At 39.4% G+C, this 144,179-nt stretch overlaps 3 protein-coding genes across 7 annotated transcripts; all 3 read right to left on the reverse strand.

Moving 5' to 3' along the window:
- Positions 1-6,487: 6,487 nt before the first annotated feature.
- samhd1 (SAM domain and HD domain 1) lies at positions 6,488-15,659 on the reverse strand. Its single transcript, XM_061735999.1, has 16 exons — positions 15,325-15,659; positions 15,134-15,200; positions 14,924-14,996; positions 13,272-13,432; positions 12,916-13,031; positions 12,250-12,326; positions 11,175-11,327; positions 10,714-10,814; positions 10,506-10,614; positions 10,319-10,410; positions 10,091-10,206; positions 8,680-8,819; positions 8,067-8,162; positions 7,772-7,876; positions 7,469-7,606; positions 6,488-6,795 (listed from the first exon to the last, which is right to left on the reverse strand). The coding sequence occupies exons 1-16, from the start codon at positions 15,509-15,511 to the stop codon at positions 6,655-6,657; spliced, it is 1,872 nt and encodes a 623-aa protein (XP_061591983.1). The 5' UTR covers positions 15,512-15,659; the 3' UTR covers positions 6,488-6,654.
- A 2,865-nt stretch (positions 15,660-18,524) lies between these two features.
- LOC133457109 (deoxynucleoside triphosphate triphosphohydrolase SAMHD1-like) lies at positions 18,525-96,040 on the reverse strand. 5 transcript variants are annotated; one of them, XM_061736002.1, is made up of 29 exons: positions 45,853-45,884; positions 44,756-44,796; positions 44,599-44,650; positions 44,012-44,155; positions 41,580-41,740; positions 40,352-40,467; positions 38,100-38,188; positions 37,575-37,721; positions 37,389-37,489; positions 37,144-37,258; positions 36,963-37,054; positions 36,704-36,819; positions 35,246-35,376; positions 34,742-34,786; positions 34,586-34,663; positions 33,890-33,970; positions 33,204-33,284; positions 31,578-31,649; positions 30,892-30,972; positions 30,197-30,274; positions 29,502-29,582; positions 26,218-26,295; positions 25,597-25,677; positions 25,139-25,219; positions 24,137-24,181; positions 23,981-24,058; positions 23,277-23,378; positions 23,028-23,156; positions 18,525-19,116 (listed from the first exon to the last, which is right to left on the reverse strand). In XM_061736002.1, exons 3-29 carry the CDS (start codon positions 44,629-44,631, stop codon positions 19,066-19,068), a joined length of 2,487 nt encoding a protein of 828 aa, XP_061591986.1. In that variant the 5' UTR covers positions 44,632-44,650; positions 44,756-44,796; positions 45,853-45,884; the 3' UTR covers positions 18,525-19,065. The 5 variants fall into 5 exon arrangements, with proteins under 5 accessions (XP_061591986.1, XP_061591985.1, XP_061591987.1 ...); XM_061736001.1 differs by lacking the exons at positions 44,756-44,796; positions 45,853-45,884 and adding an exon at positions 95,877-96,040; XM_061736003.1 differs by lacking the exon at positions 45,853-45,884 and having other exon boundaries at positions 33,896-33,970; positions 44,756-44,958.
- On the reverse strand, positions 50,574-108,378 carry LOC133456369 (deoxynucleoside triphosphate triphosphohydrolase SAMHD1-like). Its single transcript, XM_061734849.1, is given in 13 exon segments — positions 50,574-50,579; positions 55,941-56,069; positions 56,162-56,263; positions 90,152-90,270; positions 91,003-91,118; positions 91,265-91,356; positions 91,436-91,547; positions 91,678-91,778; positions 92,289-92,447; positions 93,552-93,631; positions 94,779-94,894; positions 95,270-95,430; positions 108,358-108,378. Coding segments are annotated over 13 exon segments (1,314 nt in total).
- Between the last annotated feature and the right edge of the window lie 35,801 nt (positions 108,379-144,179).

Consider the following 144,179-nt stretch of genomic DNA (forward strand, 5'->3'; position numbering starts at 1 on the left):
GCTTTATCAAATAAAAAAGTCTTCTTTATTAGACACAGAATGCATCATTTAAAGGTATTGTGACATCATTTTTAACATGCTTTTAACACTATTAAAAGTCTTGGCCAACATCCCTCAAATGTGTCTAAAAGAGTGTAACAAGAAAATATTCACTCTAGTACTCTATTCCTGGCTTTTTATTACAGTGTTTTTTAACGCCGTGAAAAATGCTTCATTTTCCCCCTTTCCTGTCAATCATTGCTCCGCTCCTCCTCCAAACCTCCTCCTCCTCCAGCCATACGCTCACAGCGGCGTCGGAGAGAGCCGGGAGCGACAGGCGAAGCATGCACGGAAAAGCAGCACGGCGAACCACAGCAAACAATCATAAAAATAAAGGCATGCAAGCAGCAGTGTCACCTTATCTTAAGTCCAGTCAGTGGCCGCGGGTGTTCTTAGCAGTTTTCCTCCGGTGATTAGAACAAAAGAGGCTCTAAACACTAAACAGCTCCGTGTTAAGCCTGATTTATGGTTCCGCGTTAAATCGACGCAGAGCCCTACGCCGTAGGGTTCAGCGTACGGTGCGCGTCGCCGTAGGTGCTGCGTCGGTGTAACGCGGAACCATAAATCAGCCTTTATGGTGCGCTGGAGAGGAGAGGAGACAGGGAGCTGGGTGGAGGGGGCGGTGATTTAGCGGGCCGTTACGTAACGGCCCGCCACCAAACCACATGCGCCGTTTTTGCATAGTTATGCGGAAAATCCCAGAAAGCACACAATACACTGAATGTTAAAAGTTCGTTGTTTTTTGGGTGTAATTGATGTCAAGACACCCAACAAAACACAAAAAATCAAGAAAAATGTGTTTTTCATGTCACAATCCCTTTAAAGAAGCTCATTGTTAATGTTATCTTAAAAAATGTCAACAGAGAAGCTGAAGCTCATGTATTTTTAACAGATAAAAAGTCTCCTTTATAGACACAGAATGTATCATTTAAAGAAGCTCATTGTTCATATTATTTTAACCAAGTCAACAGAGACCCCGTCCACACGTAGCCGGGTATTTTTAAAAACGAATATTTCCCCCCTCCGTTTATAAAAAAATTTGCATCCACACGTAACCGAAGATCTGCGTTTTCGAACACATTCATAAGCATTCTAACCTGTAGATAATCTGCGGCTCCCGGGGAAGCTCCGCGGGCTCCGCCGCTCCGCCGCTCCGCCGCTCCGGGGGGCTCGGCGGGGCTCGGCGGGGCTCCGCGGAGGTTCAGCCTCCGCGGCTCCGCGGAGCCCTCTGTGTCGGTGTAACGCAGTAAGCGGCCGGTCAAGAGCAGAGACCATTTATTTAATAAATGGCTTGGAGAACAGATGCTGGATCATCTGTATTTCTATAGTAAACAAAAGTCGCACGTCAGAGCAGATTTGTTGTTGTTTTGGCGCATAATGTGACGTTCGAAAACGCAAATCTCCGGTTATGTGTGTCCACACGCATCTACATAAACGGAGTTTTCAAAAATCTTCACTTTGCCCGGAGTTTTTTTAAACCTTCGTTTATTTGCGTTTTCGTGTGGATGACAGGTCAAAACGGAGGAAAATATCTCCGGTTTAGCAGATATCCGCAGATATCCGGCTACGTGTGGACGGGGTCAGAGAGAGGCTCATATGAATTTAAACCTTTTACTTCTTAACATTTTATCTTATAATATCCAAATATATTCTAAAATTTGTCACCTATTCAACCCCTAAATAAGATTATTATCAACATAATCTCTAGCTTTTTTAAAGCTTTACTGGTTATCTGTGCTGCCGAAAGACCCAAACAGCCCCTCCTCCTTCCATCGGAGCAACAGTCTGCATCTCTGCTTCTCTGCATCTCCAAGCACCATAAAATCTGCTAACGATCAGAGCAGGTCATGATCTGACAGAGGACTTTTACGACCATGGCATCTGAACCTGCAACTTTTCTGTCTAACCAATCTCCGATTTTAAAACCAACTACGAAGTCAATTAAATCATACTTTTCTTTCTCTTAAAATGACAGAATATATCTACAAAATTCCATGAACATAACATAGGCTACAATACACAAAGGCACACACACACATTATCTCTCACATCTCTCTCTCCCTCTCTCTCACACACATACACACGCAGTCTCTGTCTCTGTCACACACACATACACACATACACACACCAGCACACACGTAAATGCAGGCGCTTCACCCACAAGCGCAGCCCCTCCTTTCTCATAGCAAGGCGAGCAGCCACTGCTTAATTTTTTTACATATATTCCACAATATTACCATCTCTATATCTGTTTTTCAGGCTCATGTCAACTTAGGTCTTATAATATCTTCACAAAGCCAAATTCCCTCAACATTTAAAGTTTCTTGGGCATTTTAAAACATCTCTACAGTTTCCAAAATCCTATTCCATCCTCAATGCATACCATCAACTTTTTTTTTTTTTAAGTTTCTTTGGCAGCTTCTTAGAATTTGGGTGGTCTCAATCCCGGGACTCTAACCCAGCAAAAATACGTGCGCCCGTCGACGTCACGGGGGGGCAGCCACGCCCGAGACTTCAGAATGTCTACGGTAACAGGATTCTCCAATAACCCTGTCCCTCAAAAGGGCCTCAAACCCCGACATCCTCGGACTCTAACCGTTAATAAACCCTTTCTAATAACATCCTGGGACTTAAACCCTTAACAAATATTCCTCTTAACTTATATATATTTCCTCTTTATTTTCTATTCCAGCTTTGTCCTTTCTTCATTAAATTTAGCAGTTGTCATTCCTTAAATTTAGCAATTCTTATAATTCAGCAGTTATCATTCCTTAAATTTAGCAGTTATTAAATTCAGCCGTTATCATTCCTTAAATTTAACAGTTCTTAAATTCAGCAGCTGGGTGTTTACTTAAGACTTTGGACACGGTCTTGATTTGAGTATATCCAATGCAGATAAAGGTCTGCTTACCCTGAATTTGCGCGCGGCCGTGTCCTCGGCCTTTTTTGCAACCAGCTGTTTTTTTTTTTCATAATTACCTGTCTCCTGATCTCAATCCCGGACGACGCCCCCAAATTGTTGTGATCGAATTCAATCACCCCGGGTTCTTTAATTGAGCTGGAAAAGGTAAATAAAAAGACACAAGACTGGGATAGAATTAAAGTAGGCCTCATGAGTGAGATCGGCAGAGCAGGGTCCTGCAGCCTGCTTGGTCAATCGTCCCGCCAGATCTGCTGGTCTCTCCTCCTGAGAACATGTTTATTACCTCTGAAAGTAGGGGTGGCTTGGGGCCCCCCTTAGTTTCAACACATACACAGATTCGATTAGTGAGCACATGCAGTTTACATATTCAGTTTGATTTTAAATTATTCTTTATAATCATAATATAGTCCAGAAAATACGGTAGATCATCACCACGGCCTCTTGATTGGCATGAACGGATCCGGGGACGACAACAGCAGAGACACCTAGCTGCCTTCCAAAGTCTAGCACCAGATCACAATACTCACCTCGATTGGTCCAACCAAGCTGGACAAGGCTGCAGTCTGAACACTATTGCCACCTTGTGATATCTTAGTTAGTCACATGGCTTTGTGATGACTCCACAATTTATTTCATCTTATGCTCTTTTGTGTCTGTGAGTTCTGTGAAAGTAAAACACAATATGTAACTACTGAACAGCTATTCGCGTCTGCCTCCTATGTCTTAGGAAACATTAGACCGCTCGCAAACAAGATGGACGAACTAACAGGGCTGACACAGCACCAGAGACCATGTATTTGTCTACGCAAAGTCATGGGTGACCGTTCAAAAGGCGTATGCCACCACCACTGTGGATGGTTTTCAAGTCAGCGTAGCCCAGATTTTCTTGGCACAGGGTTGGTGCTAAACTCAGAGCTGTCTGAGTTCTCAGATTGCCTATCTGGTAATTGATCAGTACAGACAAAGTCATCATAATGGGTGACTTTAGCTTTCATATGGATGTTGACATCGATAATCTTAAGTTAGATTTTAATGCTCTTCTAGAATCGATAGGCACAAAAAGTAAACAATCTGAGTTACTGTTTTAATCATAACGTCGATCTCGTCCTCACCAATAATCGGTTGGTGTTGCCTGTAAACTCCCTCCTATCCGACCATTATTCAATAATTGTGGAATATAACATTATCGATGTTCAAGTGCAAAATAGGAGGTATTACTTTGGCAGATGCTTATCTGATAAAGCTGTTGCTAAATTTAGGGAGGCCATCACTTCTCATCTTACTACAGTGGAACATAGTGCAGTGGTTGAGGCCAGTGACGGTTTTACATTTGCAGATGTTGATATCCTTATATATATATATATGTACACAAATCAGGAATTCTGCACGTCATTTAAACCCCCCAACTTTTCAATATTAACTCCATGAATGTTATTCAAACCTGTATTTTATTTATTTTCTTCCTGTTTTTTATTTATGCATCTTGCTTTGATCATTCAGTTTCACAGTACCTGGTATGAGGATTCTTTTCAATATATTATTATCAAGTTTCTAAATGACTGTGGAAGCGAGAGTAATTTAAGAAAAAAATGATTTTCCAGTTGCTGCAAAGGCTAAAGGAAAATATCCAACATGCGCTGTCCCTCTGATGTACTCATTCCTGATCCTATCCATCTTCGTCACTCCCCAAAAGAACTTCAACATTTTAACTTCAGCTACTTCCATCACTGCCTCCTGTCTTTTCCTCAGTGCCATGGTTTCTAAACCAGAGGTTCTCAAGTGGGCCAGCTTTGAGACCCACCATCACCCTGAATGATAAGCCACAACACATCCACCCTTCCAGTTTCTATACCTGCTTATTCCAATGCAGGGCCATGGGGGTCTGTTGGAGCCTGTACCACTTATCTTTGGGCAAAAGCCAAGGGAACAACTTGCCCAACCTGTTCCACTTCCACCTGTTCTATCTTGTTTACTACAGATCACAATATCATCTTCGAACATCATAGTCCATAGAGATGGCTGTGGTGATGGACAGACTGCCAGTTGAGGTCAGACAGGAAACAAGAAGGGAGCCAATTGACACACCAAGTATTCACTACCCTGTCTCCCTGATTGCATTAGCTGTAGTTTTCCAGTCATCTGGAAGCATCTCCTTACCATGCAGAACCAGTCTCATGTTATCTCTGAAGAGCACAGAAATGCCCTTCTATTTTTAGTTTCCACCAGCTCATCCTCTGTTCTGCCTTTGTCCTCTTCATCTTCCTCACCACCGGAGTCATTCTATACACCACCTCCTATGCTGTCTCTGGCTACACTCTCACGTAACCCCCCTACCTGTGCTCCTACCTCCACACTCATAAGTCACCCTACTGTATGTCCCTGCCTCTTCTGGAAGAAAGTATTCACTCGTTATTTCTATCCTCTTAGCAAAGTTTACCATCATTTGTCCTGTGTTCCTGTTCCGGATACCAAACCTACCCATCACTTCCTCATCACCTCTGTTGCCTTCTCCAACATACCCATTGATGTCTGCACTGATTTTGATTTGATTTATTTTATTTTTGTACATGTAAAAAAAACAACACTTCATGAGAAGTTTAAGAAAACAAAATAACAAAACAAAGAATTTCATCCTTTAACACTTGCTATCTTAATTTACATGTGCCAAAAAAGGAGTAGGAAGAAGTGCAAACTTTAGTCCTACCCCCATTTACTGATCATTTAACCTGTATTTATACTCACACACTGTACTCACACTGCTAAATAACAGTATTATTATTATTATTATATACTGTAATTATACTCACACACATACATACACATAGTTGAATATTTCTATATATATTTGTATACACATGCCTGTATAAATATTTATATAAATATACTTATTTACACTATACTGTCTCTATTAACTGTATCTGCTCTATCAAAATGAGATTAAACTATTGTCTGTATTCATAAATGTCTTCATGGTGTCGTGTTGTTTAATGACACCGAACACAGGATGGTATGTGAAGGTTTATTTTCGATCACACGCTTGAACAAGTTCACATCACACACTTGTGTATCCAAAATACAACTTTAAATGTTACATTGAGCAGAGCAGTGAAGAACGCAAACAGTGAGACAAGTAACTGGATAAACAATAAATAAAGCTCTTTAAAAGATAATACAAACATAAGACCAAAAGAAAAATAGAAAAGCAAAAGGTATTAGCCTATTGCGTTTGACAAGCGTTGCTTAACTGTACTAGATGTCTTTTGAAAGTTTGGCATGTCAGAAAATAGCCATAAAGATGAATAAAAGAGCCCTGAAACACATATGGTAACTATAAACACACTGCCTGAAAATTAGGTTTAGACTCATACAATTCACAGCTAATATGTGGTTTTAAACAAAAACGCTTTGACATGCATAATTCAAATACAAATGAGTAAAAAAATAAAACCTGATCAAGATTGTCAAATTGAAGATAATGTGTATAATAATGGTCTGTACATTCCTTTTATAACAAACATTTTTTATAACAAACATTTTCATAAATAAGTCCCTGGGTCTTTTAAATAAAGCATTTTTTTGGTATAAAACAAAAAACGTTAACTAAGCTCAGTAACATACTCACCTTGTGGAAAAATATAATTTGGACTCATCTTTTGTCTACATGCAAATAGAGGCTGCTCAAACTCTGCCCCTTACTTAAAAAGTTGCTTGCGTCCATTCATTGGAGCTCTGTTTGTTTCTTTCGACCCGCCTTCATCACTTTCCTCGCCTTCGTTGTTGTTGCACCAGCTGGCTTTCAGGGGAGTCAGCTCAGGTGCTATTATGTCTCCATCCTGTGATTGAGCAAAAAGACAGGTCCTGGTATTGAGACCAGCAGGGCTGAGACTACACAATAAGAGTAAACGTATCGTTGGTGACAGAGGCCATTAAAATGCAGTAATTGCTAATCCAAACTCGGTAAGCAGTGTTGGGGGTATCTGACCTAGTGTTTTTCCTACCCGGATATGTTCATATAAAAAATTGAAAAGCCCAATAATATTAACTTGTGCTTCTTGTACATGTTACAACATAATGGTTTGCAGCTTGCGAATATTTGAATCAGATTTATCCCAGCTATGCCCTCCACATCCTTCATTTTTTTCACTCAAAAGTAACAGTAAATTCACAGTAACAGATTTCTTTCCTCAAGGCTGTTTGTATCCTTATTTGTCAAGTGGAGCAGACTGCAACACTTCTCGCATGGTGCCATAGAAGCGTCTAATGCACAGTTGTATGTGTCAGTAAATCGCCAGCTTTGGTGTTGAGGGGGTGAAATATTTCTCATCTAATCTTTCTTCAGCCACAGTTGAATATTTATGTTTCAGGAGTCTTGAGGATTAATCCAACAGTAAAGTTGTGAATTGGATCGCAGAAAGCAGAAGAAATGGTCTCTATTTGCTGTAGAGACAAAACCCATTTTGACTGCAACCAAATGTAATTGTCAACACTGCTGCAGTTAAACAGTACCCGAGGTTTTGAGAAGTTCCTGTCCATGCACCACTGAACAAAATGCTTCTTAGCAGCATCAATGCTCTTATCATCTGTCTTCTTGCAGTACACCCTGATCAGCTGCTCAGCAAAGTGCTCCGGAAGAAGTTTAGAGACCTGAGAAACAGCAACAGAAGCAACGTTTTTTGAGTCATGAATCAAAGATGGAGGGATAACAACCATATTATGTGCAGTGAGGAACATCAGGAACACTTGGAAATTAACAGGTCCATGCATCTAAATATCAAATACATGAAAACTAATAGCCGCTCCAGTTCTGACCTGGTTTTTGCGTATCTGGATAGCTTTGCTTAAGTCCTTCTTGCAGTAGAAGCGCACATTGTTGATGGGGTTTTTCTCCTTCATACCGTAGTCCATAGAAATGACCTGTGAGGAAGCAGATATTTTTAAATATAGAAGCATCATGAGGCACAAATGTAAAAGGACTTACTAAATAGATCAAATAATAAACATCAAAGCTAAAATTGCATTAAAAGAGTTTCTTTGGGAGTTTATAAGATTTAGAGAAGATACATTTACATGCTAAAAAAAAAACCGTAATAAATAAAAAACATACATCGACGATAAAGTCCTCAGGCTGCAGACTGACATCCAAGGTGCCACTCTGAGGGATGGATCGAGCCAAATCCGCCTCCCAGCTCTGAATATTGTCCTGGTGATGAGAAGGAAGGGAGAGAGAGAGAGTCAAAGACATACTGCATATTCCCTTTAGCCCCAAAGCAAAAGGTACTCCATAATGGGCACGATCACTTACAACAGTCATAAAATCACCACTATTTCATCCACTGACAAAAACTGACACATTTTTGGATAATAGCTTAGTCTTAGATAATTTCTTAAAAATGATTCATTCAAGAAATTGTCTTCAAATTTATATCATCTTCTCATAGGTTGATGCTTTGGAATTGGTCAAGCTCTGGCTAAATCTATCCGGCATTATTCATCATTTTGTAAATTACGTAAAGCCTTCATAAGCAGCTTTTGCACGACGGAGGCTCCTTCTGTAAAGGTCCATTTTGGATAGGTGTGACTGGTAAAAATATAGATAACATACTGTACATGTGAATAACTGCATAATGACTTAATATTTCTTACATCAATTATTTCATAATTATTAAAAACACTGGTTTTATATTGCAAGATAGCTTTTAAAAATGAAAAACTGATACCTTGGTGACAGGCATGGCTTTATCGGGCTTCGTTTCCCCGAGGCATTTGTAGAGTTGACGGCAGGTGATTTTGTGCAATATCTGGCGAGCCTCAGCCAGCTCTGGTGAGGAGGAGTGGAGTATCTGTTCAAACACATGATCTACACCGCAAACAGACAAACAGATAAGTCAGACAAAAAATTCTAAATTTAAGACACTCTAAATTGCTACAATGACTTAAACCTCAACAGAGGTACTAGAGAGGAAATTTGAAAGCATGTAAATACAAAATATAAATAAACTTGGGCACTTCTCCTTGTAAGGTTACAGTGAGAAAAACAACAATTACCCTGCAGATATGAAAACTAGTTAGGATGAGGTCAGAACACAGAGAGGGAGAGAAAAAAAAGATGAACACTGTCAGCCTGAAAACTGTAAATATTAGATTGGACGACATTATGGAGCAACTGAACCAGCTTCATATTTTCATATAGTGATTTTAGCCTTTTCAAGTAGTTTTCGAATTTGAATACAAAAACATGCAAAGAAGTGAAGAAGAAGTGTTAAAGAAGTTTTGTAAAGTTGATCATGATACCGTGAAACATTTCTGCATCAGTGTATACAAATGTAAACAAATACCAAGCTTGGTACATTTAGTTAGCAGCTATGCTGATCCACTAGTAAAAGGCTAAAAGATAAATGTTGCATATACTGTACATGTGTGATGAAGAAGGCAACACGTCAGTTGATCTAAAGCCTGAGTTATGGTTCTGCGTCAAATCGACGCCGTGCACATGCCGTCACGCCGTCGTGGACCCTTCGGACTTCTCTGTCACTCCATTTCTCTGCGGTGCAGATCCCCCGTGAACGCTAATTTGCGATCTTTTCCTGAATGGTTTATCCAACTTTTTCCAGTCACAGTGAATCAAAGAGATAAGGACAACTATTGTGCAAAAAAAAACCCAAAAAAAACCCCCCAAAAAAAAACCACATACACGAAGAAAGAGCGCTGAAAGTTCACGACTGCTTCAAACTGGAAACCGGAAATGCGTTGCTACCAAGCGAACCAATCAGCCCTCTCCGTCTGCGTTTGGTCTGCGTCTGGTCTGCGTCGCCTCAACGCGTAGTTACAATTTTTGGGAGGTGCGCGTCAGTGACGGCGTCAGTGACGACGTCAGTGACGGCGTGTGGTACGCGTCGACGCGTACCCTACGCCATAGGCACGGCGTCGTTTTGACGCAGAACCATAAGTCAGCCTTACGACTGGAGAAAAGATGTGCAATGTTTAAATGTCAACAGAATCAGACAAAAATGGTGACAAAAAAAACTTTAGTATGATAGAAAATATGCTGCACTTCTTCACCTTTACTCCATCTTTTGCTCCAAAAGCTGTGCAAAAGTGAGCTGTCAGTCTACATCTGTACTTACTGACCTGTCACCTTGGTGTAGGCCACCATGTCATCTATGGCCGTGGAGAGAGTGAACAGCTTTCCTCCTGAGCCTTCGATCTGGATGTGCGGATCTGCTTTTAAAAAAGCTTCTGTGATCCTGAAATGTGTCCAAGACATAATTTCAAAGAACATTTCATGTATAAAAAAGGAAACAAACAATGAAGCTGAGGAGGATAGACACGACCCTCTGGCAAAATGATATTACTCACATAGTTTCTATGATGTTGCTCACTTTGTGCTGGTAGGCTCTTCTGTGCAGACAGTTCCTTGTGTGGAACATGTCATACAGATTTCCCACCTCCTGTTTAAAGAATTACATGAATTTTAGTCACCAAAATTCATTTAAATGAATGACTACTTTAAATTTGATTAAAAGCAAGATACTAAAATCTGCACCTTGTCTCTAGTGCAGATGTGCTTTTGTCCGTCCCACTCACACACCCGTGCAAATTTTAGGTAGCGCCGATAGTCAAAGTTGTTCTGGATGCCCAAGTGATAGCAGTCCCTGGAATAAGGCAGAAGGGGAAAAATATGACGTAAGAAGGGTGCTTCAATCAATAAAAAACTACTTTGGAAATGTAACAAGATACAAGCAGAGCCCTGCCTGGCAAAGTAGTCCCACTTATCCACATCGATGCCATTCTTCTTGTTGGCCACGATTTCATAGAGGAAGGACTTTTCCGCAGGACGACCTTTGTACGGCCACTATAAAAAGACAAAAAACAAACCCGTAGAACCAGCTCAACTGGCAGTTTTCCACACACTATGTCGCTCTCAAGTGAATTATGATATTGTGCACTGGAAACACCAAACTAGCATGTAGTTTTGTGGTTTACATTTACTCAACAACTCCTGTCCCACAGACTCTTCCAAAGTCATCTAGCATGCTTTTGAGCATTTACTTTGCCACAATAATCCCAATCTAATCATTATTAGAAACTAAATGGTTCAGAATGGTGCAAGAGTTATTTTAAGTTAAATTGTGGACAACAGGGTAAGTTACCTTAGCTACTTGTCATAAATAACACTGCTGACAGATTTCAAATGGGTATAAACGACAGGTACCTCCTCGCCTTCTGGAGTGGTGAGTGGTCCAGCGATCTGCTCCTTAATAAAGTCCAGGTCCTGGGGCAGCACCAGGCCGAACTCCTCCAATACAGGCTTCAGCTTATTGTCTTCCACCAGATAGTCAAACATGCCCAGGGAGCCAGTTTCGTGCTGCAAGATACGTCAACGCATTAAGAAAACTGAAAATGAAAGCAAACTAAAACATGATGGGCTACAGATGCGAATCTTGGCCTTATCTCTCACATTTACAAGCCTGTGCTCATGACTTATAATAGGCGTAATAACTGCTTCATGCAGAGTATCTGGCTTACACTCACTTAAGATGGCAATAAAATGCTACTGTAAACAAGATACTTCATAATTCTGAATTCATTAACAGATTAAAATAAATAAATAAATAAAAGCATGTGTGACTCTCCTAGTAGAGGCAGGGGAGAAAAATGTTCAGCTTTGTCTCATATCATATGTGAGGAGAGGATTTTTGTCTATAAATCAGAACTTTCCCCGCTATAATCCATCTGAATAAACAAACCGTTTTGGGTCATTGTCAAAAAGCAGTCAATCTTCCACCAAGGGTGACTAAGACAGGCAAAAAAAGCTTTTAGCACAGTACTAATTATTATCAGTCAGCTAGATGTTTCCCGTTGTGTCTTGAGTTTCCAAAGATATTGAATGGTGAAAAAAGAAAGAAGAAGAATATCTGGCTAAAGCAATAGCTAATGCACAGGAATGAGGGAATTATGCTTCTTAGAAATTCAGTAACAAGCTTTAAAGATTTGTGGCCAAACAATCCAAACTGAACGGCGGTTTCAAAACAACCATCGACTGACGTCCCACCTTGGTATACTTTTCAGAAACATGCACAACTGAACTGTTATGTTGTAGCTGTGAATCAGTGCAGCGTACTTATTTGCATCTTCTAAGTCACCAAGTAATTTTACGATGCGTCATAATAAATGTTTCAGATTTCCACAAAAAAAAGACAAGTGTTTGACTGAGAAAACAGTGAGATGACAACAGGAGGGTGACATGTTGCTGAGGAAAACAAGACATCTGCTCTTGAGTTTCTCACCTTCCAGCGGGGTGAAAGTCCTGGCCGGGCTTTAGGGATAAACATGTTATCGAACATGTGAGAAAAGGGTCCATGTCCTGAAAAGGGTGGAAAAAAGTGTTAATGTGTATGAACTTTGTTGATACTTAACTCATCTGCATGAAAACCAATATCACATCAAGATGCTAAGAGACTATAAACTTAAACATATGCAAATACTATGTAATACTATGAAAGAATATTTGCTTTAAAATGAACCAGATATTTTGGTTTGAATGTGAAGATCGCAGGGTGGTCAACACAAGTCACACAAGACTCCACTGATAAAAATGCTAATTTAACCTTGCAGAACGTGACAGCGCCAACTTGTTTTGCTGCTTTGACTGATTAGTTTGATATTGTGTAACTTGTGAAGTTTTATTTTACTTCTGATATAAACTTATCATTTCAGGCTCAAAGGTGATAATGCTAGAGACATCTAGCATTATCAAAAGTGATAATGCTAGAGATAATGCTAGAGAGAATTATGGATTATTAAGTAAATGGAGTCTGCTAGTGTTACTAAGAGCAATATAACTGTTTTATTTCCTATGGAGGTGAACATCATATATTAGGCTAAAGATATATATATATATATATATATATATATATATATATATATATATATATATATATATCTCCACTCACCAAGGTCGTGGCAGAGTCCAGCGATCTGCACGCAAAGGATATCTCTGCGAGAGATGAGGAGTTCTGGCTGCCTCTCATTCAGAGCTTGAACAAGTTGTCCAGCCAAATAACCAACCCTGCAAACAAAAAACAAAACAGAAAACAACAACTTATTCCTCACAATACATAAAGGAGAAGGCCCTATCAATTACACATGTAGCCTACTATTCTTCATTAAGTTTAAATCTGTGGTCCTACAACATCAAATAATTCCTCCACCTCCACGGGATATGAGAGCGCCCATGACTAAAGTGTATCTATGAGGAAAAAAACTGTGGGCTATGATGAACTCTAGTGGATTAGACATTTGTACGTACCCAAGGCTATGTTCAAAACGGTTGTGGGAAGCTCCAGGGAAAACAAAGTACGTCCCTCCAAGCTGTTTGAGGTATCGCAGTCTCTGGAACTGAGGTGTGTCAATGATTTTGATGAGGACAGGGTGTAACTCAACATGTCCGTGGATCGGATCATTGAACACCTGACGGGAGAAAGGCGTGTTTCAAAATGACAGATGAACAAACTGTTGAGTTATAAACTCAATAGACACACCCTGATATGAGAAGCTGTGTTTTTGGTTTCAGTTTAACAGTTCAGACTTTCAAAGATGTGGTTTAATATCACACCACACCTTCTTTGCCCTTTTAACACAGCTGTGGACTAGAAACAAAGCGGACAGAGATCTTCAGAAACCAATGTTTCGGCACTTTAAAACCTCATGTACATTTTCTCTCATGTTGTACATTTTCCCTTTTCATTATATATTTAGGGCCCGAGCACTTACAGTGCGAAGGCCCTACTGTATCTGTAGGAATTGTTCTCGTTTTTATTTTCCTCGTTTTTCTTCCGACAAAATGAGGGCCTTTTTTGCCCCCCTAAACGTGCCCCAAAAGTCCCCAAATTTTGCACGCAAGCCAGGCCTGGCGAAAAATTTGATATTTCATGGTTTGCATTAATGGGCGTGGCCTAATGGCTCAACAGCGCCCCCCTAGAAAACTTCGTGCCTCAGCCCCATAATACGGTTTGACGTACATTCACGAAAATCAGTACACACCTGTATCATGTCGCAACTTAAAGAAAAGTGTCTTGGCGCCATGGCTGAAACCGAACAGGAAGTCGGCCATTTTGAATAAATCGTGTAATTATGGCGAAATTTATGCCATTCCTTCGGCAATTAAAGCAGCACAATGTAACTTTCAGCTTTTGTTGAGTTTGGCGGCTCCTTTAGACAAAAGCGGTAGTGCTTTACCAGTAGTGTGGAAGGGTTCCTACCATGCTCCTCAAAGTTACATAGTGCCAGTGAAGGTGATACAGACCCCTCAGATCATGACAGAGGTGTCATTAAACCTGTTGTAAGTTGATGTTCCATCACAATGACTCTTGAAATATTATATTAAGATGGAAAAGTTACATAGTGCTGCTTTAATACGGCCCGAACCGTAACGTGCACCCAGGTGTGTTATACATCAAAATGTGCGTCTCGATCCTGCAACGATGCACATTACTTTTCTCAGTCAAAAGCGTTACCGTGGCAACAATAGACGACAAAAAAGTGCGCCCCCCCCTTCATCTGATTGGTTCATATTTGATAGTTCCTACTTTTTGCCATAACTTTTGAATGGTTTGGCATAAAGACTCGTGGGTGGTGTCATCTGACTCGGTATTTAGTACTTGACCTTCATTGGCATGAATTAGCCCCGCCCCTTCTTCTGATTGGACGATATTTGATAGTCCCTATTTTCTGCCATAACTTTTGAATGGTTTCACATAAAGACGGGTGGTGTCATCGGACTTAGTTTTGAGTCCTTGACTTGAAAATTGCACGTGCGAAAGCCCGTTCGTCGCTGCTTGAAGCTTTAATTGATATTTATTCTTTGTATTGCACCAATCACCACAACAAATTCCTTGTTTGTGTTTAACAAACTTGGCATTAAACTCATTTCTGATTCTGATGTCCAGTTGTGTCTCTTACCTTGTTTGGCTCAGTTTCTATTAACCACAATTTCCTGAGGCTGTGTAAGATCTGCATGCGGTCACCAAGACACCTTAAAAAATGATAAAATGCAGATTAAATTGCAAAGTAAGAAGGCCAGTTATTTTTAGCACTTCTGCCTCAAAATGAAACCTAACGTTTGTTAGGTTTCATTTCCTGCCTTGCCCAGTATTCTGTAAGATGACTCACTTTATGCCAATCTTCTCCAGATTTGCATCCTTGAGGTACCGCAGCCCAATGCCTGTGATCTTTTGTGCTGTACAACAGAACAAGTAAGTTATATTAACCAAAATAAATGTCACGACACACAAACAGGCAGATGGTGCACGCTGATTACACTGCAATTTTTAGAGTTGAGCAACTTAAAGCAGAAAACAGACCTCTAAATGTGTCCTCCCATTGTCCGAGTCCTGTTTCTCGCAGGTACCGACAGGTTCGCTCAACATCCCAATGCATGTAGTCGAAATCCGGCTGGTGAAGCACCGACACCCTCTTCTCTGGAGTCCTGCAGCCGTCATCGGGGCCCAAAACAGACTCAATGAGACGCTTTCGATTGTCCTTATCCATAACGACCTGTCAAACACACGATGAATTGGTGACAGGCGGATTATATATTCGGCAAATGAAACCGGCACCGGTACAGTGTAGCAGACTGAAACAGCTGATCAGTCAAACTCGCAGATCTGCCGAGTGGTGAAAAACACCGGGTTTTGTCTTTCCGTCCTCAGGTCAAGTTAAACTAGAAAAACACGGCACATCCGGCTTCTTGCTTCAAAATAAAAACTTACTGGACTTATTTGTCCGCGTGAGAGCCTGAGTTAAATGAAATTATTCAAAGAACTAAAAATAAGTGCATTTATTTATGTAGGCTATTATCCACAAAAGACTAGCCCCGGGTGTATTTAAGATCAACTAGATAATGTAAAGGTACGTGTGGTTTTAAGAAGCCTATTGCACTAAACTACATTTACCTATTATGGAGTATTTTTTGTGCCAAAATTAAATAAATAAATAAATACGTCATTAATTAATCAAAATGGGAATGAAATATATCATTAATTAATTAAAGGTGTCATTAATTAATTACAATTAGAATTAATATGTCATTAATTAATTAAAATAAATTGTATTTTAAGTAAAACTTTAAGTAAAAAATATTATTTCAGCATTTAATTAAATAATGACACATTTAATTAATGATTTCGTGTTGCTGCGTGTGAATCATGAAATGTAATACTACATTTAATAAATTAATGACACATTTAATTAATTAATGATATATTTCATTACCATTTTAATTAATTAATTATGTATTTATATTTTAAAAAATTCCTCCATAACCTATACTTCCAATTCTCTATCCATCTCTCATCATGGTTTTGCAAAGCTACTGTTATTACTTCATGAAGCTTCAGTGTTATGTTGTAGATTATTTATTAGCATTTTCTTTCAGGGCTGTAGGAAAATTTCCATTGGTGCTTGGTGCTGTTGTACTTGCACAGTCTGATTTTTTGAAAGGAAATGTTTAATTAATGAAAATAACATTGTTAGAATTTTCTATTTAGCCTATTTATAAAGGTAAGTAGCTGCATTCATTCATTCATTCATTCATTCATTCATTCATTCATTCATTCATTCATTCATTCATTCATTCATTCATTCATTCATTCATTCATTCATTCATTCATCCATATGAATATAGTATACTGATGACTTTAGTGTCAAAACTACTGAAATAAAGTATTGTTTGGATTATTAGTAAGAAGGACAATACTGCTAGTGAAACACGTTACACGTTCTTTTAAAAGTTGACCATAATGTGGTTTAGTTTCTCCTTGTTTCCGGTGACTGCGGGACTTTGACAGGCCGGTTTCAGAGGAGTGAGCAGGGCGGAGCGAAACGTGACGCGGCATAAATGCTGCGTTCGAGTTCGTGCGACGTCCGAAGGAAACATTTCCTCGCGGTTGAAGCACAATATTGGTTTGCTTTCACTTTCAGACTGTTTTTTTATGACCTCTAAATTGGACATTTCATTGTATTCTTGGAAAAAAACAAACAACCCCAAATCCGTAAGTGTTGTTTCAGAATATTGCAAGACCTTTTTACCTTTGTGTGTTTAGCCTGTGGTTCTTCGCACAATAGATAATACATGGTTGTCAAAAAATTAGGCAGTTCACGGAAAAAAAAGCAAAACACGAGAGCATGTGTTTTTGATAAACTCCGTACTTTTTTGACTACTAAAAAGGGAGATTGAGTTCATTTAGCGTTTTCTTTGACTTAATGCTGGTCTGTCATGAGAAATTCCGTGGCCAAATTGGTCCTCAAATGCAGCAGATTATATAATAGGCCAAGTGAGCGATATCAAGTAAACGCGGGACTTTTAAGCAGTTTATTTATACCAACATAGCTTATTTTAGTTTGTTTTAGATTTGCCATGTGTTGTCACGGAGAGACCAGCATTAACACCCAAGAAAATACGCTCACAAAGGACAAAAGAAGTTAATAAAAGACAGAATAAGATAAACGACACATTCAAGACTATTTCACCTCAGCAGCAAGGCTGCTGTTAACCATTTTGATGTCCAAATCATTAATGACTGGTGCCCTCCATCCCTCACTTTTTTGCTTTGTAACTTACTAACACTGTAGACCTGTCAAGACATATGGGCCATTGCTTATCCTGTGGTGGTTGTTCCCTGCCTCTACTAATATTTTGAACCAAAAGTTTCAAAACCTTAACAGATATGTTTATGTGGTATGACTTGTATCACAAAAAACAAGGTTACTGCCATACTTTTGCATAAAGTAGAATATAAATGTATTTGTATTACTCCTTGTAACTCAAAATATATCCAAAACATTAACAGTTTACACATTTGTTTAATTCCTATCATGGAATCATAATTTACTCACAAATACACCACATGGGCCACAATTATCTGTTCATTCAGTATTTGCTGCAAAAATGTTTTTCTGAAGATGAGTTAATGTACTGTGTGATATATTTTGGTATTTTTCTCACTATGTGGCAGGGACTTCAGGCCATTACAAATGACAAAGGATGGAAACTAAGACTCACTGGCTGCGGTGGATCCGTTGCTGGTGGCACTAGCGGCTATAAATGCACAATAACGTGAACCAGTACTGTGCATGCATATTGTCTGTACTTTTTGACAAGCCATAAAGCTTCTGGGACAATGTCCTTTGGACAGATGAAACCAAGCTGGAGATTTTAGAACCATTGCAGTGAGATTTCTGGTTCGAACAATGTCTGGAGACTGAAAGAGGACTCTAATTCTTTGATAAACTCTTGATAACTCACAGTTCATTTTCTGAGATTCCCTACAACAGGCTTTGCTTTCAGTGGGTTGAGCTGTGGATATTCATACTTCTCAAAAGTGGTGTTTTAATGTCAAATTGCAGAAGTAAATCTGCTGTGGTGGAGCAAGGGTAAAAGTTTGAAGCCTGACTTTGACACACTGTTCCAGTTTGAGGTTTCTGTAGGTTCACAGCACAAACTTTACAACAAAAAGAATACAATTAAGCAAAACATCATTTTATTTCAAACAATCTGACCAGCCTTTGTTATTGAGTCAAAATCTGATTGACATTTGTAAAGTGTCCTTTAGCAGACCCCCCGATAATTTATCTTATCAACAACTATTAAGACAAATACCATAATTTAGTGACTGCATGGACATTTATATGAGGCGTAACTATACTAACATATCATTGCCCATTTTTAATTAAGTTCATATTTCATATTGATTAATTTTCAATCTTTCCCAAAAAACATTTATAAATGCAAAAACATTCAAAATCAAATCACCTAAATAAATCAGTTAAAAAAACAAACCCTAAATATCTCAGGAGAATACATTAAATATGTAACATTAAAACCAAAAGCCATAAAACACCAAAATGTAGCTAAAATACTTTCCTTAAATGACTCAGTATTTCACAACATGCCACACTCATATGGAAACTTAACCTTGAATGATACCCAAATAAAACAAGAAAACTGAAGTTATCAGTACTGATAGTTAATAGTGTCATAACAATTTCAAATCTAGGTATATTTGCAGGTTTTGTGTCTTTTATCATTCCCTTTCTTCTGTTCATCAATCACCTTCACTGGTCTCTGATGTCTCCTGCGGTAATTCACCTTTCATCTTTGATTGAAAAAGGACAACACACAGAAAAAGAAACAAACATTAGAATAAGAAAGAACAGTGTTGACACAGAGATTATGTTTTATTTTGTTTGCATAAGTGGGCTGACTACATTGAATCAGATATTCTCACTATACTTTTTCTGTGTATAGAAAGATGGATAATGTTATTAGAATTATTATTTGATGGACTAAATAAGATACAGGGTGACATTAAAAGGGCCTTAAAGATGGTGTTGCAGAAATGTACATTTATTGTCTAAGAGAGTATATCAATCATTTAAAATAAATCTCTGGGATATTTTCTAAATTATAGCCAATGACAGCAAGCACTCTGTTTGCTCCTGCTTCTTTTTAGGAACTATGTTGTTTATGTTTAGCTGACGGGCCAGACTAAGAGCGATTCATAAGCTTATCATGGTTAACAAAAAATCAAGGACCGTTACGTCGCCCGGATCGGCGTCACCGGGGCCCCTCCCTGGAGCCAGGCCTGGGGTTGGGGCTCGCTGGTGAGCGCCTGGTGGCCGGGTCTTTGCCCGTGGGACCCGGCCGGGCTCAGCCCGAAACGGCGACGTGGGCCCGCCTTCCTGTAGGCCCCCCACCCGCAGGAAGGACCGTGATGAGCTGGTGCATTGTGGACTGGGCAGTAGTCGTGGTGCCTCGACGACACAATCCCTGGACCAAAACCCTCTCAATAGGGACATGGAATGTCACCTCGCTGGGGGGGAAGGAGCCGGAGCTTGTGCGTGAGGTTGAAAGATACCGGCTAGAGATAGTCGGGCTCACCTCCACACATAGCTTGGGCTCTGGAACCCAGCTCCTTGAAAGGGGCTGGACCCTCCACTACTCTGGAGTTGCCCATGGGTGAGAGGCGACGGGCTGGTGTGGGCTTGTTAATAGCCCCCCAGCTCAGTCGCAATGTGTTGGAGTTTACCCCGGTGAACAAGATGGTCGCTTCCCTGCGCCTTCGGGTCGGGAAAAGGTCTCTCACTGTTGTTTGTGCCTACGGGCCGAACAGCAGTGCGGAGTATCCGGCCTTCTTGGAGTCCCTGGGAGGGGTACTGGATAGTGCTCCAACTGGGGACTCCATTGTTCTACTGGGGGACTTCAACGCTCACGTGGGCAATGACAGTGATACCTGGAGAGGCGTGATTGGGAGGAACGGCCTCCCCGATCTGAACCCGAGGGGTGCTTTGTTGTTGGACTTCTGTGCTAGCCACGGTTTGTCCATAATGAACACCATGTTCAGGCATAAGGGTGTCCGTCAGTTCACGTGGCACCAGGACACCCTAGGCCGGAGGTCAATGATCGACTTTGTTGTTGTTTCATTTGACCTTCGGCCACATGTCTTGGACACTCGGGTGAAGAGAGGGGCTGAGCTGTCAACTGATCACCACCTGGTGGTGAGTTGGATGCGCTGGCGGAGGAGGAAGTTGGACAGACCGGGCAGACCCAAACGGATTGTGAGGATCTGTTGGGAACATCTGGCTGAGCCCTCTGTCAGGGACGTCTTCAACTCTCACCTCTGACAGAACTTCTCTCGGATTCCGGGGGAGGCGGGGGACATTGAGTCCGAGTGGACCATGTTCTCTACCTCCATTGTCGACGCGGCGGCTCAAAGTTGTGGACGCAACGTCTCCGGTGCCTGCGGCAAACCTAGAACCCGGTGGTGGACACCGGAAGTAAAGGATGCCGTCAGACTAAAGGAGTCCTATCGGGCTATGTTGGCCTGTGGGACGCCTGACGCAGTAGATGGGTACCGACAGGCCAAGCAAGCTGTGGCTCGGGCGGTCCTGGAGGCAGTTCGGTTAGGCCATGGAAGAAGACTTTCGGTCGGCCTCGAGGAAATTCTGGCGGACCATTCAGCGCCTTAGAAGGGGGAAGCAGTAATCTGCCAACACCGTTTACGGTGCAGGTGGGGAGCTGTTGACCTCGACTGGGGACATCGTCGGATCGTGGAAGGAATACTTCGAGGATCTCCTCAATCCGACTGACATGCCTTCCATTGAGGAAGCAGAGAGTGTGGACTCGGGGACGTGCTCATCCATCACCCAAGCCGAGGTCACTGAGGTAGTTTGTAAGCTCCTCAGTGGCAGGACACCCGGGGTGGATGAGATTCGCCCTGAGTACCTCAAGTCTCTGGATGTCGTAGGGCTGTCTTGGTTGACACGCCTCTGCGACATTGCATGGAGGAAGGGGACAGTACAGCTGGAGTGGTAAACCGGGGTGGTGGTCCCTCTTTTTAAAAAGGGGGACCGGAGAGTGTGTTCCAACTACAGGGGGATCACACTTCTCAGCCTCCCCGGGAAAGTCTACGCCAGGGTACTGGAGAGGAGAATATGGGCGATAGTTGAACATTCAGAAGGAACAATGCGGTTTTCGTCCCGGTCGTGGAACACTTGACCAGCTCTACACCCTCCGCAGGGTGCTTGAGGGTTCATGGGAATTTGCCCAACAAGTCTACATGTGCTTTGTGGATCTGGAGAAGGCATTTGAGCCTGTCCATCTTGCCATTCTGTGGGGGGTCAGTGAGTATGGGGTCCGGGGTCCTCTGCAAAGGGCTGTCCGGTCTCTGTATGACCGGAGCAGGAGTCTGGTTCACATTGCCGGCAGTAGGTCAGACTTGTTCCCAGTGCATGTTGGACTCCGGCAGGGCTGCCCTTTGTCACCGGTCCTGTTCTGTTATAATTTTTATGGACAGGATTTCTAGGCGTAGCAAGGGGCCGGAAGGGATCCGGTTTGGGAACCTCAGGATTTCATCTCTGCTTTTTGTGGATGATGTTGTCCTGTTGGCTTCATCGGACCGGGACCTTCAACATGTGCTGGGGCGGTTTGAGGCTGAGTGCGACGTGGCAGGGATGAGAATCAGCACCTCCAAGACTGAGGCCATGGTTCTCCACCGTGTAAGGGTGGCGTGCCTTCTCCGGGTGGGTGGAGAAGTCCTTCCTCAGGTGGAGGAGTTCAAGTATCTCAGGGTCTTGTTCAGGTGGTGAAGAACGAGCTGAGTTGAAAGGCAAAGCTCCCGATTTACCGGTCAATCTACGCACCTACCCTCACCTATGGTCATGAACTTTGGGTAGTGACCGAAAGGACAAGATTGCGAATACAAGCGGCCGAGATGAGTTTCCTCCGCAGGGTGGCTGGACGCTCCCTTAGAGATAGGGTGAGGAGTTCGATCACCCGGGAGGATTTCGGAGTCGAGCCGCTGCTCCTTCACATTGAGAGGAGTCAGCTGAGGTGGCTTGGGCATCTGTACCGGATCCTCCTGGACGCCTCCCTAGGGAGGTGTTCCAGGCATGTCCCACCGGGAGGAGACCCCGGGGAAGACCCAGGACACGCTGGAGAGACTATGTCTCTCGGCTGGCCTGGGAACGTCTCGGCCTCCCCTCGGAAGAGCTGGATAAAGAGCTGGAGGAAGTGTCTGGGGTGAAGGAAGTCTGGGCATCTCTGTTGAGACTGCTGCCCCCGCGACCCGGTTCCGGATAAGTGGCGGAAAATGGATAGATGGATGGATGTTGTTTATGGGGCCACGGTTCACATTTTGTGATACATTCTTAGACTATTCACTGTCCAGTCAGTTGTCCACAGTAGTTTTACTTAGTCATTTAGTATTTGTTTAGCATGCTTGGTAACTCGCTTGAGGAACAAAAAAGGATCACAATCAGTTATGCAGTGCTACCAATAATGAAATAGAAAATATACAAATAAGGAAATGAAAAAAGAAACATTGCAGACTCAACAAAGAGTCCCTCTAGTGGGACACAGTGGTATTACAAGACACGCCAGGCAGTCCCCGCTCATCAGCACAGTGTTGTTATTGGCTCTTTTGTCAACTCAGCAGATCTACTGTATATGCCTCCATGTGGTCAGATTTCTACAATCCTTGGCTTTTCAATCAAAGTTAAATGTTACCTGAAAGCCTTTTTCTTTGCACCAGGATTTAAAGCGCCTTTTTGCTTCCTGATATTTATCCTCGTCCTTGTTCTTCCAGTAAACCCTGATGATCTGCTCAAAAAAGTGCTCTGGCAGAAGACTGGACACCTACCAAGTATGACAAGAACAAAAATCTGTAAATGCAGACTGGACTGTCTCTTAAAAGACAAATACAGAAGTTATACACAACTACAAAAACTAAGTTTACATTTCTGCTTTAGTTCTGACCTGGTCCTTGGGGATTTTCTTTCCAGTCGGTTCAGTCTTTTTGTAGAAGTAGGTATGTTTGATTGGATCCTCGACATTCATCCCATAGTCCAAAGTGACGGGCTAAAAAAGTGTAAAAATGAAATGTTTATGTTTAAAAGTACTTTATTATATGTTACAATATAGTAAACTTACAAAAATAAGAGGTTGTGCTTCAAAAAATGAACTTGATGTGCAAGTATTTCTTTTAAATAATTTTTAGTAAAAACATTGTAGATTTTTACTTTCCTGGCAGTGATTCACATCCAATTTACTTGTCACTAAAATGCTATAATATCACTTATAATGTCATAAACAGTTTTTTTTTTCAAAACACAATGTTAAGTTATATGCACATTTACCATTTTCATCTCTGCCCAATTTAAAACGAAGTTCTCTTTGATAAGTAAAGTAAAACTTGATTTAAAAAAAAAAAGTCTCTTATGAACAAGGATCATTTTGTAAAATCAAAACAAAAAAAATGTAAATTTCCTTTATACCTTTAATAACTGTAGTATAATCCATTTTGGTACATGAATTCAGGTGCAGTCTAGGGGTCATGACATAAGGTGTTCTTTTCTAAATGTTAGGGTGTTTGTGGCACATACAGGAATAAAGGGTTCCCATAACTCATGTAATTAAGGTCTTAAGAAAAGTGCAGTAAAAGTAAGAAGAGAAGAACTTACAATTACTTCAAAGTAATCATGTGCCTTCTGATCTTTAAAGACCCACTCCAGTTGATCTTTGAGACTCTTAATTTTCTCCTAGGGGATAGAAGATTATTTTTTGCTCATTATTATTTTGTTTCATTGTTTTAATGCCACTTTTATTCTGTTTCTTACCTCTGGTATTTCCGCCTCTGTCTGCTCTTCTAGTTTTTTTTCCATCTTTGTTCAAGTAAGGGTGATAAATGAAAAGGATACAATTATGGCTTAATGTAATATTTAATGACATTATTAAATGTTTTAGAGACTTTTTGTCTCGGTTTGGTCACTTCCTGTTTTATTTTGAAACCCGTGTCTGTGTTTCAGTTCTGTCTTGACTTCCTGGTTCCCATCTGCCCTGATTGTCTGTGCTGTGTCTCGTCAACCCTTCTGTGTATATCTGATCTTGTCTTTCCCTTGCTACCTGCTGGTCCGTAGTTTTTAATCCCTCCATGTTCCAGGTCTGTTTTTTTAACTCTGCTCTCGTGTTTGTTGGTAAACCCTGCTCAGCAGCGCTTTTGGTTTGTTTTTTGATATTAAATCAAATTAAATCAAATCAATTTGGAACTCCTGCCTCCTGGTCTCTCCTGACACTTTTAACCACCTCCTAAAGGATAGAAGAGTATTGTTAATGCTCTTTTTATTATTATTATTTTATATTTTAATTCAGTGTTTTTCATTCAAGTAAGGGTGATAAGTGAAATGGACAATAAATAGATGCATTCCTTTTTAGCAACATGCAGACAAAAACATGGTATTTTAAAAGAGAAACTGTGTTTTGCCTTTTGAGTCACTCCACAAAATTATGGTTTAATGTAATATTTAATGAAATCATGGCCAATAAGGCAATACTGATACTGTAGGTTCTATATAGAGGGCAAACATATGGGAAGTGGGGGTACTAAACCACTCCCTTGTTGGAATAATGGGGATCACCCTTGCTAGAATGGGTAGAAAAAACAATAATTCTCCACAACACCCCCAACTCAAACTTTTTTCTTTGCTCTGACTGGAAATGGAATAAACAGACACTTGTGACCCATCTAGACCCATATAACAATGAGAAAAAAGGGGTCCCATAACTCACGTAATTAAAGGTTTTAAGATAAGGTTAATAAAGGTAAGAAGAGAAGAACTTACCAGTTTTTTCAAGTAACCACGCAGCTTCTGACCTTCAGGGATCAACTTAGCCAGTTCCTGTTTGATACTTTTAATTTTGGGCTAGGGGATAGAAGATAATTTTTTGCTTATTATTATGTTTTATTGTTTTAATGCCCCTTTTATTCTCTTTCTTTTCTCTAACACTTTCGCCTCCATTTGCTCTTCTGTTTTTTTGTCTTTTTTGTTCAAGTAAGGCTTACAGAGAAACTTTGTTTTACCTTTTCAGTTACTCCACAAAATGGTGGTTTAATGTAATCTTTAATGACATCATGGCCAATAAGACAATACTGATACTGTAACTTCTAGAGAGTGCAAACATATGGAAAGTGGGGGTACTAAACCACTCCTTGTTGGAATAATGGGGATCACCCTTGCTAGAATGGGTAGAAAAAACACTAATTCCCTACAACAGTAAAGGTAAGAAGGGAAGAACTTACCAGTACTTTCAAGTAATCCTGCATCTTCTGATTCTCAAGGATCAATTTATCCAGTTCATCTTTGAGGCTATTAATTTTCCCCTAGGGGATAGAAGATTATGTTTGTTCATTATTATTTTGTTTTATTCTTTTAATGCCACTTGTATTCTCTTTATCTGTATTTTTGGTTCAAATAATGGTTATTAGTGAAAGGTACAATACATAGATTTATTCCTTCTTAGCAACATGCAGACAGAAACATGGTATTTTAAAAGAGAAACTGTGTTTTGCCTTTTGAGTCACTCCAAATAATTATGGTTTAATGTAATATTTAATGACATCATGGCCAATAAGTCAATACTGATACTGTAAGTTCTAGAGAGGGCAAACTTATGGAAAGTGGGGGTACTAAACCACTCTTAGTTGGAATAAAAGGGATCACCCTTGCTAGAATGGGTAGAAAAAACACAAATTCCCTACAAATCCCCCAATTTAAGCTTTTTTCTTTGCTCTGAAGGAAAAAACTAAAAAACAGATTAAAAAAACATCTAGGATTAAGCATAATAACAGAAAAAATGGGTCCCATAACTCACATAAATATTTTAAGAAAAGTGTAGAAAAGGTCAGAAGAGAAGAACTTACCAGTACTTTCGAATCACCACGCATCTTTTGATTCTCAAGGATCGACTCCAGTTTCTTTTTGAGACTCTCAATTTTCTCCTAGAGGATAGAATATTATTTTTTGCTCATTATTATTTTGTTCTATTGTTTTAATGCCACTTTTATTCTCTTTCTTTCCTCTGATACTGTTTGCTCCTCTGGTTTTTGTCTTTTTCAACATTCAGACAGAAACATGGTATTTTAAAAGAATCAGAATCAGAATTAGCTTTATTGGCCAGGTTCGAACATTGTCCAACAAGGAATTTGACTCCGGTAATTTCGCTCTTTGGTATTAAAAATAAACAATAAACAAATAAACAATAAACAAATGTGGTATTTCTATGTACAGTATGAACATTTTAAAGGCGCAGCAGTTTGAGGTAGTGAGAAGGACAGTTCTGAATAAAAATAAGAATAAGTATAACCTATTTTCAATTTTAACAGACAAATTATACAAAAATACAAGAAAAAAATTATACAAAGAAATACAAAAGTGAGAGGTGCAGCAGAGTGAGGCAGACATGATTATTCAAGAGGATGCTGGATGATTTTTTTTATGGCACGTGTTTGGTTACTCTGAGACTGTTAGTTGTGAGAGTTCACCAGAGCAACCGCTTGCGGAGAAAGAAGAGAAGAGAAGAGAAACTGTGTTTTGCCTTTGAGTTACTCCACAAAATGATGTTTTAATGTACCGGTAATATTTAATGACATCATGGCCAATAAGACAATACTGATACTGTAAGTTCTAGAGAGTGGAAACATATGGAAAGTGGGGGTACTAAACCACTCTTAGGGCCCGATTTACTAAGATCCTAAATAAAGAGTACTAAATTGCGTGTGCACTGAAAAAGATTGCGCGTGCTGTTGTTGTGTGTTTTGTGGGTGATCAACTAAGATTACGTGCGCAATTGATAACAGGCGCAAACCGCAGTATTTAAATGAGGTGTTGCGCGTCTTACAGTTTGCGGCGCAAACTTTGCGCCATGTCTGGATGGAAAGCAGGATATAGTCGCAAGCGCAAAATGAAATTTGACGAGTTGGAGTTATAGAGATATTAGTGGAAGAGGCAAATTGTTGTGCCGTATTCAGCACCCCTGCCGTGAAAAGCACCCCCTCGTATATTCAATGATAAGTAGACCAAGAAAAAAAACAGCACACTGACACTTCAATATATTTATATATACACACTCACACAAACACATACTTAGGAGTTTATATTATATATATTTACAAATATTATGGAAGACAACACAGTAAGCAGGCTATTAATTAATGACATCAATAACCATTTACCCGATTTTTTTTTTTTTTTTTTACCCGAATCCATGAGCGCATTTAAACATGAATCATTAACACAAAACTGGACGCTAAACAGAACATGGACAACAGAACATGAACAGAACACGGAATGAGAATATCATTTTTGTCAGACGAGGGGGTGCTTTTCACGGCAGGGGTGCTGAATACGGCACAACACCGGGGTATGACTGCAGAACAAGTATAGGCGCACAATGAGAAACACTTTTTTCTCCATGAAAACACGTGATTTATTTATTATCACAAATAAAAAAATTAATGTGCCTCCTGTGGCAACCTTTTGCTGAATAATACTCGATTTAACATTCAAATCAAATATTTCTCCTTTTGCATGTGGAGATTAGCACCTTCCTTTCGAACGTATTAAATACAGACGCAATCACAATCCCCGCAAAAACTTTCAGGCTTGGTAAATCTCATTGCGCGTGGTAAATGGACCAATTTGCATCTTTCCCTCCCAGTATTTAGCGATTTCTGGTGGGTACGCCCCATATTGATTATTCATCAGGGCAAAAGTACTACCGTATTTTCGCGACCATAAGGCGCAACTTTTTTTTTTTTTTTTTTTTTAAATGTGCCGGGCGCCTTAAGAAACGGTGCGCCGTGTCTATTACCTGAATTACGGTAATGTCAGGTCGGCCACCATGAGAAGGTAAAAAGAGAAGGGGGCGGGTGAAGCTGAATGAGACCATCCACTGAGCTGTTTAATGCGAAACAGATGATGAAGACTTTTAAGGATTTGCTTGATGTGTAAAGTGAAATAAAATACAATCAAACTAAGTTTTGCTCCGCTCTATTTAAATAAGCACACTTGTGTGTGAGTGTTCTGCAGCGCCGGCCGGTCGGAACCGTCCACATTCCCCGGTTAAAGCAGCGGCTGCAGCAGCGCGGTGATGGTCGCTGCTGCAGCCGACTTCCTGGTTCCCAAAGCGGGTCCAATGACCTGGTTCCCGGCCGCTTTAAGAGCAGAGATTTCTGGGGTCTGTCTCAGGTCAGATCAGCTTCACTTTCCGAGATTTGCAGCCAAATCTGTCGGTTACAAACCCGGTACCGGATCCCGACATGCGCGTGTGTGTATTCGCGGCGCGACACACAGATTCTCATGTAGGCTATGTGGTGCTGGACTGGCGCAGCTGATGGACAGAAACTTATGGTGATTTTTAAAAGAAAAACTTTGCATAAGAGGTTTCCAGCCGGAGTCATTATAAGGGTGAATGAAAAGAGGGGGCTGGATGAAGGGATGATGATGATCAAGAAGCTGAGACAGGTCTGGAAATTCGGACTGGCGCAGATGAATTAACGGAGCTCCTGTCGGATACAAACCCCGGTACCGAATGTGAAAAGTGAAATAAAATATCAAACTAAGTTTTGCTTCTGCTGTATTTTTAGCGCGTGTGTGTTTTGCAACGCGTGTCTGTGCAGCTCCGTCTCCGTAGACGGCGCCTTTTGGGTCGGTGCGCCGTATGTGTGTTTTAAAACCAAAAATGACACACAAAACTGAGGGTGCGCCTTTCCACACAGTGCGCCATATGGTCGCGAAAATACGGTAAATGGATTGCGTGTGCTATTTTGCGCATTTGAGAGGCGCAGTCGTCTTTGCACGCTGTTAGTAGATCAGCTGGCACTTTGGTTTGCGGGTGCTGTCAAGTTTGCACACGTTTTTACGCACGCAAACCTTTAGTAAATCGGGCCCTTAGTTGGAATAACAGGGTTCACCCTTGCTAGAATAGGTAGAAAAAACACTAATTCCCTACAAAACCCCCAAGTAGAACTTGTTTCTTTGCTCTGACTAGAAAAGGAAAAGACAAACGGATAAAAAAAACAAAAACAATTGTGACCCATCTAGACCCATCTAGGAGTAAGCATAATAACAGGAAAAAAGGGGTCCCATAACTCATGTAATTAAAGGTTTTAAGAAAGGTGTAGTAAAGGTAAAAAGAAGAACTTACCAGTACTTTCAAGTCATCACGCTTCTTCTGATAGTCAACGATCAACTCAGCCCGTTCCTCTTTGAAATTCTTAATTGTCTCCTTGGGGATAGAAGATTATTTTTTTTAATCATTATTATATTGTTTTAATGCCACTTTTATTCTCTTTCTTTTTTCTGATACTTTTGCCTCTGTTTGCTCTTCTTGTTTTTCTGTCTTTTTTGTTCAAGTAAGGTTGATAAGTGAAAGGGACAATAAATAGACTCATTCCTTCTCAGCAACATGCAGACAGAAACATGGTATTTTAAAAGAGAAACTGTGTTTTGCCTTTTGAGTCACTCCACAAAATTATAGTTTAATGTAATATTTAATGAAATCATGGCCAATAAGGATATACTGATACTGTAGGTTCTATAGAGTGCAAACATATGGAAAGTGGGGGTACTAAACCACTCCTTGTTGGAATAACGGGGATCACCCTTGCTAGAATGGGTATAAAAATACAAATTCCCTACAAAACTCAGAACTCAATTTTTTTTCTTTGCTCTGACTGGAAAAGGAAAAAAGACCCAAACAGATTAAAAACAACAAACAATTTGTGACCCATCTAGACCTATCTAGGAATAAGCATAATAACAGGAAAAAAACGGTTTCATAATTCACGTTATCAAAGGTTTCAAGAAAAGTGTAGTAAAGGTAAGAAGAGAAGAACTTACCAGTACTTTCAAGTCATCACGCATCTCATGATATTCAAAGATCAACGCCAGTTCATACTGGAGACTGTTAATTGTCTCCTAGGGGATAGAAGATTATTTTTTTCTCATTATTATTTTGTTTTATTGTTTTAATGCCACTTTTATTCTCTTTCTTTACTCTGATATTTTCGCCTACGTTTGCTCTTTTGGTTTTTCTGTCTTTTTTGTTCAAGTAAGGCTTATAAGTGAAAGGCACAATAAATAGATTTAATCCTTCTTAGCAACATGCAGACAGAAACATGGTATTTTAAAAGAGAAACTGTTTGGCCTTTTGAGTCAATCCACAAAATTATGGTTTCATGTAATGTTTAATCACATCATGGACATTCAGGCAATACTGATACTGTAAGTTCTAGAGAGTGGAGACTTATGGAAAGTGGGGGTTCTAAACCACTCATTGTTGGAATAACTGGGATCCCCCTTGCTAGAATGGGTAGAAAAAACACTAATTCTCCACAACACCCCCAATTTAAGGTTTTTTCTTCGCCCTGACTAAAAAAGGAAAAGACAAACGATTAAAAAAAAACAAAGAATTGTGACCTACATCTCTAGACCCTTCTAGGATTGAGCATAATAACAGGAAAAAAGGGGTCCATAACTCACGTAATTAAAGGTTTTAAGAAAAGTGTAGTAACGGTACGAAGAGAAGAACTTACCAGTACTTTCAAGTCATCACGCATCTTATGATCTTCACGGATCAACTTATCCAGTTCATATTTGAAACTCTTAATTGTTTCCTAGGGGATAGAAGATTATTTTTTGCTCATTATTATTTTGTTTTATTGTTTTAATGCCATTTTTATTTTCTTTCTATCCTCTGATACTTCCACCTCCATTTGCTCTTCGTTTTTCTGTCTTTTTCATTCAAGTAAGGGTGATAAGTGAAATGGACAATAAATAGATTCATTCCTTCTTAGCAACATGCAGACAGAAACATGGTCATTTAAAAGAGAAACGGTGTTTTGCCTTTTGAGTCACTCCACAAAATGTTGGTTTATTGTAATATTTAATGACATCATGGCCAATAAGAGAATACTGATACTGTAGGTTTTAGAGAGTGGAAACATATGGAAAGTGGGGCTACTAAACCACTCCCTTGTTGGAATAACTGGGATCACCCTTGCTAGAATGGGTAGAAAAAACACAAATTCCCTACAACACCCCCAATTTAAGCTTTTTTCTTTGCTCTGACTGGAAAAGAAAAAAAACAGACAGATTAAAAAAACAAACAATTGTGACCCATCTAGACCCATCTAGGAGTAAGCATAACAATGGGGAGAATGGGGTCCCATAACTCACGTAATTAAAGGTTTTAAGATAAGTGTAGAAGAGAAGAACTTACCAGTACTTTCAAGTCAAGCATCCTCGGATCTTCAGGGATCAAATCAACCAGTGTGACACTCTTAATTTTCTCCTAGGGGATAGAAGATTATTTTTTGCTCATTATTATTTTGTTAGAAAATATTTTTTATCCTGATTTTTTTTCCCTCATTTTATCACCCAGTGCTCCTACCTAAGTCAGTCCTGGGCATTGCTCCATCTACCAACCCCAGGAGGGCCCTGTACTGAGCTCAAGTCTCCTCCTTAAAGGTGACCTATTATGGGATTTAATGTATATTTTAAACAGGCCTTGAATGTCTTAAAAACAATCTAAAGCTTGTTTTTTCTACATAAATCATAAATGCAGCCTGTGGGCCCTGTCACTAGTTTTACCGCTTCTAACCTCTTTTTCTGCGCCTCATTTTTAGGGAAGGGGGGGGTATGATAATGAGGCTCTGTGCTGATTGGCTCCCTGAATGACGTGTAGCAGGGGAGGAGAATAAACCTCGCTCCGCCAGAGCAGCCCAAGCCTGTAAATTATCACAACACTGAATTTTCACAAATGGAAACTTTATTGTTAAAAAAATAAAATATGAGTTGTATATAAATAACATTTATGCACTATTTAAGCCGGATCTACCCGGCGGATGCTGAACGCTGGCCCCGGAGCCACGCCGGGCGCCCGGGAGCAGCGATGCTGGAGCAGTGCGCATCACAGCGGCTTTAACGGGGGAATCTGACCGGTTCCGACCGGCCGGGACCGCAGGAACCCGCCTGGACTGGTAGCAGGGACTCCTGGGGACCGACCAGCGGAATTTCAGCCGGATCTGCCCGGGCGGATGCTGCGCGACGGGCGCTGCAACCCCACGGCGGGCGCACAGATCGGCTCCGGAGCGCATCCGCGGCGCATCGCCCGTTACAGGGGATCAAACCGACAGATTTCGCTGAAAATCTCGTAGGGTGAAGCTGGTCCGACCTGGGACGGACCCCCGAGGACCCAGCTCCCAAACCACCCGGGAACCTGGATGATTTAACCCGGATCCGCGGCGCCACGGCGCCGCGTCCGACTGGCTGAAGGAAGCGCCGCTCCAGCAGCGGAGAGAGCTGGTTGTGGGCGTGGTTTCAGCAGCGGAGGCTGAACCTATGGAAATGAGCGCCTATGGTGACGTCACCATAGGCGCAGATTCAGAATGGCTCAAAAAAAGGTCACGTGACACTGGGGGACTCTGTAAGGCGGGGGTCAGAGAGACCCTGCAGAATTTCATGGTATTTTGTCTCCCCTGTGCTGGCAGGGTGAGGGGAGACCACTTTATATATGTTAAAACAAGAAAAAACCTGTTTTTCATAATAGGTCCCCTTTAACTTGAGGAGTGAGCAGGCCACTTCTCTTCACCAAAAAAGGTATGATCACATTAGCTACCCAAGGAGAACATACAAACTCTACACAGAAAGACCCTTTTGCCAATCCCACCCAGGGTGTGGGCGCTGAAGTCATGGGGCAGCTTAACACACGCTCAGCGTCCCTGGTGGGAATTGAACCTAGGACCTTCTAGCTGAGAGACAGCTGCTCTACCAGCTTCGCCACTGTGCCCAACCTTATGGTTTTAATGCCACTTTTATTCTCTTAGGTAATAAGAGAAGAACTTACCACTATTTTGAAGTAGTCATCCACCTTCTGACCTTTAGGGATCAACCCAGCCAGTTCATCTTTGAGACTCTTAATTGTCTCCTAGGGGATAGAAGATTTTTTTTTCTCATTATTGTTTTGTTTTATTGTTTTAATGCCACTTTTATTCTCTTTTTTTCCTCTGATATTTTCGCCTCCATTTGCTCTTCTGGTTTTTCTGTGTTTTTCATTCAAGTAAGGGTGATAAGTGAAATGGACAATAAATAGATTCATTCCTTCTTAGCAACATGCAGACAGAAACATGGTATTTTAAAAGAGAAACTGTGTTTTGCCTTTTGAGTCACTCCACAAAATTATGGTTTCATGTAATATTTAATGACATCATGGCCAATAAGACAATACTGATACTGTAAGTTCTAGAGAGTGGAAACTTATGGAAAGTGGGGGTACTAACCCACTCCCTTGTTGGAATAATGGGGATCACCCTTGCTAGAATGGGTAGAAAAAACACTAATTCCCCCAACTCAAACCTTTTTCTTTCCTCTGACTGGTAAAGGAAAAAACAGACAGAGTTAAAAAAAAACAAACAATTGTGACCCATCTAGACTCATATAGGAGTAAGCATAATAACAGGAAAAAGGGTCCATAACTCACGTAATTAAAGGTTTCGAGAAAAGTGTAATAAAGGTAAGAAGAGAAGAACTTACCCGTACTTTCAAACAGTCCTGCACCTCCTGATGTTGAGGGATCAACTTAGCCAGTTCATCTTTGATACTCTTAATTGTCTCCTAGCAGGTAAGAAGATTATTTTTTGCTAATTATTATTTTGTTTTATTTTTTAAATGCCACTTTCATACTCTTTCTTTCCTCTGATACTTTCGCCCCTGTTTGATCTTCTTGTTTTTCTGTCTTTTTGTTCAGGTAAGGGTATTAAGTGAAAGGGACAATAGATTTATTCCTTCTCAGCAACATGCAGACAGAAACATGGTATTTTAAAAGAGAAACTGTGTTTTGCCTTTTGGGTTACTCTACAAAATGATGGTTTAATGTAATGTTTAATCACATCATGGCCAATAAGGCAATACTGATACTGTAAGTTCTATAGAGGGCAAACATATTGAAAGTGGGGGTACTAAACCACTCTTAGTTGGAATAATGGGGATCACCCTTGCTAGAATGGGTTGAAAAAACACACATTCCTTATAACACCCCCAACTTAAGCTTTTTTCTTTCATCTGACTGGAAAAGGAAAAAACAGACAAAGGGTTAAAAAAAAAAAAACAATTGTGACCCATCTAGACCCAGGTAGGAGTATGCATAATAACAGGAAAAAAAGTTCCCATAACTCATGTAATTAAAGGTTTTAAGAAAACTGTAGTAAAGGTAAGAAGAGAAGAACTTACCAGTACTTTCCAGTAATCATACACCGTCGGACCTTTAGGGATCTTAGCCAGTTCATCTTTGAGACTCTCAATTGTCTCCTAGGGGATAGAAGATAATTTTTTGGCCGTTATTATTTTGTTTTATTGTTTTAATGCCACTTTTATTCTCTTTCTTACCTCTGGTATTTCCCGCTTCATCTGCTCTTCTGGTTTTTCTATTTTCTTCGTTCAAAAAAGGGTCATAAGTAAAAGTGACAATAAATAGATTAATTCCTTCTTAGCAACATGCAGACAGAAACATGGTATTTTAAAAGAGAAACTGTGTTTTGCCTTTTGAGTTACTCCACAAAATGATGGTTTAATGTAATGTTTAATCACATCATGGCCAATAAGACAATACTGATACTGTAAGTTCTATAGAGGGTAAACATATGGAAAGTGGGGGTACTAAACCACTTGTAGTTGGAATAACGGGGATCACCCTTGCTAAAATGGGTACAAAAAACACTAATTCCCTACAACACCCCCAACTCAAACTTCTTTCTTTCCTCTGACAGGAAAATGAAAAAACAAACAAACAGATTAAAAAAACAAACAATTGTGACCCATGTTTTCAGATGATCAGATCAATAGCTGTCTCCAGTCTGTTATAATACCGGTACTGAATGACCCACTACCTACCTTAGCCTCACCCACAAATGTATACAGGTCTCGAGAGATGATCCTCTGTATAATTTGTCCTGCCTCTTTCATCTCCATAGAGGACGAGGTGGGACAAGAACAATGATGTTGTATTTTGGCCAAGACTTCATCTAAAGAGGTAACACAGAAGAAGAATTGAACTGGTAATTTAAAATGAACCAACCAACAAACAACAACAAAAAGTTGAAAATTACTCTAATACACGCAACATTTATTTCTCAAACTATAATTTCCATGAATATTCATCAGGGATGAAAATTTAAAAACATTTGGATCAGGTTCATGACCTGATCACCAGCCAGTCACTGTCAACATTAAAACTACTGGTACTTCTAATATTTGTATGTCCCTTTTTATGCCTCCGTGCTACTCTGATCTATCAGGCCATACACTCAGAGTCTGTACGATTGTTTTGTGCTATAATCAGAGGTGGAAAAAGTACTGAAAAATTGTAATTGAGTAAAAGTATCTTTACTTTGCTTAAATCCTACTCAAAGTAAAAGTAAAAGTACTCATCTAAAAATGTACTCAAGTAAAAGTACAAAAGTACTTCATTTAAAATGTAATTTGAGTAAAAGTTACTTTCAGTTATTTAATGCAAAAAAAGGATGAGTCACGAATCAAATCCAGCACAAGTTGTTTTAATTAACTTTGAGGCATATTAAAGTACACATCCACACTTGGAAAGCTCAGCTGAGCTCAGTAACATGATCCTTTTACTTCCGCAGAACAGGACAAAAAGGACAGTCACAACCTGTACTGTAAAGTGCAAACTATTTTCAGTCATATTGTCCAACCGACAACACTAAAACCAGAATCAAAGTATTCAAACACAAAATCAAGTGCCCAATGCCCGCAGGATCCTGCTATTCACAATAAACCACAATAAAATGCCCACAAGATTTTCACCATAAATTTTGTACTTAGTAATGTGAGGGGGTTCAAATGTAGCAAAGTAAAATACTTGGGTCAAAATGTACTCCAGTAAAAGTAAAAATTACATATTTCAAAAACTACTTAGAAAATTACAAATTACTCATAAAAAGTACTCAATTACAGTAACGTGAGTAAATGTAATTTGTTACTTTCCACCCCTGGCTATAATACACCAGAAATATGTGGGCAAATCTTTGGGGTCCAGTGGGTAGCATGGTCGTGCATCTGTGATCTGGGTTTCATTTGCACATATCACTGACGTCCAGTCAGATTTTGTGTCCAAAAAAATACGCCTGAACAATGTTTTTAAGTAGAACATTGAATCAGACTTGCTGTCTCTTATTGTCCTTGACATCAGCTCAGTCAATTAACTTTTCCAGTCTGTCTGTTATAGGCAGGACATGTACTGTGGTGCATGTGTATAGATATAAATACATGAACCAAAGTACATGTATTTATTTGACCAAACATGTAGCAGATTTCAATCCACCGTCCACTGACCTGTCAGCTGGGTGTAAGCCTCCATGTCATCTTTGGCTTCAGAGAGAGAGAACATCTTCCCATCTGAGCCTTGGATTTTGATGGATTTATCTGCTTTTAAGAGGGCATCGCAGATCCTGGATAGAAAGACACAACATATTCTCTCCTTTGGGAAATTTATTACATAATTTGGAAGGATTGTGAGGCAAACATACTTTCATTAAACAGGACACAATGCTGTTTGCTGTAGCAAACCAAAATGGGAAGAGTAGTGACTCACATTATTTCGATATTCTTGTTCACTTTGTGTTGGTAAGCTCGTCTGTGGAGACAATGCCTCATGTGGAACAGGTCATACAGATTTCCCACTTCCTGTGAAAAGTATTGCTTATGATTTAGTGACAGATGAGTGTGTTTGGTTTGGTTGGTTTTTATAAATTTGACAAAGCTAGGATCAACACCTTGTCTCTGGAACAGATGTGTTTCTTGCCATCCTTCTTACAATGACACACTCTGGCAAACATGATGAAACGCAGATGGTCAAAGTTTTTCTGGATCCCAAGGTGGTGACAGTCCCTGGGAAAATACAGAGTGAGGACATGGTTGACTGTAAATGAATCTGTTATGATAAAAGTCTTCTGTAATTCTCCAGGAGAAGAAATGCAGAAATGTGTCTCAGAAACTATTTGTTTTAGATAAACTCCACCTGGCAAAGTAGTCAAACTTGTCCACATCGATCCCATTCAGCTTGTTTGCCACAATTTCGTAGAGGAAGGGCTTCTTCACTTTTCGATCAGCATTCAGATCCTGCAGACATGACAACGGAGTCCAGGTGTTAGATTGAACTTCTGACAAAAAAAAATTAACTGATTGATCTTTGCAATACTCATACAGAGGTTTTAAGTGTCATGTCTCCATCGATGAGCTCTTCAATAAAGACCAAGTCTTCTTCCAGTTCCAGTCCATATTTTTCCATCTCAGACTTCAGAGGATTTTTTTCCACCATGTACTTAAACATGTCAATAGAGGCTTTCTCATGCTGCAAGACACACAAACTCATATTTTAAAAGGGACAATTTGTAAAAAGTACGTCAAATCAATATCCAGACCATATTGATCCCCTGTGGTCACCTCTGCCAAGAGAAAAGCTGAACGAAGTTGATATGTAGATATAGAGATCTTCCCGTGGTATTGCAGTGAAGTAAAGTGCAGAATTATATGTTGAAAAAAATACATCTGGATGGGGGTTTTTATGCTACTTTGTCAACTTTGTACTGACTTCTATGATCTTCACCTACAAGTTATATTTGATAAGTGACATTTCTTAATGCAGCTCCTGCCTTTTAAAAAAAAGTTTTTTCAGATTGGTGGTTTTTTGTTATTCTGTTCATCACATGATAGTTTGATGCGTTTTTACCTTCCATTTAGTTTTTTTAGTTGGATCCTGTCTCCTAGCGGCCTCTGGGATAAACATCTGGTCATACAGATGAGAAAAGGGTCCATGTCCTTGATACAGCGAAATAAATGTGGAAAAAAACAAACAAACCCAAACCTTTGTTAATTTGCATGACGTGCAGAGTTATGGAGCCAAATCAAGGCCAAAAGTTTTGCTAATTTGAAAATAAAATTTGAACCTGAAAATTCTTTTTTTACAGTTTAAATTTTATTTTTTTCAGTATCAGATCATTTTTTTCAGTTTCAAATCTATTTATTTCAGTTTCAAATCTTTTTTTCAGTTTCAAATCTTTTTTTTTCAGTTTCACGTCTTTTTTTTTCAGTTTCACTTCTTTTTTTTCAGTTTAAAATTTTTTTTTCAGGTTCAGACTTTTGGCCCCGATCTGGCGTGGGGGGCGTGGCATCAACTGAGAGGGGCGTGGCATCATGAGTGACAGCAGAACAGAGAAGGCGGGGGACGTTCCTCAGTCATGTTGCCTTCAGAAAACATAGGTTGCAGAAGCTATCAGTAGAAGTATGATTCAACACTGTATATACACTATATTCACGTGATTGGCAGTGGAAAAAACTGATATTAGTGACACATTTCTGTTTAAAAAGCTGTTTTAGACCGTACTTGGCACCAATCGCAGTATAAAAGCAATAAACTATGCCAGACTGTACAGTTCCACAGCCACACTTTAAAGTTTGACATTTCCCACTTCCACATACTACCAAGTACGGTCTAAAACAGCTTTTTAAACAGAAATGTGTCACTAATATCAGTTTTTTCCACTGCCAATCACGTGAATAGGGTGTATATACAGTGTTGAATCAAACTTCTACTGATAACTTCTGCAACCTACGTTTCCTGAAGGCAACATGACTGAGGAACGCATATATGTCTATGGAGGAACGTACCCCGCCTTCTCTGTTCTGCTGTCACTCAGGATGCCACGCCCCTCTCAGTTGATGCCACGCCCCCCACGCCAGATCAGGGCCAAAAGTCTGAACCTGAAAAAAAAATTTGAAACTGAAAAAAAAGAAGTGAAACTGAAAAAAAAGATGTGAAACTGAAAAAAAAGACGTGAAACTGAAAAAAAAAGATTTGAAACTGAAAAAAAGATTTGAAACTGAAATAAAAAGATTTGAAACTGAAAAAAAGAATTTTCAGGTTCAAATTTTATTTTCAAATTAGCAAAACTTTTGGCCTTGATTTGGCTCCATACAGAGTAAATTGTGATTAAATATGATCACTGGGCCTGAAATCCCAAATACACTTTTGTATTAAACACATGTAGTTACATTTTGAATTATAACATTTATATGGGTTTTGGGTCACATATGAAGGGGGCATTTTTGCAGCATCTGTATCATCAGTGGATTCAAATTCCAGTCGGCATGTGAATATGATTAAATTATAACAGCTTTGTGACATAAAAACAGCAAGAAAGAACAAGTTCCAATGGTCCCGCTGTGACTGATTTAAAAAATGTGTCCAAAATTTTTAATAACTGATGACTAAATATATCCCAGATTAAGTTTAATAAAAATGCAGTGCATCATCAATAACTTGCTTCTAAAATGATTTCCGGTGAGTAAATCCAATTACGAGTTTTTATTAATTAAATCAAGCTTTCTGAAAGAAAATAATAATAATGATAAGAATAATATATAAATCTTTCAACAGGGACCACATTGACACAAAGCCGTTGAAGTCCTTTTAGACAGTTTAGTAGAAAACAAACCGCTGAATTGTACAACATAAAGTTGTTGAACTAGTTGCCCCCTAGAGGACAACTACGGGTCCTGCTGTCACAGTCTGCAACATTGTGAGAGACAATACTCTCTCGCTCCTCCACATGTTCTCACTACTGCCATCTGTTGGACCCTAAAGAGCATTCGCTCTAGACTCAGGAACACCCAAATAAATATCTGCAGTTACCATTAAAGTATTGCACAGTACTACAGCACTTTAATTTGTTTAACCTGTTGCATCAACATATATCCTTGCTGGTTTTGTAAGTGCCTATGAGTCTTATGGTGCTTTGGTGTAATTCTTCTAATTTTGCTGAATACATCTGTTAATGTATCTGTAAAGAACACCTGGTGTGTCTTGCAGTTCTTGGTGATCAGATATTCTTGGTGCTATACTCAACATGCTGTTATTTAAGATTTTTGAAGTTTGATTTATACTTGTTCCTGTATTAGTGAATAACGGTGTGTATCACTTACCCAGATCATGGCAAAGACCTGCAATCTGCACACAGAGGACGTCTCTGTCAGTGATGTCGAGCTCTGGCTGCCTTGACTTTAGGGCTTTGACCAGCTCTCCTGCCAAGTGTGCCACCCTGTGTCATCAAATATAAAACATGCATGCACGCGTCATAATAATACAGACATTGAGTTAGATTTTTTTTAACCTATTTTCCTTACTGGATGTTACGGCTCCCAGCCGTTAGTGCCTGTGTTAGGTGTGTAATTGTATTAATATTTTGTTTATTTATTTTTGGGCGAGTGTCGTGAGCACTCCTGTTTTTGATCCATCTTGTTCTCCCCACTGACAGTTCAGATTGACAGGTCCCGCCTCCTGCTGCACCATTGGTCCTCCGCAGCTGTGGCTGATGAGACTGACGAGCTGACACCAAGCTGCTGGTGCGCCTCAAAAGCAGCACACCTCAGTCAGCAATTCGAGGGCTGTTACTGTTCAGTGTGGCAATCCTCCTTGTTGTGTTCTGTGCATGTGTGATTTGTATCGGTGTTTAGTCTGCTGTTTGCTTGTAGTCCTTAGTTTATGCTCAAGAGTGTTGTAACTGGCTGTAGCCTGTATTTTATTTTATATCGAAGCAGTAAGGGTAAACCGCCATTTAATTTGATCCCCTTTTTCTCCTGTTTTTGTTAAGTTAGGAAGTTAGGCTCAGAGATTGTAATTTTATTTGATCTTTTGTTTCCTCCCAGGGCTTAGGTAGTCTGGTTGAGAAGATAGTTTCTTTTGTTTGTTATTTTGGCCTAGGTTTACCCCGAAGAGAAGCTTCATTTTCATTTTTGTCATTTTGTTTCTTTTGTGCTAACCCGGTTAGCACTGATTTGAACTTTGCATGTTGAACCTTGAGCTGTGCAACAATAAATACAGCCTTTTTGTTGTGAACCATCTCTTGCTGCCTCATTCTTATGTTGCGCCTCTGTTCCCCTAGCCTGGGGTGTAACACTGGATAAAATCCTTCCATGCATATTTGCATTTGAAAAATAAGTAATTGGAAAAATAAACAATCTAAAAATTACATGAAAAACATCACATGGAAGATGGTAAAAAAACGACACCTAATTTAATCTGAGTGATAGGATATGTGACATTTTCTTATTTGTCTTCACTTTCATTTTTGCTGCACGTGATCAGGGTTGTAGGCAACCAGCTCAGCAGGTTGCACTGGTGAAATATCTCTCTGAAAACAAGAGGACATACCCAATTGAGTGTTCGAAGCGGTTGTGGGATGCTCCAGGGTAAACAAAATAGGCTCCACCAAGCTGCTTGATATTTCGTAGTCTCTGGAATTGTGGTGTGTCGATGATTTTGACCAGAAGTGGGTGCAGCTCAATGTGGCCATGGATGGGATCATTAAAAATCTGTCAGCAGGAGATAAAACAAAACGGACACTTCAATCCAATGTTTATACATAAACTATAAGGAAATAATTCTCCCAGTGGGTTTTGTTCATCCATCCATTCATCCATCCATTATCTATACCCACTTTATCCTTTGCAGGGTCACGGGGGTCTGCTGGAGCCTATCCCAGCTAATTTTGAGGTGAGAGGCAGGGGTTACACCCTGGACAGGTCGCCAGTCCATCGCAGGGCCACATATATACACACAACCAGACACACTCACACTCACACCTACGGGCAATTCAGAGTCATCAATTAACCTAGCATGCATGTTTTTGGACTGTGGGAGGAAGCCGGAGTACCCGGAGGGAACCCACGCAAGCACGGGGAGAACATGCAAACTCCACACAGAAAGACCCTGGCCTTTGAGTCGAACCGGGGACCTTCTTGCTGTGAGGCAGTGCTTCTCAAATAGTGAGGCTCCGTCAAGGGGGACGCGTTTGATCTCAGGGAACATGCTTTTTTTATTTAGATTTTTATATTGCCCTAGAATAAAGTGCAATTGCACCTCCACTACATTAGGGGGCAGTGGCGCTCTCATTGGCAGAGTGTGCGCTGGGAGCATTCGCTTGGTGGTGTCGGGGTTTTGTTTGCGAGTATGAAGTGTAGACACGAACTGTAGCAGACCCTCAATAGACACCATGAAAAAATATTTAACAGGGATGAGAACACAGGCGGAGAGAGACGGAGATAAAGAGACAAATGAAAGTCTCCTAAAAGCTAAGACATGGAAATATGACGAAGCGTATGTAGCGCTCGGCTTCACTGTGACTACGGTGGGAGACGAGGAAATACCGGTGTGCTTACTGTGTCTCAAAATGTTGGCAGCGGACAGCATGAAGCCAAATAAATGAAGGCGTCACTTAAAGACATTACACCCCAATCACGCTGATAAGCCGCTTGAGTTTTTTCAGCAAAATCATGCCGAATATTGCCAACAATCATCCCGCTTTCTGACTGCTACTTCAGTAAACCAGCGACTCAGCAAGCGTTTTTGGCATCATATAAGGTGGCGTACCAAATTGCTCAGTGCAAAAAAAAACCACACCATAGCAGAGGAGCTGATACTGCCTGCAGCATGCCAGGGATGTGCATTGCAAGACATGCTCATTGTAGCCATTAATGCAGACATCATCTTTCGATTAAAAAAAACTGGTACTGCAGTCACTTTCAAAATATTGTTGAGCGGCGTGTACCCTCCCCCTCCTCCCCCCGACCAGAGGTTGCCAGGTAGACTGCAGAATGCAGCAGGAACGTAGGCTGCCATGGCAAGCGACGAGTCCTACACAGTTAGTTTATTTTCTGTATTTAATGCTTTATGAAAGATCTTTTGCGAAGTAATAATGTAGTTTTTGGAAAGCTAAACATTTTTTCATCCAACACGTTCGTAGCGGCTGCTGCGATAATTAGAGCCGAGCTGGCAACCCGGATGCCGAAACAATACTGACTTGGTGATTGGGAGATAGGTGGAGGGTGGAGCTTCAGTCCAAAACAAAAAATGAAAACATCAACATCAGTTGAGGGCTGCAACTCCTCTTTTTAAACTGGAATATCCTGGCTTGAGGGCTGTTGTCAGTGACATAAGTATTTGAAATGAACATGATTTTTAAATGTCTGTTGACATATCGGGGTCATTTTATGATTCGTTTTATTATTGCTCTTACATACAGCTCCTTTAATGTTGATCAGTTTGAATGCATTATTATTTATTGTAATATATATGTAATTTTATTTTTCAGTATCATATGGTTTGACATGGTCAGCCAAAAAATGTTTATAGTTTAATTAAGGATTGAATGTTACTTTTGAATTTCAGATGCTCTTGAATCTTTTCTGTTACAGTTAATATAGCTATTCGTTTGTTGTAAGTGGACCATATTTCTTTCTTTTTTTATTTTCTTATACGTTAATAAGGATACAATGTTATGCAGAGGTATACTTATAACAATTTTATAGACAAATGATACTTTTTAATTGCGCGGGGGGGCGCAAGATGTTTTCTTCTTCCTAGGGGGGGCATGACAGAAAATAATTGAGAAGCATTGCTGTGAGGCAACAGTGCTAACCACTGAGCCACCGTGCTGCCGCAGTTTTGTTCATTCTCTGTTAATTCAGCATCCCATTTCTTTCTTTCAGAAGTCTACTAATGAGCTAGATATACTGTTTTTGTTTCTCTCATACATTTCAAATGGCTTATCCATCCAATGGATGGTTGGATAGATGTTAAATCACCTTGCCAGGTGGGGGTGGTTGCAAACCTCCTGGCTGCGTGGCTGGTGCTCGGCTGGGTCCTGGTTCATCACCGTGGGTTTCCATCTTTTGCCGCTTGGAAGGGGCAGGGCTTGCTGGCAAGGGATCTCGTCTCGCCCTCCTCCCCTAGTTACAGTTCAGGTAGAGCATTGTTTTGACTTTACACACACACAGTTACACAGACATACAAACCTGCTCACTCACCTACATAATCACTCCACAGTTTTGGGGGACAGATAATCGCAGTAGCCTATAGCTTTGATTCAGTCTCAGGGACCTGAAATTGTTGCTTCTTGTGTCTCTGCCTGTTCTCAGGTCTGTTTGTTTTCTCTCTTACAGATTTCAAAGGCTTGTGTGCCGGTTGTGAGTTTCCCTGTGTTTTTCTCGTTTCAGATTAGTTGTCACTCCTCACCCCTTCTTTATTTTCTGTTAATTCAGCATCAAATTTCATTCTTTCAGAAGTCTACTAATGAGCTAAATATACTGCATTTGTTTCTCTCATACATTTAAAATAGCTTATCTTGAGAGTTGTGTATATTTTGCACAATGGATGGTTAGAGTTAAATCACCTTGCCAATAGGGTTTGTCTCTTCCTTGCTCATGATTGAATTGTTGAGTTTCCTTAAGGAAAAAAAGAGGATTTCAGAAAATTAATAAAAAGTAAAAAAAGAACCACAACCAAGTAAAAATTAAGAATACAACTTGATCTGATTTGAGAATACTTGCTTTATTCCTGTCTTCTCCGAATAACTGAGTTGATGAAACTGCTGAGGTTTGAGTGAGATAATTCAGATTCCTCGTACCTACAACGTTCCCTAGTTGACGACAGCTGATCAAACAGAAAGGTGCCAAAACTTTGAGAGCTGGGATGGCAACAGCTTTTATTGCTGATGGCCACACCTATAAGGATACTATCCTCTCACTTCTTATCCTGACCACACACACACACACACACACACACACACACACACACACACACACACACACACACACACACACACACACACGGCAGTTTAAAGGTGAACACAAAGGATCAAAACAGTTTTTTTTTATTTATTTATTTTTTCTCATCTAAAAATGCTATAAAAATTTGAAAAAAGTGACTGAAACAAGCGTGAGTAAAAAGGTCAACATAAAGATATGAAAGAAAAGACGACTACAAAATATGCAGAGACCAGTAAATGGGTTGCAGCTGTTAATAGCACCTGGGAAAACTAAACAGTCATAATGGGATTATCTTTATATTACCTGCCATACAACTTTGAGAGCTGGGATGGCAACAGCTTTTATTGCTGATGGTTTTATGGGGAACCAATGGAGTGAGGCTAACACAGGAGAGACGTGGTTTCTCTTGTTGATTCCTGTCAGCACTCACGCTGCTGCATTCTGGATCAGCTGGAGCCTATTCAGTGAATTACTTGGACATCGTGCTGTTAATACATTATAGTAATCTAGTCTAGAAGATACAAATGTGTGAATTAGTTTTTCCAAGGTCAAGGTACATCAGGTAACCGAGGAAAAAGTGAGTTGTTGAAAACAGATAATAAAAAATCACAACTGCGTGCATATCGTCTGTAGTTTTTAACAAGCCGTAAAGCTTCTGGGAGAATGTCCTTTGGACGGATGAGAAAAAACTGGAGCTTTTAGAACCATTGCAGTGAGGTTTCTGGTTTGAACAATGTCTGTAGACTCGTGTTCTTGATACACCTGCATCCCTACAAATCCATCTATGTTGTGTGAATTGATTACTTTTGTTCCCAAACCGACCCATACCGAGGTTTAGAATCAAGAATTAATTTGTTGTTAGCGCATGTAATAATTACCTTTCTCGTAGAGCAGCTTGATGGAAATCACTGAGTAAAAGGCACCTGAGAGCCTGTTTGGTGGTTTAGAAATGGTATTTAAACCATGAGGAACAATAATTATCTGATCGGCTGAGTCACATCAGTCTTGACAAACCTGCATGCCTACAAATCTATGCACGTGAGGTTTCAATATCAGTTATACTGACATTTAAAAGTATGTTTATTCACAGAGTACACTACATGGGGAAAATTGAAATTGAACACCTATGAATAGCTTTCATGCTCACCTGTCTCTTTGGATTAAGCTTCTACACTAACTGCAGGTACAAAGTAATCCTTGTAGCGATCTTCTTATTATTTATTAAATTTAATAAATTTGTTTGGGCACTACCTTTTACAAAGGAAAAATAAATTGTATTTATCAATCTCTCATCTGAATTTAGGTTCTAATCTGGATTGATTTGAGTACATCAAATAAACAACTCAACAGATCAATTCAAGGAAGATTTTTTGCAAGTTCAAATAAACAAACATAAATCCGGATATATATATGTATACATGCATATATGTACATATGGTGGAGAACATGACTTAAAGGAGCTGTCTGTAAGAAATGGCCAAAACTGGTACTGCAGTCACTTTCCAAATATTGTTGAGCGGCGTGTACCCTCCCCCTCCTCCCCCCGACCAGAGGTTGCCAGGTAGGCTGCAGAATGCAGCAGGAACGTAGGCTGCCATGGCTGTGATAATTAGAGCCGAGCTGGCAACCCGGATGCCGAAACAATACTGACTTGGTGATTGGGAAATAGGTGGAGGGTGGAGCTTCAGAAACAATACTGACTTGGTGATTGGGAGATAGGTGGAGGGTGGAGCTTCAGGCCAAAACAAAAAATGACAACATAAACATCAGTTGAGGGCTGCAACTCCTCTTTTTAAACTGGAATATCCTGGCTTGAGTGCTGTTGTCAGTGACATAAGTATTTGAAATTAACATGATTTTTAAATGTCTGTTGACATATCGGGGTCATTTTAATATATATAATATATATATATATATATATATATATATATATATATATATATATATATAATTTAAGATTTGTTTTAATATTGCTCTTACATACAGCTCCTTTAAAGGTATGGTCCCTGATTTTGGAGAGCTAGCTATTTTGAAAGTGCCACCTCCTCTAAGCCCCGCCCCCCCCTCCCCCACCCGTCAGCGCTCCGTCCAAAGCCACGCCCCCACAAACTTTGGGGAACGCGCATTTGCAGGAATCCAGTTTTCCAAGACATTTTGGACAGCACATTTTCAACAAAACTACCCCATGTCTCATTCACCTGTAAGCGAGGCCGGTTTTAGGGGGGGCAGGGGTGGGCTGTGCCCACCCAAACGTGCGTCCTGCCCACCCAATCTAAGTTATGGGGATCCTTTATTTCTTTTATAATTAATTTTTTTTATAAATATAAAAAAATATCACAGAATATCTGTACCGTTTCTGATTGGGTGGGCACTGCGCATCATTTTTAGACACAACAATGAACGCGTACCGCAAAAGTTGTGTCTCGGCGGAGGGACCCGACGTCAAAATGAAGTTCAGAACAGCACACAGTGCACACCAACGCAGAGCATACGGCATAGGGATTGACGTAAGGCCGATTTATGGTTCCGCGTTACACCAGCAGAATGGGGCACGTCGCCGCATACCTTACGCCGTAGGCTATGGCGTACCCTGCGGCGTAGCCGTGCCTCCAGAGCCTGTACAGCACCGCAGCCACTGCCACCCGCACTGGCGCTCCGCTACTAGGGGGTCCGTGGCAGGGGGTTACACTGGGACACTCTGAGCCGAGGACAACCCGTGGGGAGTGGACACGGGGGCTGGAAGCAGGCTGGAAGCAGAGGCAGGCTGGAAGCAGAGAGACGAGTGCACGCATGGGACGGAGCGGAGGGGGGCATGGGCGGGGCTTAAAATGAATTGATTTGTTGTGACTGCAAAAGTGACACACCTCAGCTACCAAAAACTAGGCACTCCTAGTCAATTATAACCTAAAACAATGGCAAACAAAACACTCCCAGTTCTTGTTCATGGTCACAGATCAGGTTCTTCTTCATTATTCTACTGCTGTCTTCCTCATCATCATGTTTTCAGGCTCATTGGCATCAGGCAGAGGTGGGAGGAAGTCATTGTTTTGCAAGTCACAAGTAAGTCTCAAGTCTTTGCCCTCAAGTCCCGAGTCAAGTCCCAAGTCAAGACTGACAAGTCCCGAGTCAAGTCGCAAGTCAAGACTGACAAGTCACAAGTCGAGTCGCAAGTCCTACACTTTGAGTTTCGAGTCGTTTCGAGTCATTTTAACAACAGAGTAATAATATATTAAATTTACACAGATCATGTATGCTTTTAAAATCTATATTTATTTATCAAAACAAATGATAAAAACAAGTGCCATTGAACTTTACAAGAAAACTAGTGTCGACATTGCACTATTAACCAGTATCATTTAACATTGAACTCATATTCTGCAAGAATATTCTTCCTTTTAGACTAATTTCTTCACAGAATAAACAAATTTGATAAAGTGCAAATGAAATTAGTAGTAAAAGTATAAAAGTGCTGACATTATACTTCCATAGCATATTCCACTATAACTAGCACCACAGCAGTTTCTGACCCATCTTGTATTTATCTCATATTGTCTATGTGTGTGTGTGTGTGTGTGTGTGTGTGTGTGTGTGTGTACGCATGTGTTTGACGGAGAGGGAAAAATATAAATGCATGAACATAACAATGAACAGGGTTGAACATTTTCTGTTATTTCAGGGCCCTATTCTGCATTGCACTTGCAAAAGACCAAATTGGATAAAAGTCTGTCAGTCATTTGTGCACGATGGGGCCGTAGGATGATGCCACCATGGCTGAAAACTCGCTCCACTGGAGCACTGGAGGCAGGCACCGCCAAGACTCTGATGGCCACTTGGAACAGTGAAGGAAGAGTCTTCATGTTCATTGCCCAAAACAAAAGAGCATTCTGTCCTTCTGCTATGTCAAGGTAGTGACTTAGCTGTAGTGCTGGAGTGGTCCCCACATCCTTCTTCTGTCTCTTATGGTATGCTGCAAACAGCCCTTCTCCTTGTCCAAGCTCTTCTGCCTGTTCTTCATCAATAAGAGGCACAGGTTGCCTTGTCCCTGCTGCATCCTGCAGGATCAGTTCTGGCAAAACAGAAAAATAGTAGAAACAAACAATCCCTTATTAGCATTAGTGTGGGGGAAGAAGTATGTTAGACTGAAAAAAATATTGTTGCAATCAATTAGATCAGACTGTGAGGGGAAAAAAAGTTACATTAAACTCAATAAAATTTACCTTTAACTTGATGTGCCACCTCTGCCTTGACATCACGACTGACGAGCACATGGGGCTCCACCCACAACAGAGCAAAAGCTGGATCCAAGACAGCTGCTTTGAGGTAGACTGGGTCTGAAAAGGGGGCAGTGACCCCATCTTGTGTCCTGGCCATTTTCACATTGATGAAGATTCCAAGAAATCTTTTGTTCAGGGATGCCTGGAGACTTCTGACCAGGCCGCTCAGGAAACGGACTTGAGGCTTCATCTTCTCAAGGTGGTGATTGAGGGACAAGATAGATGGAACAACAGCACTGATTGTGACTACTTTCTCCCCCTGTGTCATATCTGTTGCTTCTCCAAACGGCTTCAAGATGTCCACCAACTCCTTCAACAGATTCCACTCCCGTGCTGTGAATGACAACTCCTTGTGCCCAGCCTTTTCCAGAACAGCACAGAGCTTTGGATGATCACACTGGAGAACTGCCTTCACTTGCCTTAGTGTTGAGTTCCATCTTGTGTTCACAGCAGCAGGAATTCCTTTCTGTTCCCCAAATTCAGCATCAAACACATCTTTGAACGTCGTGCTTGTGTGCAGCAGTGAACTGAGTTTGGATAACTTTGAAAGAGAAGGAGATGCCACTTTCGTTTCTTTCAAGCCGTCTCCCACCACCAGCTGGAGAGTGTGCGCAAAACACTGCAAGCGCTGTTTCTTTGCCATGGCAGCATCTACTGTTAGCTGGTCTTCCACGGTTAAGTCATGCCAGAGCTCTGGGTCGTCTAGATCATCCCCGTCATCATCATCATCTTCTTGTTCGGCTGGGAAGCACACAGTGAAGGCTTTACGCATGTTAGCAGCGTTGTCACTAATAATGTAGTCCACTTTATCTTTAATGTTGTACTCATCGCATATAACATCAAATTGGTCACAGATTCTTTCAGCTGTGTGTGAGCCTTTGAAGCGGTTACAGGCCAAGAGATTGGACTTTAGCTGTATCGTCTCCACCTCTTTCTCTATCCAATGCACAGTGATACCAAGGAACCCCCTCATCTTTCGGTCAGACCAAATGTCCACAGTGACTGAAACATGGTGAGTGTTGCTCAGTTGAGTTTTTAATTTTGAACGTCTCTCTTCAGCGAGGTTCTCTGTTTTTGATGTCAATGTTCTGCGACACACTGGGCTGTACTTACGATCAAGTACTGTCAGAAAGTGGCGAAAGCTCTTGTTTTCCACGATAGACAGGGGCAAGTTGCAATCAATAATCAAGTCAGATAATATTGCATTGGTGATAGCTTTCTGTTGTGGATGACTCATGCTGTAATGCCCAACAGAAGTATCCAGGAATTGTGAGATTGAAGGCTGTTGTGGTTCATTTGGGATGCTTTTGTTCATCTGGTATTCGTCAAATCTGCAAGATACCAGCATATTAAACAGATGTCAGAAAATTGCTTATAGCCACACATGAAATACTTGAAAACTACCCTTCATTACTCACATTATTAATATATCAATCTTAACCAGTACTCGAGTTGTAAAATAAAATCAGGGGAGATGGTGGATTTAATCATATGGGGACAGATAATTTGTGCTGATTAAAAATAATATAATATATTACAAATAATAGCACTGACCAAAACAGCTGCAGAAATACTGCAGGAATGACATAGCAGCAGTTAAATGCAGCCTTCTGTAAGCTTTAAATATCCACTGGGCTTACATCAAATACATCAAAACACAACAATAAAAAACACTTTTCTGAACTTATCAATATGATTCTGTCCTTCACAGGATAAGTAACATGGATCACTGCAAAAACTCAAAATCTTAACGAGAATATTTGTCTTATTTCTAGTTAAAATGTCTCATTTTAGTAAAAAAATCTCATTACACTTAAAACAAGACTCATCACTGGAAAAAACAACAATTTTCACCTGTTTCAAGTAGATTTTCACTTGAAATAAGTAGAAAAATCTGCCAGGGGAACTATTTTTTTTGCTTGTAATGAGAAGATAAATCTTGTCCCACTGGCAGATTTTCCTACTTATTTCAAATGAAAATTTACTTGAAACAGGTGAAAATTGTCAAATAAGTTATTTTTCTGGTGTTATTTTTCTGGTGATGACTCTAAATGTTGAAATAGCAGTAAAACCACATTCATTGATGAAATGACATAAGGGATGGAAAGGAGGGATGGCAGTTTTACAGGGGGGATGATTTGGACCGTTTTTATTTCAGGGGGGGATGCCATCCCCCCTCATCCCCCCTCAACTCCAGTACTGATCTTAACATTGTCTTACTATTAATTTAATTGTGTACAGTGTTAAGACATTTATGAATGTTTGTTGATTTTTTTAAAGCAAAAATAATGACTACCACTGCTTAGCCAGCCGTGTAGTAATAGGCCTACTGGATGCACTGACTATCAGACTGAAGCTGAAAACACTCCATCTGGATTGCATACACTGTAAATCCATGCAGTAACGTGAACGTTACGTTACCTTCGAAGCTGAGGCTTTGCAGCGCTGGTTAAAGCCGCAACGCAACGCAACAGATTACCGTGTTTGTAATGTAACGTTAGCAGTACAGCATCATTAATTACAACTAGCAAAGTTACTTTACTTAGCAGATAAAGTAACGTTAGCTGAGCATGAGCTCGCCAGCTCCACTTACCGTTCTTTGTGCAGCTTCAGATGTCGGACGAAGTTGGAAGTAGTTGCCTCTCCGTCTGTTATCTTCGACCCGCATGTTTTGCACACTGCAATTCGTTTTTTGTTCACTACCTCGTATTTTTTGTACCCAAACGAAATTACCTTCGGTATCATTTTTAAAAACTGGCGCTTTGGTTTCAATTTCTTCTAAATTGGTTGTCCTGCAATTTGATTGGCTGCTGTCGCAACGTGGCTCTAATCTGATTGGATGCTGCGCCAGCTCGCACACACACGAACGCACACACGAACGCACACACACACACACACAGAGAGAGAGAGAGAGCGCGTTCGTTATTAACATACTTTTTAATCTTTGTGTTTTGGTGAAAGTAGCAAGTCTTCTCGAGTCAAAGGGCCCAAGTCCAAGTGAAGTCACGAGTCATTGTTGTTAAAGTCCAAGTCGAGTTGCAAGTCTTTTAACATTTTGTCAAGTCGAGTCTAAAGTCATCAAATTCATGACTCGAGTCTGACTCGAGTCCAAGTCACATGACTCGAGTCCACACCTCTGGCATCAGGTATCCTGCAGTACCAGCATCATTTACCAACAAACATCTGATGGGTACATGTTTACTGCAGTTTTGTGTATCACCTCTCCTTTTTACAACACTGTCAATAATCAGGATACAATATGACTTGATAAAAAATATTTTAATTGTTTAAATTTCAGTTGCTCAACAGTTCAGGAGATTATTTTTCTATTGTATAATGTGCCAAACCATTTCAAATATTTGTTATCTCTGGGTCTAAATCTAAATCCTAAATGAGTCAAGTTTAGAAAGCAGTAGCTAATGCATCCTTAACAGATGTGCAAGTGTTCATATGCGTTAGAATGACCCCATAAAATCTTGCTTTTAAACTATGTGCTGATCAAAAGTTAACAGGCCCTCTCCCTATTTGCGTCTTACCTGAAAAATACATTTAGTTTAGGTGCTTGCATCTGCATTATATTACTTTGAAGTTTCAGAGCTATGAGAAGCGTCCACTTGGTTGTCCAGCTAAAATACAGCACAAAAGGAATTCACCAGATTTTTGTCAAAATTGTGTGCAGTAACAACAACTGAAAACTTAAATTCAACTGATTTGTATTTCACTTTGTTCATGAATAAACGCACAAGAACGACACAGTATACGGTTTCTGAAACAAAGTCATACAGGGTGTGTCATCGATAAAAGAGACCAATCATCATTCCTCAAGTCCTGCATTTATCCAACCGCCATTTACCACGTTGTTTTAAACAAGCTCTCACAACTAGTTATGCCCTCTTGGTACACACTTGTTGCTGTGGCAACCCTGAAAAGAAAAGCTGAAAGAGGACTTTTATGCATAGTGAGAAAGTATTATTTCTTTGATAAACTCTTGATAACTCAGTTCATTTTCTGAGTTGCCCTACAACAGGCTTTGCTTTCAGTGGGTTGAGCTGTGGATATTCATGGATCTCAAAAGTGGTGTTTTAATGTTAAATTGCAGAAGTAAATCTGATGTGGTGGAGCAAGGGTAAAAGTTTGAAGCCTGACTTTGAAACACTGTTCCAGTTTGCATCTGTAATCAGAACCATTCATTTCTTTCTTTTTCTTTTAGCACGTGCAAAATATGACAACTTTTGGGATCAGTTGTAAGCGTTCATTTAGAAACTCAAAATCTTTGTTGTAATTTGAACTCATACATTAACAACATCACTGTCTGCATCACAGTGTTATAGCCATGGCTGTACCTCCCTCTTCCCCTGTGTTTCCTTGTGTCACTCCCTGTGTTTTGTTTTGTGTGCTGGCATGGGTTTGGTCATCTGCCACTCACACGCAGCTCCTGGATTCCTCCACACCTGCCTGCCATCAACTCATCTCCACTGCAGTATTTCTACACTGGCTTTCCCACCACTCCTCGCCAGATTGTTGTCAAACCTCCGTGGTGCGCACTTCAGGCCGATCCCAGTGAAAGCCTTAGTGAAATCTTCTTGCTATTTTTTGAGCTTGTTTACTGACTGCTTTTTCTGCTGTTCCCCCAGGACCATTCTCATCTGCCAGCTACCAACCAGCCTGTTCACCTAGCCACCCTCCAGCTCCCAGCTACCCCTGGCTTCCACTCAGCCCTCCATTGTCCTCTCCTCCCCACGCCAGCCATTCCCCGTGCCAGCAACCACCTCTGCCCTAACCGGACCCCCTTTTTTTCCCCTTCCCTACAATAAATTCATTCTTCCCTCCACCACTGTCTTGCTCTTGGGTTCCCCCTTGTGAGCCTGTCACACACAGGTCAAGCATTTCGTAAATACCACCATCCCAGCCAGGACACCACATTATTTACATAATTACACATCTAGAAGGAAGTCTAGAAAGAGCCAAGAATTAGATTCCTGTTGCACCATGTTGGGTTGGTGAACTCCACCAGTCTGAACAGCCCTCTGGTCATTTGATTATCTCTCATGTCCATCTACATGCACTCTTAAATAAAGATGTACAAAAGTACACCACAGAAAGTGAAAAGAAGGCTGGCTCTTTGCAGAGGACTGCTCTGGAGCCCCCGAGCGGATCGGAAAAAATGTTACATGAATTGCAAAATGTACTGAACATAATTGGAGATTATCTACACAACAGTGTTCAAATGTTTGAGTGTCATCAGTCAGAGGTTTCTGTAGATTCACAGCACAAACTTTACAACAAAGAGAATACAATCAAGCAAAACTGAATTTTATTCAAACAATCTGCTCAGCATTTGTCATTGAGTCATTACAGAGGAACAAAATCTGATTGACATTTGTAAAGTGTCCTTTAGCAGACCCCCAATAATTTATCTTAACAACTATTAAAACAAATACCATAATTTACTGACTGCGTGAAAATTTATATCAGGCGTAATTATACTAACATATCATTGCCCATTTTAAATTAAGTTCATATTTCATAGTGATTTATTTTCAGTCTTTCCCAAAAGAAATTTAAAAATGCAAAAACATTCAAAATCAAATCACCTAAATAAATCAGTTAAAAAAAACAAATCCTAAATATTTCAGGAGAATACCATAAAAATGTAACATTAAAACCAAAAGCCATAAAACACCAAAACCTAGCTAAAATACTTTCCTTAAATTACTCAGTGTTTCACAACACGCCACACTCGTATGGAAACTTAACCCTGAAATATACCCGATAAAACAAGAAAACTGAAGTTATCAGTACTGATAGTTAATAGCATCTTAACATAATTTCAAATCTTGGTATATATGCAGGTTTTGTGTCTTTTATTTTTCCCTTTCTTCTGTTCATCAATCACCTTCACTGGTCTCTGGTGTCTCCTGCTGTTCACCTTTCATCTTTGATTGAAAAAGAACAACACACAGAAAAAGAAACTATTAGAATAAGAAAGAACAGTGTTGACAGAGAGATTATGTTTTATTTTGTTTGCATAAATGGGTTGACTACATTGAATCAGATATTCTTACTATACTTTTTCTGTGTATAGAAAGATGGATAATTATTAGAATGATTATTTAATGGACCAAATAAGATACAGGGCCTTAAAGATAGCGTTGCAGAAATGCACATTTATTGTCTAAGAGAATATATCAATCATTTAAAATACCGTAAATCTCTGGGAGTTTTTCCAAATTACAGCCATTGACAGCAAGCTCTCTGTTTACTCCCATTTCTTTTTAGGAACTATGTGGTTTATGGGGTTCATATATTGTGATCAATTCACGATTCACTGTCCAGTCAGTTGTCCACAGTTTCAACATAGTAATTTAATACTGGTTTAGCATGCTTGGTAACTCGAATGAGGAACAACATAAATAGGTAAATTTAAAAAAAGGGCTAGTATCAGTTATGCAGTGCTACCAATAATGAAAAGGAAAATATACAAATAAGGAAATGATAAATGAAACATTGCAGACTCAACAAAGAGCCCCTCTAGTGGGACGTGGTGGTATTACAAGACACGCCAGGCAGTCCCTGCTCATCAGCACAGTGTTGTTATTGGTTCTTTTGTCAACTCAGCAGATCTACTGTATATGCCTCCATGTGGTCAGATTTCTACAATCCATGGCTTTTCAATCAAAGTTGAATGTTACCTGAAAGCCGTTTTTATCGCACCAGGATTGAAAGCAGTCTTTAGCTTCCTGACATTGTTTCTTGTCATTTTTCTTCCAGTAAACCCTGATGATCTGCTCAGAAAAGACCTCCGGCAGAAGACTGGACACCTACCAAGTATGACAAGAACAGAAATTTGTAAATGCAGACTGGACTGTCACTTAGAAGACGAATACAGAAGTAATACACAGAAAGTTCTCACCTGGTCCTTGCGGATTATATATCCCCGCAGTCCATTCTTTTTGTAGAAGTACGCATCATCGATTGGATTCTTATTTTTCATCCCATAGTCCAAAGTGTCGTCCTAAAAAAGTGTAAAAAGTCGATGTTTATGTTTAAAAGTACTTTATCATATGTTACAATGTAGTCAACTTTAAAAAATCAGAAAATGAACTCAAAGTATTCCTTTTAAATCATTTTTAGTTAAAAAATTGTAGATTGTAGCGATTCACATCCACTTTTCTTCACTAAAATGCTATCATATCAGTTGTGTCATATACAGTTTTTTCAAAACACAATATTAAGTTATATGCACATTTGACATTTTTATCTCTGCCCTATTTAAAACGCAGTTTGCATTGATAAGAAAAGTAAAACCTGATTTATTTTAAAAAAGGTCTGATAAACAAGGATCATCTTTCAGAATCAAAACAAACAGATAGATTTAAATTCCCTGATATACCTTTATAGTATAGTATAGTATAGTATAATACATTTTGGGACATGAATTCAGGAGCAGACTTGGGGTCATGACATAAGGTGTTCATTTCTAAATTTTAGGGTGTTCGTGGCACATATACGTTTTGAAAAACTCAACGGAGGAGTAAGCATAATAATAGGAATATAGGGGTCCCATAACTCACGTAATTAATGGTTTTTTAGAAAAGTGTAGTAAAAGTAAGAAGAGAAGAACTTACCATTATTTTAAAGTAATCATCTGCCTCCTGACCAGGGTTCAACTCAGCAAGTTTATTTTTGAGACTCTCAATTGCCTCCTATGGGATAGAAGATTATTTTTCATTATTATTCTGTTTTATTGATTTCATGCAACTTTTATTCTCTTTATTTCCTCTGGTATTTTTGTCTCTGTTTCCTCTTCTGATTTTTCTGTCTTTTTCGTTCAAGTAAGGTTGATAAGTGAAATGGGCAAAAAATAGATTTATTCCTTCTTAGCAACATGCAGACAGAAACATGGTATTTTAAAAGAGAAACTGTGTTTTGCCTTTTCAGTCACTGCACAAAATTATGGTTTAATGAAACATTTAATGACATCATGGCCAATAAGGGAATACTGATACTGTAAGTTCTAGAGAGTGCAAACATATTGAAAGTGGGGGTAGTAAACCACTCCTTGATGGAATAATGGGGATCACTCTTGCTAGAATGGGTAGAAAAAACACAAATTCCCTACAACATCCCCAACTCAAACTTCTTTCTTTTCTCTGACTGCAAAAGGAAAAAAGAACAAACAGATTAAAAAAAACAAACAATTGTGACCCATCTAGACCCATCTAGGAGTAAGCATAATAACAGGAAAAAAGGGGTCCCATAACTCACGTGATTAAAGGTTTTAAGAAAAGTGTAGTAAAGGTAAGAAGAGAATAACTTACCAGTACTTTCAAGTAATCATCTGCCTTCTGATCTTCAACCTTCAACTTATCCAGTTCATCTTTGAAACTCTCGATTGTCTCCTAGGGGATAGGATATTATTTTTTGGTCAGTATAATTTTGTTTTATTGCTTTAATGCCACTTTTTTTCTCTTTCTTAACACTGGTATTTTCACCTCTGCCTGCTCTCCTTGCCTTTCTTTTTTCTTTGTTCAAGTAAGGGTGATAAGTGCAATGTACAATAAATAGATTAATTCCTTCTTAACAACATGCAGACAGAAACATGGTATTTTAAAAGGGAAACTGTGTTTTGTCTTTTGTGTCACTCCACAAATGATGGTTTAATGTAATATTTAATGACATCATGCCTAATAAGGCAATACTGATACTGTAAGTTCTAGAGAGGGCAAACATATTGAAAGTGGGGGTACTAAACCACGGCTTGTGGGAATAACGGGGATCACACTTGCTAGAATGGGTAGAAAAACACAAATTCCCTACAACACCCCCAACTCAAACTTCTTTCTTTTCTCTGACTGGAAAAGGAAAAAACAACAAACAGATAAAAAAAAAACAAAAACAATTGTGACCCATCTAGACCCATCTAGGAGTAAGCATAATAACGGGAAAAAAGGGGTCCCATAACTCACGTGATTAAATGTTTTAAGAAAAGTGTAGTAAAGGTAAGAAGAGAAGAACTTACCAGTACTTTCAAGTAATCATCTGCCTTCTGATCTTCAACCTTCAACATATCCAGTTCATGTTTGAAACTCTCGATTGTCTCCTAGGGGATGAACATAATTTTTTGCTCATTATTATTTTGTTTTATTGTTTCAATGCCACTTTTACTCTCTTTCTTTCATCTGATACTTTTGCCTCTGTTTGCTCTTCTGGTCTTTCGGTCTTTTTCGTTCAAGTAAGGGTGATAAATGAAATGGAAAATAAATAGATTCATTCCCTTTAGCAACATGCAGGCAGAAACATGGTATTTAAAAAGAGAAACTGTGTTTTGGCTTTTCAGTCACTCCACAAAATTATAGCTTAATGTAATATTTAATGACATCATGGTCAATAAGGCAATACTGATACTGTAAGTTCTAGAGAGTGCAAGCATATGAAAAGAGGGGGTAATAAACCACTCCTTGTTGGAATAATGGGGATCACACTTTCTAGAACAGGTAGAAAATACACCAATTCCTCACAACACCCCCAACTCAAACGTTTCACTTTCCTCTGAATGGAAAAGGAAAAATCAGACAAACAGATAAAAAAAACAATAAGTCACGTAAATAAAGGTTTTAAGAAAAGTGTAGTAACGGTAAGAAGAGAAGAACTTACCAGTACTTTCAAGTCCTTATGCACCGTCTGACCTTTAGGGATCAACTCCAGTTCATCTTTGAGACTCTTAATTGTCTCCTAGGGGATAGAAGATCATTTTTTTCTCATTATTATTTTTTATTGTTTTAATGCAATTCTTATTCTTTTTCTTTCCTTTGATACTTTTGCCTCCGTTTGTTCTTCTGGTTTTCTGTCTTTTTCGTTCAAGTAAGGGTGATAAGTGAAAGGTACAATAAATAGATTCATTCCTTCTCAGCAACATGCAGACAGAAACATCGTATTTTAAAAGAGAAACTGTGTTTTGCCTTTTCAGTCACTCTTCAAAATGATGGTTTAATGTAATATTTAATGTCATCATGGCCAATAAGGCAATACTGATACTGTAAGTTCTAGAGAGTGCAAACATATGGAAAGTGGGGGTACTAAACCACTCCTTGTTGGGAAAAAGGGGATCACCCTTGCTAGAATGGGTAGAAAAAACACTAATTCCCCACAAAACCCCCAACTCAAACTTATTTCTTTGCTCTGACTGGAAAAGGAAAAAAACAAACATAAAAAAAACGAACAATTGTGACCCATCTAGACCCATCTAGGAGTAAGCATAATGACAGGGGATCACCCTTGCTAGAGTGGGTACAAAAAACACTAATTCCCCACAAAACCCTGAACTAAAAACGTTTTACTTTCCTCTGAATGGAAAAGGAAAAAACAGACAAACAGATTAAAAAAAACAAACAATTGTGACCCATCTAGGAGTAAGCATAATAACGGGGAGAAAAGGGGTCCCATAACTCACGTAATTAAAGGTTTTGAGAAAAGTGTAGTAACAGTAAGAAGAGAAGAACTTACCAGTACTTTCAAGAAATCACGCATGTTCTGATCTTCAAAGATCAACTTAGCCAGTTCATCTTTGAGACTTTCAAATTCCCCCTAGGGAATAGAAGATTATTTTTTGATAATTATTATTTTGTTTTATTTTTTTAATGCAGCTTTTATTCTTTCTTGCCTCTGACACATTTGTCCATTTGCCCTTCTGATTTTTCTGTCTTTTTCATTCAAATAAGGATGAAATGGACAATAAATAGATTCATTCCTTATTAGCAACATGCAGACAGAAACATGGTATTTTAAAAGAGAAACTGTGTTTTGCCTTTTGAGTCACTCCAAAAAATTATGGTTTAAAGTAATATTTAATGCCGTCATGGCCAAAAAAGGCAATACTGATACTATAAATTAGAGAGTGGAAATATATGGAAAGTGGGGGTACTAAACCACTTCTTGTTGGAATAATGGGGATCACCCTTGAATGGGTAGAAAAAACAGTAATTCCCTACAACACCCACAACTCAAACTTTTTTCTTTCCTCTGACTGGAAAAAGAAAAACCAAACAAACAGATTGAAAAAAAAACCAATTGTGACCCATCTAGACCCATCTAGGAGTAAATATAATAACAGGACAAAAGGGGTGCAATAACTCACGTTATTAAAGGTTTTAAGAAAAGTGTAATAAAGGTAAGAAGAGAAGAACTTACCAGTACTTTCAAGTCATCATGCAGCTCCTGATTCTCAAGGATCAACTCCAGTTCATCTTTGAGACTCTTAATTCTCTCCTAGGGGATAGAATATTATTTTTTGCTCATTATTATTTTGTTTTATTGTTTTAATGCCACTTTTATTCTCTTTCTGTCCTCTGATACCTTTGCCTCAATTTGTTCTTCTGGTTTTTCTGTCTTTTTTGTTCAAGTAAGGTTGGTAAGTGAAATGGAAAATAAATATATTTATTCCTTCTTAGCAACATGCAGACAAAAACATGATATATTCAAAGAGGAACTGTGTTTTGCCTTTTCAGTCACTCAAAAAAAAATATGGTTTAATGTAATATTTAATGTCATCATGGCCAGTAAGGGAATTCCGGTACTGTAAGTTCTAGAGAGTGCAAACATATGAAAAGTGGGGGTACTAAACCACTCCTTGTTGGAATAACGCAGATCACCCTTGCTAGAATGGGTAGAAAAAACACAAATTCCCCACAACACCTCACACTCAAACTTATTTCTTTCCTCTGACTGGAAAAGAAAAAAAAAAAAAACAAACATGTTAAAAAACAAACAATTGTAACCCTTCTAGAACCATCTAGGAGTAAGCATAATGACAGTAAAAAGGGGTCCCACAACTCACGTAATTAAAGATTTTAAGAAAAGTGTAGTAAAGGTAAGAAGATAAGAACTTACCAGTACTTTCAAGTAATCATGCACCTTCTGATATTTAGGGATCAACTCCAGTTCAACTTTGAGATTCTTAATTGTCTCCTATGGGATAGAAAATTATTTTTCGATCATTATTAGTTTGTTTTATTTTTTTTTTTTTTATAACTTTTTATTTTTTCCTTTTTCACAAATAACAGAACATTTCCCCCTACACAGACAATCAAAAAGTGCATATTAAGTCGACATTAATACAGACAGTCAGCAAGATTACTTATTAAGACAATTCCCCTTCTTTTACTACAACCCATTTCTATCAGTATCCAAATACAACACAACATCTCCCCATCTTTGGTCAAAAGTGTCCATTTTCATTTGTAGCCTTGCGGTCATCTGTTCCATGATGTAAACCTGCTTCAGTCTCTGCTTCCACTGTGTTACTGTCGGTGATTTACTGTCCTTCCAATTCACAGTAATCATTTTCTTGGCAATCAGTAACAAAATCCGCAGTATATATCGCTGTTCTGCGTTATACGTTTCCTTTGCTACAGCTCCCAACAAATACACTATAGGATCCAGAGGAACATTTACCTTGACAATATTTTTTATTTCTGCTTTGACATTTTTCCAAAACGCCTGAATTATTGGACAATCCCAAAAGATATGTGTGTAATCCCCAATTCCTCCACAATTCCTCCAACACATTTCAATCAAAGGTGTCTTGACAAACAAAGAAATATTCAGGGGAGTGTTAAAATATCTCATTTTTAATTTCCAATCAAACTCTTTCCATAATTGACTATTTAATCCCTTGTGACTGTCCATACATAATTCTTCCCACAGACTATCTTCGATTATAATATTTAGTTCCAATTCCCATTTTTCCTTAATATTCAGTGTGTTTTGTGTATCCGTTGAGATTCTTTTATATATCTGAGATACATGCTTTTTATTTGGGATACCCTTCTCTATTATAGAAATAAAATATTGTTCAATTTTATTTGGACTTTTACTAACTGTCTCTCTCTCCGTGTGGCTTGTCAGATAGTGTCTTATTTGGAAATATCTGTATAAATCATTTGATACAAGTCCAAATTGTTCCTGAAGTTGTTTAAATGATTTAATCACTGTACCATCAAATAATTGATTTATTGTGATAAGTCCCCTATTGGCCCATATTCGGTACCCACCATCCCCTATTGAAGGGGGGAACTCTGGATTACCTAAAATCGGCATGGCTCTCGAGATTGAATTTGGGCCCCCTAACCATTTTTTAACTGTATCCCACACTTTCAGGGTGTGTTTGATCCATTCATTCTCAATCTTAAGTCTGTTTATAGATTTAATACTAATTGTTTGTTTTATTTTTTAATGCACCTTTTATTCTCTTTCTTTCCTCTGATACTTTCACCTCCGTTTCCCCTTCTGGTATTTTTGTCTTTTTCGTTCAAATAAGGGTGATAAGTGAAATGGACAATAAATAGATTCATTCCTTCTTAGCAACATGCAGACAGAAACATGGTATTTTAAAAGAGAAACTATATTTTGCCTTTTGAGTCACTCCACAAAATGATGGTTTATTGTAACATTTAATGACATCATGGCCAATAAGGCAATACTGATACTGTAAGTTCTAGAGAGTGCAAACATATTGAAAGTGGGGTTACTAAACCACTCCTTGTTGGAATAACAGGGATCACCCCTTGCTAGAATGGCTAGAAAAAACACTAAATTCCCTACAACACCCCCAACTCAAACTTTTTTCTTTTCTCTGGGTGGAAAAGGAAAAAACATTAAAACAGATTAAAAAAACAAACAATTGTGACCCATCTAGACCCATCTAGGAGTAAGCATAATAACAGGAAAAAAGGGGTCCCATAACTCACATGATTTAAGGTTTTAAGAAAAGTGTAGTAAAGGTAAGAAGAGAAGAACTTACCAGTACTTTTGAGTAATTCTGCATCTTCTGATCTTCAAGGATGAACTTCAGTTTCTTTTTGAGACTCTTATTTGTCTCCTAGGAGATAGAATATTATTTTTTGGTCATTATAATTTTGTTTTATTGTTTTAATGCAATTTTTCTTCTCTTTCTTTCCTCTGATACTTTTGCTTCCATTTGTTCTTCTGGTTTTCTGTCTTTTTCATTCAAGTAAGGGTGATAAGTGAAATGGACAAAAAATAGATTAATTCCTTTTTAGCAACATGCAGACAGAAACATGGTATTTTTTTTTTTTTTTGATAAATCTGTTTTTATTTCTTGCCAAATTTCATATTCATAAGAGTACATTTTCAAAGAAATCCCCTTGCTTTTATGTTTTCCAGAAAGAAATGGAACTTTACTTAAAACTAATCACTAAATCAACAAATGAAAAGGCTATTAAAACCGTAGACTTGTGTAATATGTATAATCTTCTTGAATAACGAACATCATCCCTGGCACATGTTTTGTATTCTATCTGTATACTATTCTGTGATAATTATTATTTTTTTTTTTTTTTTTTTTATTGATCTTTTTAGAAAAGAAAACAACATACAATGACAACATGGACACAAATAATCAAAAATATGAATTATGCATTATACATTGTCCTTTTTTTTTTTTTTTTATAAACACACAGAACTAAGAACAGAGTCTCTGTAGAGTTAAATAAAAAAAAATAAACAGATGAGCAACAAATGAACAATGGAGTAGAGTATGGATGAGCAAATGCGGCATACAAAAACAAATGCAGTGATAAATGCAAATGCCCATCACTAATATCCCATTAATTGGAAATAATAATAAAAAAAAAAAGCAAGCAGCATAAAATGCAGCATAAATAACAATAATCAAAACAAATAAATAAATGAAAGAAATGAAAAGAAAATTAAGGTAAGGGGGAGGGATCAGTCGGTGGGTAGAGTCTTCAATGAGTTAAAATAATCTACGAAAGATTGCCATTTACGAACAAATTTAGATGAGTTGCCTTTTACTGAATATCTCACCTTTTCAGATTTTAGAAAAAACATAACATCACTAAGCCAAAGAGCAATAGACGGAGACTTGGGGGATTTCCATGAGAGTAGGATACGACGTCTAGCTAGAAGAGATGTGAAAGCCAATACTTCTGACTGTACGGGGCTGATATGTGAGGAGTCAACCGAAAGTCAGAATATTGCTATGAGGGGGGTCATAACAACATTTTTCACCAGAACTTTAGACATGATCACAGAATAGTCACTCCAAAATTTCTGTAATCTAGGACAGGAGAAAAACATGTGACTTAAATTGCAGGGAGAGCCCTGGCATCTGTCGCATAAGTCTGCAACATTGGGATATATTTCGGATAATCGGGATTTTGATAGGTGGGCTCTATGCAGCACCTTGAATTGAATAAGTTCAAGTCTAGCGCAAGGCGTGCTAGATCGTATGCTACGGATAGCTTTATCCCACAGCTCCCCTGTGAAGTCCAGGTCCAACTCCCGTCCCCAACCCTCCCGAGCTTTATCTACAGAATGACCATCAAATGTCATACACAGTGCATATATCCTAGATATGAGAGACTTTTGACTAAGTTTCATTGTTAGAAGATCATCCCACGGTTGGTTAGCAGGAAGGGAAGGGAAGCATGGAAACAGAGCAGAGGCACAGTGTCGAAGCTGGAAGTAGCGAAACAGATGGGAGGCAGGCAAATTGAACTTTGACCTCAGATCTGAAAATGTGGAAAAGATCCCATCCTTATACAGATCCCTGAAGTGCTTAATGCCCCGGCTGTGCCAAATCATAAAAGTGGTGTCTATTAGTGATGGAGGGAACAGATGATTCTTAGTAACAGGTGTATAGGCGGATGGAGAAGCAAATTTAAAATGGCGCCTAAACTGTGACCAAATCTTAAGGGAGGAAAGCACCACAGGGCTATTTGTGAACTTAGAGGGATTCAATGGTAAAGAGGAGGAGAGTAGGGCCGTTACAGAGGATGAAGAGAGTGACTGAGCCTCCAATCTGCACCATAATAACTCAGGAGACTGAAGCCAGTAAATTAGTTTGTGAATATGCGCTGACCAATAGTAAAGCAAAAAGTTTGGTAGTGCTAGACCCCCATTAAATTTAAATTTTTGGAGAAGCGAATACCTCACTCTGGGTGTCTTACCGGCCCATAAAAAGTTGGAAACAATTTGGTCAAGTGATTTAAAAAAAGATTTTGGTAGAAATAAAGGAGTGCATTGGAACAAAAAAAGAAATTTAGGCAATACAGTCATCTTCACTGTGTTAACTCTTCCTATTAGCGACAATGGTAGGGAGTTCCACCTCTGTAAGTCCGCCTTCACTCGAGTTACCAGTGAGGAAAAATTAGCGGTGAAAAGAGAGGGCAGAGTGCGGGTCACATTAATCCCTAAGTATCTAAAGCCCGACGGGCTGAGTTTAAAGGGGATATCAGATTGTTTGAGTAGTAAAGCAGAAGTGTTTATGGGGAAGCATTCACACTTGTGAAGATTGACCTTATAGCCGGAGAAGGATCCATAATTCTTCAACAGAGATAATATTGGTGGTTGGCTGGTTAAAGGGTCAGATACATATAAAAGGAGGTCGTCTGCATAAAGTGACAATTTGAGTTCCACATTGGACCTAGAGATTCCGCGAAATAAAGGAAGAGTTCTTAAAGCAATTGAAAGTGGTTCGACGGATAGAGCGAAAAGCAAAGGGGAGAGAGGGCAGCCCTGTCTCGTGCCACGTGATAATGTAAAATAAGTGGAGTAGTTGTCATTGGTGTGAATGCTGGCCTGAGGGGAAGTGTAAAGAAGTCTAATCCAAGATATAAACCTGTGTCCAAATCCGAATTTATGAAGTGTTGCAAAAAGATAGTTAAATTCGACACGATCAAACGCTTTTTCAGCATCAATCGCGATAACAACTTCAGGAAGTGGGGAAGAATCTTTAGAGAAAATCACATTTAGGAGTGTACGAACATTATAAAAGAGCTGGCGTCCCTTGATGAAACCATTCTGCTCCTCAGATATGATGCTAGGAAGGATCTTATCAAGACGAATTGCTAGTGCTTTTGCTAAAATTTTGACATCCACATTCAGTAAAGACAAGGGCCTGTAAGAAGTGCATGATTCAGGGTCTTTGTCCTTCTTCAAAAGGAGGGCAATGGACGCCTGCATTAAAGAAGGAGGCAATGAGCCATGATCAAGGGACTCATTGTACATTGAGAGTAGAAGGGGGGCTAATTTGTCTTTGAATTTTTTGAAAAACTCAGCGCCGAACCCATCCGGACCAGGGGCCTTGTTGCTTTGCGTAGCTTCAATGGCGGCAGCAATTTCTTGCAAGCTAAAAGGAGCATCGAGGCCATTAGCCACATCCAAATTGATAGTAGGAACAGTGATACTTTCAAGAAAGGAGGTCATTTCTGCTGTGTCAAGTGGAGATTCTGATTCATATAGAGAGGAGTAGTATGACTTAAAAATTGTGTTGATGGCGACTGGATCGGTGGTAAGTGTGCCAGTAGAATCTCTAATGCTGGGTATCAGTCTCGACGTTGCTTGCCTTTTTAATTGATGAGCCAATAACCTGCTTGGTTTATCGCCGTGTTCATAATAGTTGGCATGAGCGCGTAATAGGAGCCGTTCAGAATCGGCTGTCGCTATAAGATCGAATTTTGATTGCAAATCAAGCCGTTGTTTCAGTAAATTCGGACTTGGGTTAACTGAATTAAGTCTGTCTATGTCCTGAATTTTAGATGTGAGCTCCTGTAATTTAGCCCTGCTGATTTTACTGGCATATGCTGAATAAGAGATAATCTGTCCTCGCAAATATGCTTTGAGTGATTCCCATACTAGCGAAAAACTGGTAGAATCTGTTTTGTTTAATGCAATGAAATCATCTATTGAAGCAGATATAGAAACATTAAATGCATCGTCGGATAAAAGCAATGGATTAAACCTCCAGGGAGAAGAAAAACGGGGGCGCTCAGACAATGTTATATTCAAAGTTAGAGGGGCGTGATCTGAAATAACAATTGGGTGGTATATGACAGAAGTAACTTTGGAAAGAAGAGAGCCATCAACAAAAAAATAGTCAATACGTGAATATGACTGATGTACTTGTGAAAAAAAAGAAAATTCCTTATCTCCAGGATGTGAGAACCTCCACGGATCAACAAGCCCGTTCTTGACTGTAAAATCGGTAATAGATTTTGACATAGAGGATTGAGTCAAAGTACGAGGATTCGAGCGGTCCAAAGAAGGATTAATAACACAATTCAGATCACCGCCCAGAATTGTAATATGCGTATTTAAGAAAGGGAGGTTGCCAAACAGCCTATCTGTAAAATTGGGGTCATCAAAATTAGGGGCATATATATTCACCAACAATACAGGGTTACAGTATAGAGTGCCCGCCACAATAAGATATCTACCATTCTTATCGGATATTGTCCTGGAGACGGAGAAATTAACTCTTCTGTTGATCAAAATTGCTACTCCTCTAGACTTAGAATCAAAATTTGAATGAAAAATATCACCCACCCAAGCACGTTTGAGTCTAAAATGATCTTTATTTCGCAAATGAGTTTCCTGAAGGAAAGCTATGTCAGTGTCCAAGCGTTTCAAATGTGAAAAAATCTTTGATCGCTTAATTGGATTATTCACACCTCTAACATTCCAGCTAGTGAATCTGATGATTGATCCAGTATCAGGCTTGTGCAGATTACGATCGTTCATATGGGCATTCTTTGAGAGAAAATAAGACAGACTCACCCACCACAAGAAGAAATATAAGAAAAAGGGGTAAAAAGGAAAACCAAAACAAACAAAACTCGGGAGTATATACATACCTACAGAGACATAATCCGAAAGCCAACAACCCATAACTCCCGCCCACCCACCCGTCGCACATTTGATGATCCCATCCCCAAACGATGGAAACAGCCGTGCAGGCTTCAACGGAAGCCATTCTCAAAAAAGAAATGCTTTCGACTATAAAGCTAAATACAAAAACAAAAACAAAGTCAGCTCCTGCAGAGTTAAAACCTTAAAAAAATAAAAATAAAATATCAGGCATATAAGACCAACAGTCTGAGCCATTCTGACAATCGCTGTCTTGTCAGGGTAACAACAAACATTAATTAAATTAAGTAGATCTTTGGCCTGTAGAACAATGATATATACATATATGCACTCGCACACCCACACAGACACGCACACACATACACACAAATTAAACAATAGACAGGGGTGTGTGCATATTTCTAATCAAGGCAACATACCAGAGAAAAGATTAGGCCTTCAATTTTAAACGGTGCTGTTCCCATTGAAAGATAGAAAGAAAGAAGAAAAAAAAAAAAAAAAAAAAAAAAGAAAATAAAAAAGAAAAAAAAATTAAGACATAAAGTCCTGTTTTATGAATTAACTCACTCACTCACCCACCCAGGGCCAGAGTCCCGCATGGACAGCATGCTGGATAAATAAAAAAAAATAATAAAAAAAAAAAAAAATAATAAATAAATAATAATTAAGACATAAAGTCCCGTTTTATGAATTGACTCACTCACTCACCCACCCAGGGCCAGAGTCCCGCATGGACAGCATGCTGGATAAATCAAAAAAAAAAAAAAATAAATAAATAAATAAATAAATAAATAAAAAAAAAATAAAAAAATAAAAAAAAATTAATTAAGACATAAAGTCCCGTTTTATGAATTGACTCACTCACTCACCCAGGGCCAGAGTCCAGCATGGACAGCAAGCTGGATAAATCGTCCCAGAAAACTAGCTGGTAGTCACTTTTTTTATTTTCTTGATGAATGCCAAGGCTTCATCTGGCGCCGTGAAGTCACGTTGTTGGCCGTTATGAGTTACACGCAGCCGGGCGGGGTACAGCAATCCATACCGGACTCCTTCAATCTCCCGCAGCTGACGGCGCACCTCATTAAAGGCAGCGCGCGCCCGCGCTGTCTTGGCGGTGTGGTCCGGGAAGACGGAGATGGTCATATTCCGAACCGTTATCCGCTGCCGCTCTCTCGCCTTTCTGAGGATGTCAGCGCAGTCCGTGTAATAATGGAGCCTGGCCACTATTGCGCGGGGCCGGGCACCGGGCTGGGGTCTCGGCATGAGGGTGCGGTGGGCTCTGTCCACCACCAGCTCCGCGTCGAGGGCGAAGGCTTCCGATAACAGCCTGGAAACACCGGCTGCAGATGAAGAGTCAGGATCCTCCTCCGGGACACCAATAATCCGTATGTTCTGCCGACGAGACCTTGACTCCAAATCCTCGCATCTGTCCTCCAGCCTCACACATTCTTTCGACAAGTGATCAACTTTTTTCTGGAGAGCAACTATGTCGTCTGAGCAGCTTGAGAGAGCCTGCTCCATCACAGCAACCGTGGCTGTAAGACCCGCGACGTCCGCCTTCATGGAGGAAATACTGCCGGAGAGATCCGCTTTAAGTGAAAGCAGCTCGGACTTAATAGAAGTTAAATTGTCACTCAGTGCTGCTTGAAGCTCTGTCTTAAATATAGCCGCAACATCGTTGCGAAGCGCGGAGAGCAGTTCCTTTTTGAGCTGGCTGAACTCCGCGCCGGGAGCCGGCGCGGCGCAGGTGCTTTCCGGAGGAGGAGAATCACCGCGGGGCGAGGAGACAGCGTGAGCCGCAGGCCGCGGGTTAGCTGGAGGGTTATTCCCCGCTTTGATGGACTTTGGAGGCATTTTTCTGGTGAGTTCACGATGTAACCGCGTTGAAAAAAAAATTTGTTCAAACCCAAGCCGTGGGAGTAATTCAAATAGTGCCAAAAAATGGAGAATTACATTAACTCTGCAGGAGCTCCGCTAAGCACGTCTCACCCCATGTATAGCTAAGCCGGAAGCCAGAAACATGGTATTTTAAAAGAGAAACTGTGTTTTGCCTTTTCAGTCACTCCACAAAATTATGGTTTAATGTAATATTTAATGACATCATGGCCAATAAGGCAATACTGATACTGTAAGTTCTAGAGTGTGCAAACTTATGGAAAGTGGGGGTAGTAAACCACTCCTTGTTGGAATAACAGGGATCACCCTTTCTAGAATGGTTGAAAAAAAACACTAATTACCCACAACACCCCCAAACTCAAACGTTTTTATTTGCTCTGACTGGAAAAGGAAAAAACCAAACAGATTAAAAAAACAAACAATTGTGACCCATTTTCACCTATCTAGGAGTAAGCATAATAACGGGAAAAAAGGGGTCCCATAACTCATGTAATTAAAGGTTTTAAGAAAAGTGTATTAAAGGTAAGAAGAGAAGAACTTACCAGTACTTTCAAGTAATCCTGCATCTTCTGATCTTCAAGGTCCAACTCAGCCAGTTCATCTTTGAGTCTCTTAAATCCCCCCTATAGACGATTATTGGTTGATCATTATTATTTTGTTTTATTTTTTTAATGCAGCTTTTATTGTCTTTCTTTCCTCTGATACTTTCACCTCCATTTGCCCTTCTGGTTTTTCTGTCTTTTTCGTTCAAGTAAGGTTGATAAGTGAAATGGAAAAGAAAAAGAATAATTCCTTCTTAGCAACATGCAGACAGAAACATGGTATTTTAAAAGAGAAACTGCGTTTTGCCTTTTCAGTCACTGCACAAAATAATGGTTTAATGTAATATTTAATGACATCATGGCCAGTAAGGGAATACTGATACTGTAACTTCTAGAGAGTGCAAACTTATGGAAAGTGGGGGTACTAACCCACTTTTTGTTGGAATAACAGGGATCACCCCTTGCTAGAATGGCTAGAAAAAACACTAATTCCCCACAACACCCCAAACTCAAACTTTTTTCTTTGCTCTGACTGGAAAAGGCAAAAAGCAACAAACAGATTGAAAAAACAAACAATTGTGACCCATCTAGACCCATCTAGGAGTAAGCATAATGACAGGAAAAAAGGGGTCCCATAACTCACGTAATTCAAGGTTTTAAGAAAAGTGTAGTAAAGGTAAGAAGAGAAGCACTTACCAGTACTTTCAAGTAATCCTGCATCTTCTGATCTTCAAGGTTCAACTCAGCCAGTTCATCTTTGAGTCTCTTAAATTCCCCCTAGGGGATAGAAGATTATTTTTTGATAATTATTATTCTGTTTTATTTTTTTAATGCATCTTTTATTGTCTTTCTTTCCTCTGATACTTTCGCCTCCGTTTTCCCTTCTGGTTTTTCTGTTTTTTTCATTCAAGTAAGGGTCATAAGTGAAATGGACAATAAATAGATTTATTCTTCTTAGCAACATGCAGACAGAAACATGGTATTTTAAAAGAGAAACTGTGTTTTGCCTTTTCAGTCACTGCACAAAATTATGATTTAATGTAATATTTAATGTCATCATGGCCAGTAAGGGAATACTGATAGGCTACTGTAAGTTCTAGAGAGTGGAAACATGTAGAAAGTTGGGTACTAAACCACTCCTTGTTGGAATAACGCGGATCACCCTTGCTAGAATGGGTAGAAAAAACACTAATTCCCCACAACACCACCAAATTCAAACTTTTTTCTTTGCTCTGACTGGAAAAGGAAAAAAACAACAAACAGATTGAAAAAACAAACAATTGTGACCCATCTAGACCCATCTAGGAGTAAGCATAACAACAGGAAAAAAGGGGTCCCATAACTCACGTAATTAAAGGTTTTAAGGAAAGTCTAGTAACTTAAACTTTATTTATTTATATATTTTTTTAGTTTAGCGGCCTGCAGATAACACTATTGGGTGAATTCTGTGTATATTTATGTACAGAAATGGGCAGCAAATTATAATATAATATAAATAAGTATATTTATATAAATATTTATATAGGCATGTGTGTACAAATATATAGAAATAATTCAACTATGTGTATGTGTGTGAGTATAATGACAGTATATAATAATAATAATAATAATAATAATAATAATAATAATAATAATAATAATAATAATAATAATAATAATAATTAAAGCTGCAAGCAGCGATGAACGGGACCTTGCGCGTGCAATTTTCACCAATTATGGTCAAGGACTCAAAACCAATCTGATGACACCATCCATGACTCTCTATGTCAAACCATTCAAAAGTTATGGCAGAATCACATATCGGCCAATCAGCTACTAGTGTCACTTCCTGTTTAACGTTGAAGTTTGATGCGGCGCCACGGCCACGCCATTTCACGAAAACTCACGATTTTGATAACTTTTCATCGTTAACGTCTTTTGTGTCTCCTGAGCGAGTTTTATGTCGAACGGACGATCCTGCTAGGAGGAGTTCGTTAAAGTACGACACGTGAAAATGACATAAATTGCGCCAAAATCAACCGATTCATTCAAAATGGCAGACTTCCTGTTCGGTTTCAGCCATGGTGCCAAGAGACTTTTCTTTAAGTTGCGACATGATACAAGTGTGTACCGATTTTTGTGCATCTACGTCAAACCGTATTGTGGGGCTCGAGGCGCAAATTTTTCTAGGGGGCGCTGTTGAGCCATTAGGGCCACGCCCCTTTTTGACACTATTAGAATCCTTAATTTTTCGCCACATGGGACGTGCGTGACAAGTTTCACAACTTTTCGAGTAAGTTATTCTCCTCAAAAACGCAATTGTTTTCGGATAAAATAAGAATAATAATAATCTTTCCGATTTCAATTCAAGGACTTCGCACAAGCCTTGCTGGTGCTTGGTCCCTAATAATGTTACTCAGCAGTGTGAGTACAGTGTGTGAATATTTATAAATACAGGTTAAATGATCAGTGAATGGGGGTAGGACTAAATAAGTTTACTTTTCTTCCTACTCCTTTTTTGGCACATGTAAATCAAGATCTATCCAGGCCTGGACAGCAGGACTCCCAACTATCCAGGCCCTGGAGCAGGACCCCCAACTTTCCAGCCCCTGGAGCAGGACCCCCAACTATCCAGGCCAGGACAGCAGGACCCCCAACTATCCAGGCCAGGACAGCAGGACCCCCAACTATCCAGGCCAGGACAGCAGGACCCCCAATTATCCAGGCCATGGAGCAGGACCCCCAACTATCCAGGCCCTGGAGCAGGACCCCCAACTATCCAGGCCTGGACAGCAGGACCCCCAACTATCCAGGCCCTGGAGCAGGATCCCCAACTATCCAGGCCAGGACAGCAGGACCCCCAACTATCCAGGCCCTGGAGCAGGACCCCCAACTATCCAGGCCAGGACAGCAGAACCCTCAACTATCCAGGCCAGGACAGCAGGACCCCCAACTATCCAGGCCCTGGAGCAGGACCCCCAACTATCCAGGCCCTGGAGCAGGACCCCAAAATATCCAGGCCAGGACAGCAGGACCCTCAACTATCCAGGCCAGGACAGCAGGACCCCCAACTATCCAGGCCAGGACAGCCCCCCGCAGGCAGGCTCGACAAAGCTCCCGGCTTGGAGGACCCCAATGAGGAGAACACTGGAGCTGAAAACTAAGAGACAATGAATAAGATATGAACAGAACTAAAGGAATGAAAAACATACTAAAAACAACATAAATTAATGTTAATATAAAAGATAAAAGATAACTTCCATCCATCCATCCATCGTCCACCGCTTATCCGTTCCCGGGTCGCGGGGGCAGCAGTCTCAATAGAGATGCCCAGACTTCCTTCACCCCAGACACTTCCTCCAGCTCTTCCGAGGGGAGTCCGAGGTGTTCCCAGGCCAGTCGAGAGACATAGTCTCTCCAGCGTGTCCTTGGGCTTCACCGGGGTCTCCTGCCAGTGGGACATGCCTGGAACACCTCCCTAGGTAGGCATCCAGGAGGCATCCGATACAGATGCCCAAGCCACCTCAGCTGACTCCTCTCAATGTGAAGGAGCAGCGGCTGGACTCCGAGCTCCTCCCGGGTGACCGAAGTCCTCACCCTATCTCTAAGGGAGCGTCCGGCCACCCTGCAGAGGAAACTCATCTCGGCCGCTTGTATCTGCAATATTGTCCTTTCGGTCACTACCCAAAGTTCATGACCATAGGTGAGGGTAGGTGCGTAGATTGAACGGTAAATCGAGAGCTTCGCCTTTCGACTAAGCTACTTCTTCACCACGACGGTCCGGTACATCGACCGCATAACTGCGGATGCTGCACCGATCCGTCTGTCAATCTCACGCTCCATCGTTCCATCGTTCCCTCACTCGTGAACAAGACTCCGAGATACTTGAACTCCTCAACCTGAGGCAGGACTTCTCCAACCACCCGGAGAAGGCACGCCACCCTTTCCCGGTGGAGAACCATGGCCTCGGTTTTGGAGGTGCTGATTCTCATCCCTGCCGCGTCGCACTCGGCCTCAAACCGCCCCAGCACATGCTGAAGGTCCCGGCCCGATGAAGCCAACAGGACAACGTCATCTGCAAAAAGCAGAGACGAAATCCTGTTGTTCGCAAACCGGATCCCCTCCGACCCCTGGCTGCGCCTAGAAATCCTGTCCATAAAAATTATGAACAGGACCAAACGGCAGCCCTGCCGGAGTCCAACATGCCCTGGGAACAAGTCTGATCTACTGCCGGCAATGCGAACCAGACTCCTGCTCCGATAATACAGAGACCGGACAGCCCTTAATAGAGGGCCCAGGACTCCATACTCACTGAGCGCCCCCCACAGAATGGCACGAGGGACACGGTCAAATGCCTTCTCCAGATCCACAAAACACATGTAGACTGGTTGGGCAAATTCCCATGAACCCTTGAGCACCTTGCAGAGGGTGTAGAGCTGGTCCAGTGTTCCACGACCGGGACGAAAACCGCATTGTTCCTCCTGAATCCAAGGTTCAACTATTGGCCGTATTCTCCTCTCCAGTACCCTGGCGTAGACTTTCCCGGGGAGGCTGAGAAGTGTGATCCCCCTATAGTTGGAACACATTCTCCGGTCCCCCTTTTTAAAAAGAGGGACGACCACCCCGGTTTGCCACTCCAGTGGTACTGTCCCCTTCATCCATGCAATGTCCCAGAGGCGTGTCAACCAAGACAGCCCTACGACATCCAGAGACTTGAGGTACTCTCATCCACCCCCGGTGCCCGTCCACTGAGGAGCTACATGGCGGCTGAGCTGAGGGGCTATAAACAAGCCCACACCAGCCTGCCGCCTCTCACCCTGGGCAACTCCAGAGTAGTGGAGGGTCCAGCTCCTTTCAAGGAGCTCCAGGGAGGGGCCCCCGTGACACCGATCCGGGTGACGTAACGGTCCTTGTTGTTTTCCTCCTCATGACAAGCTTGTGAACCACTCTTAGTCTGGCCCGTCACCTAGGACCTGTTTGCCATGGAAGACACTACCAGGGGCTTAATGCCCCCGACAACATAGCTCCTAGGATCACTCGGGCAACACAAACCCCTCCACCACAGTAAGGTGGCGGTTCAAGGAGGGGTAAAAGATAACTTATGGTCACTAATGCAGTATTGTATATGCAACATTAAAAAATAAATAAGTGGGTCGTAACTCATGCAATAATGTCCGAAGACTCTTAAATCTTATTCAGCATGGTGCACAGTCAAAGGCCCGATCTCTTGTGATTTCATTGGATGCAGAGAAGGCCTTCGACATGATTGAATAGCCGTACCTGATGCATGCTCTCTCAAAATTTTATTTAGGTGACAACTTTATCAGGTGGATATCGCTCCTGTAAGCCGCCCCTCGGGCCTCAGTTATAACAAATTGCATGTCGTCCCCTGCGTTCGCAGTAAGGCGCGGCTACAGACAGGGTTGTCCAGTCTCACCCCTCCTCTTCGCTCTTGCTATAGAACCTCTGGCGGAGGCCATCAGGAGTGATTCACTAGTGACAGGCATAGAGGTGGGTCCTATGCGGCACAAAATTTCCCTCTACGCATACGACGTCCTCCTCTATCTTAGTAACCTACAGGCTTCCATTGCAAGGGTAGTTGAGATAATTAATTCTTTCGGCCAATTTTCAGGCTATAAGATTATTACTCTAAGTCTGAAGCAATGCCGCTGACTCCCAATATGTCCTGGTCTTTAAATTGCTCTGCCCCTTTTCGTTGGTCGCCATCAGGTTTTCTTTTACTTGGGCATACACATAACCCCATCCCTTTCTGGCTTGTACAAAGCTAATTTTATTCCCCTAATTTGGAGGATTAGAGAAGATTTGGCTCGTTGGGCATCTCTGCAACTGTCCCTTCTGGGAAGGGTAAACCTCTTTAAGATGAATATTCTTCCGCGGCAATTGTACCCGTTCCAAATGATCCCGGCCCTTCTAACAAGGGAATCACTTTTGGTTTTGAATAGTTCACTGTCCTCCTTCCTTTGGAAAAATAAGCATGCTAGATTAAAACTCACTACGCTACAGCACCCTTTCGAGGAAGGGGGATTAGCGGTTCCAGATATTAAACGCTAGCAGATCGCGTGTTTAGGTTATTATCTATGGCAGCGGTTTAGAGAGGACCCAGACTCAGACGTGGCTCACTTTAGAAGCGGCCCCAGTGTCCCTTATTCCTCTCTGCAACATTCTGTACGTGTCTAAGAAGTGGATTCAACTGAATGAGGCAACTTTTTATTACAGAATACCTTAAAACTATGGAAACTAATGAGGAAAGTTGAAAACCAAGAAGGCTTCATCTCTTTCCTCACACCTATCCACCTGAACCCGGACTTCCCTCCTGGCCGGATAGATCAGGCCTTCTCCATGTGGTCCAGCAGAGGTATAAAGACTGTAGCTGATTTGCTAAAAGATGGCTCTGTGATGTCCGTTAGTCAACTAAGAGAAGAATACAATCTCCCGCAGAATAATCATTTTAGATACCTGCAGATATGCAGCTTTATCACCTCCACTATTAACTCACATCCTAAAGGGTTTTGTCTCTCAGCCGTGGAGAAGGTCATCCAAAATCCGGACACTAGAAAACTAATTTCCAGATTTTATAGGGCCTTGTCAATCCCAAATAGTAAAAACACAGCTCGTGCCAGGTCTCTTTGGGAAACTGATTTGGAGGTGGCCAGTGGCGGAGCGTGGATCTCAGTACAGAGGGGGCGGAGCATTCTCGATGGGCCCTTGTGATAGTAATTTTAACGTTCAACAACACCTCATCCTACCCATCAAACAACATTTATTCTCACTTTTATTGAGCCAAGCAAGCCTGTAGGCCTATGCTGCAGAAAGCAGAGTAAAGTTTTTTCAATTCAATTCAATTCAATTTTATTTATATAGCGTCTAATACAACAGATGTTGTCTCTAGACGCTTTCCAGAGATCCAGAACATGAACATAAACATAAACATAAACATAAACATAAACCCCCGAGCAATTATTATATAAACAATGGCAGGTAAAAACTCCCCTAGTGGGAGAAAAGCCTTAAGCCAAACAGTGGCAAGGAAAAACTCCCCTTTAGGAGGGAAGAAACCTTGAGCAGGACCAGGCTCATAAGGGGGGACCCTCCTGCCGAAGGCCAGACTGGGGGAGTCAGGGACGTCGACAGCACACAGCAGGCAGGTGGAAGCAGCAGCGGGATGACCAGAGGTGGGGGGGGGGGGGGCGTCAGCAGCACACAACAGTCATGTGGAAGCAGCAGCGGGATGACCAGAGGGGGGGGGGGCGTCAGCAGCACACAACAGTCATGTGGAAGCAGCAGCGGGATGACCAGAGGGGGGGGGGGGGTGCAGGCAGGCGGAAGCAGCAACAGCAGACATCCACGTAGGCAGGTGGAAGAAGCAATGGGATGACCAGAGGGGGGGGAGGGCCGGGAACACAGGCCAGAACGCAGCTCCTGAGGCTCCGGCCTGCAAACATACACAAAAGAGAAAAAAGGGGGGCCGGCACAAGAAACTACAGGAACAATGGACAAAAATGATAGCTATGAGATATTTATAATAAATAAAAATGGTAATGGAGAAGAGAGGCAGGGAAAAGGAGAGGAGAAGAAGGGTGAGAGGCACCGCCCAGCGGATCATGTCGGTGCCCCCCTGCAGCATAAGCCTATAGCAGCATATCTACCGCGAAGCTATATTTGAGACTAACTATTATAGTTTTGTTCTATAGCTGCGACAATGACTACTGACTCTAACACACTAAAGTTTACACTACCTAGAGATTTACCAACACCAGCTAGAGGTTTACTTAACACTAACTATAAGCTTTACTAAACAGAAAGGTTTTAAGTTTAGTTTTAAAGGTGGAGGTGGTGTCAGCCTCCTTAACCCAGATTGGAAGTTGGTTCCAAAGTAATGGTGCCTGATAGCAGAACGCCCGCCCTCCAAATCTACATTTAGATACTCTAGGAACTACGAGTAAACCTGCACCCTGGGAGCGGAGAGCTCGGCCAGGAACATAAGGCACTATCAAATCTTGTAAATACTGCGGAGCTAAGCCGTTTTGGGCTTTATATGCAAGTAATAAAATTTTAAATTGAATTCTGAATTTTACAGGTAGCCAATGGAGCGACGCTAACACTGGAGAGACGTGGTCTCTCCTGCTAATTCCTGTCAGTACTCGTGCTGCTGCATTTTGGATCAGCTGGAGCCTATTCAGCAAATTACTTGGACATCCTGCTAACAACACATTACAGTAATCCAGTCTAGAAGATACAAACGCATGAACTAGTTTCTCTGCATCCCTCTGCGAGAGGATTTTCCTAATTTTTGCAATATTACGGAGATGGAAAAACGCTATTTTACAAACCTGATTAACATATGGTTTAAACGACAAATCCTGATCGAAAACAACACCAAGGTTTCTCACAGTTGCACTGGAAGCCATCGCAACACCATCTAATCCCTTCCTAAGATGCTCTGGACCAAGAATGATAACCTCTGTTTTATCTGAATTTAGAAATTTCTGGACATCCAGTCCTTGATGTCCCTAAGACATGCCTGAAGTTTAACTAACGGTTCTGTTTCATCCGGCTTCATAGACAAGTAGAGCTGCGTATCATCAGCATAACAATGAAAGTGTATGCCGTGATTCTGGATTATACTTCCCAACGGCTGCATGTATAAACTGAACAAGACTGGCCCTAGCACTGAACCCTGCGGAACACCATAACAGACCCTCGACTGTTCTGAAGAAACCTCATGTACATGAACAAACTGGAACCTGTCAGATAGATATGATTTAAACCAACGTAGAGCTGTCCCTTTAATCCCAACAACATGCTCTAACCTGTGCAGTAAAATGCCATGATCAACAGTGTCAAAAGCAGCACTGAGGTCCAGTAAAACCAATATGGACACTAATCCCTTATCTGAGGCCATAAGAAGGTCATTCGTAACTCGAACCAGTGCTGTCTCTGTGCTATGATGCATTCTGAACCCTGACTGAAAGACTTCAAACAGATCATTTCTATACAAATAGTCACATAACTGGCTTGAAACTGCCTTTTCCAGAATTTTAGATACAAATGGAAGGTTAGAAATTGGCCTATAATTAGCTAAGGTGTCTGGGTCAAGGGAAGGTTTTTTAAGTAAAGGTTTAATTACTGCCACTTTGAAAACCTGTGGTACATATCCTAAGCTTAGGGATAGGTTGATTTGGTCCAGTATTGTCACACCAATAAGAGAAAAAACATTTTTGAATAGTCGAGTCGGGATGGGGTCTAACATACATGTGGTAGACTTAGCTCTATTAACGAGTGAGGTCAGCTCAGGGAGGTCTATAGGATCAAAACAGTCTAGAGACAAGTCAGAGCCTAGGGAAGTCGCTAAAGCTGAAGAAACGCCCACAACCGGCTGGTTGATTTCTTCTCTAATTCTCGTGATTTTACTGTTAAAGAAGCTCATAAAGTCCTCACTACTGAGAGCTGCAGGAATGCACGGCTCAACAGAGCTGTGACTCTTTGTCAGCCTGGCTACAGTGCTGAACAGAAAACGTGGGTTACTTTTGTTATCCTCTATCAACGTTGAATAATAAGCTGTTCTTGCTTTGCGAATGGCTTTTTTATATACTATTAGAATATCTTTCCATTCACAATAGGAGTCTACAGACCTACAAGAGTACCACTTCCTTTCCATTTTACGCACGCTTTGTTTCAACATGCGAATATCTGAATTGTACCAGGGAGTTAAGCTCCTGTGGCTAGAAACCCTCCTTTTCAAAGGAGCAACTTCATCTAAAGCTGAGTGCAACAGATCAGCAGTGTTACTAACAAGAAAATCAACATCAGAGGTAGAACCCAGGTCACTGGCCTCTATTGCTTCAGTAGAGGCTTCACTATTTTCCACTGTCGCAAGACGAGCAACGGTCTCCTTAAATTTAGCAATAGCTTCATCAGACAAACATCTGCTAAAATAATACCTCCTGCCCTGCACTTCAACATCAACAACATTCAATTCCAACGTTATTAAATAATGGTCGGATAAAAGGGAGTTAACAGGTGACACCAACAGACCATCAGTTTCAACACCGTAGGTGAGAACGAGATCGAGAGTATGACCAAAACAATGTGTCGGCCCGCCCACTTTTTGTGAGATACCCATTGATTCTAGAAGAGAATTGAAAGCTAATTTAAGATTATCGCTTTCAACATCCATATGAATATTAAAATCACCCACTATGATGAATTTATCTGTACTGATCAATAATCCAGAAAGGAAATCTGAAAATTCAGACAAAAACTCTAGATAAGCGCCAGCAGGGGGCCGATACACTACCACTAACACAACTGGCTTCTCTGATTTCCAGCTCGGAAATTTCAGACTAAGCGTGAGGCTTTCAAACGTATTATGATTGCACTTAGGTTCAATTTTTGTTTGGAGACTGGAGTTATAAATTGCTGCGACTCCTCCGCCCCGGCCCGTGTTTCTAGGAATGTGATGATTAAAGTAGCCGGGCGGAGTTGATTCATTCAAACTAACATACTCTTCATCCTGTAACCATGTTTCTGTTAAGCAGAAAACATCACTCCTGCTCTCTGTGATTATATCGTTTACTAACAGAGACTTGGAGCTTAATGATCGTATATTTAGTAGTCCGCATCTGATTTTTCGGTCTCTTATTGGTACCAAATGTGCATTGGTTTTAATTTTTACAAGATTATTTTGGTTAACGCCTCTATAACGCCGCACCTGGTGAACTAGTGGAGGGCGGGGAACTGCAACTACTTCTATTTTGCTAGGCACCTGGTTAGAGTTACCAGTTACATCATGTAATCTTATAGTTTTGTTGGCAGGCGTTGGTCCTCGAGAAGCAGCAGAGAAGTGTGTTAAACTACAGCTCTGCATCCTGGCCTGGACCCTGCGATGTCAGGGAGAGGGTCTACAAAGTCACAAACTCAGTTCCATCTTTGATACAGCTTACATACAAAAAAAACCCAACATAACTGGTCTAAAATTACACAATCTATTTAGATAGATATAGACACAGCGGTCTATAACATCATTTCTGAGCTCTATAACAGAGAATAGATTTGGCGGTCTAGTTGACAACAACACAAAGCACATTCAAACAGGCAGGTGGTCAAGGCTACCACATCATTCTGATAAAGAAATTATTTATGAAGGTTACACTGACTCACCAATGGCAGTCGACTCTTCCATAAAACTTTGTACATGCTTAATCCTCTTTTAAAGTTTAGCACTCATCTCCTTCATGGCCGCAAATTTGCCGAGTCGGCATATTGGCTGTAACTGTTAAGGCGGATTTATGGTTCTGCGTTACACGATTTAACGCAGAACCATAAACCAGGCTTTACAGCCAATCAGCGTTGGCTCACAGCCCCGATGCGTTCAGGACAGTTGTAAAGTAAGAATTAGCCTACACTGGCCGCACAATGCACATTTTATCGTAATTATAGCCTACAATTTACGATTATAGATAAACGTATCACACAAAACGGGGCCCTATCATTGGGCCCTATGAGCTTGTGGGCCCGGGGCGCCCGCCCCCCGCCCCCCCTCTGGCTCCGCTACAGGGGGTGGCTATCTCGGAAGAGGAGTGGGACGATGTTTGGTTAAGCTCCACAGGTTGCCTGTTTACCAACAAAGCCAGGGAACTACAATTTAGGGTCATACATAGGCTTCAAATCACGCCGATGAAATGTAATAAGTTCAATCCATTGCTTTCAAAGTACTGTAATAAAGGAAAAATCGCTGATGGTTTGTATTTCCATTGTATTTTTGAATGTCCTTTTATTAATGACTTTTGGAACAAAGTAGTTAAAGAAAGCAACATCATATTTAAGAAAACACTTGCCTTAGAACCTATGTTCTGTATTCTGGGAGTACAATCTGTTCCTTTGAACCTCTGTTCCTCTTCGATGAAACTGCTCAAGGTGCTGCTGTTCAGTGCAAGGAGATGTGTTCTCCTCAAGTGGATTTCGGACTCTGTTCCTACAGTCTCGCAATGGATTCGGTCTGTTAGAACTCATCCCTTTAGCTATTAGCTTCTGGCTCAAGGACAAACCGTTTCTGTTTTTTTCACATCTGGGACCCTTTTCTGGATTATATTGGGGACAACGGTGGTCAAGCTATTCAGAACGGGCTTTATGGTCTAGCTTGGCCTGACATTGAAAGGTACATAAAAAAAAAAAAAGAAAGGTACATGTCCAGGTTCTGATATGTAACACGCTGTTACGCTGATATCATGTTTGATTACCCCTTCTGTCTTTGTTATTACTTATTTATTTACTTGTTACTTATCTTATTTATATTCACTATTTTTTGTAGGTTTTACCCCCCGTTTTTTATTTATTTATTTATTTATTTTTTAATTTAACTTATTTTTTACTCCATGTTTTGGGTGGTGTTTAAAAGAGGGTGCATATTTCTGTAATATTGTTTAATTCTTGACTGTCTGACCCTTTGAAAACGAATAAATATACTTTATAAAAAAAAAAAGTAAATAAGTAAGAAAATAAATAAATAAATAATGAAACCTTTAAGAGGAAATTAAGAACAATAAAATGACATAAAAGAATAAATAAGTAGTGCTAAAAAAGTAAAAGGGGACTTGGTTAAAAGCGAAATTAAAAAGGTGAGTCTTGAGCCAGCCTTTAAGAGCATGGACAGACTCTGCGGCCCTGTGGCCCTCCGGCAGGCTGTTCCACAGGCGTGGGCCATAAAAGTGAAATGAGGCTTCACCAAAGGTTTTGGTTCTAACGTTGGGAACAGATAAAAGACCAGTACAGGAGGATCTCAGGCTCCGCGAGGGCCGATATGTTAAAAGCAGGTCTGAGAGATAAGAAGGCCCAAGGCCGTTAAGACACTTAAAAACAAGTAAAAGAACCTTAAAATCGATCCTGAAGCGTACAGGGAGCCAATGCAGCGATTCTAAAACTGGTGTAATGTGAGCCCGCCTTCTGGTCTTCGTCAGCACGCGTGCTGCTGAATTCTGGAGCAGTTGGAGCTGACATACTCTTTTTCGGAAGACCAGAATGCAGGGCATTACAGTAATCTAACCTGCTAGAAATAAAATGCATGCATTAGCACCTCTGTGCTGGCCAGAGAGAGAAACAGGTGGACTCTGGCTATATTCTTAAGATGGTAAAAACCTAACTTTGTGGTGTTACTGATTTGTGGAATAAAAGTAAGCTTAGAATCGAAAAGGACGCCCAGGTTTCTCATGCACTGTGGGGTTTTAAAATCATTACATTTTGGTAAAAGTTTATCTGTCTTGCCTTCAGGACCAATAACTAAAACCTCTGTTTTGTCCTGGTTGAGCTGTAAGAGGTTCTCTGCCATCCATGACTTGATATCTAAGATACAGTATAAAAGGGAATCAATAGGCCCTGTATCATCAGGAGACACGGCAATGTACAGCTGTGTGTCATCAGCGTAGCTGTGGAAGCTGATGCCGTGTCTCCTGATGATGTCCCCAAGTGGAAGCATGTAAAGATTGAAATATTGGACCTAAAATTGAGTTAAAATTAAAGTAAGAGGGGAAGAACTTACCAGTACGTTCGAGTAATCACACATCTTCTGATCTTCAAGGTTCAACTTAACCAGTTCTTTTTTGAGAATCTTAATTGTCTCCTAGGGGATAGAATATTATTTTTTGGTCATTATTATTTTTGTTTTATTGCTTTAATGCCATTTTCATTCTCTTTCTTTCTATTGATACTTTTGCTTCCGTTTGTTCTTCTGTTTTTCTGTCTTTTTTAAGGGGGAGAGGGACAATAAATATATTTATTCCTTCTTAGCAACATGCAGACAGAAACATGGTATTTTAAAAGAGAAACTGTGTTTTGCCTATTCAGTCACTCCACAAAATTATGGTTTAATGTAATATTTAATGACATCATGGCCAATAAGGCAATACTGATACTGTAAGTTGGAGAGAGTCCAAACATATCCTAAGTGGGTGTAATAAACCACTCCTTGTTGGGAAAAAGGGGATCACCCTTGCTAGAATGGTTGAAAATAAAAAACACAAATTCCCTACAAAACCCCCAACTCAAACTTATTTCTTTGCTCTGACTGGAAAAGGAAAAAAACAAACATTAAAAAAATGAACAATTAGGACCCATCTTGACCCATCTAGGAGTAAGCATAATGACAGGAAAAAAGGGGTCCCATACATAACTCATGTAATTAAAGGTTTTAAGAAAAGTGTAGTAAAGGTAAGAAGAGAAGAACTTACCAGTACTTTTGAGTAATCATGCATCTTCTGATCTTCAAGGTTCAACTCAGCCAGTTCATCTTTGAGTCTCTTAAATTCCCCCTAGGGGATAGAAGATTATTTTATGATCATTATTATTTTGTTTTATTTTTTAATGCAGCTTTTATATTCTTTCTTTCCTCGGATACTTTCGCCTCCGTTTGTCCTTCTGGTGTTTCTGTCTTTTTCGTTCAAGTAAGGGTGATAAGTGAAATGGACAATAAATAGATTTATTCTTCTTAGCAACATGCAGACAGAAACATGATATTTTAAAAGAGAAACTGTATTTTGCCTTTTCAGTCACTGCACAAAATAATGGTTCAATGTAATATTTATTTAAACGTATGGAAAGTGGGGGTACTAACCCACTTCTTGTTGGAATAACAGGGATCATCCCTTGCTAGAATGGCTAGAAAAAACACTAATTCCCTACAACACCCCCAAATCAAACGTTTTTCTTTGCTCTGAATGGAAAAGGGAAAAACAAACAAACAGATTGAAAAAAAAAAAAAAAACAGGGGGCACGGTGGCGCAGCTGGTAGTGCAGCCGTCTCACAGCAAGAAAGTCCTGGGTTAAATTCCCGCCGGGGACGCTGTGGGCGCTGAAGTGCGTGTTAGTTCCCCCATGACTTCAGTGCCCACGCCCTGGGTTGGTGAAAGGGCCTTTCTGTGTGGAGTTTGCATGTTCTCCCCGTGTTCCCCTGGGTAGCTAGTGTGAGCTACCCTCACAAAAACATGCACACAGTCCTGGGCTACACATGCCCCCTCTGGCCAACCGGGGCGCCAGATGGGGTGGGGAGGATCCGGCCGGAATAACGTGATCCTTCCACGCGCTACGTTCGGCCGGAGAAGCCCCACCCTGTCTGGTGAAAAGATGCGGCCTGCTCACTCCTCAGGTTAAGAAGGAGACCTGAGCTCAGTGCTGGGCCCTCCCGGGGTTGGTAGAGGATGGCAATGCCCAGGACTGTCAGTAGGTAGGAGCACGGGGTGGTAAAAAAATGGGAAAAAAACCGGGGTAAAAATATTTTTAAAAAAAAGAAAAAAAAAAACAATTGTGACCCATCTAGACCAATCTACGAGTAAGCATAATGACAGGAAAAAAGGGGTTCCATAACTCACGTAATTAAAGGTTTTAAGAAAAGTGTAGTAAAGGTAAGAAGAGAAGAACTTACCAGTACTTTCAAGTAATCCTGCATCTTCTGATCTTCAAGGATGAACTCCAGTTTATCTTTGAGACTCTTAATTGTCTCCTAGGGGATAGAATATTATTTTTTGCTCATTATTAATTTTTAATTATTCATTTTGTTTTTTCCTTATTTTAATGCCACTTTTATTCTCTTTCTTAGCACTGGTATTTTCTTCCCTTTTTTTTCTTGTTTCAAGTAAGGGTGATAAGTGAAAGGTACAATAAATCGATTAATTCCTTCTTAGCAACATGCAGACAGAAACATGGTATTTTAAAAGAGAAACTGCATTTAGCCTTTTCAGTCACTCCACAAATTATGATGTATTGTATAGGACTTGGTCGTCTTGACGTCATCGGCGTCGGTTGTGCAGAACTGCGGCAGTAAGTCCTCGTCGGAGCTCCACTCTTTAGTAGGGATTTCATATGGATCCAAACCGTTAATAATCATTATTTTCTCCATATACCGGTCCCTGGCTTCCTTGTTTAAGGTATCCCGGTAAATTCCAGTTGCTTTCCGGCATTTTAATATTTTTTTTTTGCGTTCACTTGGTGCTACTACACTACTACACTGCTGTTTGTTTACACTCACAACGCTGCCAAAAAGGCAGCCGCATCCCAGAATGCAACTTGGCGACCAAGCCCTATTATTTAATGACATCATGGCCAATAAGGCAATACTGATACTGTAAGTTCTAGAAATTGCAAACATATGGGAAGTGGGGTTACTAAACCACTCCCTGTTTGACAACCCAGTCTCACATCAAAATGTGAAATAACAACGATTGTCCACAGTACAAAACGTATTAGTTTCACAATGATGCCTCTCAAATTGTGACATGTTCAAGTTTTTCTTTTCCTATTATTTTCTATTGGCCTGCCGAAAAGTCATGTGAAAATAAAAACATGGTTGCCATCCTTGTCTTTGTCAGTGGAAAATGCATTATTTTAAGGTAGTTTCGTCATATAAAAGCGTTTTGATCATATTTTTTGCGAGAAATATTATTATTATTATACCTTTTGTTTGGCAACAAATTAATTAATTTTATGGTGCTTGCAGTGTAAAAGCAACCTATAAAGTAAAGGCCTGTGATATAATATACTACACTTTTTTTCTTTTTTATTATAAATATACTACACCCATAATTACACCTACAGTCGCATTATCCAACATCAACATAATGATGACGTAATGAATTTAGCAGCTTGTTAGCTGACTCAAGGCAAAAAAGGACCCCTTAATTATATTATAATAAAAGGGACTTATATAATTATAGTTATATTATATATATATATATATATATATATATATATATATATATATATATATATATATATATATATATATATATATATATATACACACACAAATACTATTATTATTAATATTGATTAACTAAAATTCCTTTGCTGAGGCATTCTCAAGAGTTTTTTCACTGTTAGTCTCTGACAGGGAAATACAGTACATCAACAACTTTTACACATTTTGCTGCATTTAGATTACATTTGTTGTTGAGTCAAACTGCAGAGACTGTAATTGTCTTGACGCCAGCAGCAATATTAATTCAATTCAATTCAATTTTATTTATATAGCATCTTTTACAACAGAAGTTGGCTCTAGGTGCTTTCCTGAGACCCAGAACATGACCCTTGAGCAGGGTCATCACATAAACATAACAGGCAGGTATGGCAGGTAAAAAACTAGGTAAAAAACTACCCTAGTGGGAAAAAAACCTTAAGCCAAACAGTGGCAAGGAAAAACTCTCCTTTAGGAGGGAAGAAACCTTGAGCAGGACCTGGATCATAAGGGGGAACCTTCCTCCCTACTGACCTTTGAACCTTAACCCTAGTGCATGTTTGAAGGCTTGTAATTCAGCAACAAGCGGGGCTACAGACATGGGACCAAGTGTTATAGAATGCCCTTGACCTCAGCTATCATATGTCAACATATGACAGATGAGGGGGTGCTGTCATATAGGTAAAATATGGTTAAATTAATTTTCACCAATTAAACAATTAGATATTTAAACTAATCAGCACCAGAGTTTTAGTTCTTCAGGGTTTTTTTTGTGTTGGAATAACGGGGATCACTCTCACTAGAATGGGTAGAAAAAACACTAATTCCCTACAACACCCCAAACTCAAACTTTTTCTTTCCTCTGACTGGAAAAGGAAAAAACAAACAAACAGATAAAAAAAAAACAATCGTGACCCATCTAGACCCATCTAGGAGTAAGCATAATAACAGGAAAAAAGGGGTCCCATAACTCACGTAATTAAAGGTTTTAAGAAAAGTGTAGTAAAAGTAAGAAGAGAAGAACTTACTTTCAAGGCGTTAGGCACCGTTGGAACTTTAAGGATCGACTCCAGTTCATGTTTGAGACTCTTAATTGTCTCCTACGGGGACAAAATATTATTTTTTGGTCATTATTATTTTGTTTTATTGTTTAAATGCCATTTTTATTCTCTTTCTTTCCTCTGATACTTTCGCCTCCGTGTGCTGTTCTGGTTTTTCCGTCTTTTTCATTCAAGTAAGGGTGGTAAGTGAAATGGACAATAAATAGATTTATTCCTTCTTAGTAACATGCAGACAGAAACATGGTATATTAAAAGAGAAACTGTGTTTTGCCTTTCCAGTTACTCCACAAATTATGGTTTATTGTAATATTTAATGACATCATGGCCAATAAGGCAATACTGATACTGGAGGCTCTAGAATGTGCAAATATATGGAAAGTGGGGGTAGTAAACCACTCCTTGTTGGAATAACGGGGATCACCCTTTCTAGAATGGGTAGAAAAAACAAAAATTCCAATACAAAACCCCCAACTCAAACTTTTTTTCCCCCCTCTGAATGGAAAAGGAAAAAACAAACAAGCAAATATAAAAACAAAAAATGGTGACACATCTAGACCCATCTAGGAATAAGCATAAGATAGGAAAAAATGGGTCCCATAACTCACGTAATTAAAGGTTTTAAGAAAAGTGTAGTAACGGTAAGAAGAGAAGCACTTACCAGTACTTCCAAGTAATTATGCACTGTCGGACCTTTACTGATGTTCTTCAGGTCTTTTTTGAGACTCTTAATATACTCCTAGGGGATAGAAGATTATTTTTTGCTCAATATAATTTTGTTTTATTGTTTTAATGCCACTTTTATGCTCTTTTTTTACCTTTTTTTCCACCTCATTTTGCTCTTCTTGTCTTTCCTTTCTCTTTTTTCAAGTAAGGGGGATAAGTGAAAAGGATAATGAATAGATTTATTCTTCTTAGCAACATGCAGACAGAAACATGGTATTTTAAAAGAGAAACTGTGTTTTGCCTTTTGAGTAACTCCACAAAATGATGGTTTAATGTAATATTTTATTAAATCATGGCCAATAAGGCAATACTGATACTGTAAGTTCTAGAGAGTGCAAACTTATGGAAAGTGGGGGTACTAAACCACTCCTTGTTGGGAAAAAGGGGATCACCCTTGCTAGAATGGGTAGAAAAAACACTAATTCCCCACAAAACCCCCAACTCAAACTTATTTCTTTGCTCTGACTGGAAAAGGAAAAAACAAACAAACAAATATAAAAACAAAAAATGGTGACACATCTAGACCCATCTAGGAATAAGCATAAGATAGGAAAAAATGGGTCCCATAACTCACGTAATTAAAGGTTTTAAGAAAAGTGTAGTAACGGTAAGAAGAGAAGCACTTACCAGTACTTCCAAGTCATCATGCACCGTCGGACCTTTAGGGATCACCTTCTTAGCAACATGCAGACAGAAACATGGTATTTTAAAAGAGAAACTGTGTTTTGCCTTTTGAGTAACTCCACAAAATTATGGTTTAATGTAATATTTTATTAAATCATGGCCAATAAGGCAATACTGATACTGTAAGTTCTAGAGAGTGGAAACATATGGAAAGTGGGGGTACTAAACCACTCCTTGTTGGAATAACAGGGATCACCCTTGCTAGAATGGGTAGAAAAAACACTAATTCCCCACAACACCCTGAACTAAAACATTTTACTTTCCTCTGAATGGAAAAGGAAAAAACAGACAAACAGGAAAAAAAAACAATTGTGACCCATCTAGGTGTAAGCATAATAACGGAGAGAAAGGGGTCCCATAACTCACATAACTAAAGGTTTTGAGGTTTTTGTTGGAATAACAGGGATCCCCCTTGCTATTCCCTACAACACCCCCAACTCAAACCTTTTTCATTGGTCTGACTGGAAAAGGAAAAAACCACAAAAAAAAATAAAAAACAAACAATTGTGACCCATGTTTTTAGATGATCAGATCAATAGCTGTCTCCAGTCTGTTATAATACCGGTACTGAATGACCCACTACCTACCTTAGCCTCACCCACAAATGTATACAGGTCTCGAGAGATGATCCTCTGTATAATCTGTCTCGCCTGTTTCATGCCTTCTCCCTTACAAGTAGGATCCTGTATTTTGGCCAAGACTTCATCTACGCAGGTAACACAGAAGAAGAATTGAACTCGTCATTTAAAACAAACCAACCAACAAACGATAAAATGTTTTGTATCTCATTAAATTGTTATGATATATATGAAAAATTACTCTAATACACGCAACATTTATTTCTCAAGCTATAATCATCCATACATATTCATCAGGGATGAGAATTGTAAAACCTTTGGATCAGGTTCATGACCCGATCACCAGCCAGTCACCGTCAACATTAAAACTATTACTTCTAATCTAAAAGTCCCTTTTATGCCTCCGTGCTACTCTGATCTATCAGGGCATAGAGTCAGAGTCTGTGTGATTGTTTTGTGGTATAATACACCAGAAATTTGGGGGCAAATCTTTGGGGTAGTATGGTCGTGCATCTGTGATCTTGGTTTCATTGGCACAAATCACTGATGTCCAATCAGATTTTGCCTCAAAGAAATGCCCATGAACAATGTTTTTAAGCAGAACATTGAATTAGACTTGCTGTCTCTTATTGTCCTTAACATCAGCTCAGTCTGATCTGACTTCCACAGACCTCCTTCCTGATCCCTGCAACCTGCATTTGCCTTTCTGTCACCAAAAACCTCGAATTAACTTTTACAAACTGTCTGTTATAGGCAGGACATGTACTGTGGTACATGTGTATAGATATAAATACATGAACCAAAGTACATGTATTTATTTGACCAAACATGTAGCAGATTTCAATCCACCGTCCACTGACCTGTCAGCTGGGTGTAGGCCTCCATGTCATCTTTGGCTTCAGAGAGAGAGAACATCTTCCCATCTGAGCCTTGGATTTTGATGGATTTATCTGCTTTTAAGAGGGCATCGCAGATCCTGGATAGAAAGACACAACATATTCTCTCCTTTGGGAAATTTATTACATAATTTGGAAGAATTTGTGAGGCAAACATACTTTCATTAAACAGGACACAATGCTTTTTGCTGTATAGCGCACCAAAATGGGAAGAGTAGTGACTCACATAATTTGAATATTCTCGTTCACTTTGTGCTGGCAAGCTCGTCTGTGGATACAATACCTCATGTGGAACAGGTCATACAGATTTCCCACTTCCTGTGAAAAGTATTGCTTATGATTTAGTGACAGATGAGTGTGTTGGTTTTTATAAATTTGACAAAGCTAGGATCAACACCTTGTCTCTGGAGCAGATGTGTTTCTTGTCATCCTCACACACACACACTCTGGCTAACATGATGAAACGCAGATGGTCAAAGTTTTTCTGGATCCCGAGGTGGTGACAGTCCCTGGGAAAATACAGAGTGAGGACATGGTTGACTGTAAATCAATCTGTTATGATAAAAGTCTTCTGTAATTCTCCAGGAGAAGAAGTGCAGAAATGTGTCTCAGAAACTATTTGTTTTAGATAAACTCCACCTGGCAAAGTAGTCAAACTTGTCCACATCGATCCCATTCAGCTTGTTTGCCACAATTTCGTAGAAGAAGGACTTTTCTACAGGACGACCTTTGTACGGCCACTATAAAAGAAAAAAACAAAACTGTAGAACCAGCTCAACTGACCTGTTTTTCACACACTATCTACTCTCGAGTGAGTTATGATATTGTGCACTGGAAACACTAAACTAGCATGTAGTTTTGTGGTCTACATTTACTCAACAACTCCTGTCCCACAGACTCTTTCAAAGTCATCTAGCATGCTATATATGTGATATGTTGGTGAGCTTTATAACCGATAAATGGTGTACCCTGATTTACTTTGCCACAATAATCCCAATCTAATATTTATTAGAAACTATATATTTCAGAATGGTGCAAAATTTTAAAGTTTTAAAAAGTTAAAGCGTGGACAACAGGGTAAGTGTCAGACATAACGCTGCTGACAGATCGACAGGTACCTCCTCGCCTTCCTTTCCAGCGATCTGCTCCTTTCTTTGATCAGCATTCAGATCCTGCAGACATGACAATGGAGTCCAGGTGTTAGATTGAATTTCTAACAAAAAAAAGTAACTGATTGATCTTTGCAATACTCATACAGGGTTTTCAGATGTTTTCAAAGGCTCTCCATAGATGAGCTCTTTAATAAAGTCCATGTCTATTTCCAGGTCCAGTCCATATTTTTCCATCTCAGGTCTCAGACGATTTGTTTTCACCATGTACTCAAACATTTTAAAGGAGTTATCCTCATGCTGCAAGAAACACACAAACTCATATTTTAAGGGGACAACTTGTAAAAAGTACGTCAAATCAATATCTAGACCATATTGATCCCCTGTGGTGACCTCTGCCAAGATATAGCTGAAAGAAGTTGACATATAGATATAGAGGTCTTCCAGTGGTATAGCAGTGAACACTATTCAGCTTTTTTCTTTGTGTGTTAAAAATGTGTAAGTAACGGGCACAGTGGCGCAGCTGGTAGTGCAGCCGTCTCACAGCAAGAAGGTCCTGGGTTCAATTCCTGCCGGGGACGCTGTGGGCGCTGAAGTGCGTGTTAGTTCCCCCATGACTTCGGTGCCCACACCCTGGGTGGGGTTGGTGAAAGGGCCTTTCTGTGTGGAGTTTGTGTGTTCTCCCCGTGTTCCCTTGGGTAGCTAATGTGAGCTAACCTCACAAAAACATGCACATAGTCCTGGGCTATACATGCCCCCTCTGGCCAACCAGGGCCCCACATGGGGTGGGGAGGATCTGGCCGGAATAACGTGATCCTTCCATGCGCTACGTCCGGCCAGAGAAGCCCCACCCTGCCTGGTGAAAAGAAGCGGCCTGCTCACTCCTCAGGTTAAGGAGGAGACCTGAGCTCAGTGTAGGGCCCTCCCAGGGTTGGTAGAGGGAGCAATGCCCAGGACTGTAGCTTAGGTAGGAGCACTCAGTGATTTAATGGGAAAAAAATCGGGATAAAAATATACAAAAATAAATTAAAAAAATTGAAGTAAAGTGTAGAATTATATGTTAGAAAATACATCTGGATGTTTTTTTATGCTACTTTGTCAACTACTGACTTCTATGATCTTCAACTTCAAGTTCAACGCCAGTCTGCCCCAGGGCAGCTGTGGCTACAAAACGTAGCTTACCACCACCGGTGAGAATGTGTATGAATGAATAATGGTCTAAGTGTAGCACTTTGAGATTCATTGAATGTAAAGTGCAATACAAGTTAAATTCATTATTATTATTATTATTATTAAGTTATATTTTATACAGTAAGTGACATTTCTTAATGCAACTCCTGCCTTTTTAAAAATAAGGTTTTTCAGTTATTCTGTTCATCACATGATAGTTTGATGCATTTTTACCTTCCATTCATTAGATGAATCCTCCCCATTGGCCCGTTTGATAAACATCTGGTCATACAGATGAGAAAAGGGTCCATGTCCTTGATACAGCAAAATAAATGTGAAAAAACAAACAAACCCAAACCTTTGTTAATTTGCAAGACCTGCAGAGTAAATTGTGATTAAATCTGATCACATTAATGCTATGAGAGATGGGTCTGAAATCCCAAACACACCTTTGTATTAAACACATGTAGTTACTTTTTGAATGATTACATTTATATGGTTTTTGGGTCACATACGAAGGGGGCATTTTTGCGGCATCTGTATCATCAGTGGATTCAAATTCCAGTCGGCATGTGAATATGATTAAACTATAACAGCTTTGTGACACAAAAACAGCAAGAAAAAACAAAATATAAGAACCGATGACTGCATATACCAGATTAACTTAAATAAATATGTATTGCGTCATCAATAACTTACTTCTAAAATTAAGTTCGGTGAGTAAATCCAATTGTGAGGTTTTTATTAATTAAATCAACCTTTTTTGAAAGAAAATAAGAAGAAGAAGAAGAAGAAGAAGAAGAAGAAGAAGAAGAAGAAGAAGAAGAAGAAGAAGAAGAAGAAGAAGAAGAAGAAGAAGAAGAAGAAGAAGAAGAAGAAGAAGAATATAAATGTTTCAAAAGGGACCACATTGCCACAAAGCCATTGAAGTCCTTTTACACAGTTCAATAGAAAACAAACCGCTGAATTGTACAACATAAAGTTGTTGAACTAGTTGCCCCCTAGAGGACAACTACGGGTCCTGCTGTCACAGTCTTTAACATTGTGGGAGACAATACTCTCTCGCTCCTCCACATGTTCTCACTACTGCCATCTGTTGGACCCTATAGATCCCTAAAGAGCATTCCCTCTAGACTCAGGAACACCCAAAGAAATATCTATAGTTACATTTCATTAAAGTATTGCACAGTACTACAGCACTTTAATTTGTTTAACCTGTTGCATCAACATATATCCTTGCTGGTTTTGTAAGTGTCAATGAGTCTTATGGTGCTTTGGTGTAGTTCTTCTAATTTTGCTGAATACATCTGTTAATGTGTCTGTAAAGAACACCTGGTGTGTCTTGCAGTTCTTGGTGATCAGATATTCTTGGTGCTATACTCACCATGCTGTTATTTAAAATTTTTGAAGTTTGATTTATACTTGTTCCTCTACTAGTGAATAACGGTGTGTATCACTTACCCAGATCATGGCAAAGACCTGCAATCTGCACACAGAGGACGTCTCTGTCAGTAATTTTGAGATCTCTCTGCCTTGACTGTAGGGCTTTGACCAGCTCTCCTGCCAAGTGCGCCACCCTGTGTCATCAAATATAAAACATGCACGCACGCGTCATAATAATACAGACGTTGAGTTAGATAGTTTTTGAGGCTTTAATGCTTTTTTGAACCTATTTTTCTTTCAAAAGGCATTTTCTGTCTTACTGTATAAAATCATATTTGCATTAGAAAAATAAGCAATTGGAAAAATAAACAATCTAAAAAGTACATGAAAAACATCACGTGGAGGATGGTAAAAAAAACAACACTTAATTTACTCTGAGTGATAGGATATGTGACATTTTCTTCCTATTTGTCATCACTTTGATTTTTGCTTCACGTGACCAGTGTTGTAGTCAACCAGCTCAGCAGGTTGCACTGGTGAAATATCTCTCTGAAAACAAGAAAACATACCCAATTGAGTGTTCAAATCGGTTGTGGGATGCTCCAGGGTAAACAAAATAGGCTCCACCCATCTGCTTGATATTTCGTAGTCTCTGGAACTGCGGTGTGTCGATGATTTTGACCAGAAGTGGGTGCAGCTCAATGTGACCATGGATGGGATCATTAAAAATCTGTCAGCAGAAAATAAAACAAAACATAGACATAGACATCTCAATCCAATGTTTATACAGAAACTATAAAGAAATACTGTAATTCTCCCAGTGGGTTTCTGGGCTTATTTTACTGCAGTTTTCTTTATTTTCTGTTAATTCAGCATCAAATTTCATTCTTTCAGAAGTCTACTAATGAGCCAAATATACTGTATTTGTTTCTCTCATACATTTAAAATAGCTTATCTTGAGAGTTGTGAATATGTTGCACAATGGATGGTTAGAGTTAAATCACCTTGCCAACAGGGTTTTTCTTCCTCCGGCTCATGATTGAATTGAGTTGAGTTGGATTTCCTTAAGGGAAAAAAAGAGAATTTCAGAAAATTAAGAAAAATAAAAAGTAAGAAAAACAACAACAAATAAGTAAAAATTAAGAATACAAATTGATCTGATTTGAGAATACTTACTTTATTCCTGTCTTCTCCAAATAACTGAGTTGATGAAACTGCTGAGGTTTGAGTGAGATAATTCAGATGCCTCGTACCTACAACGTTCCCTAGTTGACGACAGCTGATCAAAGCAGAAAGGTGCCAAGACTTTGAGAGCTGGGATGGCAACAGCTTTTATTGCTGATGGCCACACCTATAAGGACACTATCCTCTCACTTTTTATCCTGACCACACACACACACACACACACACACACACACACACACACACACACACACACACACACACACACACACACACACACACACACACACACACACACACACACACACACACATACACACACACACACAAAGGAATTCTGACTTTGGCTTAGAATTCATCATAAAACATATACAATTATAATGGATTCTTTAACGGGGAGCCAATGGAGTGAGGCTAACACAGGAGAGACGTGGTCTCTCTTGTTGATTCCTCTCAGCACTCATGCTGCTGCATTCTGGATCAGCTAGAGCTTATTCAGTGAATTACTTGGACATCCTGCTGTTAATACATTATAGTAATCTAGTCTAGAAGATACAAATGTGTGAATTAGTTTTTCCAAGGTCAAGGTACATCAGGTAACCGAGGAAAAAGTGAGTTGTTGAAAATAGATAATAAAAAATCCCAACTGCATGCATATCGTCTGTAGTTTTTAACAAGCCGTAAAGCTTCTGGGAGAATGTCCTTTGGACAGATGAGAAAAAACTGGAGCTTTTAGAACCATTGCAGTGAGGTTTCTGGTTTGAACAATGTCTGTAGACTCGTGTTCTTGATACACCAGCATCCCTACAAATCCATCTATGTTGTGTGAATTGATTACTTTTGGTCCCAAACATGACCCATACCGAGGTTTAGAATCAAGAATGAATTTGTTGTTAGTGCATGTAATTACCTTTCTTGTAGAGCAGCTTGATGGAAATCACTGAGTAAAAGACACTTGAGAGCCGGTTGGTGGTTTAGAAATGGTATTTAAATCATGAGGAAAAAGAATGATCTGATCAGCTGAGTCACATCAGTCTTGACAAACCTGCATGCCTACAAATCTATGCACGTGAGGTTTCAATATCAGTTATACTGACATTTAAAAGTATGTTTATTGACAGAGTACACTACATGGGGAAAAGTCAAATTGAAACTTTGATGTATTATACTACTGTATAATTAATATTTATACCATTGTTTATCAGCAAGGTATCTGCTTAAAATAAGATTGGATTTTATAGGGTTAGATTTATTGGACTAATTGGTTTTATCGGCATTTTTAAGCAGTACTATGAACACATATGAATCGTTTTCATTCTAACTTTTCTCTTTGGATAAAGGTTTCTACACTAACTGCAGTTACAAAATAATCCTTATACTGCACCAATGTCCACACTGATTAGATCTCTTTCAGTCACTTATCTCTGAATGAAATAATTCAATCAAATTTTTTTTATACAGCATCTATTACAACACATGTTGTCTCTAGGCGCTTTCCAGAGACCCAGAACATGATCCTCGAGCAGTTATCACATAAAGAATGGCTGGTAAAAACTCACTTAGTGGGAGAAAAACATTAAGCCAAACTGTGGAAAGGAAAAACTCCCCTTTTGGAGGGAAGAAACCTTGAGCTGGATCACAAGGGGGGATCCTCCTGCCCAAGGCCAACTGGGTAATGCAGGAAAAGGGAGATCAGAAAGAGAGAATGAAAACAGAGAGAGGAGGGACACAGACACAATGGTTAGCTGGTGCACTACAGTGATGACTATATAAACATATTAGACAGCAGACACCGGGGTGGTCACAGGTTGGGACTGCAGGGCTGCTTGCAGCTGCCGAGGCTCTGGCTTGTACACATGTACTGAAGAAGAGAAGAGAAGGGTGGGGGGCAGACCAGCACAACAGACTACAGGAACAATGGAGAACAATTATGGTTATGAGATACTTCTAATTTATAACTGAGGGCTGATCTGAAGAAAGGAAGAGAAGAAGAGGAGAGAAGAAGGGGTGTGGGTCATTGATCAATGGATCATGTTGGTGTCCCCCCTGCAGCGTAGGCCTGTGGCAGCATGTGTACAACAAAGCTGTTTGAGATGAACTGCTCTAGTCTTGTCCTGTAGCTGCAGCTTTGACTACTGGCCCTAACACACTACAGTTTACACTAACTAGAGGCTTTACTAAACAGAAACGTTTTAAGTTTGGCTTTAAAGGTGGAGGTGTTGTCAGCCTTCTTAAGCCAAACTGGAAGTTGGTTCCATATTAATGGACCCTGATAGCAAATGTCTCGTCCTCCATATCTACATTTGGATATTATAGGACAGGGGTCTTCAACCTTGGTCCTCGGGACACCCTGTCCTGCATGTTTTAGATGTTGCCTTGCATCATCACACCTGATTCTAATTAATGGTTGTCATCAGCTTGTCATCCAGGTCTGCACAAGTCTGTTAATGACACAGTCATTTTTATCAGGGTGTGCTGAAGCAGGGAAACATAAAACATGCAGGACAGGAGGTCCTGAGGACCAGGGTTGAAGACCACTGTTCTAGGAACTAAGAGTAAACCTGCACTGATAACGGAGAGCTCTATTAGGAACATAAGGAACTATCAGGTCTTGCAAATATTGTGGAGCTAGGTTGTTTTGGGTTTTACCGAAGTAATAACATTTTGGAATTGGATTCTAAGTTTAACGGGGAGCCAATGGAGTGAGGCTAACACAGGAGAGACGTGGTCTCTCTTGTTGATTCCTGTCAGCACTCACGCTGTTGCATTCTGGATCAGCTGGAGCTTATTCAGAGAATTACTTGGACATCCTGCTAATAATACATTACAGTAATCTAGTCTAGAAGATACAAATGTGTGAATTCGTTTTTCCAAGGTCAAGGTACATCAGGTAACCGAGGAAAAGTGAGTTGTTGAAAACAGATAATAAAAAATCCCAACTGCATGCATATCGTCTGTAGTTTTTAACAAGCCGTAAAGCTTCTGGGAGAATGTCCTTTGGACGGATGAGAAAAAACTGTAGCTTTTAGAACCATTGCAGTGAGGTTTCTGGTTTGAACAATGTCTGTAGACTCGTGCTCTTGATACACCTGCATCCCTACAAATCCATTTATGTTGTGTGAATTGATTACTTTTGGTCCCAAACGTGACCCTTACCGAGGTTTAGAATCAAGAATGAATTTGTCGTTAGCACATGTAATAATTACCTTTCTTGTAGAGCAGCTTGATGGAAATCACTGAGTAAAAGGCACTTGAGAGCCTGTTTGGTGGTTTAGAAATGGTATTTAAACCATGAGGAACAATAATTCTTTGATCGTCTGAGTTACATCAGCCTTGACAAACCTGCATGCCTACAAATCTATGCACGTGAGATTTCAATATCAGTTATACTGACATGTAAAAGTATGTTGCTGGACAGAGTACACTACATGGGGAAAAGTAAAATTTAACACCTAAGAATAGCTTTCATGCTCACTTGTCTCTTTGGATAAAGCTTCTACACTAACTGCAGTTACAAATTAATCCTTGTAGCGATCCTACTTAATTTAATAAATTCATTGGGACACTACCTTTGATTACAAAGGAAAAATACATTGTATTTATCAATCTCTCATCTGAAAGTAAGTTCTAATCTGGATTGATTTGAGTACATCAAATAAACAACATGACAGAACAATTCAAGGAAGATTTATTTCAAGTTCAAACAAACAAACAGATAAATCCAGATATATACAGTGTGTGTATATATATATATATATATATATATATATATATATATATATATATATATATATATATATATATATATATATATACACGTGTGCATATCTGTACATATGTTGGAGAACATGAGTTAAAGTGATTTTTGTAACGGGTAGTGTATGGACCCAATTGCAGTACAAAAGACTCATAAGACGGTGGTAAAAAGTTCAACGTTTCACTTAAAATGACTGATGGCTGGATGACTGAACTGTGACAATTATAGGATCTTTAGACTAATATGTTTAACATCATAAAAGAAAAGAGAGGAAATGAAGGTGGGAGAGAGAGAAGTTTTCCTGACCAAAAATCTGATATAAAATAGCTACATGTATATAAAAAACGACTAAAAATAAATCTGGTAAATAACGAAAAATTGTTGAAAAATGTAACTTTAAAGAAAAATTCATTTTGGGCTTCTTTGGTTCGGTTGCGAGAGACACCTACACACGCCAGATGACCTGCCTTACCGAGCCGTAGACTGGTTGAGCCGAAGTGTAATTTTGCCAAGTAGATGAACAGCCACAGTGGGAAGCTGCAGGGCCTGATGGACGCTCCTCAGGGATGTTGCAGTCGGTCTGCCAGCAGCTCGACTGCCCTCTGGTTCGTCTTGGCTGGTTTGGCTATCGTCTAGCCTTGCGTGGTTGATGGGTGATGGTGCTGGGAGATTCTCCTTGGTAAAACGAGAGTAAACCCAGAATTTTACAAGCCGTAAAGCTTCTGGGAGAATGTCCTTTGGACAGATGAGAAAAAAACTGGAGCTTTTAGAACCATTGCAGTGAGGTTTCTGGTTTGAACAATGTCTGTAGACTCGTGCTCTTGATACACCCGCATGCCTACAAATCCATCTACAGTATGTTGCGTGAATTGTTTACTTTTGGTCCCAAACGTGACCCTTACCGAGGTTTAGAATCAAGAATGAATTTGTCGTTAGCACATGTAATAATTACCTTTCTTGTAGAGCAGCTTGATGGAAATCACTAAGTAAAAGGCACCTGAGAGCCTGTTTGGTGGTTTAGAAATGGTATTTAAACCATGAGGAACAATAATTCTTTGATCGTCTGAGTTACATCAGTCTTGACAAACCTGCATGCCTACAAATCTATGCACGTGAGGTTTCACTATCAGTTATACTGACATTTAAATGTATGTTTATTCACAGAGTACACTACATGGGGAAAAGTAAAATTGAACACCTAAGAATAGCTTTCATGCTCACCTGTCTCTTTGGATAAAATTTCTACATTAACTGCAGTCACAAAGTAATCCTTTTAGCGATCCTACTTAATTTAATAAATTCATTGGGACACTACCTTTGATCACAACATTCAAGGAAGATTTATTACAAGTTCAAATAAACAAAAAGATAAATCCGGATATATACAGTGTGTATATATATATATACAGTATATATATACATTAGGGCTGTCAAAGTTAACGCGTTAATAAAGCGTTAACTTAACGTCCTCTTAACGCCGGCAATTTTTTTAACGTGCGATTAACACGCAGGATAAAACAAAAAAAAAAGCGCATTCTATAAGTTCTGGCCGTCGACGGCAACCGTAGCCTGAGGAAAAGTATGGTGAACTGAAGAATGAAAAGGGACTTTTGAACGGCAAGATCACTTGCAAAAAGATGCCCAGATGGTTCGCTGGACAAGACTAAATTTATTTGCATGTACTGTCGATTTGAAATGAATTACCATCGAAGTACATCGAGTCTCAAATACCAGAGAGCGCCCCCCCATTAAGTTGTTATTTGTTTTTGATTTATATTTGTATCACCCTGTTTTGATCCCACTTAGGAGAAGGGGATATTTTTTGAGCCTTTTATTTTCCTCCATATGAGGTTAGACATAATTATATGGAAAATGTAACTGACCAATGCACTTCTTTTATAATGTTTGTGATACATATGGTTCATTGTTTTACATTGAGCTGCTTAAAAAAAACAAGGAATCTTAAGTTGGGGACTACATTGTGTTTGTATTTATGAAGGAATGTTACATTCAGGTCAAAAGCTTTTTTTGTGGAAAGTTGAATAAACATTGGCATAAAGCAAGCATATTTGCCCTTTTTCATGTTGTTAACAGTATTAAAATATTAAAAATATACCTTAAGGTTATTTAGAACAGCAAAAAAATGTGTGAATAAATGTGCGATTAATATGCGATTAATCGTGAGTTAACTATGGACAACATGTGATTAAAAAAATGGATCGTTTGACATCCCCTTTGTTTCGGGTGGTGTATGGACCCAATTGCAGTACAAAAGACTCATAAGACAGTGGTAACGTTCAACGTTTCACTTAAAATTACTGATGGCTGGATGACTGAACTGTGACAATTATAGGATCTTTAGACTAATATACTTAACATCATAAAAGAAAAGAGAGGAAATGAAGGTGGGAAAGAGAGAGAAGTTTTCCTGACCAAAAGTCTGATATAAAATAGCTACATGTATATAAAAAAGGACTAAAAATAAATCTGGTAAATAACGAAAAATTGTTGAAAAATGTAACTTTAAAGAAAAATTCATTTTGGGCTTCTTTGGTTCGGTTGCGAGAGACACCTACACACGCCAGATGACCTGCCTTACCGAGCCGTAGACTGGTTGAGCCGAAGTGGAATTTTTCCAAGTAGATGAACAGCCACAGTGGGATGCTGCAGGGCCTGATGGACGCTCCTCAGGGATGTTGCAGTTGGTCTGCTAGCAGCAACACTGAGGTCCAGTAGGACTAGTAGGGACACTAATCCCTTATCTGCAGAGGTGTCAAAAGTATTCACATTCATTACTCAGGTAGAAGTATAGATACTAGAGTTTAAAAATACTCCTGTAGAAGTTGAAGTATCAACTCAAGTTTTTTACTCAAGTAAAAGTTTAAAAGTACTGGTTTCAAAACTACTTAAAGTATAAATGTAAAAGTAATGTAAGGGGGAAAAAAGCCATTAAGGACAAAAGCCACTGAAAATGAATGCATCTTAGTATAATGCAAATATATTAAAGAACCATATATGTGTACTATTGAGCATTAACATGTGTTTCAGAGAGCAGAAGATATGATGACTAGTTGCCTATAAGTATTGTAATGGTGCAAAAAGTCAAACTTCAGAGGCATGTTATCATTTATCCTAACCTTTATTGGAATGTACATCCACGTTTAGTTGCAGGAATCTGAGGGAACGGATGTAAGAACAAAACTGGACAAGAACATCTGAAACAACCACAACCAAATTCACTCTATCCGGATGGCGCAATTTAACTGGATAGTTTTTATTTAAAGGCCGAAATGAAATAGAGTAACGAGGCTGTTTTTAAAATGTAAGGAGTAAAAAGTAAAGATAATTGCGTGAAAATGTAAGGAGTAAAAGTAAAAAGTCTGAAAAATAATTACTCCAGTGAAGTATAGATAACCAAACTTTCTACTTAAAGTTATTCTATGCAACTTCTGAGAGCTAGCAAGATTTGAAAGTGGCGCCTCCTCTAAGCCCCGCCCCCCCCGCCCCCACCCACGAGCGCTCCGTCCAAAGCCACGCCCCCACAAACAAGAATGCGCATTATTAAACATTTTGGACAGCACATTTACAGAAAGACTATCCCATGTCTCATTCACCTGTAAGCGAGGCCGGTTTTAGGGGGGGCAGGGGGGGGCTGTGCCCACCCAAACGTGCATCCTGCCCACCGGCGTCTCCATCCTGGCGAGCACCGGTGCGGCTGGCGGAGCGCTGCGGTGCCGTGCAGGCTCTAGCCACGGCTACGCCGTAGCCTACGGCGTACCCTACGGCGTACCCTACGGCGTACCCTACGGCGTAGCTGTGGCAACAGAGCCTGCACGGCACCGCAGCGCTCCGCCAGCTGCACCGGTGCTCTCCGCTCTCACCGTGATGGAGACGCCTACATCCCCACGGACCCCCATACAGCTTCCGAGCCGCAGCTGCTGCGGCTCTTCACGGCTGCCGCGGCTGTTCACGTGTCCCCGCGGGCTGCTGCTGCTGGGCAGAGTCCTGCAGCAGCAGCCCGGACGGCTAACGGCTCTGCTCCCCACTCTCACACACACAATGGGACCGACCCACTCTGGAAATAACTACTGGGGGTCCGTGGCAGAGGGGAGGGAGGGGGGTTACACTGGGACACTGTGAGCCCAGGAGGACCCGTGGGAAGTGGACACGGGGGGCTGGAAGCGAGCGCGCGCATGGGACAGGGCGGGGGGGCGTGGTTGAAAATGAAGGCATCTGATGGGTTCTTTCCCTTCCTAGACCTGGACCAATCCGTTTCATTCGGACCGAATGGGCGGGGCTTAGAGGTGCCTCTTTCAAAATTCTTGCTAGCTCTTCCACATCAGGGAGAATACCTTTAAGTAAGGTAACGAAGTATTTGTCCTTTGTTACTTGACACCTCTGCTTATCTGAGGCCATAAGAAGGCCTTCCTTTAACAGTTAATGGCTAAAGTGATTTGACTGGAATCATTTAAAGGTATCCCATGGGAAAGAAATACATTTACACAAAAATACATAAGTAAATGTTATGAATGGGGTGCTTGACCCCTGCCTCTCGCATGTAATGAGCTGGGATAGGCTCCAGCAGACCATGTGACCCTGCAAAGAATAAAGCTGGTATAGAAAATGGATGGATGTCTTGGGTGGCATGTTTGGGAAAATGTTGAGTATGACATTTGTTACAGAGAAATCTCCTTGAACACCTTCATAATCATGGTTATGGAGTAAAGGTTTTGGTGAACCACTGAAACAGAAAACCAGCATGAGCAGAGAATAATATATAGGAAATTCAGGACATGTCTGAAAATGCTCTTGCAGTTACTTGGATGTCTTTGATGTATTTGGATTGTAACAGTTGCTGTCACAAAACATGTGACAGCACAGTGGTGACAGGCTTGGAATCGTGTGGTTACAGTATAACCTCTATAGCAGGGGTTCTTAACGTTTCTGACCTTGGGGCCCACTTTCGCACTTTGAACACCCCGGTCTCTGAACGTATGAGACTGGTTTTGTCCCAGTGGGAAGACTGAACCAGGATGAATCTGTCCATTCCGGGTTGAACTTTCCTTTCCAACTGTTACGCTTCTCATCTCTGTATATAGAGCCAAGCTAATTACCGTATTTTGATGACCATTCGGCGCGGTGGAAAGGAGCACCCTCAGTTTTGTGTGTGTCATTTCTGTAAAACACACACACAGCGCGCCGTGTGGAAAGGCGCCGTCAACACACACGGAGCGCCGCCTTACAACAACACACACACAAGCATACAAGTGTGCATATTTAAAAATAGAGCGGGAACAAAACTTAGTTTGATTGTACTTTATTTAAGATATTACATTAATCAGTTGTCAAAGGACTCAGCGGGTCAGGTTTCCGAGCCTGATCAGCTGAGACGGGCAGGAGGCCGCAGCTCTCTGGCCGAGTCTTTCCGATGCTTTTGAGAAAGCAGTCCAGTCCAGCAGACACGTCAGCCCACGCATCTACATGTACAATCCTTCAGCAGTAACGACAGAGCCCGCCGCCCGAGCGGCACCGACCTCCCCGGCCGCGGGGACTCGTCGGGATAAATGATCACGCGGCGCTCGCTCGCTCTGGGCGCAGACCCAAGTAATCGATCCCTGATCCTGGCGGATCTAAACCTACTCTGTGCAAAATGAAGCATTTACTCTGTAAATACACTCCATTTCTCTTACTATTACACATACAGCTAGCTGAGTGTCTTCTCCTCATTTGGTCGGGAATTGTTATGCAGTGGGCCCACGCGGCCCACATGTACAAAACAGAATTATTTTTGCGGCCCACTAGGTGGCGGCCGCGGCCCTATGGTTAAGAATCACTGCTCTATAGTAGCCTATATAATACAGGGTCAATACTAGTGTTTGGTTGATGACATCTTGGTTGTCATCATCTTGGCTTTGTAGGAAGATTTATATCAAGTTGTTGTCATCACATCAGAGCAGCATTAGTTATTGATTTGTTGTGACTGCAAAAGTGACACACCTCAGCTACCAAAAACTAGGCACTCCTAGTCAATTATAACCTAAAACAAACAAAACACTCCCAATTCTTGTTCATGGTCACAGATCAGGTTCTTCTTCATTATTCTACTGCTGTCTTCCTCATCATCATGTTTTCAGGCTCATTGGCATCAGGTATCCTGCAGTACCAGTGTCATTTGCCAACAAACATCTGATGGGTACATGTTTACTGCAGTTTTGTGTATCACCTCTCCTTTTTATAACACTGTCAATAATCAGGATACAATATGACTTGAAAAAAAATATTTTAATTGTTTAAATTTCAGCTGCTCAACAGTTCAGGGAATATGGTTTATTTTTCTATTGTATAATGTGCCAAACCATTTCAAATATTTGTTATCTCTGGGTCTAAATCCTAAATGAGTCAAGTTTAGAAAGCAGTAGCTACTATTAATGCATCCTTAACAGATGTCCAAGTGTTCATGTGCGCTAGAATGACCCCATAAAATCTTGCTTTTAAACTATGTGCTCATCAAAAGTTAATGGACCCTCTCCCTATTTGCCTCTTACCTGAAAAAGACTTTTAGTTTAGGTGCTCGCATATGCATTATATTAATTTGAAGTTTCAGAGCTATGAGAAGCTTCTACTTGATTGTGTAGGTAAAATACCTGAACAATGACTTCACCACAAAAGGAATTCACCGGATATTTGTCAAAACTGTGTGCAGTAACAACAACTGAAAACTTAAATTCAACTGATTTGTATTTCACTTTGTTCATGAATAAATTCACAAGAACGACACAGTATACGGTTTCTGAAACAAAGTCATACAGGGTGTGTCATCGATAAAAGAGACCAATCATCATTCCTCAAGTCATGCATTTATCCAACCAGCATTTACCACGTTGTTTTAAACAAGCTCTCACAACTAGTTATGCCCTCTTGGTACCCACTTGGTGCTGTGGCAACCCTGAAAGGAAAAGCTGAAAGAGGACTTGTATGCATAGTTGTATATGAGAAAGTATTATTTCTTTGATAAACTCTTGATAACTCATTTCATTTTCTGAGTTGCCCTACAACAGGCTTTGATTTCAGTGGGTTGAGCTGTGGATATTCATGGATCTCAAAAGTGGTGTTTTAATGTCAAATTGCAGAAGTAAATCTGCTGTGGTGGAGCAAGGGTAAAGGTTTGAAGCCTGACTTTGAAACACTGTTCCAGTTTGCATCTGTAATCACAGCCATTCATTTCTTTCTTTTTCTTTTAGCACGTGCAAAAGATGACAACTTTTGGGATCAGTTGTAAGCATTCATTTAGAAACTCAAAATCTTTGTTGTAATTTGAACTCATACATTAACAACATCACTGTCTGCATCACAGATAATGTCAACCATTTCGTAAATACCACCATATCACACGTTTTAAGAGCGAAGACCTTCAACAGCATAAGGAAGTCTAAAAAGAGCCAAGAATTAGATTCCTGTTGCACCATGTTGCGTTGGTGAACTCCACCAGTCTGAACAGCCCTCTGGTCATTTGATTATCTCTCATGTCCATCTACATGCACTCTTAAATAAAGATGTACAAAAGTACACCACAGAAACTGAAAAGAAGGCTGGCTCTTTGCAGAGGACTGTTCTGGAGCCCCTGAGCGGATCGGAAAAAATGTTACATGAATTGCAAAATGTACTGAACATAATTGGACATTATCTACACAACACAATGTTCAAATGTTTGAGTGTCATCAGTCAGAGGTTTCTGTAGGTTCACAGCACAAACTTTCTAACAAAGAATACAATCAAGCAAAACTAAATTTTATTTCAAACAATCTGCTCAACATTCATTATTGAGTCATTACATAGGAACAAAATTTGATTGACATTTGTAAGGTGTCCTTTAGTATACCCCTGATAATTTATCTTATCAACAACTATTAAGACAAACACCATAATTTACTGACTTCATGAAAATTTATATGAGGCGTAATTATACTAACATATCATTGCCCAAAATCTGTGGTTGTGCTTCAAAAAATTAACTCGAGGTGCAAGTATTTCTTTTAAAATATTTTTAGTTAAAAAATTGTAGATTTTCATCTTCCTTGCAGTGATTCACATCCACTTTACTTCACTAAAATGCTGTAATATCAGTTATATTGTCAAAAACTGTTTTTTCAATACTCAATGTTAAGTTATATGCACATTTGCCATTTTTATCTCTGCCCAATTTAAAACCCAGTCTGCATTGATAAGTAAAGTAAAACCTGATTTATTTTTTAAAAAAAAGGTCTCTGATAAACAAGGATCATCTTGTAGAATCAAAACAAACAAATAGATTTACATTTCCTGATATAGCCTTAGTAACTGAAGTATAATACATTTTGGGACATGAATTCAGGAGCAGACTTGGGGTCACATGACTTGGGGTGTTCATTTCTAAATTTTAGGGTGTTTGTGGCACATAGGCTACACATTTTGAAAAACTCACCAGAGGAGTAAACATGATAATGGGAAAAAGCGGGTCTCATAACTGACATAATTAAAGGTTTTAAGAAAAGAGTAGTAAAAGTAAGAAGTTAATTACTTACTATACTTTAAAGTAATCATTTGCCTTCTGACCTTCAGGGATCAACTCAGCCAGGTTATTTTTGAGACTCAATTGTCTCCTAGGGGATAGAATAATTTTTTTTTGGTCATTATTATTTTGTTGTATTGTTTTAATGCCACTTTCATTCTCTTTCTTACCTCTGGATTCCCCCCTGCCATCTGCCCTTGTTCTTTTGTCTTTTTCGTTCAAGTAAGGGTGATAAGTGAAAGGGACAATAAATATATGAATTCCTTCTTAGCAACATGCAGACAGAAACATGGTACTTCTGGATCCCGAGGTGGTGACAGTCCCTGGGACAAGACAGGGTGAGGAAATGGTTGACTGTAAATAAATCTGTTATGATAAAAGTCTTCTGTAATTCTCCAGGAGAAGAAGTGCAGAAATGTGTCTCAGAAACTATTTGTTTTAGATAAACTCCACCTGGAAAAGTAGTCAAACTTGTCCACATCGATCCCATTCAGCTTGTTCGCCACAATTTCGTAGAGGAAGGGCTTCTCCTTTCTTCAATCAGCATTCGGATCCTGCAGACATGACAAGGGAGTCCAGGTGTTAGATTGAACTTCTGCCAAAAAAATAATGAACTGATTGATCTTTGTAATACTCATACAGGGTTTTTAGTTGTTTCCAAAGGCTGTCCATCGATGAGCTCTTTAATAAAGACCTTGTCTTCTTCCAGTTCCAGTCCATATTCTTTCATCTCAAACCTTTTTTTCCACCATGTGCTCAAACATGTCAAGAGAGGCTGATAGGAGTCCTCCTCCTCTGGCTGGGAGAGCCAGCAGCATGCTGATCTGCCATCTACCCCAGCTGCCACTAATCGCCAGCCCAGGCTTAAAAGGAGACCTGGACCTTCACTCAGTGCTTGATTGTACTGAACCCATGCTGTAACTAAATCTGGCCCTTCGGGAAACGTTCTGTAGTTTTTTCAGCTCTCCAGGTTGAACCTTTGTGCCGTGCTTACATTAATCCCTCTTTGTTTTTTCGTCCCAAGGCTTTTTTGTTCCTGTGTCTACGTTGCCTCCCTGGAACCCTCCTCGACACCTCTGCTCCCCTCGCAGCCATTCTCGTGGATCTCTGTGACCCCCCCCCTTTTGTCAACTCACGACTGACCCTTGTCTCCTGGACCCCCAACTATCACTCCCCCGTTTCCTCTGCCTTCCCCTCCGGATCTACCCCTGAGTCAGTTTTATCCCCTTCACCTTAATAAACAGCCATCTGGCTCTTTATTTAAATCGTCTGGTCTCCTGCCTGTTTGTGGTTGGCTACTCGTAGTCAGGGGGCAAACCCTAAGATTGATAACTATGCTCACGCTTCTGGGTAAAGTTTGACAACCTTATTTCTTTGTTAGAAGGAACCCCTAGGAGGAATAATAGGGGTGCTGTCATCTTGGAATTTTTTGCTGGTGACCACTGGAGGCGCTGTAACATTCAAATACTCAATTCATGCATATGGTCACAATAATGGTCAAAATGTACAGTTTATATGCAAAATCTTCAATGTTCAAGATTTTATATTTAGGGGAAATGGATAACACATTAATTGAAACATTTTTTTTTTAACTGTATTGCTATATTTTGTCCAATATTGGTTAAAAAATATGACTTTTTTATAGGCGTTTTGAACACACACATAATAAGCATCTTTTTTTTGCATTCTAACTAGTAATGGGATGTTATGCTAATTGAAGCAGCAAGGTAGCAAGGCAAGCTAGCTAGAGCTCTGCACCATGCTTTTTAGGGCTTCACTTTCTGGCTTGACTGAACGGAATGATGCCAATGATTAATTCTCCAGCGCATGACTATGATACACTTTGGACAGTATTAAAAAACTGCCATAACATGACCAACAACCTAGGCCAAAAGTACACAGTCATAACATTTGATTCAGTCAAGCGCAGAAAGTGAAGCCCTAAAAAGCATGGTGCAGAGCTCTAGCTAGCTTGCCTTGCTACCTTGCCTAGCTACTTCAATTAGCATAACATCCCATTACTAGTTAGAATGCAAAAAAAAAGATGCTTATTATGTGTGTGTTCAAAACGCCTATAAAAAAGTCATATTTTTTAACCAATATTGGACAAAATATAGCAATACAGTTAAAAAAAATTTTTTCAATTGATGTTTTATCCATTTCCCTAAATATAAAATCTTGAACATTGAAGATTTTGCATATAAACTGTACATTTTGACCATTATTGTGACCATATGCATGAATTGAGTATTTGAATGTTACAGCGCCTCCAGTGGTCACCAACAAAAAAATCCAAGATGACAACACCCCTATTATTCCTCCTAGGGGTTCCTTCTAACAAAGAAATAAGGTTGTCAAACTTTACCCAGAAGCGTGAGCATAGTTATCAATCTTAGGGTTTTCCCCCCGACTATCTATAAAAAAGTGATATTCTGTATCCATTATTGGCTAAAATATTACAATATGATTCATAAAGGCTTTTTTTAGTATTGTTCTATCTATTTCCTTAGATATACAATGTTTTAATATTGACAATTATGCATACAAATTGTACAGGTTGACCAAAACTGACTATATGCCTGAATTGAGAATTTGAATATTCTAGGGCCTCTAGTGGTAACCAGCAAAAACATTCAAGATGACAACACCCCTAAGATTCCTTCTATAGATTTGTTCTAACAAAAAAAATAGGTTGTCAAACTTTACCCAGACATGTGAGCAAAAGTCTTAACGGAGGCTCTTTTCCAAAGTTGCCCCTTGACTATCGGGTTCACCTCAGTTTTTGGGTCGGACCCTACAGAGGCTTTCTCATGCCGCAAGACACACAAACTCATATTTTAAAAGGGACGATTTGTAAAAAGTACGTCAAATCAATATCCAGACCATATTGATCCCCTGTGGTGACCTCTGCCAAGAGAAAAGCTGAAAGGAGTTGACATGTAGATATAGAGATCTTCCAGTGGTATCGCAGTGAACACTATTCAGCTTTTTTCTTTGTGTGTCAAAAATATGAAGTAAAGCGCAGAATTATATGTTGGAAAATACATCTGGATGTTTTCTTTTGTGCTACTTTGTCAACTTTGTACTGACTTCTATGATCTTCAACTACAAGTTATATTTGATAAGTGACATTTCTTAATGCAGCTCCTTCCTTTAAGTTTTTTCAGATTTGTGGTTTTCTGTTATTCTGTTCATCACATGATAGTTTGATGCATTTTTACCTTCCATTTATTAGATGGATCCTGTCACCTAGTGGCCTCTGGGATAAACATCCGGCCATACAGATGAAAAAAGGGTCCATGTCCTTGATACAGCTAAATAAATGTGAAAAAACAAACAAACCCAAACCTTTGTTAATTTGCATGACTTGCAGAGTAAATTGTGATTAAATCTGATCACATTAATGCTATGAGAGATGGGCCTGAAATCCCAAATACACTTTTGTATTAAACACATGTAGTTACTTTTTGAAGGATTACATTTACAGTATATGGTTTTTGGGTCACATATGAAGGGGGCATTTTTGCAACATCTGTATCATTAGTGTCCATTCCAGTCGGCATGTGAATATGATCAAACTATAACAGCTTTGTGACACAAAAACAGCAAGAAAAGTTTCAATGGTCCCGCTGTGACTGATTTACTTTTTTTTTCCTGCAAAATATTCAATGTATAATATTCAACCGATGACTGCATATATAACTTAAATAAATATGTTTTGCGTCACAAAGAACTGGCTTTTCTAAAATTAAGTTCAGTGAGTAAATCCAATTGTGAGTTTTTATTAATTAAAATCAACTTTTTTGAAAGAAAATAATAATAATGATAAGAATAATATATAAATCTTTCAACAGGGACCACCTTGCTACAAAGCCATTGAAGTCCTTTTACACAGTTTAGTAGAAAACAAACCGCTGAATTGTACAACAAAGGTTGTTGAACTAGTTGCCCCCTAGAGGACAACTACGGGTCCTGCTGTCACAGTCTGCAACATTGTGACAGACAATACTCTCTCGCTCCTCCAGCATTCACTCTATACTCAGGAACACACAAAGAAATATCTGCAGTTACATTTCATTAAAGTATTGCACAGTACTACAGCACTTTAATTTGTTTAACCTGTTGCATCATCATACATCCTTGCTGGTTTTGTAAGTGCCAATGAGTCTTATGGTGCTTTGGTGTAGTTCTTCTAATTTTGCTGAATACATCTGTTAATGTTTCTGTAAAGAACACCTGGTGTGTCTTGCAGTTCTTGGTGATCAGATATTCTTAGTTATACTCACCATACTGTTATTTAAGATTTTTGAAGTTTGATTCACACTTGTTCCTCTACTAGTGAATAACGGTGTGTATCACTTACCCAGATCACCTGCAATCTGCACACAGAGGACGTCTCTGTCAGTGATGTCGAGCTCTGGCAGCCTTGACTTTAGGGCTTTGACCAGCCCTCCTGCCAAGTGTCCCACCCTGTGTCATCAAATATAAATCATGCACGCACGCGCCATAATAGTACAGACGTTGAGTTAGATCGTTTTTAATGCTTTAATGCGTTTTTGAACCCATTTTCCTTTGAAAAGGCATTTTCTGTCTTACTGGATAAAATCATATTTGCATTAGAAAAATAAGCAATTGGAAAAAAAACAATCTAAAAATTACATGAAAAACATCACGTGGAGGATGGTAAAAAAAACAACACTTAATTTACTCTGAGTGATAGGATATGTGACATTTTCTTCCTATTTGTCTTCACTTTCATTTTTGCTGCACGTGACCAGTGTTGTAAGCAACCAGCTCAGCAGGTTGCACTGGTGAAATATCTCTCTGAAAACAAGAGGACATACCCAAAGCGGTTGTGGGATGCTCCAGGGTAAACAAAATAGGCTCCACCCATCTGCTTGATATTTCGTAGTCTCTGGAACTGTGGTGTGTCGATGATTTTAACCAGAAGTGGGTGCAGCTCAATGTGGCCATGGATGGGATCATTAAAAATCTGTCAGCAGGAGATAAAACAAAACATTAGACATCTCAATCCAATGTTTGAAGGAAATAATTCTCCCAGTGGGTTTCTGGGCTTATTTTACTGCAGTTTTCTTTAATTTTTGTTAATTCAGCATCACATTTCTTTCTTTCAGAAGTCTACTTGTGAGCTAAAAATACTGTATTTGTTTCTCTCATACATTTCAAATGGCTTATCTTTAGGGTTGTGAATATGTTGCACAATGGATGGTTAGAGTTAAATCACCTTGCCAACAGTCTTTATCTGTATCTGGTTCATGATTGAATTGTTGAGTTTCCTTAAGGAAATAAAGAGGATTTCAGAGAATTGAGAAAAAAAAAAAGTAAAAAAAAAAAAAAAAAAAAAAAATTAAAGCTGCAAGCAACGATGAACGGGCCCTCGCACCCTTGTGCACGTTCAGGCGTGCTGCAGTGGAAGCGCTTGTATGATTTGCATGAAGATGTATTCAGGCCTGGACATTTAGCGGATGACACCAGCCACGACTCTCTATATCAAACCATTCAAAAGTTATGGCAGAACGTAGGAACTATCAGATATCGGCCAATCAGAAGAAGGGGCGGCGCTAATTTGCACCAATTAAGGTGAAGGAGTCAAAACCGAGTCCGATGACACCATCCACATGTCTTTATCACAACCCGTTCAAAAGTTATGGCAGAGAATAGGGACTATCAAAAATGGACCAATCAGATAAAGGGGGAGCGCGCTTTTTGGTGTCTATCGTCGCCACGGTAACGCTTTTGACTGAGAAAAGTAATGCGTGTCATCGACATACATTTTGATGTATAACACACCTGGGTGCACGTTACGGTTCGGGCCGTATTAACGACCGAAGGAATGGCATAAATTTCGACAAAATTACACGATTAATTCAAAATGGCTTCGGACATGGCGCCAAAAGAGACTTCTTTAAGTTGCGACATGATACAGGTGTGTTCCGATTTTCGTGCATGTATGTCAAACCGTATCGTGGGGCTTGAGGCACAAAGTTTTCCGGGGGGCGCTGTTGAGCCATTTTGCCACGCCCATTAATGCAAACCATTAAATATCAAATTTTTCACCAGGCCTGGCTTGTATGCTACATTTGGTGACTTTTGGGGCACGTTTAGTGGGGCAAAAAGGCCCTCATGTCGTCGGAAAAATAAAGAAAGAAGAAAGAAAAATTCCTACAGATACAATAGGGCCTTCTCACTGTAAGTGCTCGGGCCCTAATAAACAGGAAAAGAATGCAGTAGAAAGATACAAAATGTTCAAAAACAATGCGATATGAAAATGAAAAGACATCGGAAAAACAATGCTGTATAAAATAGAAATTTTAAAATACAATGCGATAGAAAATGAAAAACAATGTGAAAATACAGTTTGGAATAAACAATAAAAATTTGTAAAATGAATGTGATAGAAATGGACAAACCCTGGCTAGCACAGAATTCCAACAACAAAGCACCGCTCGGGTTCAGATTGGGGAGGCCGTTCCTCCCAATCACGCCTCTCCAGGTATCACTGTCATTACCCACGTGAGCGTTGAAGTCCCCCAGTAGAACAATGGAGTCCCGAGTTGGAGCACTATCAAGTACTCCTCCCAGGGACCCCAAGAAGGCCGGGTACTCCGCACTGCTGTTCGGCCCGTAAGCACAAACAACAGTGAGAGACCTTTTCCCGACCCGAAGGCGCAGGGAAGCGACCCTCTCGTTCACCGGGGTGAACTCCAACACATGGCGGCTGAGCTGGGATGCTATAAACAAGCCCACACCAACTCTCTCTCACCCTGGGCAACTCCAGAGTAGTGGAGGGTCCAGCCCCCTTCGAGGAGCTGGGTTCCAGAGCCCAAGCTATGTGTGGAGGTGAGCCCGACTATCTCTAGCCGGTATCTCTCAACCTCACGCACAAGCTCCGGCTCCTTCCCCCCCAGCGAGGTGACATTCCATGTCCCCACTGAGAGGGTTTTGGTCCAGGGATTGGGTCGTCAAGGCACCACGACTACTGCCCAGTCCACATGGAACCAGCCTATCACGGACCTTTCTGCAGGTGGTGGGCCTATGGGAAGGTGGGCCCACGTCTCCATTTGGGGCTGAGCCCGGCCGGGTCCCACGGGCAAAGACCCGGCCACCATGCGCTGGCGTTCAAGCCCCAACCACAGGCCTGGCTCCAGGGAGGCCCCGGTGACGCCAATCCGGGCCACGTGACGGTCCTCGATTTCTTCCTCCTCATGATTGGCTTTGTGAACCGCTCTTAGTCTGGCCCGTCACCTAGGACCTATTTGCCATGGGAACCCTACCAGGGGAGTAATGCCCCACACAACATAGCTCCTAGGATCACTCGGGCAACACAAACCCCTCCACCACGATAAGGTGGCGGTTCAAGGAGGGGAAAAAAAAAATTAGAAACAGAAAGGAATGAAGAATAAAAATAAAAATTGAAAAATACAATGTGATAGAAAATGCAAAACAATGAAAAATATACAGTATGGAGAAAAAAAAATAAATTAGTAAATACAATGTGCTATGATAAAGAAAGACAATGGATAACAGAAAATAAGTATTGTGGCCGGGTGGAGAGGTTGACGGGACACGCACCTGTGTCCCATCCACCTGAGTGGCTGCCACGCCTCCACCCGGCCTGCCTTTATAACGCAGAGCTGGAGAACAGAAAAGGGTCGGAGGAGCTGCTGTCAGGCAGAGGTGCTTATGCACTGTGTGTGGGTGATTTGGGTGTTTGAATTGAATAAAACAGGGTTCTGCACAAGCTTCGTGTCTCTCCATCCTTCGGTCGGGCCCCCGTGGCACGCACCCTGCCACAGTATAAAAGTGAAAATTTAAAAATACAATGTGATAGAAAATGAAAAAAAAGTAAAAATACACTATGGATTAACAATAAAAACAACGAATAAACAGGAAAAGAATGCAGTAGAAAGATACAACATTTTCAAAAACAATAGGATATGAAAATGAAAAGACAATGGATAAACAAAAACAACGTAGTATAAAATAAAAATTTGAAAATACAATATGATACAAAAATGAAAAAAAAAAGAAATGGGAAAACCAAAAAGAATGCAGGATGAAATAGAAAATTAAGAATGAGTAAAAACAATGTGATATGCAAATGAAAAACAATGGACGAACAGAAAGTAAGAAAAGTGAAAATTGAAGAATACAATGCCATAGAAAATGAAAAACAATGTGGAAATACAGTTTGGAATAAACAATAAAAATGAGTAAAATCAATGTGATAGAAAGTGAAAAACGGTGAAGGAAGTCTGGGCATCTCTGCTGAGACTGCTGCACCCGCGACCCGGATCCGGATAAGGGGCGGAAAATGGATGGATGGATGGATGGATGGATGGATGGATGGATAGATGGATGGATGGATGGATGGATGGATGGATGGATGGATGGATGGATGGATAAAATACAGGATGGAATAGACAATAAAAATCACTAATAAACAGAAAGGTCCAGATCCAGATAAGCGGCGGAAAATGGATGGATGGATGGATGGATGGATGGATGGATGGATGGATGGATGGATGGATGGATGGATGGATGGATGGATGGATGGATGGGCGTCACCGGGGCCTCCCTGGAGCCGGGGTTGGGGCTTGAACGCCAGCGCATGGTGGCCGGGTCTTTGGATGGATGGATGGATGGATGGATGGATGGATGGATGGATGGAAAAAAACAGTATGGAATAGACAATAAAAACCACGAATAAACAGAAAATAATGAAGAATAAAAATAAAATTGAAAAATACCATGTGATAGAAAATGAAAAACAACATATAAAAAGAAAAAAAAAGAATGAAAATAAAATTTAAAAATACAATGTGATAGAAAATGAAAAACAAACAGGAAAAGAATACAGTAGAAAAATACAACATTTTCAAAAACAATGCAGTAAAAAATAAAAATGTGAAAATAAAATATGATACAAAAATTAAAAAAAAAAATCGGGCAACCAAAAAGAATGCAGGATGAAATAAACAATAAGAATGAGTAAGAACAGTGTGAAATTCAAATGTAAAACAATGTATAAAAAGAAAGTAATGAAGATTCAAAATTGAAATTGAAAAATACAATGTGATAGAAAATGAAAACAACGTATAAACAGAAAGTAATGAAGAATAAAAATAAAATTGAAAAATACAATGTGATAGAAAATGAAAAACAATATATAAACAGAAAACATAATGAAGAATAAAAATAAAATTGAAAAATACAATGTGATAGAAAATGAAAAACAAACAGGAAAAGAATACAGTAGAAAAATACAACATTTTAAAAAACAATGCAATGTGAAAATGAAAAGACAATGGATAAAGAAAAAAAATGCAGTATAAAATAAAAATTTGAAAATACAATATGACACAAAAATGAAAAAACAATGGGGAAACCAAAAAGAATGCAGGATGAAAAAACAATAAGAATAAGTAAGAACAGTGTGATATGCAAATGAAAAACAATGTATAGACTAAAAAGAAAGTAATGAAGAATAAAAATCAAAATTGAAAAATACAATGTGATAGAAAATTAAAAACAAACAGGAAAAGAATACAGTAGAAATATACAACATTTTCAAAAACAATGCAGTATAAAATAAAAATGTAAAAATACAATATGACACAAAAATGAAAAAACATTGGGGAAACCAAAAAGAAAGCAGGTTGAAATAAACGATAAGAATAAGTAAGAACAGTGTGACATGCAAATGAAAAACAATGTATAAACAGAAAGTAATGAAGATTAAAAAATGAAATTGAAAAATACCATGTGATAGAAAATGAATAACAACATATAAAAAGAAAAAAAAATAATAAAAATAAAATTGAAAAATACAATGTGATAGAAAATTAAAAACAATGTATAAACAGAAAGTAATGAAGAATAAAAATAAAATTGAAAAATACAATGTGATAGAAAATGAAAAAAAAACAGGAAACATAGTGAAGAATTAAAATAAAATTGAAAAATACAATGTGGTAGAAAATGAAAAACAAACAGGAAAAGAATACAGTAGAAAAATACAACATTTTCAAAAACAATGCAATGTGAAAATGAAAAGACAATGGATAAAGAAAAAAATGCAGAATAAAATAAAAATGTGAAAATACAATATGACACAAAAATGAAAAAACAATGGGGTAACCAAAAAGAATGCAGGATAAAATAAACAATAAGTTTAAGTAAGAACAGTGTGATATGCAAATGAAAAACAATGTATAGGCTAAACAGAAAGTAATGAATAAAAATAAAAATTGAAAAATACAATGTGATAGAAAATGAAAAACAAACAGGAAAAGAATACAGTAGAAAAATACAACATTTTCAAAAACAATGCAGTATAAAATAAAAATGTGAAAATACAATATGATACAAAAATAAAAAAACAATGGGGTAACCAAAAAGAATGCAGGATGAAATAAACAATAAGAATGAGTAGGAACGAAAGTTACGCCTGTAACTACGGTTCTATGAGTCCCGGATGACCGCCAGGCGGTGCTGTAAGCACTGGATATCTTCCCTCGCGCATGCGCATGTCGAGTACAATACCAACAATGTCACGTCACCCGTGACCCCTGCATGACCCCCGGAAGGGTATATCTTCCGGCGTCAGCATGGGATCGACTCCTAGAATCTTCTCGCGAGAGCACGAGGATTCGGAGTGACCGGCAGGCCTGGCGGTCATCCGGGACTCATAGAACCGTAGTTACAGGCGTAACTTTCGTTCTATTTCGTCCCTACTGACCGCCAGGCGGTGCTGTAAGCACTGGATGACGAATACCAACAATGTCACGTAGGATCCCGGTCACATACCTCACTGACCAGGGGCAGAAGGACCCGGGAGTAGAACCACGCCCAATGGTTGGGGAGTGGCAACATTGATCCGGTAAAACCTGGAGAACGTGTCTGGCGACGTCCATGAAGTCGCGGTGCAGATGTCCTCCAGAGGCACCCCCTGCAGGGCAGCCAAGAAGCTGCGACGCTTCTGGTCGAGTGGCACCTCACCCCCACTGGTAAGGGGCGGCCACTGGCCCTGTGGGTGCGCTCGACGGTGTCCACCACCCAGTGGGACGGCGCTGTCCAGAAACAGCACGCCCCCTGTTGGGGCCACCATGGCAGAGAACAAGCTGCTCCGACCGTCGCACAGGCGCGGTAGCATAAGCAGCAAGGGCCCGTACGGGGCACAAAGGGCTTGGCCCACTCTCTGCAGGACCTAGGGCAGGAACGCCACGTTCGGCCACAACGTAGCCCCTGAGCTGACTGACAGGGCATGTAACTCATCGACTCGCCGATGTCATGGCGAGGAGAAAAGCTATTTCCATAGAGAGCCACTTCAGGCCCACCCGGGCCAAGGGCCCAAAGGGTGGAGAAGAGAGGGCACCTAGCACCATGGGCAGGTCCCACACTGCTCGGGGGTTTATATTCATGTTTATGTTCTGGTTCTCTGGAAAGCGTCTAGAGACAACATCTGTTGTATTAGACGCTATATAAATAAAATCGAATGGAATCGAAAACTGGGGCCTTTGGGCTCCTCGGGGGGGGGGCAGCCTCAGAGCCCCCCTGAGAAAGAGAAACCAGCCGGTGGCACCCCACGGTGGCATTCTCAACCAGGGCATGTTGCGATGAAATGACCGCCACATACACCCTTAAAGTGGACTGAGCACGGCCACCATCCAGGAGGGACCAAAAGGAACCCCAGGATCGTGGCCACGGGGCAAAGAACAGGGTCCTCTGCCCCGTCTGCACACCAGGCAGAGAATCTCCCCCACTCGCACTCATGCCAGAGGCGGGTGGGAGGCACATGGGCATTCGAGATGCCAGCCCTGACGGGTTCAGGACAGCTTGACAACAATGGGTCGGGCGCCGCAGCGGCCAGACTCAGAGCCAAAAACGACGGGGTCGGGGTGCAAAACCTGAATCCCCGGCTGGAAAAGACGGTCCCTCTGGGGGGCGTCATGTTGTGTCGCAGTAGAGCCTCCGCAGCAGTGGAAACTATGTTTCCCCGGTCGGAAGGGGGCCACCAAGAGGAGCCCGTGAGCCCTCTGGAGGACCCTCTGCAAAGGCGGCTTGCGCCGGGAGAGGAAGTCCGTCACCCGGTTCCTGTCTCCAGGCAGGAACATCGCCCGAAGGCCGGGCAGGCGAGGAGCTGTCCACGCTAGGAGGCCCCGGGACACCTGCAGCAGCTGTGCAGAGTCGGGGCCCCCTCTGGTGGCCGATCAAGGAACAGTGGACACACTGTCCGACCGACCCGGCACGTGCCTCCCCCACAGGAGTTGCAAAAAATGTTAGTGTGAAGTGCAGAGCCCAGAGCTCCAGCACGTTGATGTGGCGCGTGCAGACCCGGGAGGACTACTGATGACAGCCTCCCGGCAGGGAGGGGACAGCGCCTAAGGGCACACCCCTCAGCCGGAATGTCCCGCCTTTCCAGGGTGCAAGGGTATAGACACACACCCGCGAAACCCTGACCAGCCTGCGCCCGTGCCTCTTGGCATCCAGGCGAGGCTGTCCAGCCACATTGCAGGGGGCGTAGCGACAGCAGGCCCAAAGGTATAAGAGGGGCAAGGGTTGCCATCACGCACCTGGTGAAAAAAATCCTCGGTGACAGGGAGAGCCCGCACAGGAGCACCCTGAACCGACAACGGTGGCCCCGGTAGGCGAACCCCCGGAACTACCGGTGACGTGCCGCGACCGGCACGTGAAACAAGCTCCCTGTAGGTCCACAGTTGCAAACCACTTCCTCCTGACCAACGCAGAGCATCCGCTGTGGTCAAGCCTCCGGAAGGGCAGGACCTTCATGTATTCGTCGAGGTCCCTCAGGTCCAAGATGGGACGACGTCCGTCGTCTCTCTTGCTGACGAGAAAGTAGCTCAAGTAGAACCCCCAGGCCGTGGCGGGGGGTCCACCGGCATGATGGCGCTCTTGGCCAGTAGGGCGGGCAACACCTGAGCCCGAGCCGGAATGTTTGCCGGGTCTCTGACGATGGTCATCTCAACCCGGCCGGAGGTAGGAGGCCGGTGTCAGAACTGCAATACGTACCCCTGGGCTAGGGTGGAAACCACCCGGGCCCCAATGAGCAGGCAGCCCAGTAACCGAGCTGCTGACGGAAAAGTAGCCGACGACCGGCTCCGTGGCCTTAGCACCGTCTCCCCCGGGCTCTGGACGTCCCGGGGGGGGCGACGGTCGGGATCAACGCCCCGACGCTGGTGGGACGGTCCGCGCACAGGGGGGCGAAAGTCACCAGCAGGCTGACTCACAGACCGCTGAAAGCCGCGCCGGCCGCCGTGGGCAGGCGGCCGGGGGCGAGGCCCGGGGGCCGGTGAAGGGCCTCCCGGTGTACAGGAAGCGGCCGCACCCCTGTGAAGGTACACCAGCCGCTGCCTGGTCTCATCGGCCAGGGCGGTGCGGTTCAGAGCTTCCAGGGCAGTTGCCCCAAACAGCTCCCCCGGTTCTGCCGGTGCCTGACGAAGAACCCTACGAGCAGTCTCCGTCAGGGGTGACTGCGCCAGTCAGACATGGCGGCGCGTGTGCACCAGGGTGGACATCAGCCGCCCCAGTTCCCTCGTTTGGGAGGCAAAAGCCTGTAGGGATATGTCACACATGTCCTGTGTGGAATCATCCACCTGTGCATCCTGCAGGGAGGTGGAGAGAGCCAGTAGCAGATGAGAAAGGGTGTTCCCCAGCCGGCTGATGCGTGCCGCTGTTTCATAAGCCTTACAAATATGCCCATCAGTAACCCTACTCTGGGTAGAGGGGCACTAGGGATCTGGCTTCAGAGCCTCATCAGGAGCCACTATCAGTGCTGCAATGGAGGGCTCGATGGGGGGGGGGGCATGTGGTGGAGACCAGCCACAGCAGCGTCCTCCATCGCCGTCAGAGCACGGTCATCAGCTGGCTGTGACATCTCTCCAGCATGAGTGCAGCTCCCTCAAAATAATCCGACGAAGACGGAATGTGAATTCCACCGGAGAAGGATTCCCACAGGGTCCAGGGCGGCCATGCACCCTGGGCATGAACGCTCCATCACAGCGACCGGTGGGAGAGGGAGCGGACACGCTGCCGTCGCCACGGATGTGCTGGCAGGAGAGAGGAGCGGACACGCTGCCGTTCACACGAATGTGTCGGTGGGAGCGGTCACGCTGCCGTCACCACGGATGTGCCGGTGGGAGAGGGGAGCGGATGCGCTGCAGTCACCACGTAGGTGTCGGTGGGAGAGGGGAGCGGAAACGCTGCCGTCACCACAGCGAGCACGCTGCCGTCACCACCAATATGCTGGCGGGAGAGGGGAGCGGCCACGCTACCGTCAGCACGGATGTGTCAGTGGGAGAGGGGAGCAGAAACGCTGCCGTCACCACAGCGAGCACGCTGCCATCACCGCCAATATGCAGGCGGGAGAGGGGAGGGCCACGCTTCCGTCAGCACAGATGTGTCAGTGGGAGAGGGGAGCGGAAACGCTGCCGTCACCACGGATGTGCTGGTAGGAGAGACGAGCAGACACGCTGGCGTCCACACGAATGTGTCGGTGGGAGCGGTCACGCTGGCGTCCACACGAATGTGTCGGTGGGAGAGGGGAGCGGTCACGCTGCCGTCACCACGGATGTGCCGGTGGGAGAGGGGAACGGACGCGCCGCCATCACCACGTAGGTGTCAGTGGGAGAGGGGAGCGGAAACGCTGCCGTCACCACAGCGAGCACGCTGCCGTCACCGCCAATATGCAGGCGGGAGAGGGGAGGGCCACGCTTCTGTCAGCACAGATGTGTCAGTGGGAGAGGGGAGCGGAAACGCTGCCGTCACCACAGCGAGCACGCTGCCGTCACCGCCAATATGCAGGCGAGAGAGGGAAGGGCCACGCTACCGTCAACACGGGTGTGTCAGTGGGAGAGGGGAGCGGAAACGCTGCCGTCACCACAGCGAGCACGCTGCCGTCACCGCCAATATGCCGGCGGGAGAGGGTAGGGCCACGCTGCCGTCACCACGGCTATGAGAAAAGGCAAAAAAAGGCGTCTTTACTCAAAAGAAGAGAACAATCCTCTCTTGTTTCTTTCCTTTTTTCAAAGAAAAAAATAACTGCAAGGAAAAATAATGTCACATCAATAAGAGGGAGAGGGAGCGAATGCTGCCGTCACCATGAACGAGCCGGTGGGAGAGGGAGCGGACACGCTGCCGTCACCACGGCCGCAAAACAGGCCAAAAAGGCGCTCTTCTTTTCCTTTCTTATATATATATATATATATATATATATATATATATATATATATATATATATATATATATATATTCAAAAGAAAAAAATAATCAGCAAGGAAAAAATAATGTTGTCACATTAATAAAGTGGGAGAGGGAGCGAAACGCTGCCGTCACCACAAATGTGCCGGTGGGAGAGGGAGCGACACGCTGCCTTCACCACGGCTGTAAGAAAGACCAAAAAAAGGTGTTTGTGTTTTTTTTCAAAAAAGAAAAAAATAATCCTTTTCTGTCTTCCTTTCTTTCTTTTTTTTTTTTTTAAAGAAAAAAATAATCTGCAAGGAAAAAATAATGTTGTCACATTAATAAAGCGGGGAGAGGAAGCGAAACGCTGTCTCCCTGCGCAGATTGTGATCAGGTGTCAGGCGCAGCTTGACAGCTTACCTTCTGTCAGCTGGGCTGGGGGGCGGGGCGGGGAGACGCCGCCGCAACCCGACACCATAAATACCGCGCCGACCACAGCTCCTCGGAGGACGAAAAAAATCGTTACTCCTACCTGAGCGGCACGAAGCTGCACAGAGGCCGGCGGGTTTTTAGGGAGGAAAGGAAGAAGCTTTCACAAAGCTCCTATTTCCGTCCTGTACTTCAGACGCGCGATGCGAGAAGAATAAGGAGTCGATCCCATGCTGACGCCGGAAGATATACCCTTCCGGGGGTCATGCAGGGGTCACGGGTGACGTGACATTGTTGGTATTGTACTCGACATGCGCATGCGCGAGGGAAGATATCCAGTGCTTACAGCACCGCCTGGCGGTCAGTAGGGACGAAATAGAACAGTGTGACATGCAAATGAAAAACAATGTATGAACAGAAAGTAATGAAGAATAAAAATAAAATTGAAAAATACAATGTGATAGAAAATGAAAAACAACATATAAAAAGAAAAAAAAAGAATGAAAATAAAATTGAAAAATACAATGTGATAGAAAATGAAAAACAAACAGGAAGAGAATACAGTAGAAAAATACAACACTTTCAAAAACAATGCAGTATAAAATAAAAATGTGAAAATACAATATGATACAAAAATTAAAAAAACAATGGGGTAACCAAAAAGAATGCAGGATGAAATAAACAATAAGAATGAGTAGGAACAGTGTGACATGCAAATGAAAAACAATGTATAAACAGAAAGTAATGAAGAATAAAAATAAAATTGAAAAATACAATGTAATAGAAAATGAAAACAATGTATAAACAGAAAGTAATGAAGAATAAAAATAAAATTGAAAAATACAATGTAATAGAAAATGAAAAACAATATATAAACAGAAAACATAATGAAGAATAAAAATAAAATTGAAAAATACACTGTGATAGAAAATGAAAAACAACATATAAACAGAAAATAATGAATAATAAAAACAAAATTGAAAAATACAATGTGATAGAAAATGAAAAACAAACAGGAAAAGAATACAGTAGAAAAATACAACATTTTCAAAAACAATGCAGTATAAAAAAAATGTGAAAATACAATATGATACAAAAATAAAAATAAAAAATCGGGAAACCAAAAAGAATGCAGGATGAAATAAACAATAAGAATAAATAATAACAGTGTGACATGCAAATGAAAAACAACAGTGTGACATGCAAATGAAAAACAATGTATAAACAGAAAGTAATGAAGATTAAAAATTGAAATTGAAAAATACAATGTGATAGAAAATGAAAACAATGTATAAACAGAAAGTAATGAAGAATAAAAATAAAATTGAAAAATACAATGTGATAGAAAATGAAAAACAATATATAAACAGAAAACATAATGAAGAATAAAAATAAAATTGAAAAATAAAATGTGATAGAAAATGAAAAACAAACAGGAAGAGAATACAGTAGAAAAATACAACACTTTCAAAAACACTCACTCACTCATCTTCTCCCGCTTTATCCGTTACCGGGTCGCGGGGGCAGCAGCCTCAGCAGGGGTGCCCAGACTTCCCTCAGCCCAGACACTACCTCCCTAGGGAGGCGTCCAGGAGGATCCGGTACAGATGCCCAAGCCACCTCAGCTGACTCCTCTCAATGTGGAGGAGCAGCGGCTCGACTCCGAGCTCCTCCCGGGTGACCGAACTCCTCACCCTATCTCTAAGGGAGCGTCCAGCCACCCTGCGGAGGAAACTCATCTCGGCCGCTTGTATCCGCGATCTTGTCCTTTCGGTCACTACCCAAAGTTCATGACCATAGGTGAGGGTAGGGGCGTAGATTGACCGGTAAATCGAGAGCTTCGCCTTTCGACTCAGCTCCCTCTTCACCACGACGGTCCAGTACATCGACCGCATTACTGCGGACGCTGCACCGATCCGTCTGTCAATCTCACGCTCCATTGTTCCCTCACTCGTGAACAAGATCCCGAGATACTTGAACTCCTCCACCTGAGGCAGGACTTCTCCACCCACCTGGAGAAGGCATGCCACCCTTTTCCGGTCGAGAACCATGGCCTCGGTCTTGGAGGTGCTGATTCTCATCCCTGCCGCATCGCACTCAGCCGCAAACCGCCCCAGCACATGCTGGAGGTCCCGGTCTGATGAAGCCAACAGGACAACATCATCTGCAAAAATCAGAGATGAAATCCTGTGGTTCCCAAACCGGATCCCCTCCGGCCCCTGGCTGCGCCTAGAAATCCTGTCCATAAAAATTATGAACAGGACCGGTGACAAAGGGCAGCCCTGCCGGAGTCCAACATGCACTGGGAACAAGTCTGACTTACTGCCGGCAATGCGAACCAGACTCCTGCTTCGATCATACAGAGACCGGAAAGCCCTTAGTAGAGGGCCCCGGACTCCATACTCACTCAGCACCCCCCACAGAATGGCACGAGGGACACGGTCAAATGCCTTCTCCAGATCCACAAAACACATGTAGACTGGTTGGGCAAATTCCCATGAACCCTCGAGCACCCTGCGGAGGGTATAGAGCTGGTCCAGTGTTCCACGACCGGGACGAAAACCGCATTGTTCCTCCTGAATCCGAGGTTCGACTATCGGCCGTAATCTCCTCTCCAGTACCCTGGCGTAGACTTTCCCCGGGAGGCTGAGAAGTGTGATCCCCCTGTAGTTGGAACACACTCTCCGGTCCCCCTTTTTAAACAGAGGGACCACCACCCCGGTTTGCCACCCCAGCGGTACTGTCCCCTTCCTCCATGCAATGTCGCAGAGGCGTGTCAACCAAGACAGCCCTACGACATCCAGAGACTTGAGGTACTCAGGGTGAATCTCATCCACCCCCGGTGCCCTGCCACCGAGGAGCTTACGAACCACCTCGGTGACCTCGGCTTGGGTGATGGATGAGCACGCCTCCGAGCCCCAACCCTCTGCTTCCTCACTGGAAGGCATGTCAGTCGGGTTAAGGAGATCCTCAAAGTATTCCTTCCACCGTCCGACAATGTCCCCAGTCGCGGTCAACAGCTCCCCACCAGCACCATAAACGGTGCCGGCAGAGTACTGCTTCCCCCTTCTGAGGCGCCGAACGGTCCTCCAGAATTTCCTCGAGGCCGACCGAAAGTCCTCCTCCATGGCCTCCCCGAACTCCTCCCAGACCCGAGTTTTTGCCTCCAAGACTGCCCAAGCCGCGGCCCGCTTGGCCTGCCGGTACCTATCTACTGCGTCAGGAGTCCCACCGGCCAACATAGCCCGGTAGGACTCCTTCTTCAGTCTGACGGCATCCTGTACTTCCGGTGTCCACCACCGGGTTCTAGGATTGCCGCCACGACAGGCACCGGAGACCTTGCGTCCACAGCTTCGAGCCGCCGCGTTGACAATGGAGGCAGAGAACATGGTCCACTCGGACTCGATGTCCCCCGCCTCCCCCGGGATCCGAGAGAAGCTCTCCCGGAGGTGGGAGTTGAAGATTTCCCTGACAGAGGGCTCGGCCAGACGTTCCCAACAGACCCTCACAATCCGTTTGGGTCTGCCCGGTCTGTCCAACCTCCTCCTCCGCCAGCGCATCCAACTCACCACCAGGTGGTGATCAGTTGACAGCTCAGCCCCTCTCTTCACCCGAGTGTCCAAGACATGCGGCCGAAGGTCAGATGAAACGACAACAAAGTCGATCATTGACCTCCGGCCTAGGGTAGAATAAAAATAAAATTGAAAAATACAATGTGATAGAAAATGAAAACAATGTATAAACAGAAAGTAATGAAGAATAAAAATAAAATTGAAAAATACAATGTGATAGAAAATGAAAAACAATATATAAACAGAAAACATAATGAAGAATAAAAATAAAATTGAAAAATACACTGTGATAGAAAATGAAAAACAAACAGGAAGAGAATACAGTAGAAAAATACAACATTTTCAAAAACAATGCAGTAAAAAATAAAAATGTGAAAATACAATATGACACAAAAATGAAAAAACATTGGGGAAACCAAAAAGAATCTAGGATGAAATAAACAATAAGAATAAGTAAGAACAGTGTGATATGCAAATGAAAAACAATGTATAGGCTAAACAGAAAGTAATGAATAAAAATAAAAATTGAAAAATACAATGTGATAGAAAATGAAAAACAATGTAGGAACAGAAAATAATGAAGAATAAAAATAAAATTGAAAAATACAATGTGATAGAAAATGAAAAAAAACATATAAACAGAAAAAACTATGAAGAATAAAAATAACATTGAAAAATACAATGTGATAGAAAATGAAAAACAATATATAAACAGAAAACATAATGAAGAATAAAAATAAAATTGAAAAATACACTGTGATAGAAAATGAAAAACAAACAGGAAGAGAATACAGTAGAAAAATACAACATTTTCGAAAACAATGCAGTAAAAAATAAAAATGTGAAAATACAATATGACACAAAAATGAAAAAACATTGGGGAAACCAAAAAGAATCTAGGATGAAATAAACAATAAGAATAAGTAAGAACAGTGTGATATGCAGATGAAAAACAACAGTGTGAAATGCAAATGAAAAACAATTTATAAACAGAAAGTAATGAAGAATAAAAATAAAATTGAAAAATACAATGTGATAGAAAATGAAAACAATGTATAAACAGAAAGTAATGAAGAATAAAAATAAAATTGAAAAATACAATGTGATAGAAAATTAAAAACAATATATAAACAGAAAACATAATGAAGAATAAAAATAAAATTGAAAAATACACTGTGATAGAAAATGAAAAACAAACAGGAAGAGAATACAGTAGAAAAATACAACATTTTCAAAAACAATGCAGTATAAAAAAATGTGAAAATACAATATGATATAAAAATAAAAAATCAGGAAACCAAAAAGAATGCAGGATGAAATAAACAATAAGAATAAATAATAACAGTGTGACATGCAAATGAAAAACAACAGTGTGACATGCAAATGAAAAACAATGTATAAACAGAAAGTAATGAAGATTAAAAATTGAAATTGAAAAATACAATGTGATAGAAAATGAAAACAATGTATAAACAGAAAGTAATGAAGAATAAAAATAAAATTGAAAAATACAATGTGATAGAAAATGAAAAACAAACAGGAAGAGAATACAGTAGAAAAATACAACATTTTCAAAAACAATGCAGTAAAAAATAAAAATGTGAAAATACAATATGACACAAAAATGAAAAAACATTGGGGAAACCAAAAAGAATCTAGGATGAAATAAACAATAAGAATAAGTAAGAACAGTGTGATATGCAAATGAAAAACAATGTATAGGCTAAACAGAAAGTAATGAATAAAAATAAAAATTGAAAAATACAATGTGATAGAAAATGAAAAACAATGTAGGAACAGAAAATAATGAAGAATAAAAATAAAATTGAAAAATACAATGTGATAGAAAATGAAAAAAAACATATAAACAGAAAAAACTATGAAGAATAAAAATAAAAATTGAAAAATACAATGTGATAGAAAATGAAAAACAATGTAGGAACAGAAAATAATGAAGAATAAAAATAAGATTGAAAAATACAATGTGATAGAAAATGAAAAAAAAACATATAAACAGAAAAAACTATGAAGAATAAAAATAACATTGAAAAATACAATGTGATAGAAAATGAAAAACAATATATAAACAGAAAACATAATGAAGAATAAAAATAAAATTGAAAAATACACTGTGATAGAAAATGAAAAACAAACAGGAAGAGAATACAGTAGAAAAATACAACATTTTCGAAAACAATGCAGTAAAAAATAAAAATGTGAAAATACAATATGACACAAAAATGAAAAAACATTGGGGAAACCAAAAAGAATCTAGGATGAAATAAACAATAAGAATAAGTAAGAACAGTGTGATATGCAAATGAAAAACAACAGTGTGACATGCAAATGAAAAACAATTTATAAACAGAAAGTAATGAAGAATAAAAATAAAATTGAAAAATACAATGTGATAGAAAATGAAAACAATGTATAAACAGAAAGTAATGAAGAATAAAAATAAAATTGAAAAATACAATGTGATAGAAAATGAAAAACAATATATAAACAGAAAACATAATGAAGAATAAAAATAAAATTGAAAAATACACTGTGATAGAAAATGAAAAACAAACAGGAAGAGAATACAGTAGAAAAATACAACATTTTCGAAAACAATGCAGTAAAAAATAAAAATGTGAAAATACAATATGACACAAAAATGAAAAAACATTGGGGAAACCAAAAAGAATCTAGGATGAAATAAACAATAAGAATAAGTAAGAACAGTGTGATATGCAAATGAAAAACAATGTATAGGCTAAACAGAAAGTAATGAATAAAAATAAAAATTTAAAAATACAATGTGATAGAAAATGAAAAACAATGTATGAACAGAAAATAATGAAGAATAAAAATAAAATTGAAAAATACAATGTAATAGAAAATGAAAAAAAACATATAAACAGAAAAAACTATGAAGAATAAAAATAAAATTGAAAAATACAATGTGATAGAAAATGAAAAACAACATATAAACAGAAAATAATGAATAATAAAAACAAAATTGAAAAATACAATGTGATAGAAAATGAAAAACAACATATAAACAGAAAATAATGAATAATAAAAACAAAATTGAAAAATACAATGTGATAGAAAATGAAAAACAAACAGGAAAAGAATACAGTAGAAAAATACAACATTTTCAAAAACAATGCAGTATAAAAAAAATGTGAAAATACAATATGATATAAAAATAAAAAATCGGGAAACCAAAAAGAATGCAGGATGAAATAAACAATAAGAATAAATAATAACAGTGTGACATGCAAATGAAAAACAACAGTGTGACATGCAAATGAAAAACAATGTATAAACAGAAAGTAATGAAGATTAAAAATTGAAATTGAAAAATACTATGTGATAGAAAATGAAAACAATGTATAAACAGAAAGTAATGAAGAATAAAAATAAAATTGAAAAATACAATGTGATAGAAAATGAAAAACAATATATAAACAGAAAACATAATGAAGAATAAAAATAAAATTGAAAAATACACTGTGATAGAAAATGAAAAACAAACAGGAAGAAAATACAGTAGCAAAATACAACATTTTAAAAAACAATGCAGTAAAAAATAAACATGTGAAAATACAATATGACACAAAAATTAAAAAACATTGGGGAAACCAAAAAGAATCTAGGATGAAATAAACAATAAGAATAAGTAAGAACAGTGTGATATGCAAATGAAAAACAATGTATAGGCTAAACAGAAAGTAATGAATAAAAATTTAAAAATACAATGTGATAGAAAATGAAAAACAATGTATGAACAGAAAATAATGAAGAATAAAAATAAAATTGAAAAATACAATGTGATAGAAAATGAAAAAAAGACATATAAACAGAAAAAACTATGAAGAATGAAAATAAAATTGAAAAATACAATGTGATAGAAAATGAAAAAAAGACATATAAACAGAAAATAATGAATAATAAAAACAAAATTGAAAAATACAATGTGATAGAAAATGAAAAACAAACAGGAAAAGAATACAGTAGAAGAATACAACATTTTCAAAAACAATGCAGTATAAAAAAAATGTGAAAATACAACATGATACAAAAATAAAAATAAAAAAATCAGGAAGCCAAAAAGAATGCAGGATGAAATAAACAATAAGAATAAATAATAACAGTGTGACATGCAAATGAAAAACAACAGTGTGACATGCAAATGAAAAACAATGTATAAACAGAAAGTAATGAAGATTAAAAATTGAAATTGAAAAATACAATGTGATAGAAAATGAAAACTATGAACAGAAAGTAATGAAGAATAAAAATAAAATTGAAAAATACAATGTGATAGAAAATGAAAAACAATATATAAACAGAAAACATAATGAAGAATAAAAATAAAATTGAAAAATACAATGTGAAAGAAAATGAAAAACAAACAGGAAGAGAATACAGTAGAAAAATACATTTTCAAAAACAATGCAATGTGAAAATGAAAAGACAATGGATAAAGAAAAAAAATGCAGTATAAAATAAAAATGTGAAAATACAATATGACACAAAAATGAAAAAACAATGGGGTAACCAAAAATAATGCAGGATGAAAAAAACAGTAAGTATAAGTAAGAACTGTGTGTGAATGCAAATTAAAAACAATGTATAGGCTAAACAGAAAGGAATGAATAAAAATAAAAATTGAAAAATACAATGTGATAGAAAATTAAAAACAAACAGGAAAAGAATACAGTAGAAAAATACAACATTTTCAAAAACAATGCAGTATAAAATAAAAATGTGAAAATACAATATGATACAAAAATAAAAAAACAATGGGGTAACCAAAAAGAATGCAGGATGAAATAAACAATAAGAATGAGTAGGAACAGTGTGACATGCAAATGAAAAACAATGTATAAACAGAAAGTAATGAAGAATAAAAATAAAATTGAAAAATACAATGTGATAGAAAATGAAAACAATGTATAAACAGAAAGTAATGAAGAATAAAAATAAAATTGAAAAATAGAATGTGATAGAAAATGAAAAACAACATATAAAAAGAAAAAAAAAAGAATGAAAATAAAATTGAAAAATACAATGTGATAGAAAATTAAAAACAAACAGGAAGAGAATACAGTAGAAAAATACAACATTTTCAAAAACAATGCAGTAAAAAATAAAAATGTGAAAATACAATATGACACAAAAATGAAAAAACATTGGGGAAACCAAAAAGAATCTAGGATGAAATAAACGATAAGAATAAGTAAGAACAGTGTGATATGCAAATGAAAAACAATGTATAGGCTAAACAGAAAGTAATGAAGAAAAATAAAAATTGAAAAATACAATGTGATAGAAAATGAAAAACAATGTATGAACAGAAAATAATGAAGAATAAAAATAAAATTGAAAAATACAATGTGATAGAAAATGAAAAAAAACATATAAACAGAAAAAACTATGAAGAATAAAAGTAAAATTGAAAAATACAATGTGATAGAAAATGAAAAACAACATATAAACAGAAAATAATGAATAATAAAAACAAAAATGAAAAATACAATGTGATAGAAAATGAAAAACAAACAGGAAAAGAATACAGTAGAAAAATACAACATTTTCAAAAACAATGCAGTATAAAAAAAATGTGAAAATACAATATGATATAAAAATAGAAAATCGTGAAACCAAAAAGAATGCAGGATGAAATAAACAATAAGAATAAATAATAACAGTGTGACATGCAAATGAAAAACAACAGTGTGACATGCAAATGAAAAACAATGTATAAACAGAAAGTAATGAAGATTAAAAATTGAAATTGAAAAATACAATGCGATAGAAAATGAAAACAATGTATAAACAGAAAGTAATGAAGAATAAAAATAAAATTGAAAAATACAATGTGATAGAAAATGAAAAACAATATATAAACAGAAAACATAATGAAGAATACAAATAAAATTGAAAAATACACTGTGATAGAAAATGAAAAACAAACAGGAAGAGAATACAGTAGAAAAATACAACATTTTCAAAAACAATGCAGTAAAAAATAAAAATGTGAAAATACAATATGACACAAAAATGAAAAAACATTGGGGAAACCAAAAAGAATCTAGGATGAAATAAACAATAAGAATAAGTAAGAACAGTGTGATATGCAAATGAAAAACAATGTATAGGCTAAACAGAAAGTAATGAATAAAAATAAAAATTTTAAAATACAATGTGATAGAAAATGAAAAACAATGTATGAACAGAAAATAATGAAGAATAAAAATAAAATTGAAAAATACAATGTGATAGAAAGTGAAAAAAAACATATAAACAGAAAAAACTATGAAGAATAAAAATAAAATTGAAAAATACAATGTGATAGAAAATGAAAAACAACATATAAACAGAAAATAATGAATAATAAAAACAAAATTGAAAAATACAATGTGATAGAAAATGAAAAACAACATATAAACAGAAAATAATGAATAATAAAAACAAAATTGAAAAATACAATGTGATAGAAAATGAAAAACAAACAGGAAAAGAATACAGTAGAAGAATACAACATTTTCAAAAACAATGCAGTATAAAAAAAATTTGAAAATACAATATGATATAAAAATAAAAATAAAAAATCAGGAAACCAAAAAGAATGCAGGATGAAATAAACAATAAGAATAAATAATAACAGTGTGACATGCAAATGAAAAACAACAGTGTGACATGCAAATGAAAAACAATGTATAAACAGAAAGTAATGAAGATTAAAAATTGAAATTGAAAAATACAATGTGATAGAAAATGAAAACAATGTATAAACAGAAAGTAATGAAGAATAAAAATAAAATTGAAAAATACACTGTGATAGAAAATGAAAAACAAACAGGAAGAGAATACAGTAGAAAAATACATTTTCAAAAACAATGCAATGTGAAAATGAAAAGACAATGGATAAAGAAAAGAAATGCAGTATAAAATAAAAATGTGAAAATACGATATGACACAAAAATGAAAAAACTATGGGGGAACCAAAGATAATGCAGGATGAAAAAAACAATAAGAATAAGTAAGGACTGTGTGATATGCAAATGAAAAACAATGTATAGACTAAAAAGAAAGGAATGATTAAAAATCTAAATTGAAAAATACAATGTGATAGAAAATGAAAAACAAACAGGAAAAGAAGACAGTAGAAAAGTACAACATTTTCAAAAACAATGCAGTATAAAATAAAAATGTGAAAATACAATATGATACAAAAATAAAAAAACAATGGGGTAACCAAAAAGAATGCAGGATGAAATAAACAATAAGAATGAGTAGGAACAGTGTGACATGCAAATGAAAAACAATGTATGAACAGAAAGTAATGAAGAATAAAAATAAAATTGAAAAATACAATGTGATAGAAAATGAAAAACAACATATAAAAAGAAAAAAAAGAATGAAAATAAAATTGAAAAATACAATGTGATAGAAAATGAAAAACAAACAGGAAAAGAATACAGTAGAAAAATACAACATTTTCAAAAACAATGCAGTAAAAAATAGAAATGTGAAAATACAATATGACACAAAAATGAAAAAACATTGGGGGAACCAAAAAGAATGCAGGATCAAATAAACAATAAGAATAAGTAAGAACAGTGTGATATGCAAATGAAAAACAATGTATAAACAGAAAGTAATGAAGATTAAAAATTGAAATTGAAAAATACAATGTGATAGAAAATGTAAAACAATGAAAAGAATACAGTATGGAATAAACAATAAAAATGAGTAAAAAAGATGTGAAAGAAAAAAAAATGTATAAACAGAAAATAATGAAGAATAAAAATAAAAGGGAAAAATACAATGTGATAGAAAATGAAAAACAAACAGGAAAAGAATGCAGTAGAAAAATACATTTTCAAAAACAATGCAGTATAAAATAAAAATGTGAAAATACAATATGATACAAAAATAAAAAAACAATGGGGAAACCAATTTTTTTGGTTTTATGAAACACAGGATAAGATGTAAATTTCCTTTGTGCAGGCACAAGCGTGAGAGTGTGTGTGTGTCGTGTTGATGAGTGATTGTTGCAAGGGAGGGGGGGTTGGGGTGAGGTTTTAATTTAGGACGCTTCATCAGTAGTGTTCCTCCAGGTCATGGGGTCTTTCGGCCACACTATACACCCTCTCCAGAGGTGGCCAGCTCAGGGTGATCAGCCCTAAACTTGCGTCAATCCTAACTCGCCATGAGAGTGACTGACCTCTCAAGGGACTCTGCATGGCAGGGGCGTCCTTTTCCCTGAGTCAGGCCTAGGCTGACCGCATACCTTCTGGTTGGCTACTTCGGGGCCCAGCTGGGATCTTTCCTCCTCATGAAGAGCCACTGGCTGCTTCTTTCGGCTGCTTCCGACGCAGCTTTGATGGCTGAACGCAGGCTTTGGCCTCTGATTCCCAGGTCTGCAAACAGTCTGGTGGTAGATTTTGCCACAAACCCTCTGCACCCAACCTCCACTGGGCGGACTTCAGTGTTCCAGCCGCGATGTTGTGCTTCAGCAGCGAGATCAGCATAGCGTAGATGTTTTCGCTCATAAGCCTCATCCACTGCGTCCTCCCAGGGTACAGTTAGCTCAACGATGTACACCTTTTTTTGTGAAGGGGACCAGAGAACCAAGTCAGGTCTCAGGGTGGTTGTAGCAATCTCTGTAGGAAACACCGGCTGTCGGCCAACATCAGCCAGCATCTTCCAGTCGCGGGCCAACCATGAGAGAATGTGCCTGAGGGTGGCTGGCGTGGAACACAGGGCACACCCTGGGTCTTCATCGTACCACTGGTGAAGGTTAGCTGGTGTTGAAAGGACGTCATAAGTAGCACTGATTATGAAGCTCAAATGCCTTGCTTCCATGGCCCACATGTCCTTCCAGCTGATCTTCTTCCTCTCCACATTGTCCCATCGTGTCCACTGTCCCTGTTAGGCAAGAGAAACTGACTTGGCCCATCTTCCAGCCCTCTCCTGGTGGCGTACTTCCTCCACCACCATCTTCCTCCGTTCTGGTGCTGCGGCCTTACTCCAAGCCGGGCGAGTAGCTATTAGCCCAAAACCCCCTCTTCCCTACTGGACATATCCCACAATGTCAGCATGTTTGAGGGCTGCTGTTGCTTCTTCCACTGCTTTGGCTGGTGTCCATTTGCGCCCGGTGGCCAGGGTCGGGGCGTTAAAGAAAAAAAAGCAGTATAAAATAAAAATGTGAAAATACCATATACACAACAAACAGGAAGAGAATACAGTAGAAAAATACATTTTCAAAAACAATGCAATGTGAAAATGAAAAGACAATGGATAAAGAAAAAAAATGCAGTATAAAATAAAAATGTGAAAATACAATATACACAAAAATGAAAAAACAATGGGGAAACCAAAAAGAATGCAGGATGAAAAAAAACGATAAGAATAAGTAAGAACAGTGTGATATGCAAATGAAAAAACAATGTATAGGCTAAACAGAAAGTAATGAAAAAAAATAGAAATTGAAAAATACAATGTGATAGAAAATGAAAAACAACATATGAACAGAAAGTAATGAAGAATAAAAATAAAATTGAAAAATACAATGTGATAGAAAATGAAAAACAAACAGGAAAAGAATGCAGTAGAAAAATACAACATTTTCAAAAACAATGCAGTATAAAATAAAAATGTGATAATACAATATGATACAAAAATAAAAAACAATGGGGAAACCAAAAAGAATGCAGGATGAAATAAATAATAAGAATGAGTAGGAACAGTGTGATATGCAAATGAAAAACAATGTATAAACAGAAAGTAATGAAGATTAAAAATTGAAATTGAAAAATACAATGTGAAAGAAAATGTAAAACAATGAAAAGAATACATTATGGAATAAACAATAAAAATGAGTAAAAACAATGTGAAAGAAAATAAAAAACAATGTATAACACAAAGTAATGAAGAATAAAAATTGAAATTGAAAAAACAATGTGATAGAAAATGAAAAACAATTTCAGAAATACAATATGGAACAAACAATAAAAACAACGATTAAACAGAAAAGAATGCAGTAGAAAGATACAAAATTTTCAAAAACAATGCGATATGAAAATGAAAAGACAATGGATAAACAAAAAAATTAAATAAAATAAAAATTTGAAAATACAATATGATACAAAAATGACAAAAATAGGACAAAAAATAGGATCTGGTTAAGGCGTGGATCTGGAGAAGACATTTGACCGTGTCCCTTGTGGCATTCTGTGGGGGGTCAGTACGTATGGGGTCCGGGGTCCTCTACTAAGGGCTGTCCGGTCTCTGTATGATCGAAGCAGGAGTCTGGTTCGCATTGCCGGCAGTAGATCAGACTTGTTCCCAGTTCATGTTGGACTCCGGCAGGGCTGCCCTTTGTCACCGGTCCTGTTCATAATTTTTATGGACAGGATTTCTAGGCGTAGCAAGGGGCCGGAGGGGATCCGGTTTGGGAACCTCAGGATTTCATCTCTGCTTTTTGCGGATGATGTTGTCATGTTGGTTTCATCAGACCGGGACCTTCAGCATGTCCTGGGGTGGTTTGAGGCCGAGTGCGACGCGGCAGGGATGAGAATCCACACCTCCAAGACCGAGGCCATGGTTCTCCACCGGGAAATGGTGGCGTGCGTGCCTTCTCCGGGGTGGAGAAGTCCTGCCTCAGGTGGAGGAGTTCAAGTATCTCAGGGTCTTATTCACGTGGGAGGGAATGATGGAGCGTGAGATTGACAGGCGGATCGGTGCAGCATCCGCAGTTATGCGGTAGGTGTACCGGACCGTCGTGGTGAAGAAGGAGCTGAGTCGAAAGGTTTACCGGTCGATTTACGCACCTACCCTTACCTATGGTCATTAATTTTGGGTAGTGACCGAAAGGATAAGATTGCGGATTAAAGTGGCCAAGATGAGTTTCCTCCGCAGGGTAGCTGGACGCTCCCTTAGAGATAGGGTGAGGAGTTTGGTCACCCGGGAGGAGCTCGGAGTCGAGCCGCTGCTCCTTCACATTGAGAGGAGTCAGCTGAGGTGGCTTGGGCATCTGTATCGGATCCTCCTGGACGCCTCCCTAGGGAGGTGTTCCAGGCATGTCCCACCGGGAGGAGACCCCGGGGAAGACACAGGACACGCTGGAGAAACTTTGTCTCTCGGCTGGCCTGGGAACGTCTCGGACTCCCCTCGGAAGAGCTTGAGGAAGTGTCTGGGGTGAAGGAAGTCTGGGCGTCTCTGCTGAGACTGCTGCCCCCGTGACCCGGTAACGGAGAAGCAGCGGAAAATGGATGGATGTAAAGAAATACAGTATGGAATAAACAATGAAAACCACTAATAAACAGAAAAGAATGCAGTAGAAAGATACAACATTTTCAAAAACAATGTGATATGAAAATGAAAAGACAATGGATAAACAAAAAAATTAAATAAAATAAAAATTTGAAAATACAATACAAAAATGAAAAAAACAATGGGGAAACCAAAAAGAATGCAGGATGAAATAAACAATAAGAATGAGTAATAACAGTGTATTATGCCAAAGAAAAACAATGTATAAACAGAAAGTAATGAAGAATAAAAATAGAAATTAAAAAATACAATGTGACAGAAAATGAAAAACAATGACAACATTTTCAAATACAATGCGATATGAAAAGACAATGTTTAAACAAAAACAACGCAGTATAAAATAAAAATTTGAAAATACAATATGATACAAAAATGAAAAAAAAAAATGGGAAAATACAGTTTGGAATAAACAATAAAAATGAGTAAAAACAATGTGATAGAAAATGAAAAACGGTGAAGGAAGTCTGGGCATCTCTGCTGAGACTGCTGCCCCCGTGACCCGGTAACGGATAAGCAGCGGAAAATGGATGGATTTAAAAAAATACAGTATGGAATAGACAATAAAAACCACTAATAAACAGAAAAGAATGCAGTAGAAAGATACAACATTTTCAAAAACAATGCGATATGAAAATGAAAAGACAATGGATAAACAAAAACAATGCAATATAAAATAAAAATTTGAAAATACAATATGCTACAAAAATGACAAAATAATGGGAAAACCAAAAGCAATGCAGGATGAAATAAACAATAAGCATGAGTAAAAACAATATTATATGCAAATGAAAATCAATGTATAGGCCTAAACAGAAATAAATGAAGAATAAAAATAAAATTGAAAAATACAATGTGATACAAAATGAAAAACAAACAGGAAAAGAATACAGTAGAAAAATACAACATTTTCAAAAACAATGCAGTATAAAATAAAAATGTGAAAATACAATATGACAAAAAAATGAAAAAACAATGGGGAAACCAAAAAGAATGCAGGATGAAATAAACAATAAGGATAAGTAAGAACAGTGTGACATGCAAATGAAAAACAAGTAGAATACAGTAGAAAAATACAACATTTTCAAAAACAATGCAATGTGAAAATGAAATGACAATGGATAAACAAAAACAATGCAGTATAAAATAAAAATGTGAAAATACAATATGATACAAAAATGAAAAAACAATGGGGGAACCAAAAAGAATGCAGGATCAAATAAACAATAAGAATAAGTAAGAACAGTGTGATATGCAAATGAAAAACAATGTATAAACAAAAGGTGATGAAGATTAAAAATTTAAATTGAAAAATACAATGTGAAAGAAAATGTAAAACAATGAAAAGAATACAGTATGGAATAAACAATAAAAATGAGTAAAAACAATGTGAAAGAAAAAAAGAATGTATAAACAGAAAATAATGAAGAATAAAAATAAAATTGAAAAATACAATGTGATAGAAAATGAAAAACAAACAGGAAAAGAATGCAATAGAAAAATACATTTTCAAAAACAATGAATTGATTATGAAGCTCAAATGCCTTGCTTCCATGGCCCACATGTCCTTCCAGCTGATCTTCTTCCTCTCCACATTGTCCCATCGTGTCCACTGTCCCTGTTTGGCAAGAGAGACTGACTTGGCCCATCTTCCAGCCCTCTCCTGGTGGCGTACTTCCTCCATCACCATCTTCCTCCGTTCTGGTGCTGCGGCCTTACTCCAAGCCGGGCGAGTAGCTATTAGCCCAAAACCCCCTCTTCCCTACTGGACATATCCCACAATGTCAGCATGTTTGAGGGCTGCTGTTGCTTCTTCCACTGCTTTGACTGGTGTCCATTTGCGCCCGGTGGCCAGGGTCGGTGCGTTAAAGAAAAAAAAAAAGCAGTATAAAATAAAAATGTGAAAATACAATATGACACAAAAATGAAAAAACAATGGGGAAACCAAAAAGAATGCAGGATGAAATAAACAATAAGAATGAGTAAGAACAGTGTGATATGCAAATGAAAAACAGTGTATAAACAGAAAGTAATGAAGAATAAAAATTGAAATTGAAAAATACAATGTGAAAGAAAATAAAAAAACAAACAGGAAAAGAATACAGTAGAAAAATACCACATTTTCAAAAACAATGCAATGTGAAAATGAGATGACAATGGATAAACAAAAACAATGCAGTATAAAATAAAAATGTGAAAATACAATATGATACAAAAATGAAAAAACAATGGGGGAACCAAAAAGAATGCAGGATCAAATAAACCATAAGAATAAGTAAGAAAAGTGTGATATACAGTACAAATGAAAAACAACATATAAACAGCATGGAATAAACAATAAAAACAATGAAACAATAAACAGAAAAGAATGCAGTAGAAAGATAGAAAATTTGAAAATACAATATATTACAAAAATGAAAAAACAATGGGAAAACCAAAAACAATGCAGGATTAAATAAACAACAAGAATGAGTAAAAACAATGTGATATTTAAATAAAAAACAATAAATAAACAGAAAGTAATTAAGAATGAAATTAAAAAATACAATTTGATAGAAAATGAAAAACAATTATACAAACAAAATACAGTATGGAATAAACAATAAAAACAACGAATAAAAATATAAGAATGCAAGGGAATTTTCAAAAACAATGCGATATGAAAATGAAAATTTTTCAAAAACAATGGGATATGAAAATGAAAAACAATGGATGAACAAAAACTATGCAGTATAAAATAAAAAATTTTAAATACAATGTGATACAAAAATGAAAAACAATGGGAAGACAAGAAAAGGTATGCAGTACGGAATAAACAATGTGAATTAGTAAAGATAATGTGGTATGAAAATGAAAGACAACGAATAAACAGAAAACAATGAGGTATAAAATTAAAAAACAGAAAAAGTAGCGGATAAAAGCAGCACCAACCAAGACAGAAGTAGGGCCAGCTAAACCACAACCAGAACCACCCTGAGCACAACCAGAACCAAAACCACCCAAGACAGCAATACCAAGCCAAACACAACCAGAACCACATCACAGACCCAGAACCATCCTAAACACAACCAGAACCACATCACAGACCCAGAACCATCCTAAACACAACCAGAACCACATCACAGACCCAGAACCATCCTAAACACAACCAGAACCACATCACAGACCCAGAACCATCCTAAACACAACCAGAACCACATCACAGACCCAGAACCATCCTAAACACAACCAGAACCACTTCACATACCCAGAACCATCCTAGACACAACCAGAACCACATCACATACCCAGAACCATCCTAAACACAACCAGAACCACATCACATACCCAGAACCATCCTAAACACAACCAGAACCACATCACAGACCCAGAACCACTCTCATAAAATACAAATGTGATAGAAAATGAAAAACAATATAAAAAATACAGTATGGAATAGACAATAAAAAACACTAATAAACAGAAAAGAATGCAGTAGAAAAATACAACATTTTCAAAAACAATGCAATGTGAAAATGAAAAGACAATGGATAAACAAAAATAATGCAGTATAAAATAAAAAAGTGAAAATACAATATGATACAAAAATTTAAAAAAAATGGGGAAACCAAAAAGAATACAGTATGGAATAAACAATAAAAATTAGTAAAAACAATGTGAAAGTAAATAAAAAACAATGTATAAGCAGAAATAAAATTGAAAAATACAATGTGATAGAAAATGAAAAACAAACAGGAAAAGAATACAGTAGAAAAATACAACATTTTCAAAAACAATGCAATGTGAAAATAAAAAGACAATGGATAAACAAAAACAATGCAGTATAAAATAAAAATGTGAAAATACAACATGACACAAAAATGAAAAAAATATGGGGAAACCAAAAGGAATGCAGGATGAAATAAACAATAAGAATAAGTAAGAACAGTGTGATATGCAAAGGAAAAACAATGTATAGGCTAAACAGATGGTAATGATTAAAAATAGAAATTGAAATATACAATGTAATAGAAAATGAAAAACAATGTATGAACAGAAAATAATGAAGAATAAAAATAAAATTGAAAAATACAATGTGATAGAAAATGAAAAACAAACAGGAAAAGAACGCAGTAGAAAAATACATTTTCAAAAACAACGCAGTATAAAATAAAAATGTGAAAATACAATATGATACAAAAATAAAAAACAATGGGGAAACCAAAAAGAATGCAGGATGAAATAAACAATAAGAATGAGTAAGAACAGTGTGATATGCAAATCAAAAACAGTGTATAAACAGAAAGTAATGAAGAATAAAAATTGAAATTGAAAAATACAATGTGAAAGAAAATAAAAAAACAAACAGGAAAAGAATACAGTAGAAAAATACCACATTTTCAAAAACAATGCAATGTGAAAATGAGATGACAATGGATAAACAAAAACAATGCAGTATAAAATAAAAATGTGAAAATACAATATGATACAAAAATGAAAAAACAATGGGGGAACCAAAAAGAATGCAGGATCAAATAAACCATAAGAATAAGTAAGAAAAGTGTGATATACAGTACAAATGAAAAACAAATAAACAGAAAGTAATGAAGAGAAAAAATACATGCCCAGGACTGTAGCTTAGGTAGAGTACTGGGTGATGAAAATGGGGAAAAAAAATCGGGGATAAAAATATTTAAAAAAATAAAAGAGTAAAAATATATTTGAAAAATACAATGTGATAGAAAATGTAAAGCAATGAAAAAATACAGTATGGAATAAAAATAAAAATGAGTAAAAACAATGTGCTATGATAATAAAAGACAGTGGATAAAAAGAAAATAAGAAAAGTGAAAATGACAATGTCATAGAAAATGAAAAACAATATAAAAATACAGTATGGAATAAACAATACAAACAACAAATAAACAGAAAAGAAGGCAGTAGAAAGATACAAGATTTTCAAAAACAATGCAATATGAAAATGAAGAGACAATGGATAAACAAAACAATGCAGTATAAAATAAAAATTTTAAATAAAAATGAAAAACAATGAAAAAAAATATAGTATAGAATAAACAATAAAAACGAGTAAAAACAATGTGATAGAAAATGAAAAACAATGTAAAAATACAGTATGGAATAAACAATTAAAATGAATAAAACAATCTGCTATGATAAAGAAAGACAATGAATAAACAGAAAATAAGAATAAAAGTGAAAATTGAAGAATACAATGTGATAGAAAATGAAAAACAATGAATACAGCATGGAATAAACAATAAAAACAATGAATAAACAGAAAAGAATGCAGTAGAAAGATAGAAAATTTGAAAATACAATATATTACAAAAATGAAAAAACAATGGGAAAACCAAAGACAATGCAGGATGAAATAAACAACAAGAATGAGTAAAAACAATGTGATATTTAAATAAAAAACAATAAATAAACAGAAA

Source organism: Cololabis saira, chromosome 12 (genome assembly GCF_033807715.1).
Source record: "Cololabis saira isolate AMF1-May2022 chromosome 12, fColSai1.1, whole genome shotgun sequence".
Taxonomy (NCBI): Eukaryota; Metazoa; Chordata; class Actinopteri; order Beloniformes; family Belonidae; genus Cololabis; species Cololabis saira.

What these genes read in the sequence shown, in the direction of transcription:
- samhd1 (XM_061735999.1), bottom strand. Translation starts at nt 15,511, where the DNA reads ATGGATAAGGACAATCGAAAGCGTCTCATTGAGTCTGTTTTGGGCCCC. An exon ending in TAGAAACTGAGCCAAACAAG is followed by an intron (nt 13,433 to 14,923) that starts GTAAGAGACACA and finishes TTCTCCCGTCAG; the next exon opens with GTGTTCAATGATCCGATCCA. An exon ending in CTGAGGACTTTATCGTCGAT is followed by an intron (nt 7,877 to 8,066) that starts GTATGTTTTTTA and finishes GCTTCCTCACAG; the next exon opens with GTCATTTCTATGGACTACGG.
- LOC133457109 (XM_061736001.1), bottom strand. Translation starts at nt 44,631, where the DNA reads ATGAGCAAGGAAGAGACAAACCCTATTGGCAAG. An exon ending in ACATGACACTTAAAACCTCT is followed by an intron (nt 37,490 to 37,574) that starts GTATGAGTATTG and finishes TCATGTCTGCAG; the next exon opens with GATCTGAATGCTGATCGAAA. An exon ending in AGGACTGTTTGAAAGTACGG is followed by an intron (nt 33,285 to 33,889) that starts GTAAGTTCTTCT and finishes TCTATCCCCTAG; the next exon opens with GAGACAATTAAGAGTCTCAA.